Source organism: Meles meles, chromosome 15, assembly GCF_922984935.1.
Source record: "Meles meles chromosome 15, mMelMel3.1 paternal haplotype, whole genome shotgun sequence".
NCBI classification, from domain to species: Eukaryota; Metazoa; Chordata; class Mammalia; order Carnivora; family Mustelidae; genus Meles; species Meles meles.
The window spans coordinates 35371270-35491281 of record NC_060080.1 but is presented as its reverse complement, the minus strand read 5'-3'; the positions used below and the strand labels follow the sequence as shown (position 1 = coordinate 35491281).

Below are 120012 nucleotides of genomic sequence, written 5' to 3'. Positions count from 1 at the left end.
CCTTTGCCTCTGGGTCTTGAACAGGAGGGGTTCTTCTCTGGGGCCTATCTTGGTTCCAGCCCCAGGGCAGATGGGATGTTCCTTAGATACTGCTTGCTTCGTGTCCCTGATGGACCAAGGGTAAGGTAGCACCAACACCCTAATATGACCGCCCAGAGGACCCACCTGTGTACCTGTGAGGCCATTCACCTTCCATTTTTAGAGCTCTTGCCTTGCCGGCACTGGGTAAGCCCCTTCTGTGCACATGTGTAGCCTCCTGTCATCCCTGCAGTGGACAGGGATGAGAGATAGTGAATCCTGTCTTTTTCTGCAGAGGGGGAATCAGGCTCACTCAGCTGGCGAGAACTGGGGCTGGATTTCTGGCCAGCTCCTCATGCTTCCTGGCCCAAGGCTGCCCAGACCTGCCCTCATGCCAGTCTGTCCCCCTGCCTCTCAGGAAGCAATAGTGAGATAAGCCCTTGTAGTGTCCCAGATAACAGCGCGCAGGAGTCTTCTGAGGGGGTGAGGCCAGCATTTGGGACAGCCCAGATTGCTGGAAGGGTCTGCAGGGGCCAAGTGGGGCTGTATTGAAAGGGGCTGGTGGCTCTGAGCTGCAAAGTCGCAGTAGCGCCCACCCAGGCAGGTACCAAGGTCCGCTTTGCAGCCTCCAGAGAGACACAGGCCCACCCGGTCCAGCAGATCCTTTGCTAAGAAGGCGAATAATTGGACGGTTCTAAGGTCATGGCACAAGGAGCAGAATCCCTCCACGGATATAAGAGAGGATTAAAAAGCTGGAATCTGGGATGGGACCAAGAGCCAAAGCTTGCAGAGCAGAACAAACCACAGTCACCACAAACACATGGTGAGGGCCTGTGTCGCGGGAGGGCACAGGGTGACAGACAACCTCAGCGCAAATCCAACCAGGACCTTAGGGAGACTCCTGCCTGTGATTGCAGTGGCCGTGGCCCCCTTGCTTTGTCGGGGCTCTGGGGGCCTTCTCCTGACGGCCTTCCCCGTGCGGGGCAGGGTGGCCTGATCCGGGCTTCACCCACAGATGGTCCTCCTCTGCGAACCAGTCCCTGAACCCCATTCTGCTCCCGGTGGTCCCCACTGGATCTGCCCTTCTCCTGGAGAGGACAGCTGATGGGAGTTGGGCTTCGTTAACATTGAGAAGCCAACTCTACAAAGCGCTTCATATCAGAACCCTGGCAGCCGCCCGCATGCGGGATAGCAGGCCTCCCTAGGCTGACCTTACAGAGACGGCAAAGGGCTCGTGCTGCCAGCCGAGGGCTTGAGCAAGCAAGCGGCCTTCGAGGCCCACACAAGGGCCTGTTGTCCTGGAAATCACTCGGGGCCCGTTCACGGGTCACAATGGGCCCTTTCAAGGGACAAAGAGCCTCTGGCCCAGCGCAGTGTCCCTGCACACACGGGCATCTGCCCAGGGCATTTAAAATAACAGGATTTGGAAGAACAGATTTAAAGTGATGTTGCCCAGTCTTCGCATGATTCAAGGCCTTTGTTCTGTCTCTCTCACGCTTGGCCATGGCAACCGTGGTGCGGAGCTGGAGGAGGACACCGGGGCTCCCTCTCAGGTACCACGGGGACAGTCACTGTGCCAGGCTCGAGGATTTGATACACTAGCATGTTCAGCTTCCAGGCCTTCTCTCGGCCCATGCATGGTCCATGTAAGCTCCCTAGGACAGACACCTGGGGACAGGAAGGGGAGAAGACTCACCAATGACACCAGAGCTTCATGACACGCCGACCTCTTCACATTATCCCCATGACAACGCTATGAGACAGATGCCATTTAGAGGAGGAATCTGAGGCACAGAGAGGGGAAGCGACTTACCCAAGGTCACACAGCAGGTCGATGTGATTCCAGTTCCAGGGCATCTAGCTTCAAAGCCCCGATACCTACCATGTGCCGCATCTCACCGTGATAGAGTCTCTGTCACTCTGGGAGCAGGGAGCACAGACATGCCAAGCACGTTCTTCACACCCACAACATGGACAGACGAGATAAGAAGGTTCCAACCCGCAGATGAGGAGTGTGGGCAAAACTTGGCCAGAAGCCCAGCCCGTCTGGAAAGAATGTCTGAGATGAGGGGGGACTTTGTTGGGCAAAGATGGCAGGGAGGGCCTTCCTGGGCAGAGCCAGGGTGGGGATCGAACCCAGGGAGGGTGTGGAAGGAGAAGTCTCAGGAGGTAATGAGGGTCTAGGGTGCCCCTGAAGGTGAGGCCACAGCTTGGTTTTTACCCAAGGAGCACCGGGGACGAAACACCTGTTGGACGGTGGCAGCTGTCCAAGCGAGAGATGGCTGTGGGTCTGGATGGCAGCAGTGGGAGGGGTGGGGCTGGGCTGGGAAGGTGGGATGGACTTGACCAGACTGTGGTGGACCAAGAGCCGGTAGAAGGGAGTGGCCAAGGGCATGGATCCCTGAGCTCGCCCAGGTGTGTGGCCTCTCTCTCAACCTCAGCTCCCTTGCCTGAGGAAGTGCCAGCTGCACTTGCCATTTATGGGAATGAAGGGAAAGGTCTAGAATGATCCCGAAGTTTCTAACCTGGGTAGAGAGCAGCTGGCCGGTTAGCTCAGTTGGTCAGAGCATGGTGCTGATAACCTGGGCAGATGATGGTCATTGGCTTTGTCTTTATTCATTAACCACGTTCCTGACATCAGAAACTTGGATATTTTGCCCTTCCCCACAGAACTGAATGTTTAATTGGCCATGACATAGTTTAAAATAACCCCGTTTAAAATAGCCCGAGTTATTTCAGTCAGTTAAGTCAGTCAGTTAATTGTCCAAATCTTGATTTTGGCTCAGGTCCTGATTTCAGGGTTGTGAGATCGATCCCACACAGGGCTCCATGCTGGGGGTGGAGACTGCTTGGGATTCTCTCCCTCTGCCCTCTCCCACCCCTCCATGCTTACCCACTCACTCTTTCTGGAAGAAAAAAAAAAAAGCCCTATTTAGCAAACCAAACTTCAGTCCCCTGGAAGGTGGCCATTTCCTCCAGAGCCCTTCTGACCACTACGTGAAATGCACCATGAGAGCCAGAGAGGGTCAGAGCCATCCAACCAGACCCTTGGGTCCTCTCAGTTTCCTGGGCAGGAGTAGCCAGGCGTGAGCAGCCTGAAGCCCCCATCCCCCTGGGGACCAGTGGGACAGCAGTGCCGGGAGGGATCACAGAAGGTGCAGATGAACAGGAGACCTAAAAGGCCAACAGACCCAGCCAGCACCCAGCACCTTAGCGCTGGAGCTGGCATTCAGCCTCCGGCCCCCGGATGCCCCCTTGTGCTAACCACCCCCTTGTCTTCCTGCCCCTGCTGGCCTCCTCTTTCCCCTGGTTTTATTAATTTGTGATTGTCATAGGGGCACTGGGTGGCTCAGTTGGTTGGGCATCTGCCTTCGGTTCAGGTTTTGGTCCCGGGGTCCTGGGATCAAGTCCCACCTTGGCCTCCCTGCTCAGCGGGGAGCCCGCTTCTCCCTCTGCTGCTCCCCTGTTTGTTCTCTCTCTGTCAAATAAATAAAAATCTTTTTTAAAAAAAGATATAATCGTCATATAACATTGTACAAGTCTGAGGTGTACAACATGAGGATTTAACATACATATATATTGTGAAATGCTTACCACAACAAGTTTAATTAATATCCATTATCTCATGCAGTTACAAAATTTTTATCCTTGCACTGACATCTTTTAAGACTTATTCAGTAAGTAACTTTTAAATATATAGAACAACATCATTAGCTGCAGTCATGTTATACATCACATCCCCAAACTTATTCACTCTGTAACTGCAAGTTTTTGTTTTTTGACCCCCATCACCCAATTCTCCCGCCCCCTACACCCCATGTCTTGCAACCACCAACCTCATCTGTTCCTATGCGCTTGTTGTGGGTTGTTTCAGAGTTCACACACAGTGACATCCCATAGCATTTGTCTTTCTCTGACTCATTTCACTTAGTAGAAGGAAGTCACTATCCCCAACAGATACGGGCACCCGCCGTGTTCATAGCGGCACTAATTCCAACAGTCAAGACATGGAAACAACCTAGGCATCCATTTCCAGACAAATGGGTTAAAAATGTGATATAAAAAGGAATATTATTTGGCCATAAAAAAGAAGGAAATCCTGCCATTTTTGACAACATGGATGGACCTCAAGGGCATTCCGCCCTGCTCTTTTAAGACACCCCACTGTTTTCTGCCTCGTGCACCTGCACCGTGGTGAACAGAGCAGAGCTCAGTGAGCGGACTGTGCTGGTGGCACGGCAAGGGAGTGGGGATAAGAGTCATTCCTGGGAGCATGGGGATAAATACCAGGGCTCAGTGGCCCACTGGGAGACCCTGTGGCCTTCAGTTTCGGGGATTAGAACTGATGGCCATGTTGAGCATCACACAGGACATGCAATCAGCAATGGCTTGGGAGAGGGGCATAGCTGTCCCCAAACCTCACTTGCAAATCACCCAGCTCCCTGTACTGTGCACATTGTACCATTAATGTCAGTGACGGTGACGATGGTGATGATGGTGGCCACGATGTCATCCACCCTCCTGAACCCTGCCTGGCTGACATGCCACAGCCCCCAGGGCACTGTCCCCCTATCCAGCCAGCTCCCGCTCCTGGGTATCTCGGCTCTCCACAACACAGCCTCTGCTCCTTAAGCTGCAAGCACTCCCCTTCCCCACCACTTCCTGGACAGACAGCCTGGTGGGTTTCTCGGCAGAAACCCGTGTCCACCACCCCCAACAGAATAGAATGAGGCCAGAAGGACCGATGGCCTCTATGCAGCAACCAGGATGGAAAGAAGCAGTGAAAGGAGGAAATGAACTCACCTTGCAGGCCTCTCTATGCCCCCCACCCAGGCCAGGAAGTGACGGCCGATAGGGGACGTGCAGGTGGACAGACAGTGTATTTCCACGGACCTCTCACATCTGACAGCAGGGCTGGGGCTCCCAGTCTTGGCCTAGGCCCTACTTGGTGTAAATAATACCTAGAATGCACGCCGAGGCTGCATGCCCAGGGTGGAGGCCCCCACAGCCAGCTGCTCTGACAGGGCTGCCCTGCCCTTCGCCCCACTTCCCTGAGGCAGGCAGGGGCTGGCCCCTGCTGCTAACAGGCAAATGATGCTGACTCTCTCGGGGGGGGGGGGGTGCCTACAGGCTGTCTTCCATGCTCTGGGGCAGCCCCCCACTGTCATGGAAGGGGTAGGCGTTTCTGGCCTCACTCAGCAGGAAAGTGGGGGAGAGGAGCGATGGAGAGACAGGGAAAGCTGCCCGGTGGTCATCGTGGGCTGCTTGCCCTTCCTACTGTTCAGCTCTGTTCCCTCCTGTGCTACATAGTGGGGTCCCCAGTGGCTGGAGGGCATAGTAGGACTGAAGCTCAGACTTCCCCACATGTTCTTTGCTGTCCCCTCACGACAATTCTACTAGGTAGATGCTATGATAATTTCCCCTTGCCAATGAGGAGGCAGGCTCTCTGACGCTAAATAAGACCATCTGAGGAATGCCCAGCCCGAGCCCAGCCTTGAAGCCGGGCAGCGCCACCCGGAGCCCAGGCAGAGAGGGAGCCAGCCCTGCAGAAATGTCGCATGGACTGAAGATCCCCAACATCCCCCTGCTTCCATCCAGAGCTTGTCTCACCCACTGTTCCCGGCCCCCAACCCTTAGGCCTGGCTGGACACAGGTTCTCAGTTGGCCCTGTTCATCTTTGGAGCTCAAAGGGGCTCCTGCTCCAGAAGACGCTTGCATTTAAGAAGAGACCCTCGCAAATCTGAGAGGAAGGCTTTGGTGGTGATGTTTCAGACATACAATCCCACGCTTGCGTGTCCCCAAACTTTTCTAACAATGAGAATGTTCTTCCTGCTGGAGTGGGACAACGATCCACCCAGTCTTGAGGGCAGTAAGCAGACTCCAGCTTGCCTAAGCAAGCTTGGTCCTCTTGAGACCCAGGTAAGTGATTTCCAGGACAGCTGTGAGAAAGAGCAGGTGCAGCCACAGAAGCGGGCAGGTTCCACGAGCGGTCAGGCGGCCGGGAGAGGCACACGGGACGAGGCTGAGTAAGAGGATCCCTTTCTTTCTCGGATGTGACCACATGGTAGATGTGGATTTGGCGTTCTGATTTCTATGCAGCCTTCATTCCCTCCCGGTTTTTACTTCAGCACCAGGACCAAAGTCACCTGCCAGATCACTCTCTTGCCACCTGCCCAAAAGGTGGGTGTCAGGGAGACTGCCTTCCTCCCTGCTCAAAGAGAAATGGCTCTGTGTCTTCCATCTTCCTCCCCACGGTGCTGAGAACACTCTGTGACTCTCAGAGCTGGTGTGTCTGGCCACCATGCTCCCTGCCTCCAACATCAGCAGGACCTCCACCAGCAACAAAGGCCCATCCATAGCCCGAAACAATGTGAAACGTCTTTCCTCAAGCCCCGATTTATCACTCGTTTCCAGCACCATGATAGACCTCATCTAATTCCAAAAATTTTAAAGGAGATAAAAGAAGAAAACCATCAGAGGAACTTCCCCCATTGCCTTTTCCTTCCTGGGCTCCTTCGTCCTGCCCCATCCCTCCTGGTCTATAAGCCTTCCCCCATCCTTCTGGCCACATACAGCCCCCTCACCTGGCCAAGGCCAGTCTCTCCTGCACTCCCAGACCCCACGCCTGCTCCCAGCACTCCCCCTCTTAACCTTCCATGGGGGCTCAGCTCCCTGCTGGGGTTTCCATCACTGCCCACAGCTTGATGATCTCATACCTGCCTCTTCCCAGACACCACCAACACCAACAGGAAGCAAAACCAGATCAACAAAGAAGCAAAACTAAAATACAAGAAAGTATTAACAGTCCAAAGGAAACCAAACCAAACAAAACCTGTCCACCAACCCTCCTCTTGGCTTCACAGCCAGACTGGTGAAGGCGGTGACCCCTTGTGCATTTGGAGAGGACAGGTAAAATTATTTCACCAACTTTATTGAGGGATGATTTGGATATAATAAAATGTACCCATGTTACATATATATTTTGATAAGTTTGGCCAATATGCATACCCATGTAATGATTACCTTGATCAAAATATAGAGTATTTTCATCACATAGAAAATTTCCCTTGTGTTCCTTTCAATCAATATCCTACCACTCCCACCCCTTGGCCCCAGGCAACCACTCATCTGCTTTCTGTCTCTCTGGATGGATTTGTCATTTCTAGAGTTTGATATAAATAGAATCTTAGCGAATATACTCTTACACCTAGCTTCTTTTGCTCGTCATGAAATCTATGAAACTCATCCACGTTATCAAGTTTTAAGCAATTTGTTCTTTTTTATGGTGATTTTTTTCTAGTATTCCATTGTATGAATATGTCATAATTTGTTTATCCATTCATCTGTCAATGGACATTCGGGCTGGTCCAGCTTGAGATATTATGAATAAAGCTTTGTCTTTGTGTGAACACGTTTTCTTTATTCTTGATAAAAACCTAGTTGTTGGATAGTTGGGTCATGTGGTCAGTGAATATTTAGGTTTATAGAAAAACCATTTTGCTTTTCAAAATGGTGGTACTATTTTGCACTCCCACAGAAATGCATGAGTCCCAGTTCCTCCTCCTGCCAACATTTGATACTCTCAGTCTTTTAAAATTTTAGTTATTCTGGTGGGTGAGATTTTAATATGTATTTTCCTAATAACTACTGATGTCAGACAACATTTCACATGCTTATTGGCCATTGTATATCTTCTTTTGTGACATGTGTGTTGAAATCTTTTTCACATTTCCTTTTGGGCTCTGTGTATGTGTATCAGATACATACTTGATTCTCACTTGCAGTCGTTATGGGCTATAAAGTCACCACAAACACTGACCTAGCAAATACCCTCCTAGGGTAAATACAGCATTAGGTTCTACGAGTCTCTGGTCACAACATTTTCATCTCTGACAAATACATAAACTGTTTCAGGCACCTTGTTTTATCTATTTTGTCAACTCATTAACATTGAACTCATAGCCAACAGCATTTTAATTTATTCCTGAAAATTATCTAACACGGGGTAGCATGGATGGCACAGTCGGTTAAGCATCCAGCTCTTGGTTTCAGCTCAGGTTGTGATCTCAGGATCTATCTCCAGGCCGGGCCAACCCTGAGGGTAGTCTGCGTGAGGCTCTCTTTCCCTCTCCCCTTGTCTCTCCCCACCACCACTCCTACCACGCTCTCTGACACATGCTCTCTCTCTAAAATAAATAAATGAATCAGAAAGAAGGAAGGAAGGAAGGAAGGGAGGAAGGAAGGAAGGAAAGAAAGAAAGAGGAAGAAAGAAAAGGAGGAGGGAGAAAGGGGGGCACCTGGGTGGCTCAGTGGACTAGGCGTTTGTCTTCAGCGCGGGTCATGATCCCAAGGTCCTGGGATTGAGCCCCTCATCAGGCTCCCTGCCCAGCGGGAAGCCTGCTTCTTTCTCTCCCACTCCCCCTTCATGTGTTCCCTCTCTGTCAAATAAATAAAATCTTTGGAAGGAAGGAAGGAAGGCAGGAAGGAAGGAAGATAGGAAGGAAGGAAGGGGAAGAAAAAGTAAGACACATCACAGCTTGTTTGTGCTAGCCAGCACTACGGTTGGACACCATTTTAAAAAGCAAAATCACTAACAAAACACACAAAGCTGCAAGACACATGGCGTGACACAGACCACAGAAAGGACAATTTGGTTACAGCACGAGGGCTGAGACACAAAGCAGAGATCGGCTTGTCAACCCCAGCTGGAATGTGCACATCCGGAAACTCAAAATTTTTGTTGCCACAAGTCGCTGCAAAAGTGTCACAAGTATTGAATTGGGGGTCACAAGTCAGTGTTAGTGAGTAGATGAATTGTGGTACAAAATCCACATTTAAAGAGATGCAGCTACAAATATTCAGAGGAATACATGACCCAGGTTGGATACAAGACCTTTGTCAGATGGAAGTAGTGTGACTATTTGCTCCTGGCCTGTCTTTTGAAAAGCAGATCTTAGTTTCCTGAAGACTGGCTTATCGATGTTTCTTTTTATGATTTGTGATTTTTGCTTTTCTCACATCAGTCTTTGCCCAACCCAAGGTCTTGAAGACTTTTTCCTACATCACCTTCTAGAAGTTTCATTGAACTAACTTTATTATTTAGGTTTATGATCCATTTTGAGGTTATGTTTGTGTTTAGCCTAAGGTAAGGTTGAGATGTATTTTTCCCCATGTGACTATCCAAGGATTCCATCGCTGCATGTTGACAAGACTACCCTTTTCTTCATTGGATTACCTTGGAGGTTTTGTCAGAAATTGGTTGACCCTCTATGTGTAGGTCTATTTCTGGATTCTCTTTGATATGCCATTGATCTATGTGTCTATCCTTTTACCAGTACCACAGTTTTTGTCATTGTACCTTCATAATAAGTCTTGAATCAGGTATTGTAAGCCTCCTTTTGTCTTCTTTTTTCGAAATTGTTTGACTCTTCTATACCCTTCACATCTTCATATAAATTCTTTGTCCAGTTCAACAAAAAGGACGGGTGGGTCTACAACTGGAATTTCATTGAATCTACAGCTCAATTTGGAGAGGACTGACACCTTAACAGTATTGAGTCTTCTACTCTTTAAGTGTGATCGATCTTTCTATTGATTTAGTCTCTTTAATTTCTCTCCGGGGTGTTTTGTTTTCCAGATACATATCTTGCATGTATTGTTATTCATTTTCTTCCTTTTTAATGCTATTGCAAATGATATAAGTTTTAATATTAAAATTTTGTGCTATATATAAAAATATATTTGATTTTTATGTATTGATTTTGTATGATCCTGCTGAACACTTATTAGTTCTAGAAGTTCTTCATAGATTCCTTAGGATTTTATACACATACAATCATATCATCTGCAAATAAAGACAGTTTTACTTTTTCCTTTTCAATCTGGATGCCTTTTATTTCTTTTTCTTATCTTATTACAACAGCTAGGACCTCTAGTACAATGTTGAATAGATGTGGTAAGAGTGGGCATTTTTGTTTTGTTTCCACTCTGAGAGAGAACATTCTGTGTTTCACCATTAAATATGATATTTGTGGCAGGTTTTTCCACAGATGGTCTTTATCAGGTTGAAGACCTTTCCTTCTTTTCCTAATTCTCTGAGAGGTTTTCTCATGAAAGTTGTTGAATTTTGCTAAATTTCGTCAAATGCTTTTTCTGTATCTGTTGAGATAATCATACAGGTTTTCCTCATCCTGTTAATATGTGGATTACATCACTTGATTTTTTGATGTTAAACCAATTTTGTATTCCTAGGATGAACTCCACATAGTCATGATGTATTTTTAACGTTTTTATATAATAATACATGTTACTGGTTTCAACTTTGTAATGTTTTACCAAATATTTTTGTGTCCTTGTTCATAAGGGTTATTGTCTTTAGTTTTCTTTCTTTGTAATATATTTGTCTGGTTTTTGCATTAGGGCAATGCTGGCCCCATTGAATGAGTTGGAAAATTGTCCCTCCTTTCCCATTTTCTGAGTTTGTGTAGAATTAGCATTGTTTTATTCTTTAAATGTTTGTTTGAGTTAATCTGCAGTTTCATTTGAGTGACAGCTCATATTTTAAATAGAGTCTAAAAGCTGCTTAGCAGTTCTGAGTACAAAAGTTGGCTTTTCTGGAGTGTCACTGTAGGGTGATCTGGATGGACTGTTTAGTAAAGGAATCTCTAATACCTCTATCTGTTAGTCTTTCTTCTTGCTTGGTTACAGTCCCCTAGAGCAGGCTCTTCCACTCTCCAGCTAGAAGGGGATAGGCCGGAGGTCTGCCCTATGGGAGCCCAAAAGGGGAGGGAGGGAACATTCTTATTTGACTCCTTCTTCAGTACAGCCTCTAGAGTTCCATGGTATCAACAGTTCCTAAACCTTTTGAGGATGGTGTGTTACAGATTGTATTGGTTCTAGGCTTTCTCTACTGCCACCTCAGGATTTGGGGGGGGGCGGGGCAGGGTTTAGTCTGAAAAGCTAATTACAGTTTATCTGGTTTCCAGCTTCTAAACTTTCTTTTCTCTCATTGGTCCTGTCCTGTAGGTTATGCCTTTCAAAAACAACCTTTACTATTCTTTGAGTATAGTTTTAAGAAAGCACGAAAGCAGAATATGCATGTTTCATCTGCCATATTAACCCCATAAAGAACTTGATTTTCATTTGTTTGTTTTTAAGATTTATTTATTTATTTGAGAGAGAGAGAGAGCATGAGGGGAGAGGAGAGAGAGAGAGAGAGAGAGAGAGAGGAAGCAGACTCCCCGCAGAGTAGGAAGCCCCACACAGGGCTCCATCTCACAATCCTGAGATCACCACCTGAGCCAAAACCAAGAGTTGGGTGCTTAACCGACTGAGCAATGCAGGGCACCCATTTTTATTTTCAATCCACTACAATCTGGCTTCTGATCCCACTGCTCCACAGAAAGCTGCTCCTTCCTAGCTCAATTAACTCCTCCTTACCAATTACAATGAGCCTTAATCAACCTTTATCTTTCCCAACCTCTCACCAGCATTTGATACCACTAGGTCCCCCTGCTTGACACCTCTTCCTTCCTAGGCTTCAGAGACCTCACTGGGAGGTCACTGGTCTCCTGGTCTCCCACCTATTTCTCTGGCTTAGTGACCTTCAACACTCCAAACTGGACCCATCTTCTCTTGCCCCCATGTCCATATTCTTCCTCAGAGAAATCATTCAGATCCACGCCAATGACTCCCAAGTCCATTTATCATCTGCCTCTCCATGTACACAACTGTCCACCAAGTCTTCTCATCCATGAACATCACGTCTCTATTTGATCAAGATGTTTATGTCCTTCAGTAGAGATTTGCTGTCTTCTTAAAAATTTCGTATATTTTCTGTTATATATGTTCCTGTGTTCTTTATAGTTGTGTTGCTATCATGGCTGGAACCTCGTTGATATTACTTTGATGTTACTCTTTCTAACTGGCCGTTCTGGGGCACTGACCTCCTGATGATTCCCTATGGGGTCACCTGTATCGGGCCACCTTGAGTCTCACTTGTATTCACTCTAAGAATCTATCCCTTGATCCTCTTGGATAACATAGGTTGACAATCATGTCCCCTGTAAATGAAGACTGCTTTGTCCCTTCCTGTCCTTTCTCTTGTCTTGCTATGCTGGGTCAACTTCCAGGACAGAACCGAATGATAGAGTGGCAGGCATGCATGTCGTATCCCCTCTTTGAATGGAAGGAATGTTTCTGAGTTTTCACCACTAAATTCCAGGTTTACTCTGGTCAGGACCACTTATCACATTAAGGGTGTTCCCTTCTACTTAAACTTTGCCAAGAGATATTATCAAGAGTAGGTATGACTTTGATCAGTTTTCTTTGGTCTCTGTTAGAGACATCACAAGGCTTTTCCCTTTTAAGCTGTTATTCTACTAAATTACACCAGTCGACTATTGTTGAATTAACCCCAGAGCCATTGTTCTGGTAGGCTTCTCAACACCTTAACCCCATGGTGTGATGATTTCTCCTTCTCAGGGGAGTGGACAGAGAAAATAAACCAGGGCCCATGTTCTCAGGCAAGTTTCACTAGTATCTGTTAGTCCCCTTACTGGAAGATAGCCTCAGGTAGCAACATGATGTAGGTCTGTCTACACACTTGCCTTGTCTGATCAGTCTTTGGAGATTGGGTTTGCTTATTGTTTAGTGAAGAGTTGCACACTTCGGGTCGTGAAGGAGGATGGAGTCAAGCCAGGCTATGATCCAGACCTGTGATTTTGGCTTTTAGGGATATAAGCAACCATTTAGAACACCCCGGCACCCACCTGCTCATGCCCTCAGTGCCTGGGTATGGATGGCAGCCAAACCCCTCTGTGTCCACCTGCAGGACAAGTTAGCCACCACCTCCAGAGTCCAGGACATTCAGACTTAGGAGAAATTTTACCCTTGATAGAAAGAAGGCTTGGGGTGAGCAACATTTTTGCTAGTCTCCATCTCTTGGTGTCTTGAAAGTTCATCTCTCTGAGATCAAAGGAATCAAAAGTAAAGAGTCTCCCAAAAAGGGAATTAATTGCCAATTTCATCAAGGCCCAACACAGTAATGTTGTAATGTTCTTTAAATGCACCATAATTTGGGGATTTTGGTTTGGGGATGAATGTGTAGGATGAACCCGGTTTTTTTTTTTTTCATGCACAGCATGAACGTGGGGAGCTTTAAAAAAAATACAGGACAGGGCCCAAGCCCTGGAGATTCTCATCCAGTTGCCCAAGGATGGAAACAGGCATCTGTATTTTTTTTTAACGATTTATTTATTTACTTGAGAGAAAGGAAGAGAGAATGGGGGGGGGCAGAGGGAGAAGGAAAGAATCCCAAACAGAGTCACGCTGAGCATGGAGCCCGACATGAGGCTCAATCTCACAACCCCAAGATCACAACCTGAGCCAAAATCAAGAGCCACATGGATAACCGACTTCACCAGCCAGGCGCCCCAGGAGCCTTTTTTTAAAGAAGTGGTTTAGAGGGTTCTTAAGGACAACCAGGTTTGGGAACCACTGACCTGGAAGATACCGGAGGGTCCCGGCCTCAGCCTCATCACCAGTGAGATCTAGGGATTCCTGTAGGGTCTTAGAGATCACATGGATACCATAGACCTTCTAGCCTGATCTAGTCAAAGTGAAGCAGGAGTGTGTGTGCGTGTGTGTGTGCGCGCGCTCGCCCGCATACTGCTGAATCCAGCTCTCTCTGGGAAATGGGGGACTCTGATTTCATAAACCTGTGGTCCCTGGCCTGATAATCCTGAGGATTGTAAGTATCTATCTGTGGTACAAACACCTATATACTCTTTAGAGCTCTTTTTCAAGTATGTGTCGATGTGTTTGTGATACCTAAGACACAACATCATTTAAAACACTGCTGAACTCAGAGCAGCCTTTTATAGGTTTTATATTTTTTATCAACAGTTACTAGAAGTGCACCTACTATTATCCGTGTCTCCGGTAGGGGGCCCATCTGTGCTTTTTATCTGTTGCTTTTTAAATTTTAAGTAGGGATCTTCATCCATAGAAAGGCTGGGAAGTCCTAAGGAGAGGCCCCCTGGAGCCAGCAGAGTCCTTTGAGTTAACAGCAGCTGGGAGGTTGCTGCCCGTCCACTGGGCAGGCAGTCATTCCCCCCCACCGCCCCACCCCGTCCACTCGGGTGACCAGCTGCCCGGGTGCTCTCCAGGACTTGAGTCATCCCAGTCTGTGACAGTGAGGGCTCCGTTATAAAGGAGACTCAGGACCCAGGGATGGACTGGGTCATTTGACGACAGAACTGTATGGGGGTGAGGGGGGGGCACTATGGCTGCCATCCAAGTGCACGCCTGCCCCTCCCCCTTCCCCACTTCGAGCTGAATCCTAGATCCTCGAGGGATTTCTCAGTCCTCCTAACTTTGAGCGGGAGAAGTCGATGTATTAATGGTCTCAAAAGCTTCTCTAAGGGCCATGAAGACACCATGTATAAGCTCTCATTACCTAACCAACCTCAAGGTGTGAAAACTATAAATCTGGTGACTGATTCACACGCTTAAATCAGATGGTCACTGAAACTCCCCCATGGCTCCCTACTTGAGGGCACACCAGACTTTGCTCCTATGAACCTCAAGGGCTCAAAACCCCTGACAATATTACAACCTTGAGAACACACAAGACATCTGAGGGGGGTGTGTGTGTTGTAAAAGATTGCATTTTCCTGAATTATCTTGAAACCCCCTGTCCTCGCAGCATTTTCCCCAAACCCTGTTCACTCCCAGCTGGGAAATTCTATTCGGTCCTGAGCAAATGCAGTTTCTGAGAAATAAGCAATCCTACCTTCTCAAGGGTCCTTTTGTTCTTACTCTTGCCAACCAAGCCAGGTGTACCTGTTGTTTGAAAGTTTGCATTAGGTCTCTTCACTTTAATGAACAATCTACTTCCGTACCTATTTTTGCCAACTGTAAGAACTCCAAATTGTATTTTGCTCTTATGAGAAAAGGCAAAAATAGCCGTTCAGTGTTTATTTTTCAGGGAGCCATCACAGAGGCATTGGGGGCCCAGAGCAGGAATAGCGCCGCCCAGCGCCTTCCCCAGGAACTACACCTCAGCCGCAGCCTCCAGCAGCCAGAGCTTTGAATCTGTACTTTATCTCAATTTCTTTTGTGCATACATTAGCAAGATACGTCCTAAGATATAAAAAAAGCCCCCCTAGAGGTTATTTTTGGGGTCTGGGAATGCTCAAAAGTTTTCCCATATAAATTAATGGTAATCACGTCTTCAAATTATGCCACTTTGGCTCAGGGAGGGTTTCATAGAAATGCTCTACTTGCCCATAGTGGAGAAACCTGTAATCTTATTTTGCTAAAACTTTGATGACAGAATGCTTAGAACTTTGCTCTTGTTTCCATTGTTAGAAGTGTTGCCGTTTGTTCTCAGTGCCTTTACCCCCTTCCCTGTACCCATCCCCCGGCCCCCTCACCCCCGCCCCAGCAAAATCCTTTCCTGTTCCAGGGTCCAGTGCTTTGAAGCAGCTGTCCTCCTCCCACACAACGTAGTAATAAGGAACTCCTGGGCGCCTGGGTGGCTCAGTCAGTTGGGCATCTGCCTTCTGCTCAGGTCATGATCTCAGGGTCCTGGGATGGAGCCCTGCAGCAGGATCCCTGCTCAGTGGGCAGTCAGCTTCTCCCTCTCCCTCTGCCCCTCCTGCCCTTGTGCTCGCTGGTGCTCTCAAACAAATAAATAAGACCTTAAGTGTGGGGGGGGGGGGCGGGGGGGGACAGGAATTCCTGCAAGTTTTATTTCAATACAGGGAAAGAGGGGCTGGATGGGCCCGGTGGTGGGAGTGGTTTCTCCCTGTTGAAGGCTACCTACCGGCTTTGGGCTGGGGGCTGCCAGTCTGAAGGCTTCCTGGATGGCTCTGGGGAGGCGAGTAGCCCTATCCAACCCTGGAAGCAGAAGGCAAGGGCTACTGGACCTGGTCACAGCCTACAGATGTGGGGTTAACAGGGATAAAGCCCCCCCGGAGGAGTAAGTAAGGACAGCTGGCGGATGGCTGGAACCCCAAAGGGTGTTGCCACCACAATGTCTGTGGGGCCTCTGGAAAGGGCAGGGCAGCATCTAGGCAGGAAGAGACTGCAACGTGGCAAGATTGGTGCTCACCAAGGGGACATCAGGAAGGGGTACAACTGTGGGGGCTCCTCTAAAGACTGCTGTGCACCCAGCATTAGCAAAGGGCCTGAGTGAGGCCAAACTCCCCCCCACACCCTTTTTTAAAGATTTTATTTATTTATTCAACAGACAGATCACAAGAGGGCAGAGAGGCAAGCAAAGAGAGAGGGGGGAAGCAGGCTCCCTGCTGAGCAGAGAGCCCAATGTGGGGCTTTATCCCGAGACCCCGAGATCATGACCTGAGCCAAAAGCAGAGGCTTAACCCACTGAGCCTCCTGCCCCCCAAACTCCCCCTTTAAAAGACTGAGGTATGAGGGCTCCTGGGTGGCTCAGTTGGTTAAGCATCCGACTGGATCTCAGCTCAGGTCTTGATCTCTGAGTCATGAGTTCAAACCCCTCAGTGGGCTCCATGCTGGGTGTTGAGCCTACTTAAAAAAAAAAAAAAGTCATCAAGAGGTTTCCTGAGAGCCACAGAGACTGACTCATTGGCTTGTGTTGGCCTGGATGAACGCCATTGGCTATGCTGGTGACAATCCCCCTACCCTTGATATGACCTCTGGCATCTGCCCCAAGAGACTTCTCCTAGGCCTGGCCTCAGGAGGCAGAGAAAATCTATGCTGGTCCTCTGTCCTGGGCCCCAAGGATGACATACTTTGAAGAGAGTGTAACATCAGTTTTGACTGATGTTGAATCCCCATGGAACTAGGATCCATACTTTTGCACCAGCAGCCGCATTTGTAAGATGAAAATCTTACCCTGATTTTTCAGTTGTATCACAATGTCCTTAAAGAGAGAATCTCCTGGTTGATGTTTACTAGACATGAATTGAGCTGATCTCCAGGGGCACGATGAGACAAAAATAATACAGCCCTGCTGTGCGGTGTGGGCCCTCCACGGACACGCAGGAGGCAGGATGCAGCTTTCTTCCCGAGGAGTGACCACAGCCAATGATAAATGCATAAACGCATGCCAAATGGTATTCTCTGTAAGGATGAGGATCTCAACACCAAAGTACGGAACAAATGTCTGAGGGTCTAAGATGGCTGACTTCATGCTAAGAAAAATGGAAGGAGTGCACCTGCCTGGTAGAGTTTACGGCAGAAGGACAGTCATTGGTCCCAAGTATGCTCCGAGTGAGGCACCTTCTGCCCTGTATCCAGGTCTCGTTTGCCAGCAAGTGTTGCTTTTTCCTAAAAAGATGAACCCTTAGAAGCTGCGGGGTTGCACTGGTGAGAGGAACCAGGCCCACCTTACTCAGGTCCAAGAGTGCCCAAACTAGAGGGCTCCCCTCCCAGGACTGCCACTTGTCTCTTGTAGCCCATCAGCCACCGCTCTCCTCCACGGCCCTGCCTACATGCTCCCCTCCCTCTGATATGGGTCCTGGGCTGCCCCGGCAGGCAGTGTCGATTTTATAAGCAACATTCATGTCATTCCTCATTTTTAGAAAGCTGATTCTGTGCGCTGGAGGTGCGTATTGTGGTTAAGCAACGTGACTGGTGTCACACAGCAGGTTGGCGGACTCTGCACTACGGTCCCCAGATCCCACAAGCTTCCTGCAGCGGCCCCCACCCCTGACTTACGCTTTGGGTTTGTGAACCTTAGTTTGAATGCAGTGATCTGCAGCTGAAAGAAGTGTGACTATCCTCATTAGAGGAAGGAGAGCAACTGTGATTCATTCAAGACAGTGTTTGTAGCACGAATCTGAAAGTTTAAACTGAATCTCGTTGCTAGTAGACATTTATAGTCCCCATCCCCTGGGGATCCCACCTCTAGCATTGCAAATTGGAATGATTTATCTATGAAGTAAGCAAGCATTCCTAACTACAAAATATGTCTTTGAGAGAGCAGAGTTGCGTTTCTACTAGAATCATCAATTTATGCGTTGTAGTACGTCCTGTGACTTTGGATAAACGGAACAGGGACTATTTGGAGGAGCGCTCCCTGCCCCCTGCTGGTTGTAAGTATAATTCTTTAACAGTCTCCAGTTTAAACAACATAAACTGCACATGTTTAAACTTACCAAAACTTTGACATACGCACATGAAACCACTATGAAATCATCACAACCAAAATAATGAACATATCAGCCCCAAAACTTTCTTTATGCCCCTTTGCCATCTCTCCCTCCCACCCCTCTCCTAGTATTGTTGGTTTACACTTAAACAATAGAAATTACCCAATCTGAACAACAGAGAGCGAGCAGACTACAAAAACTAAACAGAGCCCGAGAGACATGTGGGACTACGGCAAAAGATCTCATGCTTCTGTCATCAATGTCCCCGTAGGATGTGGGTGAGTGGGTGAGGTTGGGGAAAAAAAGCCAAAGAAATAAGAAAATAATAATACAACCCACAGAACGGGAGAAAACTTTTGCAAGTCATACATCTGACAGAGGGCTTGTATCTAGATTCTATAAAGAACTATTCCATTCAATAAAAACACAAATACCTGATCTTTTAAATGCACAAAGGATCTGAATAGTCATTGCTCCAAAGAATATAAACAAATGGCCAACAAGCCATGAAAAGATGCTCAACGTCCTTAGCCATTAGGAAAATGCAAATCAAAACCACAATGAGGGGCACCTGGGTGGCTCAGTGGGTTTAGCCTCTGCCTTCGGCTCAGGTCATGATCTCAGGGTCCTGGGATCAAGCTCCGCATCAGGCTCTTTGCTCAGTGAGGATCCTGCTTCCCCCTCTTTCTCTCTGCCTCTCCGCCTACTTGTCAAATAAATATATAAAATCTTAAAAAAAAAAAAGAATTATGTTTAAAAAAAAAAACAAACCATGATGAGATGCCACTTCATTCCTACTAGGGTAACTATCATCAAAAGACGGAACAAATATTGGCAAAGATGTAGAGAAACCCTTGTTTGTCACCAGTGGGAATGTGAAGTGGTGCAGCCATGGTGGAAAACAGGTTAGCAGTTCCTCAAAGAGTTGAGCATAGAATCACGGTATGACCCAGCAATTCCACTCCTAGGTATGTACTCCGAATAGAAAACTGGTCTACACAAAAACTGGCGAAAAATGTTCACAGCAGGGACACCTGGCTGGCCTCAGTCAGAAGAGCATGTGACTCTTGATCTCACAGTTGTAGGTTCAAGCCCCATGTAGGGTATAGACTACTTAAAATCTTTTTTAAAAAGTTCATAGCAGTATTATTCGTAAGAGCTAAAAGGTAGAAACAACACATGTCTATCAACTGATGAATGTATAAATAAAAATGTGGTTTATCTACGCAATGAAGTATTTTTTGGCAATAAAACCAAATGAAGTATTGACACATGTATATGAATGAATCATGAAAACATGACACTCATTCAAAACACCAGTTACAAAAGACCATGCATTGTGGGATTGCACGTGTGAAATGTCCAGAATAGGCAAATCCATAGAGAGGAGATCAGTGGTTACCACAGGCTGGAGAAAGGGGGTCCTGGGAAGGTACTGCTAATGGGTACAGAGTGCCTTGTTCTTAAAAAGCTCTTAAAATTGATTATGGGGGGCACCTGGGTGGCTCAGTGGGTTAAAGCCTCTGCCTTCGGCTCAGGTCATGATCCTAGGGTCCTGGGATCGAGCCCCGCATCGGGCTCTCCACTCCGCAGAGCCTGCTTCCTCCTCTCTCTGCCTACCTCCCTGCCTACTTGTGATCTCTCTCTGTCAAATAAATAAATCAAATCTTTAAAAAAAATTGATTATGGTAATGGTTGTACAACTCTGTGAATAAACTAAAAACTACTAAACCATTAAGAGAAAATTAAGAAGAAATTTTAGGAGAAAAATTTCCAAGTTTGTCAAAAGACAGATACACCTATAGATTCAAGGTGAGCAATGCCCCCCCCCAAAATAAATGGAAAGAAATTTATCCCAAGACATATTGTAATCAGACTACAAAACACTAGACAAAGAAAGGTTCTTGAAAGCAGAGAGAGAAAAACAGCACCTTGTCTGTAAAGGGAAACCATTCAAAGGAAAGCAAACTGTCATCAGAAACCAAGGAGGCCAGAAGAAGTGGCCTATTTGTTGAGCGGTGAAAGGCACTGTCAGTCTGAGCCTGACACCTGGCTCTGGGACCCACTCTGAAAGCGGAAGTAGAACTACAGCTGTAGTAGCTGCATTATTAACTTAGCTCCACATTTGGTTCCCTACCTAAGTCACCTTACCTTGTCCACCCCTACCCCGTTTACGCACTGATGAGGACGGGATGGTAACATTGGTCTTGACATAGCTGACGTGCCAGGTCCCAAAAAATGCCTCACTGTCCAGAAGAATGCTCACCTCCAGACTGTTTCAAGGCCCCAATCCCGCCACTCAAGGTTCCAAGAAACCCCCTACACTCCTCTCCCGCACGTAGGCTGTCCCTAGACTCAAGAAGGCAAGGCAGCTTTGGGAATGATCCCCTGCCTTCTCGTTGGACTGTCCTTCTGATAATAAAGCTTTGGTTCAAAACCCGTGTCCCAGTCAGACATCGGCTTACTGTGCACTGGGGACACGGACAAGCTTGAGTATGGTAACAAACCTGGACTCTCTAGCTGGCAAAACTAGTCTTAAGGAATGAAAGATGAAGCCATTCTCATTGGAGGAAAACTAAGAGAATTTGTTAGCTAAAGGAAGTTCTTGAAGCAGGAAAGAAATGTATGAGATAATAGATTTACTTATTTGCTCATTTATTTATTATAGAAAACATATATTATATAGTAGAAAATAGAAAATAAAATATATTGCTCTATACATATACATATCTGTATATGTATATACATACATAGTCTGTATATACATATACAAATACATATCTGCCCCCAGTTCCTGGCATAGAGATCTTAAAACCACTGTCATTTCTTAAGTGATAAGAGCATTGGCAAAATCTTTTCATCTAATAATTGGTCTTTGACCCCAGTTCCTGACAGTTCCTCGATCCCTTGGAATTTCCTAGGTGATGACAGGGTCTTTTGTTCTAATGAGGTGACTCTTGATGGGCTCCCAGATGGGGTCTGGTCACCAGACAGACTAAGCTGTGATTAGCTTAGAACTTTCAGCCCCACCTCCCATTCTCCAGAGAGGGGAGAGGGGCTAGAAATGGGGTTGATGATCCTTCTTGCCCGTGTGGTAAAGCCGCCATAGAACACCCAGCAGTACAGGGTCCTGGGGGTTCTGCATTGGTGAACACACAGAGGTGCTGAGACTGGTGCATCCTTTCCCACGCACCTTGCCCGAGGCTCTTCTCCATCCGGATGTTCCTCTGGATCTTTTCTCATATCCTTTTATGATAAACTTGTGAACAGGAAGTAAACTGTGAGCTGCTCTAGCAAATTCACCAAACCCAGCGAGGGTGCTGGGGGAACTCAGAAGCACAGGGGACAACCCACTTGTGACTGGCATCTAACGCAGGGTGAGGGCAGTCTTGTGGGACTGAGCCTTCAACTGGCGGGATCGGACCCCACCTTCAGGTCAACAGTGTCAGAATCACAGGACACGAGAACTGCCTAGGGAGAAAAAAACCCGCATGCCTGGTGTCAGAAGTGCCGTGAGTTCGGCAATAAAGGCAATATGCAGAGAACGGGGTGTTTCCCTACTCAGAATGCTAACAGAGACTCCTGGAAGGTCAGGAAAGAAGAACTGAAAGAATAAAAATATGAGTAGGGCATGTCTGACTGGCTCTTGATCTCAGGGTCTTGAGTTCGAGCCCCACATTGGGGGTAGAGTTTACCTAAAATAAATAAATAAATAGGCACTCCTGGGTGGCCCAGTCAGTTAAGAGTCCGACTCTAGATAGCTCGGGTCCTGATCTTAGGGTTGTGAGTTCAGGGCTTGTGTGGGGCTCCATGCCCAGTGTGGAGACTACTTGGAAAAATAAATGAAAATGAAAAAAACAAATAAATAAAATTTAAAAATATGAGTAAATAAGATAGGCTTTTGTTTTCTTCTTGAGTTTCCATATTATGTTTGATGGTTGAAGCAAAAAGTATAATATCTAACATGATCCTAAATGTAGGCAGAGGAAATTTTAAAACACTTACAGACACTGGGGAAGGTAAGGGATTTAAAGGGAGGTAAGGTTTCTACACTTCAAACAGGTAAAATATCAGCCCCAGTAGACAGGTGATGAGTAATGTATGCATAATATAATACCTAGAGCAACCACTAAAAACAGTATACAAAGAAATTTAAAAAGAGAATTTCTACAGTCAAAAACAACATGGTTTGCCCATTTTCCTCTAGTTTCTAGCTGAGTGACTGTAGTCAAGTCATTGGGTTGACTCACTGGGTTCAGTGTCTGCCTTTGGCTCAAGTCATGATCCCAGGGTTCTGGGTTCAAGCCCCACATCAGGCTCTCTGCTCAGCAGGAAGTCTGCTTCTCCCTCTCCTTCTGCCTGCCTCTCTGCCTGCTTGTGCTCTATCAAATAAATACATTCTTAAGAAATAAATAAATAAAGTCACCTTGAAACAATGTACTGTTCTTTCGCAGTTCTCGGTAGATATCACATGCTCAGTAAGTTAAAGCTATAGTTATTTTTTATTTGTCAATAAAGAAGGTGAGCCTGTCCTTTAAAAGGAAAGTAACTTTCCAAAATGTTGAGTGGCTGAGCCTCCTCTAGGTGCTGGACAGCACCAGCTGCTGCCGCTGTACCAGGCCAGAGGGAACGAAGCTCAGGTAGCGGCTCTCTTTAAATTCGACCACACTGAGCGCTTCATTCCCTGTGTGGCCCGCACTTCTTGCCAGTCCAGTTTGATGTCTGGAATCTCATCTTCCGGCTCAGGATCCTTTCTCAGGGCTCCCTGTGGGGAGGCCACCACGATGGGCAGAGGGCCACACTCCTCCCGGAATTCTACAACGTGGAGACTCTTCTTATCGGCCAGCTGTTGATGGGTTTCCTGAGCAAGACCAAATGGAGAACGCCAGGTTAGGTCTATGAGATGTATCTGTAACTGGAAGAACAGGAACGTCCACGGACACTTGGGGACTTAACATTTCAGAGGATTCTGGGTAATGTACCTTGCAGCTAAACCATGGGATCTGGGGTGGATGGCACCATCTCCCCACTCCCCACTGGAATGGAAGAAGGACCTTGGCCTCTGGTCTCTTGCCTTCTAAACCCCCCAATGATGTGCCATGCCGTGCCCAAAACTGAACTTGAATCTCATCAAGACCCTAGTTCTAGCCTAGTTCTAGTTCTGTTTTACAGGACATGCAGGGAGAGAAGACATGAAGAACCCACAAGTATTTAGCAGCAGATTGGGAAGCTACAGGACCAAAAAAAAAGGCAAGGAAAGAAAAAGAGGGAAACCTACAGACTAGCAGTGACCTAAAAGACATGGCAAGAACTTGTAATGTATAGACCTTTTCTGTAATCTAACAAATTATGCAAGACTTTTTAACAAAATTAAACAAATGGATACATTACTGTGAACACCACCCGGGTAACTGAAGATGCTGTGAAGTTTTAGGTATAACAGCAGTGCAGGGTATTTTTCAATCCTTATCTTTTAGAAATACATACTGGAGTGTTTACGAATGCTACAAGGTGATGTCTGAGACCTGGTTCAAATGGCGGAGGTACTGAGAGCAAAGGTTGGCCACAGCTACTAACTGCCGACACCGGACGAGAGGGCCATGCGGGCCATGCGGATTCATTACAGACAGCAGCCACAGAAGTCCGGAAAAAGGCAAATAAATTTAGTAGATGGCTTATTGATAGCACATTAAAATACCTGATATGTCCAACCTCATTTTCCAGACTCTATGACCATCTTGTACTGTTCTAATTCTACATGTTTGAAGTTAGAAACATGAGCTATTTCATAGAAACAAAATAATTTAAATCAGTGGGTTTTACAATCAATGGCATATTGCTTAAACTGGTGACATTCTTTCTCTTTTTGAGTGGCACATAAAATAATGCAACATTTTATTTATATATTATTTTTATTATTTTTGAGAGAGTGCATGTGTGTGTGGGGGGACTGGAGAGACCCCAAGCAGGATCCACCCTCAGCACAGAGCAAAGTGGGGCTCAATCTCATGACCCTGAGATCTTGAACTGAGCCAAAATCAAGACTGAACAACCCAGGCACCCTAAATAATGCAACATTTTATAGTTGATGGCATTTTAAAAGAGATGACACATGGCAGTCGTATCAGAAAATTCAAAGTACTAACATAAAACAAAAATATTACAGGGGCTCCTGGGTGGCTCAGTCTGTTAAGCCTCTGCCTTCAGCTCAGGTCATGATCCCGGGTTCTGGGATCAAGCCCCCACATCGGGCTCTCCGCTCAGCAGGGAGCCTTTCTCTCCCTCTGTCTCTGCCACTCCCCCTACTCGTGCACACACTCTCTCTCAAATAAATAAAGTCTTTAAAAAACAAACAAAATAATTACATAAAAGAGCAAGTCTCCCTGATCATAAATACAATCTATCTAAAACCAATACCTTAGTTATATCAAACAAACCTCTAACAAGAAGTCTGAATTTAGAAGTGCTTTTGAAGCCTATTTTTGATAGTACCAACACACACACACAACTGTTCAAAAAGGATCTTTTAGCCAAAGCTTTTCTTCCAATTAATTTTCCTATCTTACACAGAGATATGTATCAATATTCCAAAGACCACATTATTCAAAACGAGCTATCACACTTCCTAAGTATCAGGAAGGCTATCATAGTTGAATCTCTTGAACCTGGTTGTCTCTTCTGCTCACCCAGCTGCTAAGGTCTACCCATCCCTTCAAAGGACAGGTCATCCCTTGAAGCAGGTAAGAGGGCAGCCCAGGGGGAGTTGTAGAGCAATTGTGCGCTTCGCCCAGGCTGAGGGGGGCAGGCTGGGTGGCAGCGCAGGCCTCTCTTCTCTGCAGAGAAATAACCTGACATGTTAAGTTCATAGCTCCTTCTGACTCAGGTGTCGGTCTAAATGACTTATGCAGGCAACGTGAACACCACTTGTGATTCTCCTAAAAACAGCACTTTTGAGTGGACTGGCTTCACTTTAGTCCCAACCGAAAGGACTAAATCAGGAAACAGACTTTCTCTCTCTACTTTACATTTCTAGACTGTTAGAATCATAGAACAAGCATAAATTCTTTTCATAATAAAACACAGATTATAATTACTGGCTTTTATAAATATTTCATTTCAAAACTTTAAAATAGCCACGAGGTATTTTTTTAAAAAGGTAATTTTCGGGGCACCTGGGTGGCTCAGTGGGTTAAAACTCTGCCTTTGGCTCAGGTCATGATCTCAGGGTCCTGGGATTGAGCCCCGCATCGGGCTCTCTGCTCGGCAGAAGCCTGCTTCCTCCCCTCTCTCTCTCTGCCTGCCTTTCTGCCTATTTGTGATCTCTGTCTGTCAAATAAATAAATAAAATCTTCAAAAAAAAAAAAAGTAAAAAGGCAATTTTCATAAACTAACTCTCCAGTTGGATTAAACAGATGCAGCCACAGGGAGCAAAGAATGCCTAAGCAAGCCCTCAGGCAGTAACAGGACAGCAACTCCAAGAGGCTCCCAGGACATCACGGTATAAATGCCCACAATTGAAACACGAACGAGAACTTCTGTTTCAGAGCCCAGGGAAGGCTTACCTGGTGGGAGAGCCCATGGAAGAGGCCCCGTGTGAGGTTGAGCATGTTGACAGACCCAGAGACCTTGGCATACATGTCTTTGATGCCAATGAGCCGGCAGATGGTGATGATGGCCCGATGGCAGCGGAGCCCATAGCCTAGAAAAGGAAAAACACCATCAGTCACCTTGTTGCCTTTCACACAGCTTTGGGCTCTGAGTTTGGGAGGCCCTGCTTCACATTCTGGCTTCAATCACTTCTCTGGAAAACTTACTTCCATAATGACACTGATTTAAATGAGATGTTATAAAGACTAAAGAAATAATATATATAAATCTCTTAAGCATGTGGGCAAAAAAAAACCAGGGATGTTATAAAGAGTAAGCTCTTGGCCCCCCCCATGCTTGAGTTGGCTAAGAACAGAGGAACACATCTGTTTTTACCCTTCTCAATTGCTCAGTTGCATTGAGATCTACTTCCTCTTCCTGGAAAAACACCTCTCTTGGCTTTGGTAACACACCCTCTCCCCATCCCCCCAAAACACAGCACCTTAATTGCAGCTTTCAGGCACTTCATGGAACTTGCTTATCTGATGTTTCCCCTCAGTAGAATGCCGGCTCTGTGAGGGCTAAGATAGTATTTATTTCTACTGTATCCCCAGAGCCTAGATCAGTACCCAGCAAATGCAGGTAGCAGGGAGGGAAAGATACCCCAAGATTAGACTCTAACATTTTGATTAGCCAAGACATGGAACCCAGCACACACACACCCCTGCTTTAAGGCAGAGGATCTACTCTATGTTCCTGGCTTTCTAATTTCCAACTTGTAATGGTAATTCAATATATGTATATAAAAACTCTATTTGGATACAAGCACCTAACATAGAACCGTGTCTTCCACCTGAAACAGTCAGTTAAATGTGGATCCCAGAGCTATGCCAGATTACATGGAAACTAGGGACCTCAGAGGATAGCCAAGACAGGCAACAACAGGGTGGTTTGCCCTTCTTTGCGGAGTTACATACACAGGACAAGTGTTCACGTGAGAACAAATGCACACACCTCTGGAGACTGGTGCCCATGCAAGAGGGTGCAAGGCAGATCGTAGAAGGGCCTGGAAGGCAGATTCTAACCTGCTACCGCTCACGGGGCAAGAGCCTCCCTTCTCCTCCACACCCACTTAGCAGAGCTGATGCTGGGCTCCCGAGGGAAAGCATGTCTACCGCACAGCCTCTGGGCCATACACAACACTCCCCAAATGGGGGCCAGTTTTGTACATATACAAACATCCATGTAGCAATGGTCACAGCCCTGTGGTAATTATTTGGATGTACTTGGGTTATAAACACTTCCAGGCAGGCACTGTGTCAAAACCCTTGTTTTTTTTTAAGATTTTATTTACTTATTTGACAGAGAGACAGTGAGATCACAAGTAGGCAGCAGAGAGAGGGGGGAAGCAGGCTCCCCACTGAGCAGAGAGCCTGATGCGGGGCTTGATCCCAGGACTCTGAGATCATGACCTGAGCCAAAGGCAAAGGCTTAACCCACTGAGCCACCCAGGTGCCCCTCAAAACCCTTGTATAACGCAAGTTAAATGTATGTGTGCGTGTGTGGTGTGATATGGGACATGCTTGGCAGTGCTGCGTGAGGCATTAAATACCACGCTGAAGCCAAGGAAGAAGCGTCCCAAGGTCAAATAAGTTTGCGAACACCGCCTTCTCTACCCCACTCTGGGAAATTCACACCGCACAGCAGTGCACTAAAGACTGCGACAAACCCAAAAAAGATGTACAAGCATCTTTTCCTACTTTCCATACTCGTTTTCCCACATGGCACTCTTTCTGGAGTTCACACCTATTACTATCTCCTCACAGAAATAGCAATGCATGGGAACATAGTTTAGGAATTGCTATCTATAATGTATCCAACTGTTTTTAGCTTCAAGATCAGAAAATTTAACCCCGGGGCATCTGGGTGGCTCAGTCAGTTAAGCATCTGCCTTCGGTTCAGGTCATGATCCCAGAGTCCTGAATGGGGCTCCCTGCTCATTGCAAAGACTGCTTCTCCCTCTCCCTCTACCCACCAACCCCCATGTTCCCTCTCTTGCTGTCTCTCTGTCAATAAATAGATAAAATTAAAAAAAAAAAAAAGAAATTAACCCTGATGCACAGGGAACAGGTTCAACTATATAGAAACCTGAAAAATATAGCTTCAGGAGACAGGGAAGATTTAAAAAAGCAACTTTAGCAATTAATTCAGCCATCTTTCAAAAATCTTTCAGATATGAATTTATCTATACTAATACTGTTCAACACAAATAGGACATACGCCATAAATGGAAGCCATCTATGGAATTTTAAAATTTTCTCATCAACATATTTGAAAAAAAGAGGTAAAATTAATTTTAGTTAAATCTTTGATTAACCTAGGGGCACCTGGGTGGCTCAGTGGGTTAAGCCTCTGCCTTTGGCTCAGGTCATGATCTCTGGGTCCCGGGACTGAGCCCCGCATCAGGCTCTCTGATCAGCAGGGAGCCTGCTTCCCCCGCCCCCTCTCTCCCTGCCTACCTGCCTCTCTGCCTACTTGTGATCTCTGCCAAAAAAATAAATAAATTTTTTTTTAAATCTTCAATTAACCTCATATCCCCAAAACACTATCATTTAAACATGTAATCAATAATAACTTTCAGCTATTTTACATTCTTTTTTTTCATACTAAGCTGTTAAAATCTGGTGTATACTCGGGACACCTGGGTGGCTCAGTGGGTTAAGCCTCTGCTTTGGCTCAGGTCATGATCTCAGGGTCCTGGGATCAAGCCCCGAGTTGGGCTCTCTGCTCAGCAGGGAGCCTGCTTCCCCCTCTCTCTCTGCCTGCCTCTCTGTCTACTTGTGATCTCTGTCTGTGAAATAAGTAAATAAAATCTTAAAAAAAAAAATCTGGTGTATACTTGAAAATCTGATGTACACTTGGCAGCAGATCCCAGCAGCCACACTTCAAGGGCTCGACAGCCGCTCGGGGTCCCAGCTACCACAGGAATAGTGCAAGTCAAAACGTTGATGTCAAAGTGTTTGACACAATACTTTTTCTTTTTTTTTTTTTTTTAAGATTTTATTTATTTATTTGGGGCACCTCGGTGGCTCAGTGGGTTAAAGCCTCTGCCTTCGGCTCAGGTCATGATCCCAGGGTCCTGGGATCGAGCCCCGCATCGGGCTCTCTGCTCAGCAGGAAGCCTGCTTCTCTTCCTTTCTCTCTCTGCCTGCCTCTCTGCCTACTTGTGATCTCTGTCTGTCAAAAAAATAAACAAAAAAATTAAAAAAAAAAAAAAAGATTTTATTTATTTATTTGACAGACAGAGATCACAAGTAGACAGAGAGGCAGGCAGAGAGAGAGGAAGGGAAGCAGGCTCCCTGTTGAGCAGAAAGCCCGATGCGGGGCTCGATCCCAGGACCCTGAGATCATGACCTGAGTTGAAGGCAGAGGCTTTAACCCACTGAGCCACCCAGGCGCCCCAACACAATACTTTTTCTAATAATAAATAAAGGTTTTACTAGGCATACAAATGACTATGATTTTAAAGCAGAAGGCAAGTTGTCTTGGTACACAATTATTACTGCGATGTTTTTTCTTCCGATTTATTTCCACATACTAGAAGCTCTGACATGAAAAATTCAGATGTTTAATCTTTTTCTGATCCAAATTTCTTAAGATATACCTAGAGTATCATTTTAACTGTAGAACCACAGGCTAAACACAAATCCAAGTGCTTAAGAATTCTACACCCAGAGTCCACTGGGCATGACTGCCCCAGCCCCGTGACCCTGAACTCTGCCTGCCTGCCCTTCCACGGGACAGGAAGGTCCACCCTGGCATCCCCAGAGCTTAGCATAGCACCCAGTTCAATCAATACTTGATGATGTGAGCAAATGACCAGAACTAAAGAAGCTGTAAGAGTCCTCCAACTAATATCAATTATTCTCGAGGAGGAACTCATGTTCCAACTCTTCCAAACCCAATGACTCATTCAGTTGCTCTTTCCCATTCAGAACATGCTCTTCCCACCCAGAAACTCCCCTGGAACATGCCTGTGTTCATGCGAGCCTGAGTAGGTTGACTACTTTTATTTCCCTGAGAACCTCGGCCTGCTTAGATCTAACGTAGGCCTTTCCTTCTGATGTTTTTTCAAAAGGGAGTTCAATACGTGGGATCAAAAACAGAGGACAGGACGGATCTGGGATCATTTCTCTGCTTTATCTCTAACAAACCGTAAGACTGTTTTTGGTTACCTCTAGGTTGTTTCTTCATCTTGATATGCGTTCTCTTAAATCTTAAAGAAATATCGTGGAATACTGGAGGATAAAAATATAAACATAAAAGGATTAGGCATACAGCTTTAATGCCCTTGCAAATAACACAGGGCAACTGATACTACCCTAGGCGGCTGGCACACACTGGCCAAGGATGAGTGACAAAACTCTGATTTCACTCATTACTAACCTTCTCAGGGGAGAAAATTTGTGTCTGTATTTTATAGAATTATTTGTTCCAGAACACGATAACCAGCAGAGAAACACAAAGACAGCCACTGAGCTAAACTGCTGCACTTAACAAAACAAGTGTAACCCTGTAAATTTTACGAGAAAAGATTAGCACTCACTCGTGTGGTCTTCGTATCGTTCTATATAATGCAGGTAGTGAATTGCCCTGTTCTTCGCCTGAAAGGAAGAAGGAAAATCGTTTCCTTAAATCCACTGATGGAATTTACATTTTCTTAGAGAATAAAAAGAATCCCTTCCAGAAAATGTTTTATTACAGAAAATTTCATGCTCACACAAAAATTTCATTATATACTTCTAAAAGCTGAGGATTTAATTTTAAGAATTTGTGACGGTAGTTACAAAAGAAGTTTTTGTTAAGTTAAAAAACTTTAACAGTAATTCCTTAGTATCTTTGAACATCCTGTCAGAGTTGCGACCGTCAGCTGTCTCGCACTTTGGTAAGCAGTCACAAGTCTGCCAAAACCAATGCGAAAGAAAACACGTACTGCCATGGCTGCCTTTGAGGAGATCAATAACTGCTGACAGGAAGCCTCGGGGGAAGGTTCTTAATTTCATTACTATTTTTTTGTGGTTCTAATGGTGCCTAGCAAACTGATCTTTTACTATCAACAAAAGAAAAATGTACATACTTTTCTGAAAGCATCCACCCGCTCAGTGGCTTTCCCAACAGCAAAACCTTTAAAAAAAAAAAAAAGGGAAAATATAAAGAGGGGCCTAAATTTGGCACACAATGTCTTTCACCACATTTCAAGTGTCAGTTCCTAAAATACTGCACAGCATTGCATTTATCTTCTGCCCACAGAAAACCCGTAATCCAAAACAAATGATAAAACATGAGGCTACAGATGGGTGCCTGGCAGGCTTAGTCGGTAGAGCACGCGACACTTCATTTTGGGGTTATGAGTTCGAGCCCCACACTGGGTTGTAGAGGTTACTTAAATAAATGAAACTTAAAACAAAACAAAAACATCGGACTACAGAGACTCGTTTTTCTGTTGTGGGGCATTCTGAAAAGATCACATTTGAAATTATCTATGAAATCCAAGGTTAGGTATATAGCACTACCTTTCATAAATCTCTAGATAAAACTAAATACACTTTTTAAAAAACTAACCACACTCTAAGTTAGTAAGATAAATAGTTTTGAACATCTTAAAAAATAGATTAAAATAACCAAAAAGGTTGAGGAAAAACATACGTTGGCTATAGAGTAAAAGCACAACTTCACTGGAACTTTTTTAAATTAAGCTGTGTATTTTTAAGAAGTTGTTTTGTTTATTTGTCAGAGAGACAGCACAAGTTGGCAGAGCGACAGGCAGAGGCAGAGGGACAAGCAGACTCCCTGCTGAGCAAGGACTCAATCCCAGGATCCTAGGATCATGACCTGAGCCGAAGGCAGGTGCTTAACAACTGAGCCACCCAGGCGCCCCACTAGAACTTTCATATGCAATTCAGATTTTCAATTAACCAGGAAATAAAGTCAACAATTCTAAGTTTATGAATGCTTAACCCTATAAAATGAGATTTATCACAATTTAACAGAAATGCTGCCATTATTTGCTATCATATTATTTACTTTGAAGAATGTATTTTATTTTTAAATTATATATACAAAAGTAATATAAAGCAATACTGCTCCATGAAATGAAATGCAAGACCTATGAGAACCTGGGACAAAAGGGGCTATAGATTTTAATTCCCAGTTTTATCAAAACAAATTAAGCCATGTATGTCTTAGAGGAAAATACAAATGAACTTGTATTGAAGGCTTTCTAAACAAGATCCAAAACTACAAGTGATAAAACACTGATAAAGTTGCAATATAGGGACACCTGGGTGGCTTCGTTGGTTAAGTGTCCAACTCTTCTTTTTATTTTTTTTTTTTAAAGATTTCATTTATTTATTTGTCAGAGAGAGGCAGAGCGAGCAAGCACAGGCAGACAGAGTGGCAGGCAGAGGCAGAGGGCGAAGCAGGCTCCCCGCCGAGCAAGGAGCCCAATGTGGGACTCGATCCCAGGACGCTGGGATCACAACCCAAACAGAAGGCAGCCACCCAATCAACTGAGCCACCCAGGCGTCCCAAGTGTCCAACTCTTGATTTCAACTAACAATCAACTGAGCCACCCAGGCGTCCCAAGCGTCCAACTCTTGATTTCAACTAAGGTAATGATCTCAGGGTCTCCCCGTGTCAGCCTCCACACTAGGCATAAAGCATGCCTTGGATTGTCTCTTTCCCTCTCCCTTTGTCTCTCCCCTGCTCATTCTCTCTTTCTCTCAAAAAAAAAGTTGTTATAGAAAGGTTTAAAACTTCTGTGGATTTAAAACTTTTGTGTAGAAGAAAGTTAAAAATGAAATCAATGTATAATAGACAAAGGGCTAATGTCCTTAACCTACAAAGAACTTATACCAATCAGTTAAAAAAAAAAACAACAAAAAACAAAACAACCAATCACCCAATAGGAGAATGGGTAAGACAGGTAAACTAACAGATCTCAAAAAGGAAATAATGGCAAATGAAACATGCAAAATGGTGTCCAAACTCTCATAATTAAAGAAATGCAAATCAAAACTAAGACATATGCTTGACAATCAGTGAAGTTTGATAATACCCAGGGCTGGCCAGGGTGTGTTCGTACGGAGGGACATAAACTGATGCAAACTTTTGGGAAGGCAACCCGGCAATACTTATCAACATTTAAAAGACATCTAACTTTGAGGCAGCAATTTCACTGCAAGAAGCTTCCCTTATTGATATACTTGGAAAAGTCTGATAAATTACATATACAAGAAGCTCAGTGGTTTTTCTTTTTTTTTTTTTTTTTTTTTTTTAAAGATTTTATTTATTTATTTGACAGAGAGAGATCACAAGTAGGCAGAGAGGCAGGCAGAGAGAGTGAGAAGGAAGCAGGCTCCCCGCCAAGCAGAGAGCCCGATGCGGGACTCGATCCCAGGATCCCGAGATCATGACCTGAGCCGAAGGCAGCGGCTTAAACCTCAGTGGTTTTTCTAAGTGGTGAAAATGGAAATAACACGAACACTCACCAAAAGGGAAACGGTTACAATAATTATGTTTCTTGACCCAATGAAACACAATGCAGTCAGTACAAAGAATGAGAGGGAATCTGTTTATGCTCCTACAGGAAGATCTCTGGGTATAATACTAACCAAGGAAAGCAAGGTACGAAATTATGGATATACTCTGTAAATGTTTTTTAAAGGTAATTAAAAAAAAATTTTTTTAAAGGTAAATGGTGGGGCCCCTGGGTGGCTCAATGTTAAGCATCTGCCTTCAGCTCAGGTCATGATCCCAGGGTCCTGGGACCGAGCCCCTCATCAGGCTCCCTGCCCAGCGGAAAGCCTGCTTCTTCCTCTCCCACTCCCCCTGCTTGTGTTCCCTCTCTCACTGTGTCTCACTGTGTCTCTCTCTGTTAATAAATAAATAAAATCTTAAAAAAAAAAAAAAGGTAATGGTGATACATGAATACAGAACTTCTGGAAGATATAAAAGTAACTGTTAAGAGTGATTTCTTTTGGCAACATAGTATCATATAGATGACTTGTTATGACACTGTCAGTGCGGGTTTAAATAGTTTCCCAGTTTTCTTTCCCTAACACATCCATGTATACACTTTAAAACCAGATGTTCACTGGGGAAATTTTACCAAAAAGTATAAAGAAAAAAATTTAAATGATGCACAAACCTATGGACTAAACATCATTAACTTTTTGGGATTGTATTATACAATCTTCTGTGAAGTTTTTTCAATTGCTTATTTTTCCTTAGCATAATTTTTTTAAAGATTTTATTTATTTATTTGACAGACAGAGATCACAGGAAGGCAGAGAAGCAGGCAGAGAGTGAGGAAGAGAAGCAGGCTCCCTGCTGAGCAGAGGGCCCAATGTGGGGCTCGATCCCAGGACCCTGGAATCATGACCTGAGCCAAAGGCAGAGGCTTAACCCAGTGAGCCACCCAGGCACCCCTACTTAGCATAATTTTCTAAGTAATTCTCCACTACTCTTTAATGGCTACAGAAGATTACAATGTGTGGCTATGCTCTTTTTGTAACTATGTCCCTTTTGTTGAACATTTAGTGGCTTCCCCCCCTAACATTTCACTATTATACATAACACAAGAGTGTCCTAAACCTTTTCAAATATCCATTGTTCTTCATGGAAAACGCAGGTAGAGGAAGATCTGTTCCTTCTTTTTCCTCTAAGGGGTTTTATGGGTTTGCCACAGGTTTGTGGACCCAAGCCACTTAAAAGGTTTAATCTGGGCAGCAGCAAGAACCCACGGACCCCAGAGCAGAGCCCAGGCCACACCTGTCCTCTGCCTCCACCACCAGCACCGTGCCTATCACGCCCCATTCACCTGCAGCTCCTCGGCCGTTCCCCACTGCGACCAGGACACGGACTGATTTCTTTCTCCCCTCTTTTGCTGTCATATTGAAAACATTTCTTACCTAAAAGACAAAATGTTTCATATGTATAGCACCTTAAAAAAAATCTGGCGGAGCCTGGCTGGCTCAGTCAGTAGAGCATGCAACTCTTGATCTCAGGGTTGTTGAGTTGAAGCCCCATCAATTTAAATAAAATAAAAAGGAAAAGAAAATTCTGAAGTAAGGAACTGGAGTGACCTCCCTCCACACACATCCCCATAATGAGTAGCGACACCATCCTCCCAAGCCATGAGCACCAACAGCAAACTTTCTCAAAAGGAAACCTCTCTCTGCGCTATTTCTTCAGTGGTAAAATGAGAATAAGGCTTTCCCTTCTTATTTCATAAGGTGGTTGGATTGCTGGACTGAGAGCTTTTGAAGGGATTCAAAACTGTACAACTCTAAACAACAAAAATGTACACTACTTTAATGAATTTTACAAAGGAAGAGAGTTTCTGATTAAACTGAAAGAATTTCTAACTGATAATAACATATATGAATTATCAGAGATGTTAGAATATGGGAAAATGTTCTTAGAAATGAATGAAAATGCAGTACATAGAATTAGGGTAGGACTGGATCTCTGTATGAAGGATTAGGCTCACCTGATAATACAGAATTTGGAAATACCTGCTTATTATGAACTACACGAAAATCTATGTTTTATTTAGCTTGGTTATTTTGGCTTTTTGGTGTATTTAAAAGGCCAGGAATTATGAAACTGTTAGTTTTAACTGCTTACAGGGCAAGTCCTTTCCCATAAAAATAGCTTAAAGGAAAAGGGAGCTCCCGTTCACATCCATGGATAATCCTACAGGAAATCATCCACATATACAAGAATTTTTCCAAGGGATTAACTTCCAAAAGGTATAAACTGGGACTGAAAGACATAAAATGCTTGTAAACGTTATTTTAAATTACTGATAACAATGAAACAATATACATATTTGATCACAAAATTAGTAAGTGGTTTTTCCACATGTATTTAATCCTGACCATGTACATGGTTCTAGCTCAAAGCGAAGCTCACTCTTAGGAAGTGCCTGGAAAGAGTGATTGAAATTTACCTGATACAGGCTTCAGTTTCAAGGACCCACAAACAGCCGCAGGTTGTGTCCTCATCAAGAGCTGGGCGCTCACAGCAACTCCAAGCTTTCTTCCCCTGCCGCATGGTTCCTCCCCTCTGCCCCCTGAACCAAGTGCCCAATACAGCTTGTTCAAGAATTCAAAGAGATTGCTAATGCTACTTTAGCTTTGAGGGAGGGCTTTAACAGTAATCTCCAAATTCTGCTCTCCACAATACCACTGAGGTTGCCTGGTCATGGGACCACAACTGGTAGCCCCCAAAAAGGGCAGCAAGGAGAGCCAGTATCAAGTAACTGCAATTAAAATGTCATCATTTCCCTATCCGGATCAACCCCGTGTCTCAGAAAAGTCATGCGTCAAAGGCTTTTCCTCAGAGGCGCCTGGATGGTGCAGTCTGTTAAATGTCCAGCTCCTGATTTCAGCTGAGGTCATGATCTCAGAGGCCTGAGATCAAGCCCTGCATTGGGCTCTAGGCTGGGTGTGGAGCCTACTTGAGATTCTCTCTCTACCTCTCCCTCCGCCCACCTCTACCCCTGACTCTCATTTCCCGCCTCTCAAAAAGAAAAAAAAAAAAAGAAAAGACCTTTCCTGATGGTTCCTCTTGTTCTAGTCCCACTCCACCCACCCCAACTTCTCCAAAGGCTCCACTGGGTATTTAATTCAGCATGCCTACCTCAAGAATCCTGGTATCAAAATCATCGTATGTTTCTGTAGAGAGAGAAGAAGCAGACACACAGATAAACGTGTCTATATGGTTAGTGCATGAAAGCATTTTCAACACAGGCACACCAACAATTTTTAAGTGAAAAAGAACCTCAGATCTCTTGCTGCCACTCCTTGGCCGTCCATCACCACCAGAGACTGCTCCAGCACTAAATTCTTAAACTCCGCCACCCTCTCCGACTGCATCGCCCTACCTCTCCAGCTCTCTCACTCAACCACTCTCAGTGATGGCTCCCAGAGCACCCCAGCAACTCCAGATTCTTGACCACTGATTTCCCTTCCCTCGAATCCCTCTGGTCTTCACAGTCTCTGCCACTCAGCCAAGACACCACAAGCCACTGCTTCCACCAGATCTGGCAAACGTCCTCAACTCCTTCACCCTCTTCTCTCTCCAACACACTATCCAGGCTGGAATCAATGCAACTGTCTGGCCACACCTGGCCTGCTGGGTGCTGCTGGAGAAGAGTTGAAGCACAGCACATATGTGGGCCACTAGAAATTCATGGTCTCCAACTCAATCAAGTTCTCCCTGCTGCCTGTTGGCCTTTTATGTCCTTTTAGGTCCCTTTCCACTCACCACAGCAGCCATTGCAAACTCTCTGTGTCCTTTTATTTTTACTAACTTCTTCCTATAGAAAATTTCAATCATACAAAAAATAAGAGAGAACAGCAAAATGAAATCTTACATACCCATTAGCCGGCTTTAACAATTATCAACCCATAGCCAATCTTCTTTTCTCTAAACTCTAATTCCTACTCCACTGGATATTTTGAAGCCAGTCCTAGAGACCCTGCTCCTCTTCATCAAAAGACTCTGGTGGCCATGCTCATCCATGTGCCCATCCTACTTTCAGCAGACGACCCCACCTCCTCCTCACAGACTAAATGAAGCCACCAGACAGAAGGCACTCACACACCACGCCCCCAGCATGCACACATTTCCACTATCAACAGCACAGGTTCCCCTGAATCCACAGTCACAAGTTAATCCATTTATCCATTCTGGATCTGGACCCTCAGTAGGGATCTAGTTTATGGGTTTTTTTTTCTATCCATCCCACACCTTCGTCCTCCCAACTGAAGCATTTTGTTCCATTCTAAGCACATTCACATGAATCTCTCCATCTCAACTTCTCCTCTCCTCCCTAAGCCAAACTTGAGAAAGTAGTCAAATTTTGTCTATTTCTTCATCTTCTACTCACTGACAAGAGTTTTTTAGATGATTTTTACTTCTTTATATATTTGGGATAGGGCGAGGGGATTCTCTTTTCTAATTCGGCCTGCTAAGTATTATCAATTTTTATTTCATGTATACTTTTATAAAGCTGAATGACAACTATCTAGTCTATCTCCTGTTAACAAAACAGCACTCCCAAGCCATGTTGCTCCATAGGAACCCCATGAGCAACCCGTGTTTGGGGAACTGCACCCTATATGTGGCTTGTATAGACCCAAAAGGCATACTACCACATTCGAGGCTCTGAGAAGTCACACAGTAAGGATGCCAAGCAAGTCCTTTGCTTTCCATGTATCGAATACCTCTTGGTTGTGGGCCTCTAATGTTCCGTAAAATACAACTAAATAATCATGTGAAGTTATTTCGGTAATGCTCAAATCCTTTCTTGGAAAAAGGCAATCTAAACAGACAAGTAAATAAAATCTTATTAAGGAATTCTAGAACTATAAGTACTCTCTCTGTCACAAAGGAAAGCAACACCAGGACTTTGCTACCTCCGTTGGGACCAGGGTCAGGGGGACCAAGACTGACGCCTCCCCAGGTGTTTCCGCTCCATCCTCGCTCGCGTTTAACCTTCATCTTCCTCTTCCGGTCCCATTCTTCCCTCTGCTGGACCAGATCAGCCTCTACCTTCTCCTGCTCTTCCTTGCTTCTTTGGGCAATGGTCTGCACAGCTCCCTCTCTCATAAGAGGGGCATTCAGACCAGGCCATAAGAAGCCACGACGCCCTGAAGGTTTAAAAAAATACATTAATAAGAATTTTTTAAAATCATCCATTTCTTAAATGTTAAGCTGGCAGGCAACGTGCGTACAGATGATGACACTGCTGGACGGAGCTTAAACTAACGATCACCCGGCAGGCCACGCAGCACGGTCTATTAAAATTTTAAGTGCACCTACCCCATAACTAGTAATTCTACTTCATGATGTTACCTAGAGAACCACTCCTGTGCAAGTACGAGGCATAAGTGCGCTTGGACAAGGAGGTCCTCTGAAGTGTTATTTGTAAAGGCAAAGAGTGGAAACGCTCTATTGCTGTACAGCAACACTGGACTGGTTAAATGAACTACGGCATCTTCAACCCATGAAATATTCTGCACTAAATTGAAAGAATAAGGTAGCTACACAGGTTCTGATATGGAATAATTTCCAAGACCTATTACCAAGTGAAAAAGTAAACTATAAGCTAGTTCATACCATGACATAATTCAATTTTTTTTAAGAAAACATACGCTTCTTTTAGAGTATTTATGTATATAAAAACATTTTAAAAAGTCAGAAGGAAACACATCAAAATGAGATCAACGCCTTGCTTGGGGGCAGCAACTGGGATTGGAAGAGAGAGAAAGGGCATCAAGGGGACTTTAGATTTCTCTATAATCTTTGAATTTTTTACTGAGAAGGTATACATAATGAGATTGTTGTAACTTTTAGAAATGCTAAAAAATAAAATACAAGGTGAGTCATTAGAGAAAAAAATTCAAGTAGACAAGCAAGTGTAGTGAATGCTATTTTCTTTATGCCTGGAAGCCTATTACAATTAAAGATAATTTGTCAGCCCCCCAAGCACAAAATATCAATTCAAGTACACCGCACTATTTTTACTCTTCAAAAAAACACACATATAAATGACCATGTGTTCCAGGGGTTGGCAAATTAAGGCCCCAGGGCCAAACCTGGCCCACTATTTGTTTTTGCCAAGTTTTACTAGAACACAGCCATCCTGGTTTGATCATGTATTATCTGAACTGTCTTTGAGCTCCCACGGCAGAGCTGGATAGTTGGAACAGAGTCCATGTGGCTCACTAAAGCTAAAAAGATTCACTAACTGGCTCTTTACAGAGAAAGTCTGCCAACTCTCTCAACGAATCATAAGCTCCTTGAGAGCAGTGACTGTCACAGAAGATGTAACACAATGGCACTTAAAGCTTGTTGAACGAAAACTGAATTCCTTTCCACGGGATTTTATTCCCCCAGAATCAAGGGATATTAAGCGCGCCATGTGGTTGAACCCTAAAACTACAGACCCTAATGCCCTTCCTGAAAAATGTGCGAGGCTTCTAGACTATAAAAACTCTCTATAAAACTAGGAGGGAAACCTTAAAAAGCAATTAGGTTTATTATAAATAAGCTTACCTTCACCAATGACCTGACCCCTGTTCAAATCCTTTTTTCTCTTTTTCTTAGTTCTTTTGCCTCTTCCTTTTCTTGCTCCTGCTCCAGTCTCTGCTAAAGCGCCTTTCCAAAGCTCATCTGCTGTCACTATAATGAAACAGGTTTTTTTGTTTTTTTAATTACCAAGCAATGATCGATGGTCCTCTACCGAATGAAAAAGGCCAGAAGAGGCCAGCTTCACTTGTATCACTGTAGAATTAGAGGTGATCTTCTTTTTTATTTTCTGTATTTACCAAATAATCTAAAATGAATTGGCTTTATAATCCTAATTTCTTTTTTTTTTAAACAGAAACTCTATTTTTTTAAGTCATCTCTATACCCAATACAGGGCTCAAACTCACAACTCCAAAGTCAAGAACTGGATGCTACACCAAATGAGCAGACCAGGCACCCCAATTCTTTTTTTTCCCCCAATTCTAATTTCTTTTAATTTGCCTAATGCTGAGTTCTGAAATCAATCTCCATTTATTACAAGCTAATTTCGGTTCAGATTGGACTATTTCAAATACCACTGCAAGTAGGAACAGTATTAGTAGAACAATGTCTACTGAAAATTAACTTTTCCTGATTTGTACTATCTCCTCTACCAAGTGCAACTGAAAACAGACCTGAAGTACATTCTTGTTGTGAATCTGAATTAGCAGGGATTTGGGCCACAATTCAACACTCTCTAGGTCTCAGGTGCCCCAAACAAGGGGATTAAAGTAAACTAGCGCTCCCCAAAGTACAGTATAAATACAGTTGGTGTTACGTGAGATAATTCTAGGAGGTACACTAAGGAATATTTTTATTTTAATAGCACATCATATACTAATTTCTAATAGTGTTAATTCATTAAAGGAAGAAGAGGAAAAAGAAGAAAAATTAAGATACAAAAGCACCTTTTATTTTCCTGTTTCATGAAATGAGAAGTTTGCAGCCAGTCTACGTACGTTTAGTGAAGAAACTATAGGCTCTATACTGTTGGCCCATTAAATTACTGGGAGAAGAAATACAGCACTGTGTCTGTAGTGCACGGGTCAAGCCAATGAAATGATGACTGTCTCTGGTTCCTGGAGACGACAGAGGGCCTATAAGTAGATGGAATAAAACGCTGAGTTAGATGCTCATGCCTGTGGAAAAATATTGCCAGCACCAAATAATTAATTGTTCCTGACACAAATAAATCACATGTACCTGAACATTTAAGAGTCATATTTTTTTAAAGAGTTTATTTATTTATTTGACAGTCAGAGATCACAAGTAGGCAGAGAGGCAGGCAGAGACAGAGGGGGGAAGCAGGCTCCCTGCTGAGCAGAGAGCCCCATGAGGGGCTCGATCCCAGGACCCTGAGATCATGACCTGAGCCGAAGGCAGAGGCTTTAACCCACTGAGCCACCCAGGCACCCCTTAAGAGTCATATTTTGAGGACAGCCTTTCTTTAAAAAATCATCAAATTCAGACTGCTGAGCTAACTGCCCATCCTAGTTAGAGAAGTGAGAGTTCATCCACATGATGGATGCAGCTGTCTAAAGAAAGAAGTAGATCTGTCCTTACCTGGGTACCCACAGCGCTATGTTGCCCTGACAACCCCCGATCAGCACTGTCTACTTTGGGCAAGTAGTGACCTCTGCTATATTCAGCAGGCAATGCACCTGCGTGGAAAGACCTGTGAATGGCCTGGTTAGAAGAGCACAGTGCCAAAGAGGACAGCACCCTACCCTTCATGCTGAAAAAACAAGGAGAGGACACAAATACACTTTATAGACTAATTTCAGAAGCATATGTAAGAAATTGATCACAGCAGTTGCCTCTGAGGAAGAAAACTGACGTGTCTGTGGTTAGTAGGAGAAATTTGCTTTTTTTGTTTTTTTGGAATTTCTCTAACCATATGCATGTGTCACACAAGAAGACGTTTTCGGACAGCCATGTCCCAGAGGCAGCCGTTGACCAAGTCCATGGGTGGTAGTGTCATGTGAGGGAGAAGGAAGGTGACGGGAATCAGGGACTCAAGGAAATGGGAATATTGATCACAAAAACAGTACACACACTCCAGCTTTGTATTTCACTGGAGAATTGAGTCACTGTGAAAAAAAAAATGAGAGGGGAATTAAAACAGTCCTGGAGAGAATAAAGTTGATTTAGGGGCCCTGGACTTGAACAGAAAGCCAAAGAGTGACAGCAGCTGTTTTCACGTCTCTGAGAAGTGAGGCCATTCTGTGGCCTTCCTCATAGAAGCCTTCTGCAGACCATCCATCAGCTCAGGCTGGGGACACTGCCTGGCTCACAGCAGAGGACAGAGTCAGTAGCTTATGAATGAATGAGTCACCCAAATAAAGGGAAGAGCTCAGGTAAGCACACTCTTCTGGACCCCTCAAGCAAGGCATGAAGTTATCTCAACAAGTGGGGTTAATAAAAGTTATGAGTTAAGACTAAAAGTAAAGTTCAAAACAGAGAGTTCCAGAAGGTCTAGGACACAGTGAAATTTCAATTCTGCCCTAACCATAGGAAAAGGCATTTCACTGACCACAAGTACAACATGGGCTCAGCAAAGGCTGGCTTCCTTCCCTTCTGGAGAGTGACTGAAGAGAGGGCCCTGCACTATGTCAGTGTAGCAGTAAGGCCTCTGCACAGACACAGCTTTACTAGGAGGCATCACAGTATCCAGACAGCTCTGGACCCAGTCTTTCCACTTACTAGCTGTGCGATCTGAGTGAGTCTCTTAGCCTCTCAGAGACTCACTCATCATCTGCAAAATGGAAACAAAACCCCCTCATAAAAACTGGTGAGAATTAACCAATATAACATGTTACAAGCCTGACACACAGTAATTACTCCAAAAATCACAGCTATTATTTTTTAAAGCCTTGAAATATAACAACTATAATCATATAAAACTTGAATACTACTCCAGGCCTTATGCACTTTCATTATAAAAAATGTCCTTTGTTCATTTACATTTATTCCTACATAAAGTACTCTGGCATTAGATCTTGAAGAAAAGGCAGTTGGATAAACCAATCTCACCATTGCTGAGAAAAGTCTTCAATGCCAAAACAGAAGCTGGTGGAAAGGTGTTTCGGTAAAGCTGTCTAGACCACATGTGACCTGTAAATTTTAAAAAATTCTTTTAAAATACATTTCTACATTAAAAAGAACATTTAAAAAATATTTTATTTACTTATTTGACAGACAGAGATCACAAGTAGGAGAGAGGCAGGCAGAGTGGGGCGGGGGGATGCAGGCTCCCCGCTGAGCAGAGAGCCCGATGTGGGGCTTGATCCCAGGACCCTGGGATCATGACCTGAGCTGAAGGCAGAGGCTTTAACCCACTGAGCCACCGAGGCACTCCTAAAAAGAACATTTTTAACACCCCAAGAATATTGATATCTATAGAATAAAAGAACCAGAGAAGTAAATGAATCATTTTTGGATCCCATGACCACTTGAACATTACATCATATCTTCTCCTTCATGCTGACATCTAACCAGTTACCAAGCCCTATAAATTGTCCTCAAATATCCATCAGCTGCACCCCCTTCCATTGTCTCACTGCCCTTTCTTTGCTCAGGAGCCATCCCATGGCCACAAGATAACAACAGCCCCTTAGCAGGTCTTGCTGCTCCCCCTCTAATTCCCCATCTGTTATCAGGCAGGCCTTTCTAAAATAACATGCTTGGTCACTTCCCAGGCCCGATTTATCATTCTTTGGCTCCCTACTGCCTGCAGAACAAAGTCAAAACTCCTCCACATGGCATACAGGACTGCAACGTGGCCCCAACCTTCCATATCAGCCTCATCTGTCACCATTGTCCCCTCCACCCTCTTTCACTACACCAGACTTGTAATCATTCTTGAACACACTCTGCTCTTCAGTCAGGTTGTGTCTCTGACATGCTCTCCTGAAACACCACCTACAACATCAATGAATCTTGACAACCTATGTTAAGTAAAAGAAGCCAATCACAAAAGGATACATGGATATATGAAATATCCAGAACATGCGAACGAACTATAGAGAGAGAAAGATAAGTGGTTGACCAGTGCTGGGGGCAATGAAGAACTCGGGGGATGAGAGCCAAAGGATATACTTTTATGAAAATGTTCTAAAATTTGGTTATATGGTGATGGTTGTATTTATAAATGGTTGTTTTGTAAATATACTAAAAACCACCGAATTGTACACTTTAAGAGGATAATTGTAGTGTGTAAATTACATCTCGATAAAGCTGCTACCAAAAGAGAAGTTTATGATATACCAGAAAAAGGGGTAGGTAAAAAAAAAAAAAATAATAAAAAATAAAAAACAAGAAAACAAACTAGGCTCTGGATTCAAGTGGTATGGGTACAAAAACCTGACCCCCTCCCCGTGTAACCTTAAACACATTTCTCAACCTCTGTGTCTTGAAGTCCCTCATCTTTATAATGGAAATAATAAAGGCATCTATCTCACAAAGGCACTGTGAAGACCAAGTGAGGAAGAGCATAAAGAGCTTAAGATAATCCCAGGAACACAGTAAGGGCTCATGAAGGAAAGCTACAAATGCCATAGATCTTATTTGAACGGAGCCTTGAAATAGGAGGAGGTGGTCAAAATATGGGACAGAAGTAAAGAATGTTCAGGGCAGATTTTCTGCCAAAAGATTTCTGGTTAAATTTCCCAACAAAATGAGTTACCAAAAAAATCTTCGGTTTTTAGAGGTCTTTGGGTTTCGGAATTACGAATGCTGGGTTGTGGATTTACAATAAAATAAAACGAAGAAACAAGGCCAAGTCGATCATGAAGCATAGGGTTACACAAAGCAGGCTGCCCACCTCCGCAGGCTGCAAACCTCCAAAAGTGCGGGAGGACAATTCAACAGCAAAACCACAGACATTCAAAACATCCTTCTTTTCAATAATGACACTGACCAGCCCGGAATCTAAAATGACTGATACTAACCTTATCCGACTCAAGCTGGAGGACTGCCTCCACCTGCCTCCAACCCCCACACCGACATCTCCAAATGAACCCATCACCAAATGAATTACTATCACGCCCGCCGGGAAGGCGATGCTTGCTTCCCAGTTCCCCGCGCCTCTTAGCCAAGCACGCACTAGCAGTTTGGTGAACTGGAAGGAGACTTGGACGGCGTCCCATTCACCCTCACTTTACAGAGCCCTGCGATCCAGAGAAGGCGCGGAAGCGCGCAAGGTCACACAGCGGCTCTGGAAGGGAAGGGAACTGAGCATGACAGGTCTAGGGACCGGGTTCTGTCGCTTCTTCCTGCCCGTGCATCTGCAGTCTGCGGGAAAGCCCAGGTTCCCGACCCCGCTCAGAGCCCCTCTCCCAGCATCCCGGCTCTCACCCGCCTGCAAGCCACACAACGTAGGGAGACAGCCTGCGGCTCGCACCGCCGCCGCCATAATGAAGCCCTGAGAGCTCCTCCGTCAGGACCTCCTTCTCCACTGCCTGCCGTGACTGCAACTCCCGAAAGGCTGGCCACAACCTGCGGCTGAATTCCCGACGCCAGAGGGTCGTGCCGCCGTGCAGACCGCGGTGAGAGTTTGTCTCTACCAGCAGCATGAGAGAGTGAGTCCGGCGCAGCCGCGGACAGCCCCCCTCTGGGGTCCTCGCGTTAGGACCCGGGGGCGGGGCTTGGGCTGGCTGCCGGTGTAGCCGGGGCTGGCTCACGGTGTACACTGCCGGGAGCGGACGTGAGTGACCGGACGAAAAGACTGCGGACTCTTCGGTAACGTAAGGGCCTCCTAGGGCTGACAGGAGCTTGGGCCGCGGACCGTTCGCAACAAGAAGTGCGAGGTACAAACGAGCACGAAAAGGGGTGCTTTTGCAGTAAAGCTGCAAGGGGTGATGTCTCGAGAAGTTTAAGAATAGGTAAGACAGACAAGAAGTATAAAGTTCATACCCAACTCTGGTAAAGCTCTGATGTGTTTACATTACGCACCCTGGATTTCACACGTGTTTATGTATTCTTCCGATTCTCACGTTTAATCACACACTCATATCCCAGACCTACGCTGCGGTGTTTTCACCAGCCCCGCTCATGGCTTCACAGCATCTGGGTCTGCCCGGATTGCCCAAATATGTGGGTGGAGAAAAGATACGGACTTTTTAAAAACATTATTTTTATTAACAGATAATATATTATTTTCTCCAGGGGTACAGGTCATCACATTCCACATTCCACATTTCACATAGGCTTACACACTTCACAGCACTCAACATAGCACATACCCTCCCCAATGTCCAAAACGCAGCCACCGTCTCCCGACCCCCCTACCCCCCCAGCAACCCTCAGCTTGTTTCGTAAGATTAAAAGTCTCTTATGGTTTGTCTCCCTCCCGATCCCATCTTATTTCATTTATTCCCTTCCGTACCCCCCAAATCCCCCACTTTGCTTCTCAGATTCCTCATATCAGGGAGATCATGATAATTGTCTTTCTCCGATTGACTTATTTCGCTAAGCATAATACCCTCTAGTTCCATCCACGTTGTTGCAAATGGCACGATTTTATTTCTTTTGATGGCTGCCTTGTATTCCATTGTATATAGATATACCACTGCTTCTTTATCCATTCATCTATTGATGGACATCAAGGTTCTTTCTATAGTTTGGCTGTTGTGGATATTGCTGCTATAAACATTTGGGTACACGTACCCCGTTGGATCACTACATTTGTATCTTTGAGGTAAATACACAGTGCAATTGCTGGGTCATAGGGTAGCTCTATTTTCAACTTTTATTTTTTTTTAAAAGATTTTATTTATTTGACAGAGAGAGAGATCACAAGTAGGCAGAGAGGCAGGCAGAGAAAGGGGGAAGCAGGCTCCCTGCTGAGCAGAGAGTCTGATGTGGGGCTTGATCCCAGGACCCTGAGATCATGACTTGAGCCGAAGGCAGAGGTTTAACCCACTGAGCCACCCAGGCGCCCCTATTTTCAACTTTTTGAGGAACCTCCATACTGTTTTCCAGAGTGGCTGCACCAGCTTGCATTCCCACCAACAGTGTAGGAAGCTTCCCCTTTCTCTACATCCTCACCAACATCTATTGTTTCCTGACTTATTAATTTTAGTCATTCTGACTGGCATGAGGTGGTATCTCATTGTGGTTTTGATTTGTATTTTCCTGATGCCGAGTGATGTGGAGTGATGTGGAGCCCTTTTTCATGTGTCTGTTGGCCATCTGGATGTCTTTGCAGAAATGTCAGTTCATGTCTTCCACCCATTTCTTCATTGGATTATTTGTTCTTTGGGTGTTGAGTTTAAAAAGTTGTTTATAGATTTTGGATACTAGCCATTTATCTGATATGTCATTTGCAAATATCTTCTCCCATTCTGTCAGTTGTCTTTTGTTTTTGTTGACTGTTTCCTTTGCTCTGCAGAAGCCTTTGATCTTGATAAAGTCCCAATAAGGATATGGACTTCTTTTAAGAAGCCAGACCTCCCGATTTTCAAATTTAGTATAAAAATTTTCAAACATACAGAAAAACATAAATAATGACAAGTTAGATTCCAAAAATTAAGATTGCCTTATTCGCTTCATCTATCCTTTCTTTTTCTTTGCTGAGTTAGACAACCTATTTCACCCCTATTTTATGATGCATCCCTTTTTTAGTAGACTTCTAACATATCAAGTTGGCTAAATTAAAAGAGATTGATCCCACTCAGCACTGGCAGGAATTTGGGTAAGAGGCATTCAAACAGTGGATTGAAGAAGGAAAATTACTGCTCAGTTAAAATCATAATGGTAAGATTACTGCAAAGATGGTCCCAACAATTCTTTCTCTGTCTCTGACTTACATGTTATTACTCCCATCAAGAAGTGAAGTTTAGGGGCACTTGGGTGGCTCAGTCATTAAGGGTCTGCCCTCAGCTCAGGTCATGATCCCAGGGTCCTGGGATCGAGCCCCACATCGGGCTCCCTGGTCAGTGGGAAGCCTGTTTCTCCCTCTCCCACTACCCCGCTTGTGTTCCCTCTTGCACTGTGTCTTTCTTTGTCAAATAAATAAATAAAATCTTCAAAAAAAAAGTGAAGTTTATAAGGTGCTTGGATGGTACAGTTGGTGTAGCACCATCTCTGGATTACTGCTCAGGTCATGATCTCAGGGTCTTGAGATATAGATTGAGCCCCTGTTGTAGTCTCCACTCAGTGTGGAATCTACTTAAGACTCTTTCTCCCTCTGCCTTTACCCTCCTCTAAAAATAAGTAAATAAATCTTAAAAAAAAAAAAAAGTGAAGTTTATTTCCCCTTCCTTGAATCTGGACTGGACTTATCACTTGCTTTGACCAATAGAAAGTGGTGGAAGGCCTCATCAGATTTGAGAAGGCAAAAGAGAGCATCAGTGAACTAGAACTAGAACACTGAACTAGAACACCTGTGTTCTAGATTAATAAAAATTACACAGTCCAAAGAACAGAGAGAGGAAAAAAATGAAGGAAAAGTAATGGAGCTTCATAAACATTCCAATACATATGTAATGGGAGTTTCCAAAGGCGGAAAATAATATCTGAAGACTTCATTGGAAAGTTAGTGGTGTTCTGGGACGTCCAGCAAAGCCAGAAGAGGACTGGCAGCTTCCACTTTCATCCCCTAGGTATCCAGCTACCATGTAAAGAAATGTAGTTCAGCCTAGCCAAGTTGACATTTTAAAGCCATCACAGTCCATTCCGTGTCAACTTGACACCCACACACTTTACAGGAACTATTATAAATGAACTCTCTAAGAACCCTTATTCAAAAAGTATGTTGTCCTTACCATACATAGTGTCCTGGAAAAGTTGTAAGAACCAACGGCATCTTTAACTTAAAATTAGCAAAACTTCTAGAAACACTTTAGCAACCTGACCAAAGGCCAGAAGCCCTGATGGCTATATGGGTCACTCCCTTGGGGATACAATATTATCCCCCTAAAAACTGATAACTGGAAGGCCCATTTATTTAGAGATTCTACTGCCAATACTAGACTCTGCCCTGCTCCATGCAGACATGGCAAAATAGTGCAGGAGATTCTTATACTATACCCAGTCCTAGCATCAACAGGTCAACACTGCCTTTCCACAGCATCTCCCTAAATAGCCTCTTTGTGCTCTTCAACCGTGAGGTTTTATCTATAAGAAGAGACAACAGAGAAAACTGCTCTTGAGCCTCATTGTATGGGACTTTATCAGGTACTGTTAAAAAAAAAAAATACAGCAGTGAAACCAGAGTGTCAGTTCTTCAGTATGTATTTCAGAACTAAAGAAGAAGTTCTTCCGAAAGTAGATGTGGTACAACTAGAAACCTACTCCAATAGAGGACTTCAGACAAAAGATTCTCTAAGATACTCTAGAAGCAGCTGATCTTCAGAAGTCTATAGCTGACCAAAGACCTCTGGAAGAAATAGCTGACCTCAGATAATGAATAGCTTCTGCCCAAGATGTCAGACCAAGACTTCTGTTAAAGTCCTGTTTTGTTTTTCTTCTGCTTGCTTCTATTATTTTTCTCATTCCTATAGGTCCCTGGTTGTCACCTACCCATAATGGTCCTTTTTTCTCTTTTCTTTCTCCTTTCATATAATTGTTAGGTTGGAATGTATTCACTCTAATGCCATTCTTAAATTATTCCAAACAGTAAGCACTACTCTCAGTCTTACCAGCTGCTAAATATGCTGTCCATTGTCAGACCACCATGATATATTGTATATATATGAATGAACAATTCTGGTCTCGTCATATGAGACTATAGGGAATTATAGCCAATTTTTTCCACATGTACCTACAGGGACAAATGACCTTAAACAGATCAACCTGTGACTGCTAGTGTCCCTGACTCCCATAAAAGGCTAGTTATTACAATCTAATGATCAGACCACAGGTAACTGTAGACTTGAATCTGACAACTTTTGTAGTGTTATGGGTCAGTTACTCATCACTTGGGTAGTAGGAATCCAAATAGGTAACAAAGCTAATGTAAGGCTTTGGTCCCAATCTCATGTCCTGGGCAACTTTTTCCCCCTTGATTTCTATGTGCCCCTGCTGGATTCTACTTCCTTTGCTGCCAGGACAGCTGTCTTGTTTTTCTCACACTAAAACCTAATGCAGTTTAGAAATAGTATCCTAAGATCTGAGTGTGTATAGAAATCCTTTGTACAGAAATCCTGTTAGTCACCAATGCTGGAAATTCTAACACAGATAGGAGCTCCAAAATGAGGAGCTTGACTATTCAGGCACTCTGGCAAGTTGCTAACTCATTGTTTACGTGGACAATCAGAGCAGTATTTCCAACGGAGGGAAATAAAAAGACTTTAGAAGACCTATCACCGACTCTGGCAGAAGTTATTAATGATATCACCTCTTCCCTACATGGAAGAGCTGTAAATTTGCCTCATTTCGCTGGCACAAGTAGTTACGGGCATTTGTGCTACCCTAAACCTCTAATTGACTAACCATGGTGGTATCTGTGCCATGGCCATAATTTCTTGCTGTTCTTAGGTATATGAAATAGACATGGTAGCACTGGGTATATATTGCCTTAAAGAAAACACTACTTGGCTCAATACTTCTTCACAACTGCTCTCTTATTAGAGTATTGCTGTGATAATACAATAACAGAAGATATGATAACAGTTTATATGGGGAAAATTGAAAAATCTGTAAGTTGTGAAGATCTGGAGGTCTAGTATATCTGAATTAGCCAAGCTTTCTCAAGCAAGGGAATGACCAAAGCGGGGGAACTGAGGAACTAAGTATACCAACGGACAATCAACACACCATATATGACAATAGGACTCTGACACACCTCTGCAGTAACCAACCTGAAAGGCAAACCATAGCCTCTACAGCAATCAGCCAGAACTTGGCCAATGACTGCTAGTAGCCCTATTTTGTTTGTCCCCACTTTCAACTTAGGATCAACCATCGAGAGCCAAATAAGCTCCCCAAACGAATCATGTAAGATGTCCTGGGGCACCTGGGTCACTCAGTGGGTTAAGCCTCTGCCTTCCGCTCAGGTCTTGATCTCAGGCTCTCTGCTCAGCAGGGAGCCTACTTCCCCACTCCCTTTGCCTGCCTCTCCCTACTTGTGATCTCTCTCTGTCAAATATATAAATAAAATCTTAAAAAAAAAAAAAAAAAAGATGTCCTGCTCCTAGTTAACCTACCTCCAGCTTTCCCGTGCTAACAACCTCCAGTCAGGGCATCCCTGAAGCTTCATTCTTTTTCTTCTCATTTTAAAGCATGCCTCTGGCATCTCTGCCAAATGCAGGTGATAGTAGCTGATCCTTTGCAATAGCAAGCTCTGAATAAATAGCCTTTGTACTCTCATTTGAGTGAGCTTCACTTATTTTCACAAGTACAGAGCCCTTCATCTTACATACAGAGAAGGCTGAGACCCAGAGAATCGTGGATGTGACCTCACACCCAAATGGCTTTGCAGTATTGGGTCTTGAGAAACGGATTCCTGGTCATCTGTCAATATCCATCATCCTTTTTCCTTAATAACAGAATCCCCCAACTTTTAACTGGGCTATTTGCTGCCCAGGACAAAGACCAATTTCTGGCTTCCCTTGCCATCAGATCTGGTCCTGTGTCTTAAGTTCTAGCCAGTGATCTATAAGCAGATGTAGTATATAACAGTTATTTGTTGAGGAGTATCTAAAGTACAGTCTTCATGTTTATGCTTTATTTGGATAATAATTGAATTGAGGATGTGGAGAAAAGGAACTCTCTTGCACTATTGGTGGGAATGCAAACTGGTGCAGCTGATGTAGAGAATAAAGGCAAAAGAATGTAGATAAAATTAAGTCTCCTTACAACTTACAGCCCATTGGCAAATACTTGGGTGGGGAAAAAAAAGAAAAAAATAATTAAAGAAGTCTTTTCACATTGACTTGAGTGTGTGCTTCCGTCATAAAGAACTTGGCTGGTCTTTGTCCTTGGTTCTCAGGAGGTAATCGTGAAATCTGTGGAATTTCCTGCGTGATAAGAGTGTCTTTGTTATTCATAGTGGGTCTCAGGGGACCACACCTGATAGTTGAAGCGGTTGAGATGACTCTTGGGATACCTGGGTAGCTCAGTCAGTTAGGCATCTGCCTTTGGCTCAGGTCATGATCCTGGGACCCAGTCCTGCATTGGGCTCCTTGCTCAGCAGGGAGCCTGCTTCTCCCTCAGCCTGCTGCTCCCCCTGCTTGTGCTCCCTGACAAATAAATAAAATCTTAAGAAAAAAATAAAAAGATGACTCTTGGTTTCCCCTGGTTTATACTAATTAGATGATTCAAGATAGAGGCTGGCCAAGTGAGAAAGACCCATCTTGTGATTAGAGAGTTGGGACTTTGAGCCATGTGATATTAGCCTGACCACCAGGGAGGGAAGGGGCACTGGAGATTGAGTTCATCTGTGTGGTCAACCAACCGTGACAACATGAAACCCCAGTGAAAACTTTGGACTATGAAGCTCAGGTAAGCTTCCCTAGTTTGCAGTACTCTGCGTAGTTATACATTGCTGTACCAGTCAGTGGTATGTTCCCGGAGAAGATGAAAGCCTCACATTTGAGATGCTGTCAGACCTCAATCTGTGTGCCTCTTCCTTAGGTTGACTTTGATTTGTATCTTTTTGTTATAATAAAATTGTCATAATACATATAGCCCTTTCCTGAGTTCTGAGATTTGCTCTAGAGAATTATCAAACCTGAAGGAGTGGTGGGAACTCCCAAATTTGTAGCTAGCTGGTCAGAAGAGTAGCCTAGGGACCCCCACATTTGTGGCTGGTGTCTGAAATGAGAGCAGTCCTGTGGAGTACTGTATCTTTAACCTGCGGAGTTTGACCTAATTCTGGGTAGTTGATATGAGAAGTCATTGTAGTGCTACAAAATAAAATAGCAATGAGTTTTTATGTACACACATACCAACCCACCCCCCAAAAATGGAACAATCCCAATCTACATTTGAATTTGAAAAATAATTATAGGAAGCAACATTGTATTTTTCTTAAAAAAATATTTAATTGGTAGTTTTCTAGAAGGAAAGTTTTTCATCTAATACAAAAGTGTGAAGGCAAGGGCACTTGGCTGGCTCAGTCAGAAGAGCTTGCGACTTTTGATCTTGGGGTGGGGAGTTCAAGCCCCATGTTGGGTATAGAGATTACTTAAATAAATACTATTTTTTTAAATGTGGTATATCAGGGCACCTGGGTCTCTCAGTTGGTTAAGTGACTGCCTTCAGCTCAGGTCATGATCCTGGAGGGAGTCCCGTATAGGGCTCCCTACTCAGCAAGGAGTCTGCTTCTCCCTCTGACCCTCTCTGCCTGATGCTCTGTCTCTCAAATAAGTAAATCTTTTAAAAAATATTTTATTTATTTGAGAAAGAATGAGAGAGAGGAGCAAGCATGAGAGGGGAGAAGTCAGAGGGAGAAGCAGACTCCCTGCCAAGCAAGGAGCTGGACATGGGACTCGATCCTGGGACTCCAGGATCATGACCTAAGCTGAAGGCAGAGGCTTAACCCACTGAGCCACCCAGATGCCCCAAATAAATAAATCTTTAAAAAAAAAATGTAGTATATCTGTACAGTAAAAAAATTTTTTATAAACAGTGTGAAATCAGAAACAAAACATGGGCAATACAAGTTTTTCAAATTAACACATGGTTAGTAAGCACCTACTGTCTGCTCATTTCTGAGAGGAAGTATAAGAAATTATCTGAAGCAGCTGATAATTTGATTCAGGAGACAAAGTGGCAAGCTGATAAAAAAAAATGCTTTAAATAGATCAAGACAGTAATAAGAACTACCCAAGACATCTTTCATTTTTAAAAACCTTAAGCACAGGGCGCCTGGGTGGCTCAGTGGGTTAAGCCTCTGCCTTCGGCTCAGGTCATGATCTCAGGATCCTGGGATCGAGCCCCGCATCGGGCTCTCTGCTCAGCAGGGAGCCTGCTTCCCCCTCTCTCTCTGCCTGCCTCTCTACATACTTGTGATCTCTCTCTGTCCAATAAATAAATAAAATCTTTTAAAAAATAAATAAATGAATAAAATTTTAAAAATAAAATTTAAAAAACTTAAGCAAATGCAAATGCTTTTACAATTTTAAGTCAGTAAGGTAGGACTTCACATCAGTGTTCAAGAGAATTCTTCCCTGATGAGAGGGTATTTGAAAAGGGTTCTCTTTATTAGGCTTCAGAGAAGTGGAGAGAGCATTCCAGGCTGGTGGAACAGGCAGGGGAGTGTGAAGATATCTCTGAGGTATGGCAAGCAAATTAGTTTGTCTATAACAGAGGTTCTTGTCAGGAGTAGCAGGAGGTTAAGGCAGAGTGAAGAGGGTGTTAAACGCCAAACTGAGGAGTGAGGATTTTTCTTGTAGACAGTACAGAGGCTTTCAGACAAGGCAGTGGGTACAGACTGAAAAGAATGGTTACCATAGCAGAGATACACAAGACAGATGTTAAGCAAAGACCAGCCACAAAGTTGCAGGTATCCAGGTATATAAAGTGACTTAAGTTGGGGTTAGAAAAGGGCACTGGGAGAAAAGGTAAGACACAGCAAACTAAGACAGTACTAATGTAGTAAATTTGCTATTTCTCTCCTGTATACTTTGGTTCTCTGGAAAGAAATTTCCATGATTTCTAGGTTTCTAGACTGGCATTCTGATCTCATCTGTCCAGATGCCTCCATTCATCCTGTGTGCCTGCACTTCTCTGCCTTAGCCAACCTGTTGGACCTCTAGATTCTGCCTGTCTGCATGGACCCACTTTGAACTGATTCCCTGAAGTCTAGGCTCAGTGACTTAAAATGCTTTAAGGACTGTCGTTAGTATAAGCTAATCTTTTTAGTCAAGACTCCTCTGCTCTCTGCCAGCTCCTACTCCTGGCTTCTCCACATAAATTTCAGATGCATCATGATACAAACTTGAGACCCAGTAAGCTTAGGGTTAACTATTACAGAAAATAAAGACATACAGACAGTAACAGACAAGGTAGGAAAAGTAGTTTAGCAATAGTTGGTATATCTGTATATCTGATGTTTTATAAAAGCAATTTTACTGAGGTGTAACTTACATACCATAAATTTCACCCATTTTGTGTGTGCAATTCAATAATTCTTAGTAAATTTACTAAATTGTTCAACCATCACCATAATCCAGTTTTAGGACATTTGCATCACCCCAATAAGATTCCTTCTAACATTCGCATTTACTCCCAGTTGCCTCTCCTGGTACCAGACAACCACTAATCTACTTTCACTCAGATTCCTTTCAGCTCTTGGTTTATGAATCTCAAGCCTAAAAGGAAGTTTTCCCACATACATTAAGTTCCCAGGGTTTCTCATTGGAGTAAAGCCTTAATATATGCTGAGGCCTGAATTATACTAGTGGGTTTTCCAGTTTTACCAAATTCAAAAAGTCACTCCAGTACACATTCTCTGATGTGCAAAATGGGTGGAACATTGGCCAAAGGCTTTTCCGCATGCATTCTATTCCCAGCTTTCTAACTAGCAGGGTGAGTTCACTGATATTTGTAAATGAAAGAGGTTTGGCTGAAGATTCTCGCACATTCACTACTTCCATAGTGTTTTTCTCAAAAATAAATTCTCTGATATTTATTGAGAGATGAGCTCTAAAAGGCCTTCAGTTCCCACCTTTATTGCTTTCAAAGACTTTTCTATGTGTTCTTGGTGCTTAGTAAGAGAAGAAGTATCACAGATGGCTTTTACCACCCTTGAGTTATCTGAAATTTATTTATTTACTTACTTACTTACTTTCTGAATAGTATGTGACTCAAGGCTGTGCCATACTCAGTGCATTGATAAGGCTTCTTGCCAGTAGAAACTGTCTGCTGTTGAATAATATGTGTCCTCTGACAAAAGCCTCTCCAAATCAATCACATTTACTTGGTTTCTCACTAATACGGATCCTCTGGTGTTTGATAAAGGGCGAGGTGTGACTGAAAGCCCACCTTCTCTCTTGACATCGAAAGAGCCTTTCTTTAGTATGTACTGTCTGGTGTTGAAGAAGACAGGTCTTCCAACGAAGTCTTCCCATATACATTACACATACAGGATCTCTCTCCAGGGTGTGTCACGGGAAAACTGTGTATGCTCCAGCTGAAAGCCTTCCTACGTTGACTGAATTCATACGGCTTTTTTTCCAGCATGACTTTTCTGATGTTTAATAAGGGATGCGGTATGAGCAAAGGCTCTCCCACATTCATTACAGTTGTAAGGTTTCTCTCCAGTATGAAATCTATAATGCTGAGTGAGAGATGAACTCTGGCTGAAGGCTCGCCCACATTTATTACATTTGTAAGGTTTCTCTCCAGTATGAAATCTGTAATGTACGATGAGAGATGAACTCTGGCTGAAGGTTCTCCCACATTCCCTGCATTCATAGGGCTTTTCTCCAGTGTGAGTTCTCTGGTGTTTAATAAGAGACGAAGTATGACCAAAGGCTCTCCCACATTCATTACATTTGTAGGGTTTCTCTCCAGTATGAAATCTGTAATGTAAAACAAGAGATGAACTCTGGCTGAAGGCTCTCCCACATTCACTGCATTCGTAGGGCTTTTCTCCAGTGTGAGTTCTCTGATGTTTAATAAGGGATGAAATATGACCAAAGGCTCTCCCACATTCACTGCATTCATAGGGCTTTTCTCCGGTGTGACATCTCTGATGGCGCCTCAGTTCTGACTGGAAATGGAAACACTTCCCACATTCATTACATTTACAAGGTTTCTTTCCTGGATGGCTTCTCTGGGAGTTACTTCTCCCTGAAGTCTGTCTGAATTCTGTGTCACATTTATAGGCTCCTTCTCCCATAGGAACACTGTGTTGGTTAACAAGGACTGATCTTAAGTCTAAACTTCTCCCAAATTCACTCCGTTCATGATCTAGCTTAAGGGTGGTAGGTTTGTGAGAGATTGTCATTCCTTTCAGATGTCTCTCCTGGATTTTTGGCTGTATCTCTAATTGGTCATCACAACCACGGGTTGCTTTCAGTTTGCAGAAGCAGAATTCATCTCTGATGTATTTTTCCACTGATGCTCTCTGGGGTAATTCTTCTTTGGAAATTCCCTGATTTAGTACCGATTCCTTGGCTTTAGGACTTTTCTCCCAGTCTGAGAGGGGAAAAAAGAAAAAAAAGACAAGACATTCTAATATTAACTGTTCCATGTGCCCAGAGGAAGTAAAGTCCTATACTGGATGTTAGGTAATTAAGCTTTAAAATAGTACCCGAGATGTTTACAGTTTCTTTAAAATATAGTGTATATCTGAAGGTTTTGGAATTATCAAGAGGTAATAAATTACTGAATGGAGATTAGGAAAATCTAAAAAAATAGTGTTTGGATTCCAGTACACAAGGTAAATCTAACATAAAGATGAGAAGAGGGTAGGAAGATGTCCTCCACAAAGTCCCCTCAGCATGTCAGTAATATATTACAGTATATAATTGTGACAGGCAGAATAGTTCTCCCCCAAAGACATCCATGCCCTAATCCCAAGAATTTGTAAATGTGTTATCTTACATGGCAAAAAGGACTTTGCAGATATGATTAAGGACCCAAACCTTTAGATGGGGAGATTATCCTGGATTATTCAGATGGGCCCAATCTAATCACATAAGTCCTTAATTAAAATCAGAGAACATTTCCTGGCTGGGTCAGAGAGATATGTGAGAACAACTCAGCCCACCATTTCTGGCTTTGAAGATAGAGTAAGGGCACGATGAGCCAAGGAATGTAGCAGTCTCTAGAAGCTGGAAATATTTCTCAGTTGACAGCCAGCAAGAAAACAGGGATCTCAGTTTCACAACTGCAAGAATTGGTTCTGGCAACAACTCAAATGACAGAAAACAGAATCTCCCCTAGCGACTCCAGAAAGGAACACACCTCTCCTGACATCTTTTGTGAGATCCATGCCAGATTTCTGACCTATGAACTATAACTAAACTTGTGTTTAAAGTCATTAAGTTTGTATTCGTTTGTTTCAGCAATAACAGAAAACTAATGTAATAATAGTAACACTTCTGAAGAGGTAAATGATTACTGATGCCAGTGCTCCCAGAAGCCATATTCTGAGTCAGTAGGTCTCATGTGGCCCCTGGAGATCTGGATCTTTAACAAGCTCCCTGAGAGATTCTAAAACACAGCCATGTTTGTAGAGCACTGTCAAGACTAGATCCAGAGGTCACACCCTTGCTCGCATTCTAGAAGGAAAAAAGATCAAGAAAATATGAATATAGCAGAGATTAGCAACTTCACTCTCTGTTCTCTATTCTAGGCTCCTTTAATGAGGCCCAGCCTGTGCTCCCAGGATATGAGCACTTATTTCCTGAGATTTATCTCTGACCCAGGGCTATGATTCTACCTGAGATCGATACTGACACAGACTGTCACCTTCCTCCATTGTGCCTTGGTTACACATGGCAGGCAGAAGAGCTTGAGTCCAGAATTCTACTCCAAGAGGTGAGGCCCATCAGGTACTCTCAAGTTACCTAGGAACACATGGTCTCAAAGAGGTGACATCAATAGACAGAAAGGAGTAATTTTTGTTCCTGGAACCACCTCTGTTGAAGCTCAGCTTGATCAAACATGAAGTGTCTCTGCCTTGATCTTCTTGACATCTACCATCTGTCCTTGCCTGTAACCCTTTAATTTCTAGGCTACTCTACTGTTTGGTCTTTCACTAACTCTCTTAACCCTGCTGGCATAGGAGAGCCTGGCCATTTACAACTGTCAATCCTTTGATTCCATCCAACATCGTCCATATGACATCTAGTGATGCTGAGTGGCACCAAGAACCCAGAAAACGTGGGCAGAGATGGGTTCCAAAGTGTAAATGCTAGAGAAGAAAATGAGCATCTCTTCTTTCTGACACCAGACATAATTACAAAAGCCTGAGAATATTCAAAATACTGCAGTGGAGAGCTCCTGACAAGTGGTCTTACCTTCTCAAAGGAGAGCCCTGTGAGCAAGGGTTCAGGGCAATTTCTCACCCATGGCTGGTCCTTATTACGTGTGATGTTGCTTAGTTCTCATTCACTCACCTGTTGAGATTTCTCCCTCTATTACACAGGGTTCTTTTCCTTTCTCCAACTGGGAGATGACATATGGTTTAGCCACTGGAAGCCCTGATGGTAGAGAAAGAAAAGGACCATGACTCTGTATGTTAGAGGCCAAGGCTTTGGCTCTAGATCTTTCTGAGGGAGATCAAACTGTAAGTGTAGAAAGCCTCCAAAGAATAGGCACTGTAAAATATTAGGAGCAGAATCATGAAACTTCATATGGAGCAGAACTTTTTCTAGGAATGAGGACCCCAAGAACAATGTAAATGTCTGATTCCATAACCCCAGGGCAAAACTCAGCAAATAGGCCTAGAAACCCCAAGCTTTTAAACACCGATAAAATAAGATGGCAGACCTGACAGGCAGGCTTTGGGCTTTGGAGGAGCTGAGCTCACCCAGAGAGGCCAGGTTCTTGAAGTTCTCCAGCATCACTACCCTGTAGAGGTCCTTTTGAGCAGGGTCCAGCTGTCCCCATTCCCACTGGGTGAATTCCACAGCTACATCCTCGAATGTCATCAGATCCTGAAACACAGAAAATACTCTTGTACCCTAAGGGAGCACACTAGCAGCCCCAGGGAAAAGAGTGGGTGGATGTCTGAGTAAAACCTTAGGACGTAGAAGGGATTCCAAGAGTTTCTAGCTATCCCAATGCCCAGTGTTTTTTGTTTGTTTGTTTGGATTTTTTTAGATTTTATTTATTTATTTGACAGAGATCACAAGTAGGCAGAGATGGTGGGGAGAGGTTAGCAGGCTCCCCACTAAGCAGAGAGCTTGATGCAGGGCTTGATCTCAGGATCATGACCTGAGCCGAAGGTAGAGGCTTTAACCCACTGAGCCACCCAGGCGCCCCACCAATGCCCAGTTTTGGGTCTTGTCATCCCCAAAATATTTTAAGCTGCTCCAGGGATTGTATTATTGTTACTACTTGGATCCTACCCACTGATGCCGACTTGTCAGTATCACACTGCTTAGAAATATAATCAGGATCTCAAGATCTCAGGCCCACAGAGACAGTCTGCTTACATAAGGGAGGTAAATGCAATCCATTTCTTCCATTTTCCACATAGTTGCATTTAATTAGAATGAACTAGAAGTAACAGACTAATATGTTTTGCATTCCTTTTTTCTTAAGATGTATTTACTTATTTGAGAGAGAGCATGAGTGAGTGTGGGAGAGGCACAGAGACAGGAGAGAGAAACTCCAGCAGACTCCTCACTGAGCTTGGAGCCTGACATGGGGAGCCATCCCAAGACCCCGAGATCATGACCTGAGCCCAAACCAATAGTTGGATGCTTAACCAACTGTGCGGCCCAGAGGCCGCTGTTTTGCATTCTCAAATGCACTAGTATCAACAGTCTCCAACTATTTTTGAAACTTGTGGCCTATGATGCCTGGGTGGCTCAGTTGGTTGGGCAGTTGCCTTCGGCTCAGGTCATGGTCCCGGCATCCTGGGATCGAGTCCCACATCGGGCTCCTTGCTCGGCAGGGAGCCTGCTTCTTCCTCTGCCTCTGCCTGCCTCTCTGTCTGACAAATAATAAATAAAATCTTTAAAAAAAAAAAAAAAGACAATTTTTACTAAGTCCAAATCAAATAATTGGGAATTTATAATAATATATCACCACCACAACACAGTTCAGTGAAAGTATATCCAGTGGCCTTATAACAAATCAGTAAGTCTTTTGTGAGTTTGATTAACACGAATCCTCTCCCCCAAACTCTAATCACTTTTCGTCCCTACCCATTCAATGCCTGAATTTGAAAAACTGACAGACCCTGAATCCCAGGTCCCCACAAGGTACAACCATTCTGTGGGTCCCAGTCAGGACTCTCCTGTCATCCTCTGTAACAGCAATTAGAACACCTCCCATCTCACTGTTAAATCCCTGTTACTTTTCCCAAAATATGTTTAGAAATCAAATCCCATTTAGGCATTGATTCCATAAAATAAGTCAAAGTAAAATTTTACATTAACATGAAAGTCAGTCCAAAATAGTCAAATATGGAAAACTCACTGCTACAGTAACCTCTTGTGATGGATTATATTATTTGTTCAAAATAATCACTGGCTCTCGCTACAGGATTGAGTTCCCTGCCCCAACAACCCAGGGGTAGTCAAATAATCTGTTTTCACAAATGGAATGTAAAACAGGTAATGCAGGCAAGTTTGTATAAGTCTTTGAGAGTTTGCTGTTGTTATTACAGTGTAACTAGCCTAAACCAACTCATTAAGAAACTAGTACTTAATGTAGGGTTCTGCCATAACAAAAAGCCTAAAATATCTGACTTTGGCTTCAGGGCCAGTAGTAAAGAAACCTACTGGTAAGATAACAACCTACATGATTTGGTGGTGAACCGTGTGCTAAAACTGTTGTCAGCAGTAACTGCAAAGATGAACAATGTAAGCATGAACTTGTGATGTTACGAGAAGAGGCTGGAACATCAGTAGTGTGAGCTGGTTGTTACTGGCAGAATCTGACAAAATATTACAAGAAAAAAAATGAGCTTAAGAGTTTGTGAGTTTGCAAAATAAAAATGGAAGGCAAAAGAAAGTGTCTAGAAATTCCAGGACTTGGAGAGTTAGAGATTAAACCAGTTCTCGTTTCCAATTGGTCAAAGACAATGTAGTAAGGCTTTTGCAGTGACAGAGGATGATTAAAACTCAACCTAAGGGAAGGACCAAATTATGAGTGTGGTAATCAAACCTTTTGCTTAAACCTCTGAATAATTCCAGATGGCTCCCAGGATATCTTTACAGCAACCAAACTGCTTACTGTCTAAAAGAACTCGGGCTATCCCGAGAAAAACCCTCAAAGCTCCACAATTAAGCCTAAAGGATATATTTTAAAAAGAACTGTGGGTAAAACTTGACACATGGAAGTGACAGAAAACAAATACATTAAAAGCTGATTACATTTTGAGAGTTACACTGAACGTCCATGACTTGAAAAAATCCTTGGGCCATCAACCTACTCAGGCAGGATGAAAAAGCTGCCTAGCCCTCAAGTGAGTTTATTCTCCAATATCATTTCCTATATGACCAAGGAGGATACTGCAAAAGGAACTCGTGGGGCAGAGCCAAGAGCTAAGGAAAACATGGGACTGAGGAGCTCCACCCGGGGAACAGAACCCGGACAGAACCAAAAGACTTCCCAGTCCCAAGATCAGTTGTTCTTACCAAGTCTGCCAAGTGGATTATCTTAATGGTTATGGACCTGAGACTGCTGGGCTTCTCCCTTGCTTCCCTGTTTTGAATAGGGGTGCTTACTATGTTATCCTTTTCCACTGTACGTTGGATATATGGATTTGGGCAGTTTGTCCTTTTAGTTCATAGGTCTCCAGATCCAGAGGAGAAACATCCAGACCTGATGTTGAGGCCATCACCCCATCCAGGACTTTGATCTTGATGTTCCTACTAGGCAACTAAATGGAGTTTTGGGGTTATCTCTTGGGTAGAGAATTTGTGTGGAGGAAGGCAAGTTAATTTTTGTAAGAAAACTGACAGTGGTAGACTCATTAGTTGTTCAAAATAGTCACTGTCCCACCCCTGGCGCCCCTCACTATGGAAGACTTATATTTCCACCTCACTGACATTAGACTTGGCCACATGACTTGCTTCAGCCAATGGGCTGTGGGTAGAAGCAACACATGTCCTTCGTGGACAGAAGCCAGAAGAACCATCTCCTGGTTCTGACATTGCATTTCTCCCTGCCACATAACATATCCCAGAGGAAGATGAATCCTTCAGCCTAAATCCCAGAGCAAAGTCACAGCCAGTCCACTACTGATGCGTAACAAAGGAGAAATACACCTTTGTTACTATGGGCCATTGAGATCTATAGGCCATTGTCACCACTGTATAACTAGATTAAGCTCTCTGATATACCTCTGAATGGGTACATCAAGGCCGAAGAGGTTTAAACTCTATTTATTACTCTACTAGTTATTTGTGAGACTTCCCTACTAGTTGGCGTTTCCCCCATTTGCACAATATCCATCATTAAGCTAGAATACATGAAACTATCATTTAGGTAGTCCCAAGATGGTACCACATTGGCATCCATGCCAGGAAGCCATGCAGTCTGGCATCCACAGCCCTCCACTTGGTTCTCCAGACCACTACAGCCAACCCTGAATCCACTTCTGGAGTCAGTCACCATTATTCCCTCTACCCCCATCACAACTGCAGCTCACAAGGACTAAGCAGTTACCATTTGCCAGAAGATGGCAGCAATGATATGAGCTAGCTGCATTACTGAGTGGTTAAGATCTCAGAGCCAGACGACCCAGATCTGAAACTAGAATGCCTTCCTTATAAGCCAGATAACCATAAACAAGTTACCTTATCTCTCTATGCCTTGGCTTTCTCAGTTGCCTCTCTGAGCCTCAGATACCATTCTTCAGAATGAGAATGTTTGAAAGATGAAATGAGTTTGTTCAAGTAAACTGTGTAGAATACACATAGATACATATTTATTCTCAGTACATAATGGCTATTACTGCTTTCATCATTATCATTAACATGATTACCATCTTCATTTTACAGTTGGCAAAAACAATGCATAGAGAAGTCGGGTGAGTCTTCTAGCAAGGAAGTAGTGCGTTAAGTCTATCTCCTCCCTAATCCAGGAAGATAACATCTGAACAGGGACATAGACTCAAATGGCTTCCCCACCTGTCTATACCCTCAGAACCTTGTCCCTCTTCTCCATGAGCCTTCCCCCAGCCTCTGCAGCACAGGCTGATTTTTCCTTTTACTAAACTTTGAAGGCAAGGCCTATCCGCGCCACTCCCATCTGTCATTAAATCATGCATATCCTCACTGTGACAGGGGCTGCATCCTAGGTACCAGAGTCCTCTCCCTTCTGTGGTAGTGACATTCTTTCAAGGCCAGGGCCCTCTCACATTACTTGGTACTCACTGCAGTGTTCATGACAAATAAACCAAAGGATCTGAGTGAGTACATATGGAGCAGAGAGGAGAGGGTCCTGGAAAGGGCCAGGGAGGCCAGCATCCGCCTTGATGGGCTCAGGCTCCTACAGAGCAGGAATTGGGGTCAGTTCCCCTTGGCATTGAACAAAGGGGCTCCAGAGAAAAGGGGGCAAAGAAAGACATCCGTAGTTCAGTCATTTGAGAAAAAAATGAAGAGAACCTCAACTCACCTGGGGCCTGGCTTTCAGGAATAAACTGGTTGTTCCCTTTTCTCCTGGGTATCTCTCTGGAGGAAGAGGAGGGTCCTGAGAAGGGAGAACTAGGAAGGTAAAAGGAGCCATAAGGAAGGCTAACCCCATGGCCTTTGCAGCTCCCAGACTCCCCACACTAGAGACCCCTGAAGACTCAGTGTGTCACCTCCTTGGTTCTGGGGACCGAGCTGGGTCAAAGGGAGCTGAGTGACAGCCTCTAGCTATCCCACATGAGAGAGAAGTGCACAAACTCCCCACTCCCTTCATGTCCAAAGGCCACAGCAGGCTGCAGGTAACTTAGGTTTCACCGTAGCTTGGCCACTCCACTGGATAGTTATTTACTGGGCATCCACAATATAAACGTGGAGAAGACTTTCAAGAAACTTTAAATCTAGCCTGCGGTATAAGACAGGTTAAGAATACAAAACAAGGCCCAGGGCAAGGCCACAGAGGGATATAGACTCTAAGGGAAAGCAAGTCACACCTTTCCCCTCATCCTTGGGAAGCCAGCTCAAAGGTCGGTTCTTCCTGAGAAGTTCCCAAGCATCCTTAGGTCTCTGCAACCATACTTTGCAAGTCCCTCTATGATAGGGTTTTGTACCTTACTGCTTTTAAAGCCTGAAAATCAACTGCACCAGGTAAGTGGTCATAGCTAACAACAACAATAAAAGCATGGGTGGCAAGCAGCATGGTACAGTACAGGTCAGCACTTCTCAAACTTGATGTGTGTATGGATTCCTGAGGATCTTCTTAAACAGACTCTGATTCAGTAAATGTAGGGTAGGGCCTGAGAGCCTGCATTTCTAAGGAATTTTGAGATGATTCCTGTGCTGATGGTCTACAGAAAACAGGCATAAAGGAATACAGAGAAGGTGGTAGTCCCAGAGATGCAGCCCAGTTCTTCCATTGGCCAGTCTTGTGACCTTGAGCATTTGCACTGAAGAATGAAAAGTCAAATTAAAATGCCCTTTGGTGAAGGGCAGTCGATTCTAAATTTATAAAGGAATAGCTTAAAACCTCCTGGGTCACCTAGATTGCCTCCTCCCAAACACTAGTTAAAGAGTGGCTACAGGAGGTGCCCCCCCCCCCCCACCATGTGCACTGCTAATCTTGTACACGGTTGAGCTAGAGGAATCTTATCAATGAAGCAATCAAGGAAAGGACCGACAGGCTCTAAATGGCCCCACTGCCCTCTGATCTCTGGCCAAGAGCCACTCCCCCACAGCTTTGTATTGTTCACCCTCTCCCTCCCACACAGGAAGAGATCCTCTCCCGCCCGCTACGCTCTCCTCTGGCCTTTGGGAAGACTTCCTTGGCCATCCCCTCCACTTTTACCATGTTATCTGGATACTGGGACCTCATGCTCCTGGGCCTGGCAAATTAGGAAATGCCACAGGGAAGACGGTTACAGGGTCTGCCCCGTCACTGGAGTCCCCGGCTTCTTTCTAGAGTCGTTCTTCTCCTCGGCCCACTACTAACTCCCCAGAAGGGCTTCTGGCCCTCTGCATCCTCGAGAGCCAAACCTGATGCTGTGGAGTCCATAGCTGGGGCTAAGGGGCGACGTCCTTTCACTAGGTCCAAATCTCTGTTCTGCGGCCGCAGCCCTGCGGTCCTCCCTACGATTCAGGGAGCAGGGAGTACGCTGGGTGACTTCGGGCATTCCCACTCCGCGCGGTGACGCCCAGCCGATCCGCACGGCCCTGAGCAGGGATATCAAACCCGGACTGACGCCCCGGCGCGGAGTTCGGCCGCCCGCGGAGGGGCCGTTCCCCCGCTTTCAGGCGCGCTCTCAGACCCCTCGCGAGCCGGGCCTGGGCGCACTGGCGCCGCTCCGCCGCCCTTCTCAGGACCAGGCTCTGGAACCCGGTTCCCTTGCAGACCCACACCCACAGTGATGACTACACCACCAGGGGGTACGTCCGTAGCCACGCCTGCGACCTCGGGGGCCAGTGTGCCTCCGCGGCCCTAAGACAGCAGGGATTCGGGAGAGAGCCTCACAGGGACACGGACCGGCCCTGCAACTCTGTCCCCTAGCTCTAGGCCCCCATAGCCCCTCGCAGGCAGGCAGACGGAGGAGCACTCCCAACTCTGTCACGGGCTGGGGAGCGGTGCCCGCGATAAGCCCACGCGCCCGAAGTCACAGATCCCACAAAGAGTAAAGCCCTCCCTGACCCCAGACCCATCCCCCGAGCCCAGACCGTCCCGAGCCTGCGCAGACGGGCCACCTCGCGGGGGTCAAACACGCGAGTGTCCGGGGCGGGGCGAGTGGCGCCTGCGCCGTGGGGGCCAGAGAGACCGGTCCTGATGGTGCCGGCGGGTAGTCCTCTGGGAGCGGCACTGTTAGCCACCGACCGGGGTGGAGGGTTTCCCGGGCTCTCACCACCAGCTGGGAACTGAGAACAACTTCCATTTTAGGCTCCATAGCCAGGTTTGGGGCTGTCCAACCAGAAGCCACTGGAAATTTGTTAAAAAGAGAAGCCTGAGCCCTACCCTGAATCTGCCAAATAAGGATTTACAGGAGACTGTCTAGGCATATCTCTTACAGAGTGCCCAGGACATACAGATGGCTTATTGCTAGTTACTAACTGCTATTCTACAGGCCGTCCCGTGCCTCTCCGCCTTCCTCCCACTGCTCCAAGTTCTGAGTTCAGAGAAGGGTCAACGAAGAAACGACTATGGACTCCTTACTGCTCCAGAAACGAGTATCATTTACGACCTAAAGAAGTGTAGAAATGGTCTGAATATTAAAACGATGGCTCTCAGGAGGCAGTCCTTAGTCAGAGAGGGGACTTGTGAGGACTGAGTGGTTTATAGACCCTATCTAGTGGTTCTGGGGCAACCCATTAAGTCAGGGCAAAACCCACCATTTTCCCCTCTTGCTTTTCAATCTGTCACTTTTTCCCAGCACTCACGGTGGCACACATGGCCAGGATGGCATAGCAAGTACCCAAAAAGCAAGCCCTCTTCCTCTGGGGCGGGGAGGGGGCCAGCAGGCGACGTGGGGGGGGGGGGGGCAGCCAGGGAACCGTGGTTTTGGCCCAGGAGTTTCTGTTCTCTTCTGTGCTCTGGAACCAAGAAGGGAAAGGGATGGACAAATGAGGAAAAAAATGTCATCTCATTTGTAACTTAGCACGACTAGACAGAAATGGAACTGCTTCAGATTATCTTGAGGAGTGCCCTCTGTGTCTGGTGTGCCTTTTGGCATTGGCCTGTTACAGTGTCTGAAATTTCCGTCCTCTTAAATTCAGGACAGAGCCTGATCCAGAGGCCTATGTCACAATGCACATGTTACCCAGAGAGTTAATCAATAGCTTAACAAGGATGTCCCCTCTTCCAGACTGTTCTCATGTGCCACTCGAGGTCAACTACTGTTAGGTAGCTCTGGTTCCCAGCAACCCAGTAAGTTTGTGCACTGCCCCTAACATTCTCTTTTGCTGCTCCTTTATAGTCAAACATTTCTCCCATTCCAACCCAGTGTGACTACTGTTCTGTACCCATAGTTTTGCCTTTTACAGAATGTCATATAAACAGGATTATATCGTATGTAGCTTTTTAAAAAAGAGTTTATTTATTTATTTGACAGAGAGAGATCACAAGTAGGCAGAGGCAGGCAGAGAGAGAGAGGAGGAAGCAGGCTCCCTGCTGAGCAGAGAGCCCGATTTAGGGCTCGATCCCAGGACTCTAGGATCATGACCTGAGGTGAAGGCAGAGGCTTTAACCCACTGAGCCACCCAGGCACCCCTAGTACGTAACATTTTGAAAGTGGCTTTTATCACTCAGCATAAAGCCCTTGAGATCCATCTCTGTTGTCATGGGGATCAATAGTTCATTCCTTTGTACTCTTGACTCTAGCTGTCCTGTAAGGAAGGCTGTCTTAAGGAGCCATACACCACATCCACTTACATCCTATTTATAAGAACACTTGGCCACATCTAGCTGCAGAGAAATGTGCCTTTAAACATGTGCCTGGCTAAAATTCTATTGCCTTGGAAGATGGAGAGAAAAAAAAAAAAAAAAACAGAAGACATCAGATTATAGGAACAATATTGGTAAACTGTAGTTTCACCAACTGTAAACTCTCTCTTCTTGGAGTGGACCCCACGTACCAATGTGTCCAAAGCTCTTCAGGTGATTCCGACATGGAGCCACCGATGAGAATCCCTACATGTCTCCAACTAGGGCCCTTCTAGCAGTACCAAAGAAGGCAGGCTGGTGTGAGCTCAAACTGTCGGCAGTCTGCCAGCTGCCCAGTTAAACAGACGTGTATCGTGGGCTTTCCTCTTTCGGCGCAAAAATGTGCACATACCCTGCCTCAGGCCCAGCCTTGTCCTAGAACCAAATTCTGCCTTTCTCCCAAATTTCAGAACAACATGTCGGAAAGCGGAGAAGCTGAAGCAGGAAAAAGCCTCTTCCAAGCGCCAGGAGACTCGTTCTCTGTCTTCCGTCGGTGAAAAACAAGAGTAGGGACCAGCCCCAAAGATCAGACACATTTCCTTCGGATGGCTCTCCCATCAGAGGACTGGAGGGACGTGACAACACACGTAGGCAGTACTTCCAGGGTCTTATAATTCTCCCATACGTCTTCTCTCACCTGGCTACAACAACTGGAACGCTCTAGTCAACTCGCTTTAGAGCCATCAGCCCCGTTCCCAGAAGAGTGCGCTTGCGCAAAATTTCATACGTCATATTGGAGCGCGCCGACCGCTGAGACTTCTGGGAAATGGAGTCTGTGAGGCGGCCTAACACTGCGAGCGCAGACGTCAGAGCCTTTACGCAGGCGCATTGCTTTTCGGACCTGAAGAGGCGCCGTCTTCCTGGGTCCCCAGCACTCTGTGCAGGAGGTGAGCTCAGGCTGCGGGTGTTTGACTTCGAGATGTGGAGTGAGCGCAGCGGCCGAGAGAAGGGGACACTGAGAACTTGGGGGAGGTGCTGTGGGAGTTCCACGGGGTGACGCGGGCGGAGCCAGCCTGCAGAGAGAGAGAGAGAGAGAGAGGTGTGTGTGTGTGTATCCCAGCTAGGAGAGGTGCAGACGGAAAGTTGCCCCTCGCCTCCTGTGTGTGTGTGTATTCCGTGGAGTGTGGGCACTGTCAGGAGTGATCTTTCATCATACACCCACTATATGCCAGATCCCAACTTTCAGGTTGGAAGTTTGGAGCCTTCTTCCGCGCCTCTCGTCCTCCTTGCCATAATAGATATTTAATAAATATGGGTGGAATCAACACTAAATCTGTGGAGTCGCCGGCTCCGCCCCTCCGTCTTTCTCAGAAAACATTTCAGATTGTTTCGGTTAGCTCCCTCCGTACGAGGCCCTCATTTAAGGATAGATACATCATGTTTTAGACTACATCATTGAACATTTAAAAAATTTTTAACCAAGGCAGTTTAACCTTTAAGCTGGTTGGAATCCATTGTTGAAACCGATGGTTATTATTTAGCTTATTGACAAGTTTGATTCTAGAAGTAACTACATCTCTGAGATATCTGTGATTTTAAAAAAGGATATTTGCGAATTGAGTCTGAGATGCAGTCCTTCAAGCACTTGGCTTGACATATATGGTTATCCATTAAACCAATAATTAAAGCTACCTTAATGCCTAATGTGTCTGTTTCAGCTGTCAACATCATGCACCATCTTAGTTCAGAGGAATGAATGGTAAAACAAATGCTTTAATATCATTCTTCAGTTGCTAGGGGCCATGATGAGTCAGGGAAGGAGGTAGGATTTGAGGTGGGGGGAAAACGGGAGAAGTAGCAAAGCATTAGGCAGATTTGAGAGGGAGCTGATTTTAACTGAAGTGAAGTGTCAAGGAGTAGTGGGAGACAAGGGTGGAGAAAAGTACACTGGCATGAGAACACAGAGGATCAGGACAAAACACAGGGCAAGTGGGTTGTCTAGTTCTGATCTGAAGACTGTCAGGAAGAAAACTATTTGGGGACAGTAATTCTAGAGGTCACATCCAGGACTAGAGAGAGAAAGGGACTAGTGGCAGGGAGCCAGTTGGGAATGCAAGGTAATCCCGATGCGGGTTGTTACAGACCTAAATTAATGGTGTCAGTGGTAAGAAAGGATAAAAATGACAATGCAGAAGAAGAGTCAGAAGGACCTGGTTAGGGGCGCCTGGGTGGCTCATTGGGAAAGCCTCTACCTTCGGCTCGGGTCATGATCCCAGGGTCCTGAGATGGAGCCCCATGTTGGGCTCTCTGCTCAGCGGGGAGCCTGCTCCCCCCCGCCCCGCCCCGCATCTCTGCCTGCTTGTGATCTCTGTCTGTCAAATAAATAAATAAAATCTTTTAAAAAAAAGAAGAAGGACCTGGTGACTAGATTTGGGAGGGAAGAGAGCAAGGTAAAACTGAATTGGGGGCATCTGGGAAAATAGTAGAACATCTGACAGAAATGTCAAACTAGGGAGAGGGATTAATTGGGGAGTTGCATAGGGAAAGATGTCTTAAGGTGCTGCAGAATGCCTGAATCAAAATTTGTAATCACTTGGAAATGCCAGCTGAGTTTGGAAGAGGCATTGGGACTAGACTGGAAACCATCTCTGTAGAGGTGGAAAATGGCGGGCCAGGTGGATGGACTTTCTGAGGGATAGCAGGAACATTGTACAAAGACAATGTTGTTGGGCAGCAGCCAAGTTTCCAGGGCAAGACTGGGGAAAAGAAGCAGGAACTTGTCAGAATAATCAAAAGCTGCAGAGAAATAAAGGAGAAAAGGACTATCGTAATTAGAGGCGCATTGGTGATTTTTAAGTGTACAGTTTCAGGTGGTGAGGGGTGACAAGAACAGAAAAAGAGATTCAAAAAGAGGAGATGGAATTGATAGGTATGTGTTACCAAGAACTTTGATCATGGGGCGCCTGGGTGACTCAGTGGGTTAAAGCCTCTGCCTTCGGCTCAGATCATGATCCCAGGGTCCTGGGATCAAGCCCCATATCGGGCTCTCTGCTCAGCAGGGACCCTGCTTCCTCCTCTCCCTCTGCTTGTCTCTCTGCCTACTTGTGATCTCTGTCTGTCAAATAAATAAAATCTAAAGAAAAAGAACTTTGATCATGAAAGGAGAACCCAAATGAGAACCCTTTTGCTAAAGAGAGGACATGGGATTCAGTGAAGAAGGTTTCAGAGAGATGAGCGTTGTATCCATTTGAAGATATGGGAAAGAAGTTACTGGTGAGCTGGGAGATGGTGGAGAAAGCAAGACCGGGTAACGTGGAAAAGGAGGTAGGACACAGAGGACATTCAGGGAAAGACCCAGAGACAGAGACATTTCTGTTTCGTCCTCACACCCCATGCTAACACGCACATAGCAGGTCCTTGGACGTATTTATTGACTCGCAGGATGAATGAGTGGATGAATGGGTTGGTATTGGGCAGTCAAAAGGAAAGCAATTTTAATTTATTGAACAGACTAAGATAAACGCTACATTAACTGTCTTGTTTACTATTTATAACTACTCTGTGAGGTAGATAGTAAACAACTGGAGGTCAACTTTTAGCTTAAGTAATTTGCCCAAGTCTTCATCGTTAATAAATATGTGCCTGTGGAATGCTTTTTACCACACAGACTTTGGAACTCTTGTGAGCATTCTTCCAAAATCGAATGGTAGCTGTGGAGGTTTGGAGTAGCTGCAGGGCAAGGATGTGAACAGGAAAAGCTTTCTAGGCAAGGGCTCATTTGAAGATCTAGAATAAGAATTCAAAGAATTTTTTTTTTCTCTAGAAATACTCTGAGGACCAGGAGTAGGACAAGAGAAAACACAAGTGACTCCATGTGGATTTGGTGGACTTGGGGAGCCCTGAGTATCTCTGAGAGGCTACTGAAGCGACTGTCAGGGGAGGGAAGTCAGCCTGGCAGGGATCCAAGAAATAATGAGCACCTTGGGAGTATTGGCTGGTTACTGAATGGCTGAGAAGCTTTTAATGCCCACCACCATTTATTTGTAAGGTGTTCAGTGCTCATTTTATGAAGTCATAATCCAATAAACAAAACTGAAAATTGTCTTTAAGGATTTAAACATTGAGAGGGGGCGCCTGGGTGGCTCAGTGGGTTAAAGCCTCTGCCTTCGGCTCGGGTCATGATCCCAGGGTCTTGGGATCGAGCCCCGCATCTGGCTTTCTGCTCGGCAGGGAGCCTGCTTCCTTCTCTCTCTCTCTCTCTGCCTGCTTCTCTGCCTACTTGTGATCTCTGTCTGTCAAATAAATAAATAAAATCTTAAAAAAAAAAAAGGATTTAAACATTGAGCAGTTTCAACTACAATCTCAGATGTAGTTCAGCTGATTTGTTCGAAAAGCTCAAATGCTTTCAACAACATATTCAAATACTTTGATTCCAAAGTGATTCCTACACTTACACTTAAACCTATTCTAAAACAGCAACAACACATTGTAATTAATGTTTTCATTATTTCTACCTTCCTAAGATTATAACCCGTAGCTAATGCTAACACGCAGCCCATTATTTTACATGCTTTATATGTATTCTACTTACGTATCACAATAGCTCTGAGGTAGGAACTTTCATTATTCTAATTTTACAGACAGGTGAACTGAGACAGAGGTTGAGAAATTTGCCTAAGGTCATACAGGTAGTAAGCAGAGCTGGAATTTTATTTCTGGCAGTCTCTCCTATATCTCAAAATACTAATTTGTACTTCTTACGAGGGCCCAAGAGTAATATTTTAAAACCCTGCTGGGAATGGAGGAATCTTGACAAGCAAGGGAAGGATTACTGTCTTAACACAGCTTGCAGGCTCCTGATGATGTCTTAGCTGTTTCCATTTGTGTATATATCACTCTGCCTCCTCCTAACAAGATTCAAATCCCAATCTCTCAGGTAAAAAAAAAAAAATTGTAGTTACACTAAACATGTTTTTCCAATAAGTTTTTTTTTAAGTTTTTACCTTTTGCATAGGTTTTTTTTTTAAGATTTTATTATTTGACAGAGAGAGATCACAAGTAGGCAGAGAGGCAGGCAGAGAGAGAGGGGGGAAACAGGCTCCCCACTGAGCAGAGAGCCTGATGTGGGGCTCGATCCCAGGACCTGAAGATCATGACCTGAGCCAAAGGCAGAGGCTCAACCCACTGAACCACCCAGGCACCCCACCTTTTGCATAAGTTTAAACATTTTTGCAAACTGGTGTTCACCCTCAAGGTAATAACCTTTGAAAGTTTTGCTTGGCCAGTGCTCAATAACCCATTGTCTAGTAAATATATATTGGTCTGGTCTTTTTGAAAACTTAACTGTACCTTATTAGTATCTCCTAATTAATAAGACGAGGTAGTGGGCTCATCTCCTTAGGGAGGAAGGATTAAGTCTGCATGGTTACTTTGCCTCTTTAGACGAGCTCATACTCTTTCTTCCTCTCCCCAGTACTGATTAGTCTGTTTAGGGTTTGACGTTCCTGATTCTGGGATCCCTTGGTTTATCCACATTCCCTTGATTTCTTTTCTCATGCTTATGTGAGTGGACACAAGTATATATCCAAACGATACATCTATACTTTGTGAATAGTCATATGATTAATAGGGGAAAAAAAGTACTTATTTGTATCACTAAAGGTGTAAACATTGCCCTGTTTGTATTACAACCATTTTTAAAATACATTTTTTTTCTCATTTTGAGTATGGAACTCATGCTCTTTCAAAATTCAAACTATTTCATTCAGCAATAATAATTTTTATAACCTGGCCAATGGAAGCCAGAGTCACCTGATTTTTCTTATCCAAAGATGTGGCAACAGCTCAAACTCTTAAATACTCCAAACTGTACCCAGTAGCTTTCCCTCCTCTGTTGCTCATCTCCAAAGATGTGGCAACAGCTCAAACTCTTAAATACTCCAAACTGTACCCAGTAGCTTTCCCTCCTCTGTTGCTCATCTCCATGAATGGTACCACTGTGCACACCGTTGTTCAGATCAGTGACCTGGGGGTCATTTTTGCTTCTCCCGTCACCCTCAGCCTCCACTGGCAGTCAGTCTGTTCTCTGTTCTTCATTTTTTTTTTTAAGATTTTTTTTATTTGTTTGTCAGAGAGAGAGAGCACAAGCAGGGGGAGCTGCAGACAGAGGAAGAAGCGGCTCCCCGATGAGCAAAGAACCCTATGCAGGACTCGATCTCAGGACCCTGGGATCATGATCTGAGCTGAAGGCAGATACTTAACCCACTAAGCCACCCAGACATCCCTGTTCTTCATGTCTTGACAGAAGTTCCACTTTTGTCCATTTCTGCTGTCACTACTTTCATTCAGCTTTTCATCATTTTTCCTTATTATGAGATTCCTCACTGGTCTCCTCACCTCCATTCTTGCCCTCCTCTAGTCCCATTCTGCTACAGCTACCCAGCATGGCATGGCTGCCTGTGTCAGAGGTCCCTAAGATCACCCCCCATTCAGGGATTTGCTGGAAGGACATGGGGCTCAGCCTATACTTGCACTCATGGCAAAGACAAGGATGTACAGCTAGGTCAATCAGGGATGAGACAGGCATAGTCTGGAGAAACCCAAATACAGGCTTTCTTGTGCTGTCTCCCCACCATGAGGAGTCACACCAAACACATCCCCTCGAGCAATAAAAATGCAACAATGTGTGTGTGATGTTCCAGCTCACAAAGACTCATTAGAGACCCAGAGCCCAAGTGTTTTTTTATTGAGAGCAGGTCAGGTAGGCACCCTCTGCCTAACACATACCAAAATTCCAGACCCTCTGGCAGGAGAGCAAGTGTTCAGCATAAACCATGTCGTTTGCTCAAATAGTTTGGCATAATGAGCCACCCTTCTTTCTTAGGGAACCCTCCCCAAATCTAAGTTCCCAGACCCCAGCCAAGGACCAACCTCGCAAAAGGAATTTTCTGAGAATAGCTATCTTGGGTTTGCTTTAACTTTTCTATATACCCACATTCCTTCCTGTTTTTTTTTTTTTCCTGTACACCAAAGTAAATACATACTCATAAAAACAAAAAGGGCATAAAGAATTACAAGAAATAGAACAAAACCACTTGAAATGCCACCGCTCAAATTTCACTTACATTTTAGTGTATATTCTTTCAGTCCTTTTTCTATACATATGCACAGACACAAGTAAATAGTCTTAAGTGTGCATTCTTCACTTAATATTTGTAAATTTGTTTAAAAATATTTTTTAACAAAACATCACAAAGTTGAACTTTCCTGGTTATCTGTCCCAATTCCATATCCCTCCCTTCCCAGAGATAACTCATAATTTGGTACTTATTGTCCCATACAGATTTTTATAGATATTACTTACCTGTTTTTGAGTTGTTTTTTGTTGTTGTTGTTGTTTTTAAGATACGTTTATTTCAGAGAGAGAGAAAAGGCATGAGCTTGGTAAGGAGGGGCAGAGGAAAAGAGAGAACCTCAAGCAGACTCCCCAATGAGTGTGTAGTCTGATGCAGGGCTCAACCTCATGACCCTGAGTTCATGGCCCTAAGCTCATGACCTGATCCAAAATCAAGAGTCAGAGGCTTAACAGATTGAGCCATCTAGGTGCCTTGTTTTTAAATTTTATATAGATGTTACACAGTAATTCTAAAACTTTATTTTTTGCTCAGTAATTACATTTTTGTGATTTATTATTAACACAAAGCTCTACTTCATTCATCTTAATGTATAATATTCCGATACACATAAATTCACACATAAAATAACAATTGGTCCTTCTGATGAACATTTAAGTTGTTTGCAGTTTATCACTAGTGATCTTTTCCTCTGTGATTCATAATGCCAGCTCAGTTGTTTATCAAGTTTCCCTACATGTTTGGATATGTTGGGGGATTTTTTTATTCTAGTCTATTGGTCTGTTATCTGTGTGACTGTTTTTTCGTGAAAATAAAAATCGTATTAAAGCATTGAAGTTAAAAACTGATGGACAGACCTGGGTTCAAATTCTCCCTCAGCTTCTTTTAACCCTAACTTTCCTAATCTGTAAGATAGTACCTATCTGGGGGGCCTGGGGGGCTCATTCAGTTAAGTGTCTGCCTTCAGCTCAAGTCATGATCCCAGGGTCCTGAGATCAAGCCCCACATCAGGCTCCCTGCTCAGCGCGGAGTCTGCTTCTCTCTCTCTCTCTCTCTCTGCTTCTCCGCCAGCTGTGCTCTCTCTCTGTCACTCTCTCCCTCAAATAAAATAAAATCTTTAAAAATAAATTAATTAAATAGTACCTACCTTATCCATTTATGAATATGGAATTAAGTTATCCTGAGAAAGAGTCTGCCTTTGGCTCAGGTCATGATTCCAGCATCCTGGGATTAAGCCCCATATTGGGCTCCCTGCTCAACGGGGAGTCTGCTTCTTCCTCTCCGGCTCCCCTGTGCTTGTATTCTCTCTCTCTCGCTATCTCTCTCTGTCATAAATAAATAAAATATATTTTTTAAAAAGTGCCTGGTAAGTAACAAATACTAACACAGTGCCTGGTAAGTTGCAAATACTCAATAAATGCTAGTTATTATTAATATATTAAATGGTATTACAGTGTATGGATATTATGGATTTAGTCATATCTCCTATTTTAGAAACTTAGGATATTTCAAATTTTTCCTTTACTATAGGGATTAAATGAGATACTATGTGTAAAGTGCTTAAAAAGTTACCACATGTAGTACTCCATAAAGGTTAGTATTAATATGACTAAAGATATTCTCACTTACTTCCTTAGGACAAACTCCTAGGAAAGATTTGCTGAGCCAAAGAGTATGTGTATTCCAAGACTCTTTTTTTTTTTTTAAAGATTTTATTTATTTATTTGACAGACAGAGATCACAAGTAGGCAGAGAGGCAGGTAGAGAGAGAGAGGAGGAAGCAGGCTCCCTGCTGAGCAGAGAGCCCGATGTGGGGCTCGATCCCAGGACCCTGAGACCATGACCTGAGCCGAAGGCAGAGGCTTTAACCCACTGAGCCACCCAGGCGCCCCTATTCCAAGGCTCTTTATACAACTTGCATTCATCTTTCTAAAACACAAATCTGATAATACTTCCATGTTGAAATTCTTCAGTGATCTCCATGCCTGTGATCCCTCTTCCATGTATGGGACCATACAAAGCTGTCCTTGATCTGGCTGGTCTCTGTCTACTTCCCCACTGCACTGCTCACAGCCTAGACCTCTGCCATTCTAAACTAGTTCCAGTTGTTCATCTTTTCCATATAAAGACACACCTCCTTATTTTTGAAAACTTCATACTTTTCCTACCTAGAATGTTCTACCTCCTCCCCCAAATCAAGCCTTACGTCCCATTTCTGCCAAGGAACTCACAGCCTCCTATCTGGATGAGGCAAGCCTCTGCTGGGCTCTGAGAGTTTGTTGTGGGTATCTCTTTATACTACGGATCCATCCTGTAGTGACACATTATTTGGGCTACTTGTTTGTCCTATATTCTAAGCTATAAGCTTTTAGAGGCCAAGGACAGTGTCCTAAAGTTTTTCTGTTTGGTTTTTGTGTTTGCCTCGTCCTTCCTCGGACCGCACTTCCCGTCCCACTCATGCTTTCCAGAAATGCTTGACTTAACTGTATTGACTTGGACTCTTGACTGTGGGAAACTGAGACCTACTCAGCTAACTCAAGGAAAGGGTTAGGGATAGGATTCACACCAAGCCTAAGAGGGTTACAGCAATCCCAGAATAAATAAGGCTGGTCTAAATGCGAATTGGAGCCAGGGATGGTCTGCATGCATTGAGGGACTTCACGCCAGTAAAAAACTCTTAAGTCTTTGCTCCAGTGTTTCACCACTACGGTGACCAGGCTCTTCTTCCCCAAGCCTATGTCTAGTCTTCCCGGGTCATGCCTCCCACACACTCATGGGATCTGCTTCCGGGTAGCTTTGGCTCCCCTGATCCTCATGGCTACTTCCTTCCCTCCTGACACCCTTTCAGCTCATCGCTCACCTGTTGTGCTGACATTTCTTAGCTCGTGTTCCCCTTTCCAAGCTAGACCACATCGCAGTCCACTACCTGAGGCCTACGTCAGTGTGGCTCCAGGAGGGAGAGACAGTGTCGTGTGGAACAAGATGTGGCTGCCCAACATGGCTCCTTTAGCACAGGGTTACAAATGGGGTATTTTTCCCTTAACGAGGCTGTGGGTATTTACCGGACATGTCTTTCCATACAATCATTTATAAAATTTCTTAGACTTCTTATCTGGTAACCGTCAGGGCAATATTGAATGTGAACTTATAAATATAGTATAAGCTTCATATGTTCTTGATTCTCAGGAACAGAACTTTTCCTCTGGGATCATGGTCAAACCAGCACCTCCTTGTGTCCTGAATAGCACTATCCGTGGCCTTTCGCTCCAACTCTGGTTCAGGGTGGGGTTGCTCCTAGCCTGGCTTTGCTTTGTCTTCCCTGTTTGTAGGGTATCAAGAAAGAGAATGGGCATATAACTCACTGGTATTTGGAGATTTCTTGCTTTATGGGTCAGAAAACTACAAACCAAGACTTGTCTTTCTCATACCATCTTTCTCATCCCGTACCTTTTCCTCATTAGGACTCTGCCCTTTTCTACAAGGAGAGCACATAGGAGGGAATGGCTGCTGTGTCTCCGACTGCCAGATGCCAGGTGAGGTGAACTTTGTGTGTCTGGAATACTCGATTAGTCTCCAGATTGTAACCACTTTTCTCTCTTTATCCGGGAGCTTCCTGCCTCAGGGAATTATGCCACTTTCTCCAAAGTGCTTCAAAGCCCTGCTTCATCAGAACAATTTTGCTTGCCCTCCTTCCACAACCTCAGGGCTATCATCTTTATGACTGTTTCGTCTGGTCCATATAAAGAGAAGGGTTATAAGTAAGGGGCAATGTGATTGTGTTTCCAGGAATCAGTGACGTTCGAGGATGTGGCGGTGATTTTCACAGATGAGGAGTGGAGACATCTAGTCCCTATTCAGAGGGACCTCTACAAGGAGGTGATGCTGGAAAACTATAAGAGTATTGTCTCATTAGGTAAGGAGAGCTTCCCATAAGAAGTTAGACTTGGTACTGTGTTAATGGGGGGTTGAGGGGCCAATAAATGATACCTCTTCTCCCACCTGAGTTCGGAAGCACAGAGAGACAAGATAGAGGAGTAGAAGGTATGGCTTAGGGGTACAGTGACAGTGGACTTCTTCATCCTGACCCCCAAGATTGGACAGATTGGCTTCCTGAGCCATGGGCAGGTTGCACAACCCCAGCCTCCCTTGTTCAGCAACCTGTCCCTACAGTATAGAGGACCCACTCTCCAGGGGGGGAGGGGACTAACAGAAGAAGCTGAGTTGTTACATATGGCGAGTTCCTCCCCCAGCTCATCAGTCAGGTAACTTACTCAGCTCCATCCAGAGGACTAAGGATGCCATCTTGTTGAGAGAAAATTTCTCCTCAGAGAAGCAGAGGAGGGAAGGAAGAAGTGTTTTGCTTTTTTTTTTTTTTTTAAGATTTTATTTATTTATTTCACAGAGAGAGTGAGAGAAAGAGTATAAGGAGGGGGAATAGCAGGTAGAGGGAGACGGAGAAGCAGGCTCCCCACTGAGCAGAGGGCTCAATCTCAGGCCCCTGGGATCATGACCTGAATTGAAGGCAGTTGCTTAACCGACTGAACCACCCAAGTGCCCCAAGTGTTTTCCTTTAAAAAGAGGGCAGGCAGGGGTGTAGAAATACAAGTGTGTGCCTCAGAGTAAGTCACTAGAAGTGTGTTTGATTTTGAATATTTATCTTAAGTGCAGCCTTAGAGAGAGGCCCACAGAAGGCACTTTGCAGTTACAGAGACTTGTGTGACAAAAGGAAGATTAAGAATGACTGCTGTGGGGGCGCCTGGGTGGCTCAGTGGGTTAAGCCGCTGCCTTCGGCTCAGGTCATGATCTCGGGGTCTTGGGATCGAGTCCCGCATTGGGCTCTCTGCTCAGCAGGGAGCCTGCTTCCCCCTCTCTCTCTGCCTGCCTCTCTGTCTACTTGTGATCTCTGTCTGTGAAATAAGTAAATAAAATCTTTTAAAAAAAAGAATGACTGCTGTGGAGGCCCCCGGCTGGCTCAGTCTGTAGAGCATGCAACTCTTGATCTCGGGGTTGTGCGTTTAAGCCCCACACTGGGTGTAGAACTTACTTTAAAAAACGAAGAAGAAAAGGAAAAAGAAAAAGAATGTTGGTTTGAGATATTCATGAGAAGTAAAGGTTGGGCTCCTGTACATAATGCCAACCTCTCAGGAGCTTCCAGAATAAGAGACTGAGAGAGTGTGCAGATTCAGAAACAAGCGTAAAACAAGCAGCAGGTGGCCGTCAGAGGAGTCACGCTGCAGATTTTCTATGAGGCCGGTCAAGAATTTAAGTAAGCCAAATGGGAAAAACAGGATAGACAGGATAGAATGTTCAGGGAGCACTAAGGGAGACTGCTGAGCCTTTGTCACAGACTTGGGTGGGATGAAGTATTGGGGAAAATAGAATTCCTAAGATCAGAAACAGGAAGCCAAAGGGAGGCGATGGATGTGGCCCATGTGTCAGCGGGTGATCAGCATTTAACCAGATAGGTGATCCTTGGGCTCAATAAGAAGGTGTTTCTCTTTCACAAGTTGGGGACCCCCAATGCAAGGGAAGTTTAGATTTCAAGACTGCTTCTAGGATGGATTCTATTTCTTTCAATGACCAAAAACGGATAGATTCACTTGTAGAAATTCATCCCAAGCAAATAATAGGATCAGCAGCCCCGGGGTGTACAAAAATGTTCGTCACATCATTGTTTGTTAATAGCAAAACAGTAAAAACAGTCTGAATGTCTGTCAGCAGGAGATTAAGTAAATTAGATTATCCCATACAACTAACATCATGTAGCCATTAAAGTGGTGATGTAGATCTGTGCTAGTCGAAGTAAAGTAATACTTTAAGTTTATTATGTGAAAAAAAATTACAAATTAGCATTATTTCATAACCCAGTTTTTAACAGAATGTATCTATAGGTATCTTTCAGTTTCAAAATGAATAGAAAGAAAGGAAAAATGAATACAAAGTACAAAAGGTGATTTTTCTTTTTATTTCTACTTACCTCTAATTTTCCTATGATGAACATGACCCATTTGTGTAAATAAAAGCTTAATACTAAAGGGTAAACCAATCAACAAAATTACATGGTTTTTTTTTTACTCAAGATGATCTGTTTTCATTCTTATCTTTCCTGAGCCAAGGACTCTCTCCCACCATCGTACCAGTGCTAAAGCTACGGCATCCCATTCATTTCAGTGGGGAGAATAAACACATTAGTTCAAATGGATTTTATCAACTTTTTGACCAAGTGCTACTTGTTCCTTTGTAGAACCTCAGTCTTGACCTCCATCGTGAGCTTTCCACATCCTTTTGCCTTACTTTGTACTCTGCGTTCCTGGCGTGGGCCCTCTGGCTTTCCGTTTTCTCTCAGAAAGAGTGAGAGATTGGGTTTAAGCTTCGGAATAGTTGCGTATTTTCATCACATACCTGGCTTGTTTCTTTCTCCCTGAGCAGGACTTCCAGTTCCTCAACCTGACGTCATTTTTCAGTTGAAGAGAGGGGATGAGCCTTGGGTAGTTGATCTTCACGGATCTGAGGAGAGAGAATGTCCAGAAAACGTCTCTCTAGGTAACTGTGTATGAGCAGGGCAGGGCCGACTTTTCTTTTGTGGCTATTATTTGGGTGTGTGGGAAGGAGGCTTGGGTACCACATTATTCTCACATTCACATCTTCTGCTTTAGTATTTATTCTCTGTCACCCACCAGCTTTCGTTTTTTTTCTCCACACGTGAAAGTGTTACTCCTCTTTATCCACCAAATGTTATTATTCTCTCAGATCTGTCATGTTGCCCATACACACCTGTTGCCCACTGCCCCACACACCACTTAGCCTACTCTCCCAATTATCCTGGCCACGCTCCCAGTGGAAAGTCTTCTCTCTCTTCTGAGCTGTCCACTGTCAGTTCTGTTCTCTTTTCAAGTCTCAGTCTTTTCCCAACACAAACAACTGTCTATGGGAGCCAGTGGGGCAGTCCCTGTACACTACTGTTCAGATTTATTGTAGCATCTCGTCTTTCTGCTGTCATACTGTAGTATTTCCTAGCCCAGGAGAGAAACTGCATCTGTGTTTTCTGTCTGTTCCAGACGGGGAGACTAAGCCCAAGATTCACGATCCTTCAGAAGGAGAAGAATCAGAAGGAACGGGGAGGGGAAAGCTTCGAGGAGAAGTTCCCATGTGTCCTAAATTCAAAGCTCATGCACTGGTGGGTGAGTCGGAAGCAGGGAAGGAGAGGCCTGCCATCCAGACCTGCAAGAGGTCCCTTTTCCAGAAGGAAAGCTTGCAGCCAGGGTCTACCCCTCTCAAGAAAATCCTCACCAAAGAGAGAGACCAGGAATGCAGCCACTGTGGGAAGACCTTTTTTGACCACTCATCCCTTACCCGCCACCAGAGGACTCACACTGGAGAGAAGCCCTATGACTGTCACGAGTGTGGGAAGGCCTTCAGTCACAGGAGCAGTCTCAGTAGACATCTGATGTCTCACACCGGGGAGAGCCCCTATGAATGCAATGCGTGTGGGAAGGCCTTTTTCGACCGGTCATCCCTAACTGTCCATCAGCGAATTCATACTGGAGAGAAGCCCTTTAAATGCAGTGAGTGTGGAAAAGCCTTCTTCGACCGCTCATCCCTTACTCGACACCAGAGAATCCACACGGGAGAAAGCCCTTATGAATGTAATCAGTGTGGGAAAGCCTTCAGCCAGAAAAGTATTCTCACTCGACATCAGCTCATCCACACGGGCAGGAAGCCTTACGAATGTAATGAGTGTGGGAAAGCCTTCTACGGCGTGTCATCACTGAACAGACATCAGAAGGCTCACACTGGAGAGCCTCACTACCAGTGCAGTGAGTGCGGGAAAGCTTTCTTTGACCGTTCCTCCCTTACACAGCATCAGAAGATCCACACCGGAGACAAGCCATATGAGTGCACCGAATGCGGGAAAGCCTTTAGCCAGAGATGCCGGCTCACACGACATCAGCGAGTGCATACAGGAGAGAAACCCTTTGAATGCAGCGTGTGTGGGAAGGTGTTCAGTTCTAAATCATCCGTTATTCAACACCAACGGCGTTACGCCAAACAAGGAATAGACTGAGTTGGGGGAAAGCTTTAGTCAAAGAACCTCCATAGAAACTCAAGCTAGGTCTTCCCCATCGTAAGCAAACCCATCCTTTGAGCATTCTACCTAGTCTGGCTACTCCTCTCCTTTTCCACCTCTGCTACCACAGTGTGAATAAACATTCTCTACTTACCGTGTTCTAGAGCTGACTGTGCGATGCCAGAAGTTAGGATGTGACTCTAAAGGGTCGACACTTTGCGGAAGTTTGTTAGACAACACATAAATGTTAGGAGGTGATCGTCAGACATGTCTCTTGTTTGAGGCCCCAAGTATCACTGCACTTTAATAACCGGAGGCCCGAGCAGGAGGGAAGGCGAAGTTGGAGCAGCACTGTCGTTTCCAGAACACTTCTTTTTATAGCTGCATCCCTTTCCCTGGGAGCTTTTTTGGGCCCTGGCCTTGTTCTTTGTGTCCCAACTTCTAGGTTCCTTTCTAGTACTACTACTACTACTACTACTACTACTACTACTACTACTACTACTACTGGCTAGCACTTACTGAGCGCTTATTATGGGGTAAGCACTCAATGGAGAGTTTGGCAAAGAGCAGACTGTTTGGTCCTCTCACCAACCCTGTGAAGTAGAAGTAGGTACTGTTACTATCTTCATTTTACAGATGAGCAGACTAAAGTTTAGAGGTATTAAATAATTTGCCCAAAGTGACATAGCTCGTAAAAGGTGAAGCTAATCCTTGAATCCAAGTCTACCTTCAAAGTCTCTTCTCTTGACCATTATGCTATATGGTTTGTTTAATAATTTATGTACAGGTATCATCTCCTCAACTAGATTATAAGCACTTGGAGGCGTGACTTAGGTGTCTTTGCATCTCACATAGTGCCTTGCACATAATAGGTGCTCAATAAATATTTATCTGAATTAATGATTTTTCTATTTACCAAGTTCTCTCTATTTAAAACATCTGTTGAATGTACATACTTTCTCTGAATTTTCAGTCTAGGCTGCACCTTTATCCTCTCAGTCTCTCATTACTGTGGTAGTCATTGAATTCTTCCCTCTTCCTTATTTTTTTTTATTAAAAGAGTTTATTTATTTATTTGTCAGAGAGAGAGAGCACACGCACAAGCAGGCAGAGTGGCAGGCAGAGGTAGAGAGAGAACCAGGCTCTCCACTGAGCAAGGGGCCAGATGCAGGACTTGATCCTAGGACACTGGGATCATGACCCAAAGCCGAAGGCAGGGGCTTAACCGACTGAGCCACCCAGGCATCCCTTCACTCTTCCTTACTGAACAGGGGTATGCTAAGATTTCTCTCTTTTTTTTTTTAATATTTTATTGATTTGACAGAGAGAAATCACAACTAGGCAGAGAGGCAGGCAGAGAGAGAGGAGGAAGCAGGCTCCCGGCGGAGCAGAGAGCCCGATGTGGGGCCTGATCCCAGGACCCTGGGATCATGACCTGAGCTGAAGGCAGAGGCTTTAACCCACTGAGCCATCCAGGCGCCCCCGTATGCTAAGCTTTGGTGCCATAATAAGTAACCCCCCAACTGAAAATTCACATCTCACATAAAATCTGATGTGAGTCGGTCTGTCTTACTCCATCCTCATCGTTCACAACATGTTGCCTCTAAGGGTATCACGAAGAGAAAGCTGGAAGATATTTTAGGTTATTTCTAAGGACCGTCACTTGTGTCCACATCTCATAAACCAGAACCTAGCTCCAGAGGCCAGAAAAGTAAACAAGCACCTCAATATTTGGTTAACATCAAAAGCGTCTGTCATGAATTACATTTTGCACATTACTGACATTTTGCACATTACGCTTAGACCAGTCTTTCTAAATGACCCTTTCCTGCTCATCATTGCCTTACTTGAGACCTAAAATAGCTCTCTGTTTAATGAAAGCTTCTCTGAATATATTTTTTTTTTATTTGACAGACAGAGATCACAAGTAGGCAGAGAGGCAGGCAGAGGGTTTGCGGGGGGGGGGGGCGGGGGGGCGGAGGCTCCCTGCTGAGCAGAGAGCTCAACACTGACGCTCCATCTCAGGACCCTGGGATCATGACCTGACTCAAAGGCAGAGGCTTAAGCCACTGAACCACCCGGGCACCCCAGCTTCTCTGAATATTTAAGGTCTGCCTTGATGTGATTCCACATCACTGAACTTTAAGTTCTGACTCCCAAAACTCTTCTATGCCCTGGGCCCAGCTCTTTGTTTTTATTTTATTAAAGGTCAGGGATTAGGCAGCTTTGACCCTAGGCATCTGCATTCCCTTCCAGTTGCTGGAGGTGAAGCCGGGAAGAGGACTTGATTCTGAAAGGCTGTCTAGAATTTAGCTCAACTGCATGAATCCCATGTGGACCAAGATGCATTTCTCCTGAGAGGTAAAGTCAGATTCAAGAAGATGGATTGCCAAACAGACACCCCTTACCCCCGAGTCTACTAACAACCCTATTTACCCATCTTTCTTAAAGCAGACGAGTGACGGGGAAGACTTTTTTCTCATGTGGACTCTTGAAGCAACTTGAAGAAAAACACTGCAGAGAGTGCAGAATCTATCCGAGTGGATAATATCTGGTATTATTTAATAATGTCAAGTAGAAAATAAAAGGGACTATTGACAGACTTTTGACTGGACTATATCTGAGAGTTCTGAATCTTTAATTTATTCCCTTGTTAAAAATAAACTGACGATCGAGCATTTCCCCCAAGATATTCTGCCATTGTCAGCAAGATGAGACTAGAACAAATTCAGAACACTAATGGAATTCTGAGTATGGTGATAAGTGAAACAATGGGGACATTCCCTTTGTCCCTTTTTTAAATTTGGTGATCTGCAGAGCATTTTTAAAAATGTGAAGTGCTGTTCTACCTCCTACTAAAAATTCTGAGGGAAGGACCATTTTCCCTTTTAACTGATATCTTCCAAGAGGGCAAACGGTACTGGAGGCCTTAAATTTTGAGGTGTTAGCTTCACCAAATGATCATTAGGAGTACAAATCTTGGAATCAGAAATTGGCCAAATTGGAAGTATGCCATATTTTTAATATAAAAAATGAAACTGATGGAATTAATTTTAATATTTTAGTATTTGAATTAATTCAAATATTTAAAATTTTCATGCAATGTTACTTCAACATGTAATCAATATAAAAAGTATTGAGATACCCTACGTCCTTTTTTTAAAGACTGAATCTTCAACTACTTTGTATTTAGAGCACGTCTCAAATTCAGACTAGACACATTTCAAGTGCTCAATAGCTGTTGTTTTTCGGATAGCCATCAGGAGCTTTTAGAGGGAAAAGATAAAGGGATTGTTTTGGTCATTGGAGATGTTGGAGGGACGCTTGCTTCTGGCCATGTGGCAAGCACTCTGCACCTGTATAAGGTAGTCTTCTGCTTCCAGTGGGTCAAGTGGGGTCCAAGACTGGGAAGCCTGCTCTTCCCATCCCTCAGACACATTTTTAACACATCTCAAAACAGCTGCTTTGATCTCTGTGTGCCTGTCTCCTTTGTTCTCTCTGAGTTGGATCTTTTGTTACCTCAGGTGGGGAAGAGATTGTTATTTATGAATCTTTAACAACCCAACCAGGATATGGAGGAGGAAGTATCTAAGATTGTCAGTTAGTGAAAGATGAAAATTACTTTGTGTGATCATTTCCCGTTTTCTGAGCAGGCTATTAGAATCCACTTATTATGATTCTGGAGGGAGGAGGGGTTCTATTAGAATGAGCAAAGCATGAATGGGTGCTGGTAAAGGATGTGCCCAGTAGAAGCCACTGGAACTCCCCCACCACTTCAAGATTGTCAATATAAAAAGGAAAACTACAGCCATGATGATAAAAGGAGGTCTTGGGAGTGATTTGTCCCACTATTTCCTTTCTGATTCCTTGATTTGATCAAAAAGCTAGATCCTAGAAGTTAACTGTCTCTGATATTACAGAAAAGCTATTGAAGTGGAGTCAACTGTAGCTAGTTCTGTGCTTCACCTCGTTTCTATATTGGAAGGTAGCTGTAAGTTGCCCTTCGACTGATGTGTAGCCACTGATCTAGTTAATTCTTTCTATACCCATTAAGCTGATCCGCCAATAGTGTAAATTCAGCTTCACCTAACACACTAGCAATTTATTTTTATTGGCCCGCCCCTGAGATTTTTTTGTATTATACCATAATTTGATAAAGCAAGATTTAAATAATTTAAATAATTAAGTTATTCATCATGGTAATGACAGTATCTGTTAAAAAAAGAAGGAGAAAAAGCCAATAAATAGCATGCAATCAAGTTAGTCACTGCCGTGGGCAACTGAGGCTCAGTCCCACTGGGACATGGGAGTCATGCTGAATGAGCCCCATAATTGTCTGCCCCCAAAGTGGGGAGCATTTATCTACTGGCTCCCATCCCCTATGGGTTAAGTGTTGCTACATGAACACCCAGGGTTTCTGTAGTCATCCCCTGTGGCAAAATCAGAGACTAACTCCAGGGAGTAAAGTGACAAGGGTGGGGTACAACTGAAGCAAGGGTTTATCTGATTATGTTTGTGCAAAAGTGGTTGCTGCAGCATGACTGGGGTAAAATTTGGGCCAAGAGAATATGAGGTAGTGCACCCAAGGTGTTGGGAATGAGGGTAGAGAGTGAGCTCATTTGAATATATTGAGCTTGAGATGCTTGTGAAATATCCAGACATGTGGGAATGTTCTGTAGGCAACACTGAAGGTGAAAAGAGTGATCCCAGATATAAGGATATATGAAACCCATGAGAGTGGTGGGAAATAGTTTATCAAAGTGTAGGTAGGGAGAGACTAGGATCTAGGATAAGTCCTTGAAGAACATGGACATTAAACAGGCATGAAGAGAGGAAGAATCCATAAAAGCCGAGTGAATAGAAGAGGATAGGGAAGCAAGAGAAACACTAGGTGAGAGCAGGGTCACAGGAAAGACTTTCAAGAAAGAGGAGAGCAAAAAAGTGTTCAATGTTGCCAAGTGGTCAAGAAAGAGAAAGCATTAGCCTTTTCAGGAAGACGGCACCAAAGGCAAAGGAACCCCCCCCCCCAAAGCAGAAGCCAAAGCAAAAGCTTCGAAGACCAAGAAAGTGGTGCTGAAAGGCATCCACAGTTACAAAGAAAAGAAGATCCGCAGGTCACCTACATTCTCACAGCCCAAGACACTGTCTCTAAAGGCAGCCCAAACACCCTCCAAAGATTGCCACCAGGAGAAACAAGGTTGACCACTATGCCACCATCAATTACCCCTGACTATGGAGTCAGCCATGAAGAAAATATAAGACAACAACACACTTGGTTCATTGTGGATGTTAAGACCAACAAGCACCAGATCAAATAGGCCCTGAAGAAGCTCTATGACGTTGACAGAGCCAAGGTCAACACCTTAATCAGGCCTGTCGGAGAGAAGGCATACATTCAACTGGCTCCTGACTATGGTGCTTTGGACGTTGCCAACAAACCTGGGACCATACTGAACTGAACCCAGCTGACTTAATATAAAAGTTTTCACCACAGTGGTGGAAAGGGGGAAGACAAAGCGTTAACGTCCCCTCGCCCTGTGTTTGTCAGTAAAAGGAATGGTGGCGCCAAAGCCCTATTGGAATGAATGTGGTTAAGGAATGAGTGGGGAGTGGAAGGTAGAAATAACAAGTATCCTCAGTGCTGAGTAGTTTGGCTTTAGAAGGAGAGATCACGACTGGTAGCTGGAGGGGGACGTAAGACTAAGCGAATACTTCTTTTAAAATGTGAGAGATGTGAACATGTACCAGGATGCCTTCATGTACTACAGGGGACAGAAAATTCTTCCCTAACTTGCTAAAGCCTGAAGGGACTTTATTAACTGATAGAACTGCAGAGCTCAGTCTAGCTCTTGTTTATTGTTATAATTGGAGAGGGCAGTAGAATGGATGTAAGGAAAGGCGAATTTGTGTATCTGATTACAGGCAAGTATGGGAATTCTCTCGGATGCTTCTTCCGCTCCCCATCTCCCCCAAGTGAGGAAGATGAAGTAGCAGGGGCCTGGGGAGAGCAGAGGTTACAAATATCCTCCTGGAGAACTGAATTGAAAGCAGCATAAAAACAGAGGCATGAGCGGTGGGGGGTCCGCCTGGGGCAGGTGAAAAGGGCCAGGAGGCAGCTTTAGTTTTTCACCCCTTCACCCCTCGGCCTCCCTTCATCTTTACTCCAAATATCAATTTCCACCTTTTGAAGGGCACATTCGAGTACCACGTTGGTACCTCAGGGTGCGGGGCCTCGGGGCCTTCTGGGAATCGCAGTTTTTTGAGGGCACTGTGCGCCGGCGCTCTGTGGTCCTTGCTCCTTGTGGGGCCGCCGCGAGCAGGTTGGCACCCAAGGTGAGGACCAGGGGTAGGGTGTGGTGGGAGCGGCGGCCGGGGGAGGGAGGTGTTGAAGAAAGGACGGGGAAGGAGGGAGGGATGGGAGAAGCGATGAAGTAAGGGTGGAACCGAAATGGGATGTTTCGAACTATCCTTGGCCCCGCCCCCAAGCTGACCTTGATCCGACCTGCTGCGGGGCAGGGGAGGAGGCGCCAGCTGCAGGCGGGGCGCTGCTCTGGGTGACGACGTGGTTGGGAGGTGTAGTGAGATGTCGCTAGCCTGAACCCAGAGTGTGAGTGCTCTGGGGTGGGCAGGGACGCGCCCCGCAGTGCGTGTCCCGCGGGTAGAACGGCGCGTTTCCTCCCCTAGCCTTCCTTCCCGAAGCTTACCCTGCTGCCCTTCCCCTGCTTACCCGTGGTAGGGGTTCAGTACACCGGGATTGAACTGGCCCCGCAGAACCCTGTTGGTCCATCTTTCCCGGAAAACACCTCAGTTGCTCATTTCTCTCTGTTCCCTGGGCCAAGTTCAGGCGTTTCAACCTCTTACATCCGGCTAGTTGTTGGAGCTGCCCAGTGGCGCTCCCTCTTCTGAGTGCTGCTTTCCAATGCCAGCCAGACTTCGTGCACAACTTGGTATTTCTGTTAGTCTGCAGATAGTTCTGGAGTACTGTTTGGAAGTAGCTTCCTTAGTGCAAGGGAAGCAAGATGTGAGTCCCAACGTTGACCACCTACTTGGAAAGATAAAGATACAAAGATAACTTACATACGAGGCGATTGAATCAGAAATCTGAGAGTTCAAGGAAGATAAAGACCCTGACTCTTTGTTTCATCATGTGGATCCATTTGGTTCTGGATTGGAAAAGAGTTTATAGGCTTGGCTGGAAACAGCCATAGCTTATTTTAATGACACTGGTGGGCATCTTAAGATTAATATCACCTTTGGTTCTGTGAGCCACATTGGATACTGTGTCCTCTACCCACCAGACTCCAAAGAGCTCTTGAGAGGAGAGGTCTGGTAGCAGAACATGAACAATGAAACCTTAGGTGAGGAAGGTAGAAGCTTACCTTACCTCCTGTCTGGGTCTCTGGGTTGCAAATTACAGAAACCCAGCTCAAACTAGTATGGGGGGGCAGATTTCATTCTGAGGATATTTGTTTAGGTCACGGGGCACCAAAGAAAAGAATACAGGTGCATAAACTGGAACTGAGGACAAAACAATTCCAGGACCCTCTCTTAACCGCCCCCCCCCCCCCCGCCTCTGCTTCTGTATGTACTTATGTTTCATATTTTCCCGTCACTGCTGACCGGCTTTTTCTGCTCTCCGATGGCTTGACAAAATGCGGCTGTCAAGGGCTCCCAAGTGGAGCCTCATGACAAGAGACTGACCTCTTTTTCTTGGTTCCACTTCCAAAATTCCATGAGAAGGACTAATTGGTTCAGATGCCAATCAGCTTTGGCCAGGAAGTAGAGTCCGTTTTTATTATTGTATCCAGGTAGGTAGAGCAATTTCCTTGAAAAGGAAATTTTGAAATTTTTGAAATATTGGCAGAGCTCAAGAGACGGAACAGTAGCTGCTGGTTGTTGCCTGTCACTCACCCTGAAATAGGACTACTAAGAAAATTACTTTATGTAAAGTAGTAGCCCTGTCCTTGCCATAGTCCCTTTCTCTGAGAACTGCTCTTTCTGCTCCTGGGAATGGCTGAGTGGGCAAGAGGTGGAAACATGATCTAAGGTCATTAGTCTCTTAATGGCTAACAACAAATAAGGTCCTGAGAATTCTGAGTAGGAGATGCAGAGACCATGGCCAGTTAATCGTGGGTGTTAGATCAGTACACCCAGGAGGGCTGGGAGTTAAAGACCTCACTGAGCCTTATCTGTACAGAGGACAATGTTCTGAGAACATTCTCTTGGGGGATGAAGAGATGCAAGACCTATTTAGCCCCCGATGGCTTGAAAGAGCACCCTTTATCTCAGCACCATTCTCATTTGTGGCCGCCTCCATGCCCACATCAGATGGCCTGCATACACAGAAATTACAAATATAATCTTGCTATTGTCCTTTCTAAATGTCCAAGATGGCATATCCAGGTTCTCTATGTAGAGATCTTAAGAGCAAGAGATAAAGAATGTGCAGCACCATCATCCTTCAGTATCCAGCAGGGTACACAACTCTATTAATGAAAAAAATAAAATCTGATTGGTAGTGGATCACAACCATATTGGAATCCAGAAGATGGTGCCAAATAGGATTTTTCCCGCTGCATCATAGGGATTATGTTACATAGAATCAGCCTCAGATGAGCACTGATGGATCCCTTTACCCTCTGTTTCTACTCTTCCGTCATCCCTCCTGGTACTGACTCCATCTTGCAACAACCTTTGTAATAGAACCCCGACAGAATATTGTTCTAGCTTTGTGGGCAAGCTTGGGGAGACCATTGTTCCTGGCCACTCCTGCAAGGGTTTTTCAGATTCCCTGAATAAAACTTCTGTCAGATGAATGTATCTTTCTTTTGAGAATATTACCTCTCCTGTCTTCCAGGTACTATTATGTCACAGGTGGTCTCCATATCAGGCCCAAAGATAAGTAGGATTGGAAAGAAGAGGACAGAGGTTCTTCATCCTGTTCCAGATGGATAGTTACTCAGTGTAGTCTGCCTTCGCTTTTTGATGTTTGACTGCTGACAGCTTTTAAGACTCACCCCTCCTTCCCCTTGAGTCTCACACCTGGACAAGCTGATAAGAAAGCCTGAGTGCTGTCTCCCTGGGCCTTGGCAAGAGATCCACATCACACAAACCCCTTCCCATGGGCATGGGAACACTCACTCTGGTCCTAAGCACAATAAAAATCCAGCCTCCTTTCCTCACTCTCTCAAGCCATTTTGGGCCAGATTGAGAGATTGACCCTAGTCTAGACCTCAGTTACGTAAGTAATGAACCTTTTCATACACTTGGTCTGTGTTCACATGGCATCATCATTCTCAGTATTGGAACCAAACTTTGGGTGGGGTTTGTCTGCCTCTGCAGGTGACCATTACACTCTGGATACACTAGCTCTCTAGCTAATCCTTTACTTCCCGTGGTCTTCTGTGATGCCAGCCCATGCAGGGGCAGTGGTCAGTCAGTCCACTGGTTGGTCCTGCTGCCCTCTTTCTCCTGCTGGAGAAGCAGTTGTATTCAGGCCTGGACTCACCATTGAATAGCTGGGTGTCATTTTGCGTATAGCCTCCTAGTGCTGTGGAAACTTTAAAAAATGGCTAACAGAGGAACTGGCTCAGTTGGAGGAGTGTGCAACTCTTGATCTCAGGGTTGTGAGTTCAAGCCCCATGTTGTGTGTAGAAATAATAAACTAAAAAATAAATAAACTTTTTTTAAAAAATGACCGTGACCAAAAAAAATGACCCTAAAGAAGCTGGCTGGAATTCCTAGAATCTGGTATCTGACTCCATTTCTTGGCTGGATGAAACGCAGTCACTTTCTTGAACCTGTACTTGGGAACTTTGGCAATGAGGAAGGAATTAGGACAGGAGGCCAGTGCTCTTCAGATCCCAGTAGGGGCCACAGATGTCATAAGGCCTAGATGCTGTGTGCTTTGTTTTGTTTTGTTTCTAAAGATTTTATTTATTTATTTGACAGAGAGAGAGATCACAAGTAGGCAGAGAGGCAGGCAGAGAGAGAGGGGGAAGCAGGCTCCCCGCTGAGCAGAGAGCCCAATGCAGGGCTTGATCCCAGGACGCTGAGACCATGACCTTGACGTGAGCCAAAGGCAGAGGCTCAACCCATTGTGCCACCCAGGTGCCCCGACCTAGATGCTGTTTAATTTCAGTATCCTTATAATGCCCACTGTATCCTATAAATAACACCTGACCTGGCTTAAATGTATTTCTGGTCCTTAGAACTAAACAAAACTTGACTAATACACTAGTACACTAATCTGCTTTTACTGTTTTATTGATGATCATATAGGCTTCACAATAGCTTTTTAAAAAAGTTAGTATAAGCATTATCCTGGTTGTCTTGAACTTAAAAGTCAAATTGAGTTATTTATTAAATTGCTTGCTTATATCAAAATACTACAGAGTACAATGCTTATTATAGATTTATAAAATGGGGTAAAAATTGACTTCATTGTAAACTCTTTGATTTTTTTAATAGTTTTCTGATATGGGTTCTGTTTCCAGGAAGCTACTAACTCAGGAACAGAGTTATGGCAATATCCATAATTTCCATCTCCTGGGAAAGGGTGAATTTACTTCTAGCCTTGCTCTGCTCTTCGAAGAATATTGAGAGTAAGGACTGTTTCATACCAAACTGATATGTAGAGATTTTTAGTTTGAGTCAGAGAACTACAGAATGGGATTGGTCTCTTTCATGTCTCCTTCTCTAGCTCTGCCAGCTCTGGCCTGGGCCTTTTCCAAGAGAACATAGGAGAGGAGAGAATGGCAGCCAGGTGGCAGGTGAGTTGGACTTCTTCAGTCATGAGCTTCTTTGCAAGCCTTAGAGATTATCCCATTATGATAGAAGTTGGGCTCTATAGAGAAGACTAGTATGTTTGCTGGTTTCAGATTCTCTTCTTTCTCACCATACAACCCAGCTGTGGGGATCGTCCTTCTGAATGACCCTTCATAATGCCTGGGTGACTGACCCCATCATGTGTTTTGTAATGGATGGGAGCAGAGGATTGAGGCAGCTAGCTCTCCCCTTAGCAGTGGCTCAGGGAATGTTTAGAGAACATTCATGAGAACATAAAAATTCTGAATCTTCCAGTCCCTTTCAAAGGGAAACCATATTTTTAATCCTTTTTCTCCAGTTTTAGTTCTTAAAAGTATGTTCTGTTCCACATACACTTATCATAGATCTTCCCTTGACTTGAGAATCAGCTGTTCAGGCTGAGATCTCATGGATCCATGAATGTTAAAGCTGAAAGGGAACTTAAAGATCATCTAATCTAGTTCTTAAGTTATATAGTTTAAAAAATTAAGACTAACAACTGTCCCGGAAGTTTGGAGGCTCAGCCATGGATATGACATAGGCCATCACCAAGAGTTTCATGCCTCGGGTCACAGAACTGTACCTCTTTTTTTTTTTTTTAAGATTTTATTTATTTGAGAGGGAGAGAAACCCAGCATGAGCAGTGGGGAGGACAGAGGGAGAGGGAGAAGTAGGCTCCTCACTGATCAGGGAGCCCAACCCAGGGTTCAGTCCCGAGCCAAAGGCAGATGCTTAATCAACTGAGCCACTCAGGTACCCCATCTTTTTTTTTTTTTAAAGCAGTCTCCACATCCAGTGGGAAGCCCAACACAGGGCTTGAACTCAATGACCCTGAGATCAAGATCTTAGCTGAGATCAAGAGTCAGACGCTTAACTGACTGAGCCACCCAGGAGTCCCTCAGACCAATACCCCTTACGTAAAATACCCAGTGCCCTTACATCATTAAAACAATTTCTTTCCTATTTCATACATCTTCCGGTGCCGTATTCTTTTCTCTTCCTTGGTAAGACATAAAAGAAGACACATGAGTAAGAACACGTTTGTCTTTCAGAAGTCACTCAAGTTTAAGGATGTGGCTGTGAAGTTCTCAAAGGATGAATGGAAGCAACTCGTCCCTATTCAGAGGGCTCTTTACAGGGAGGGGATGCTGGAGAACTATCAGGGTTTTGTTTCTTTGGGTAAGCATGACTTTCCTCGGTGACTCAGAATCTGCCATTAGGTGTGTGTGTAAAGATGGCCCTTCTTTTCTTACTGCGGTAGAATTATACATCTTTGGATAGACCCCTAAGAAGACTGTAAATGGTTTGTGAGTTTATTTAACTTTTGTTGTTTGTGTTTAACTAATGGCTGTCAGGACTGTCAGTAAATGGCCTTTTTGATCTGGATAGAGTCTGTAGGGTAAGTGGAAGTTTGGTCTGAGACCCTAGCTTTAAGCAAAAAAATTGTATTATATAAGACGGAAAATGGGTAGCCCCTTTCCTGGGGATTTTCATAAGGGGGGCAAATCAGATAAATGTTTATTTGTGTTTTGCCTAAAATTGTGAAACAATGGAAACAACTCGGGCACTTGGGAATAGGGATTTAGGTAAATGAATCATCGTACGTCCATAATGGACTACAGTGTAGTATGGGCCTTGACCATGAATGATATTTATAGAGTTAGAAAGATATTAATGATATCCTATTAAATGATAAAAGCAGTGTATGAAATGATCGGAACCGAAGTACATTTACAACATATATCTATATGCATAGAAAAAGCCTGGAAGAATCTACACCAGAATTTTACTCCTAATTATCTTTGACTAGTAGACTTACAGGTAACTTTTTTTCTTTTTTATATTTCTTAATTGTCTACAATGAACATGAAGTTTTTGTTTTGTTTTTTTTTTTAATTTAAAAAATTAAAGGCAGGGGCGCCTGGGTGGCTCAGTGGATTAAGCCGCTGCCTTCGGCTCAGGTCATGATCTCAGGGTCCTGGGATCGAGCCCCGCATCGGGCTCTCTGCTCCGCAGGGAGCCTGCTTCCCTTCCTCTCTCTCTGCCTGCCTCTCTGCCTACTTGTGATCTCTCTCTCTGTCAAATGAATAAATAAAATCTTAAAAAAAAAAAATTAAAGGCAGAGGGAGAGCGAGAGAGAGAATCCCAAGCAGGCTCCATGCTCAGCACGGAGCCTGACACAGGGCTCAGTCTTGCAACCCTGAGAGCATGATCTGAGCCGAAATCAAGAGTTGTATACCCAAACAACTGAGCCATGCAGGTGCCCTGAACATGAAATATTTTTAAAGCTACAAAGAAGATGAGGAAACATTTTTAAATTCATAGTGATTAACACCAAATTAATCAGTGGTTAATACAGTGGTTGCCTCATGGTGGGGAAGAAGAGAGAATGAGGGAGGGGCTTCAATATTAGTTTTAATGTTTATTTCTTAAGTTAGAGGATGGGTTCATAGGTGTTTGTCTTAGTCTTTATGCCTTTTAGTAATGCATTTAGTAATGCATTTAAAAACTAAATATAGAAAATGTATATATGTCACTATATAAATTTATATATATATGACATTTATAAATGTCACTACTTTAAATCATTAAAAGCCAAAGACATTATAATTTTTCTTTTTAAGGATTTCTAAAAAATTGTTTACTAATGTTTTCAGTTTTAAGCGTTTAATATTAACTGCACATAAGCCAAATAATATTCCTTAAACTGTTTCACTTTAATTTGTAGTTGCATCAGACTCAGTATAATTGCACAGAAGTATAATTAAGGAATACAAATCTTTTTTTTTTAATTTTAGTTATTTATTTGACAGAGAAATAGAGAGCACAAGTAGGCAGAGTGGCAGGCAGAGAGAGAGGGAGAAGCAGGCTCTCTGCTGAGCAGGGAGCCCAAAGTGGGCCTTGATCCCAGGACCCTTGGGATCATGACCTGAGCGAAGGTAGCCACTTAACCGACTGAGCTACCTAGGTGCCCCGAGGGATACAAATCTATTATTTAAAAAGCTACAAAAGAAAGTCGGGTAGCTTCTTCACCTTAGTTCCTTGAGGTGCGGAACCTTCTCCACATTCCACTTCTCTAAACTAAGAATTTTCCCTCAACTCACAAGAATACTAATTCCATCTCAGGGAGGTTCCTAGATCAGGGCAACTACTTCAATAGATCTAATTCAGATTTTCTAAAAAATCAGTACTGACTTCCCTTCAGAGAAGGAGAATTAGCATCTTAGCTTAGAAATGAGCATATGCTTTTGGGATACTTCCATTTTCCTCTCTAGAGACTAAGGGAATCTTAATAAACCCTGGGATGGTTGTGAATTTCCATCCCAAATAGCCATTTCTCATTTTGTCCTTGGCGAGCAGGACTTCTAGTTCCTAAACGTGACGTAATTTTCCAGCTGAAGCGAGGTGAAGAGCCATAGAAACTTGATTTTCAGGATGATGAAGAAAGTCAAGTCCCAGGAAGCATTTTTCTAGGTATGTGTGCGCTGAGTGGTTGGGATTTCGCTGGACAGTTCACTTACAGAGCAATCCTTGGGCTAGTCGTTGGCCTGTGGAGACAGTCACTGCTGTACTGGGCCTTTGTCTGGAAAACTCAGACCCAGAGAGCCACATGGCTTTCTTGTCATCTTTATCAGGTTTGTGTTCAAATGCGCTGTCTTCTCAGTCAGCCCTGCCCTGATGACCCAGTCTATAATTGAACACTCTCCGTCTCTTTCCTCCTCCCCTGCACTACCTAGCTCGTTTCTTGGTGTATCTTCCTAACGTGCCATATTTTTACTTGTTTGTCTCTTGTTTGTCCATACCTACCCTGATGAAAATATAAACTCCATCAGAGGTTTTATGTGGTTCACTACTGGACCCCAGTGTCTGGAACAGAACGTGCACTTAGTGCACTAAGTACTAAGTACTAAGATTTAGAACAGTACAGCACTTCTCTTCTCTGTTCTAACTCTGCCATTTTTCAGCCTCTCTGTGATGTTTTTCTTTTGAGGAGTTACCAATAAACCAGGCAGTATTTTGTATTCATTCTTTTCTTTTTCTTTTTTTTTTTTAAGATTTAGAACAGTACAGCACTTAGGTACTTGTCAGATGAGCAGACAGACATCAGGGTCCCACCTGTTGGAGGTTTTGGGGGAGTGAGCTGAGGGAAGGTTGAGACCTATTTGTATTTAACTCTGATAACACTATTTTATCTTTCCTACTTACCTTTTACCTTATCTCCTTCCTCTTCCCTTAAAAACCATTGTCAATGACAGTTCACTTTCTCGGGTCCTAGCCGATCTTCCCACTTACTCTCTGCTGTTTAAACTCACCGATGTGTAGTAAACTGAGCAGTCATTTCCATGCTTCTGCCCTGCTTTTCTGCATGTACCTCTCCCTGATATGTTCTTCTTTTGGTTGTTCACATGGCTCATGTATCTTCCAGAGCTCTACTTAAATGTCACTTCTAGATGACCATTCTTAAGTTTTCCCTCTAAAGAAGACCCCATTCCAACTTCCATTCATTTATTTCCTTCACTGCACTTACCATATGTGTTCCATTTTATTTGTTTACTCTCTGTCTTCTGTCGTGTAGGATATAAGCATCGTGGGGGCCGGGCCATATTTCTCTTGTTCAGTAGAGTTCCAGTGACTTCTTAGAGCACTTTGTAGGCACCTAGTAAATATCTAATGAATGAACAACAGAAACCTGGGTGGTGGGCTAATGCACACCTTCTACTTCTCTTCTCTGTTCTAACTCTGCCATTTTTCAGCCTCTCTGTGATGTTTTTCTTTTGAGGAGTTACCAATAAACCAGGCAGTATTTTGTATTCATTCTTTTTCTTTTTTTTTTAAGATTTTATTTTTTTGAGAGCATTGGAGAGAGAGAGAGCACAAACCAGGGGGAGAGACAGAGGGAGAAGGAGAAGCAGACTCCCCACTGAGCAGGGAGCCTGATGTGGGACTCGATCCCAGGACCCCAGGACCATGACCTGAGCCGAAGGCAGACACTTAACCGACTGAGCCACCCAGAATGAACTCCTGTTCATTCTTTTTGTAACATGGAAATGTTCTCCTTTTCACTAGCATCAAGACCCAGTTATAGCTGTAATTTCTATTTGTTTTAGACTAGAACACTAGACTTGAGAGCCAGGACCCAACTCAAAGGCAGAATGTTTCTAAAAAAGCAAGGTCACAGAAGACATTAATGGAAACACTGAGAAAAGATGGTCCTCTGGGTCTTGTACTTGGGCCAGAAAACCTTGAGGGTACCAAGAAAGAACATCTTTCAGGGAAAACTTTGAAGAAATTCTCCTCCAAGGAGGACTCGCAAAGATCCACTCCTGCCAAGAAAACCAACAGTAAGGAGAGAAACCTTGAATGCAGCGTATATGGGAAGACCTTATATAACCACTTATCCCTCACTCGTCATCACAGGACCCACATGGGAGAGAAGCCCTATAACTGTCAAGAGTGCAGGAAAGCCTTCAGCTATAGAAGTAGTCTTAAGATACACCTGATGTCTCACAGTGGGAAGAGCCCCTTTAAATGCAGCAAATGTGGGAAAACATTCTATGACCGATTAACCCTTACTGAACATCAGCAAACTCATACGGAGGGAAGCCCTTTAAATGTCGTGAATGTGGCAAGACTTTCTTTGTCAGCTCATCTTTTACTCGGCATTGGAGAATTCATACTGGAGAAAGTCCTTATGGCTGTACAGAATGTGGGAAATCCTTTAGCCAGAAAAGCATCCTCGCACACCACCAGCTCACTCACACTGGAGAGTGGCCTTATGAATGCAAGGGGTGTGGCAAAGCCCTGGTTGACAGCTCCTCCCTCATTCGCCACCGCAGAGCACACATGGGAGAGTGTCCTTTTGTTTTTTTTTTTTTTTTAATATTTTATTTATTTGACAGAGAGAAATCACAACTAGGCAGAGAAGCAGGCAGAGAGAGAGGAGGAAGCAGGCTCCCCACGGAGCAGAGAGCCCGATGCGGGGCTCGATCCCAGGACCCTAGGATCACGACCCGAGCCGAAGGCAGAGGCTTTAACCCACTGAACCACCCAGGCGCCCCGAGAGTGTCCTTTTGAATGTAATGAGTGTTCGAAAGTTTTCTTTGACTGCTCATCCCTTAAGCAGTATCAGAAAATTCATAGCGGAGACAAGCCCTATAAATGCACCGACTGTGGGAAAGCCTTCCTCCACAAGAGACCCCTTACTCAGCATCAGAGAGTGCACACCAGAGAGAAGCCCTACGAGGGTAGCATTTGTGGGAAGGAGTTCCGTTGCAAGTCCTCCATCATCCAACACCAGTGATGTTATGCCAGTCGGGCTTCAGAGTATCACAGACATGCTTCTGTCCTGCGAGGGACCCCCACAGAGACCTAAGACGCTTTGTGCAAGAAAAGGAAGCTTTTCTGTTGGAGCGCCGTCTAACTTCTGCTTATTCTCATGCCTCCGTTTGGCCTAGAGTCTCAATAAATAGTCCCAGTGGACCATGCCAGAGACTTCCCCTGGGATGCCTCACACTTAGTATAATACTCTCACGATCCCCAGAGGAGTCAGAAGCTCTCCAATCAATATGTTCTGTAAGTGTTTGAATGGGACCCTAAGATAAGCTTTATTTATTTATCTATTTATTGAATGGGAACTATCTCATATCTGTGCACTGCCGTGTCCCCAGTGTGGTGCCTGCCACTTACAACATATTTTCTCAATGCGTGAATACCTGTCTAATCATGAGAACTTGAGTCCCCAGTCAAAAGTACCTTCTAGAACTAGACACTTTAGTAAGAAAATTAACATGAAGCTAGTAAGTATGTAGGACTGTAAATAACTTCACTGTAATTGTGCTGTTAGCTCCAGATCCACTCTTCTTGGGGGTTTCTGGAGCCCTGGCTTGGGTATGCACGTGATCTTCACTCAGGATCCTTCGTTTCCCTGACCTTGGGCTCTTCCGCCCTCTAACCTGACCATTGGGCTCTAGTAGACTAGCCTATCACTCTTGTTTCTAGGTTAGTGGTTGTGTTTTCGTTTTATATTTGTTTAATCTCATTGATAACTAAAATCCCTTAGCCTGGTTCTGCCGTTCCATCCATACCCTGGACACAACACCTTCCCTTTCTCGTATTTGTGTATAAGGGAAAAATAATACACACCAAAGTTTCAAAGTCCAGTTGCAAGCCAGCTGTAGCCATGGCAGCTGGGTAGGGTTCCAGGCTGAAGAAGTCAGCCACAGTGAACCAGGAGATGGGGCTATGTCTAGCCTCAAAGAATATCACAAAGCCAAAGTTAACTCCAGGCATAGCTCATCTATGAGTTCTCATCCTTCAGTACTAAAGCAGCGGACAGGAGGATGTAACAGGCCATCACATCCTATTAGACATGATGCCCTTCTTGCCAGAACATCAGTATGTGTGAAACCAAAATCCACACTGTCCTATCCACACCTACACAGTGGCGACATAGATTGGCTTCCTCACATCTACCTCTTGAGAATTCCTCCTTAGTAATAAAGCAGTAATTCCCGAGAGCAGCTGAGAGAACATGAGCACTTAGATGAGGAGGAAGACAGATTCCTCACATCTAGGTAGTTTTTTGTTTTTTTTTTGCACAGTTGTTTTAATTTCTTATACCATATTGGTATTACAATGGATGAAGGATAGAGAAGTAACATGGCACTCTCTTCTTTCGTCTTATTAATGGACAGGAATCACTAGCCATCTTGAGACTTTGAGAATCTAAGCCATGCCTAAAGGATGGGAAAGGACGAAAACAGAAGACATCTGATTCCTTGATGATCTTATGGAGATTCCATACCAGCTCTGGTGTGGAATAAACCCTTATGTATTTAACTGCTATACTGACAGCCAAAGAAAATTCCTGTTAAAGTTGACAGGCAAAGAGAAGCAGAAGCAGTGTATCTGATCCGATTCTTCCTGTTTCCTTCATACATTTAGGTTGCTTCATCCAGCCACCCCTAGGGAGGCCAGATCCCACAGCCCACTGTGTGGCAAGCCTGGAAGTGGTACAAGGAACAAGAAACTTGAGCTGTGCAGTTGTTTGGCCTGTGGCAGGTGATGGGGAGAGACTAGCACCCTCAAGGAGGTAACTGTCCAGCTGAAGCTGGTGCAGTCAGATGTGCAGTGGGTTCATAGGCTCAGGCAGCTGAGATGGAGCAAAGTGCCGAGGGTATGTGCAAAGGCCCAAAGGTAACATGTAACTAGACTAGGCACATACTCATGCCTGATTTATTGCCTTTGCTGTTTATTTCACTCCAAGGTTGATTGCCTGTCTCTAGTCAGCCTTCTTCTCTCCCTACCCAGGACCTGTAACTCCTCTCTCTTCTGTTGAATCTCATGTCCCTGGGACTTCCACCTGTTTGCCACTCAAATCCCACCTTTACATTTTCAGTTTGGCCCTCTTCCGTGGCGACTAAAGGTTTCCTTGTTGTGATCACTCTGCATATCAGTTTTCACCTCAAAGTAAATGGCCTGTCAAGGTAATGTAGCCTCTAAGGAATGCAGAGATGCTTTCCTGGTGGGATGTTGTGGCAAACACAGAGACAGACTAGAAGGAAACAGAAGCCCTCACTAAATTTAGGAAAACCCTTAAGAGACTATGGGGACTCATTGGGGACCAATGGATTTTTATCTTTAAGTGTTCCAACCCCATTCTACTGTGGAACACCAATTTATGTGCTTGGGCCAGCTGGTATTGTCCAGGACTATGTGATTTGTAAAGTAAGGCCTCTGTAAATAAAAGTTGGGTTATGAAGGAAGTCCAAGTTTTCCAAAAGCACACAAATATGAAAGCCAAGAAAAGCAATGAGGGCAATCTTAGTTTCAGGCATTTATACCTTCTCTACAAGCACAAAGAAGCATATACATGGTTATTGATCATCTGAGGAGCAGTAAATACTCTGGGGTACTCCTCCCATGGACCTTAATCTGTGGTGTATGTGTGTTGGGAGACACCCAACAAACAAAATTAATTATATGTTAGAAAGAGATAAGTACTGTGGAAAAAAATAAAGAAGTGGTCAGGGAGGGCTTCACAAAGAAGGGGAATAAAGGCTTGGAGGAGGTGAGAGAGCAAGTCACGTGGATACCCTCCAGGCATATGCTGGATACCCCCCTCCCCCAATGTCTATCCAGGCAGAGGAAGAAGCACAGAAGCTCCATAGTGGAAGTATGCCTCACTGGACTGAATGACAGGCCAGTGTGGTTGCAGCAGAACAAATGAGGGGAAAGTGATAGAAGATGAGATCAGGGAGTTAGTGTGTGTGGATTTTTCAGGGCTTTGTGGGCCACTGTAAGGACTTTGGCTTTGTTTTGAGATAGGAGAGCAGCTGTGTTGAGAAGGGATGTATAGGGCAAGGGCAGGAGTGAGACCAGTCAGCAGGCATTTGCAGTGATCCAGGTAACGGACGATGGGTGCTTGGACCAGGGGGGCAGCAGTGGACCTGGCGAGAAATGGTCAGATTCTGTATGTATCTTGAAAGTACAGCCAACAGGATTTGCGGAGGAGCTGGATGTGGATTGCGAGATAAAGAGAAGAATGATGACTGCAAGGTGTTTGGACTGAGCAACTAGAAGGATGAGTTGCCATTTACTGAATTAAGGAAAACTACAGGAGGCAGAGTTATGGCATTGGGGGAGGAAGGGCATCAAAAGTTCAGTTTTGAACATCCTATATCAGGGATGTTTGTTAAACAAGGAAAGAATAAAGAGATTGAGACAGCTCAAGGTCAGAGGAGAAGCCCATGTTAGAGATAGAAACTGGGAATTGATCACATTTGGATGGTATTTAGAACATGTAGACTGAACAAGACTGAGCCCAAGGATTGAGCCCTGGGACATTCCAACATTTAGAGCAGCTTCAGCAGCCCTTGGAAACTTGTTAGAAATGCAAAATCTCTGGCCCCACCCCAGCACCCTGAATAAGGGTAGAGAGAGTTCAGCACTGTGTTTTAACAAGCCTTCCAGGTGATTCTGATCATGGTACATTTTGAGAATCACTGCTTTCAAAGCTGGGGAGAAGAGGAGTCTACTTAAGAGACTGAGAAGGAGGGGCACCTGGGTGGCTCAGTGGGTTAAAACCTCTGCCTTCGGCTCAGGTCATGATCCCAGGGTTCTGGGATCGAGCCCCGCATTGGGCTCTCTGCTCCGCGGGGAGCCTGCTTTCTCCTCTCTCTGCCTGCCTCTCTGCCTAGTTGTGATTTCTCTTTGTCAAATAAATAAAATATTAAAAAAAAAAAAAAGAGAGACTGAGAAGGAGTGACCAGTCAAGGAGGAAAACCAGAGTTTTTCCAGGAGGAGGAGGGAGTAGTCAGTTTTATCAACTGCTGGTGATGGATAGGAAGACTGAGAACTGACCATTGATTTGGTAATAAAAGAAGGGGGATTTCTGTGATGGGGTTGGTTAACAAAAGGGAGGATGGTATCCCAGGTGTTCAACCGGGATACCATCCTCCCTTTCGGACAAGTCAGCTAGTGGCACCTTTCATATGTAACAGTTTTTCAAATTAAATATCCACTCCATAGCTCTTACTAATGGAGGAAGGGAGTTGGGCCGGGGGGTGGGGGGGAGCTTCTTTCAGTTGTTCTTTGAGCTGGTAGAGCAGTGTTCTCTACCACATGCCCTCTCTCCTCTCAGCCCTAGCTGACTGGACCAAAAGCACCCAATCTTACAAGCCAGTTAGGAGATAAGCGTAGCTATCTGTGTAACAAACCCAGTGTAAAAGTGGCTTACATATAGTAGAAGTTTATATCTCACATGAAAGTTCAAGGTCTGTTCCACGAAATTGTCAGGGGCTCTGTTCCTTCTCTGGGGTTGGTTTGCCATTCCTCTGGGGTTAACCTTACCCACATGGTCCACCAGGACATGTGTTCCAGCCCGCACGGAGGAGTTTTCCTCATCCCTTTAACAATCACTTTGCTGTCATTTCCCTGGCAAGAGGTAGGGATGATAAGAAATGTAATCTTTACTCTAGGAAGTTTTAGGCCTACCTGTAAGTTGGGAACGCTGTCAGAGCAAAGAGAAATTGTCATTGTGGCTTCTACCCAAACAGGGACAGTTAGACTAATTTGATTTTCTTTCTTGGGAATCTGAACTAGAGAAAGCTGACTACTTTATTGTGGGAGGATATGGGAGACCATGCACCGGCCTGAAGATACACCCAATTCCAGTTGGGAGCTCCTCGAACTTCTCTGGAGTCTTGAGAGACTTTTCATGTTCCAGTCGCCTTGAGGTTAGCGGTACCAGTTATTAACTAATAACTTCTTGGGGACCTGTGTCTGTGTTGAGGTGATTTCCAGGACCAAGATTTCACTTTTCCGTATTCTGAGACGCGGCCTGGAATACACACCCCTGGTTACTTTACATATAACCCCTGTTCACGTCACAATGGGCTCATACCATGGAGGCGCAGAAAGGAAGCAACGGGGGTGCGGGCGCCTCCCCTCTGAGGGAGCACCGCAGGTAAAGAGGGAACCCTGGGCGCGGGGTTGCGGGGTTGGGGGGACAGGGTGCCGCCAAGCCCTTGGCCCCTCACAGTCGCGGGGCAGTAAATGTGTCATGCTAGGCGGGGTTTAACGCGGCCGAACACATCTTGTGGGCTAGCACCAGTAAGGCGCGGCCTTTCGAGCAGCCAGCAGGGGTCTTTCTAGGGGGCTCGACGCTCTCGGAGAGCCACTAGCTGCCTTGCGTCGCGGGACAATCAGCCCCGAATGGGGAGGTCCGCCTGGCTAGCGTCCCGCGGAGTCCTCTGGGAAGCGGCGTTCCGTGACGTGTGCCGCGTCCCGCAGAGGATTCTGGGAGTTGTAGTTCAGCCTCGAGTTCGGGCCGGCGAAACTTGGCCTGGAGGACTCCTAGATACCTTTGTCGCCTGGCCGGGGCATCTTCCCCGTCGAGCAGGAGGTCGAGCCTGTTGTCGAGGAGGGCTGAACGCGGGGCCTTCCAAGTCTGAGTGGCCGGAAGGAGGGCGGCGGGAGGGCCCTCGGTTGGCTCCAGGCTGCCCTGCAAGATTCGCGCGCGCGGTCCCGGGCCTCCGAGTGCACCAGAGCGGTGGACACCCTGGGTCCCTCGCGCTTTCGCTGCTCCCTTCTCCCGCGGCATTCGTCACCTGCGCGGGCCGGGGGAGGGAGTAGCCATGGAGCCTGGGGCAGAGGTGAGAATTTCGGAGGGATGCGGCCGCAGAGCCTGCTGGAAAGAAAAAGGGAAAGGCTGCCCTGTGGCTGGGCAGGCTCTGGAAGGGGAAGCATCACGTCTTCTCTGTGAGACCACAGCCGTTCCAACTGGTTGGTCTCACGTTGAGGTTTTGAGGGAGAGCCCGCTACCACATTGCCCTGCTGGTCTTTGGAATGATGTATGCCTCCCTTGCACCCAAAATCATCAGATCCAACAATGTAGCTTTTGATAATGATTCCGTTTTCTCTTCACGGGGACCCCATAAGGTGGTAGGAAGGAGATTGTCATATCCATTTGGCAGATGGGTAAAGTGAGGGTTCCAGAAGTCACAGGATTTGTTTAGAATCCAGGATTTTTTATTTATTTATTTTTTTTTTTACCCCATAAGACCCATTGCTTTCCTAAGAATGCCAGTATTGTATCTGAAAAACCAGTGTTCAAGAAAACTTTAACTAGTCTTCCTTCATCCTGTGAGCCTGGAGTAGAACAAGAATGGGTCATTAAGTGAGGAGCGGATGGACACACAGAAACTTAGAGTATTACTTGGACTCTCACTCAGCCGATGAGAATAGAAATACGTATTTAATTTATATGTCCAGATTTTCATAGCAGAGTCTTGCTAGAGTTTAAGGGCAGAGGAGCATAGGAGGAGTGGGAGGCAATGATGGTCATGTTTGTCTTGATTCAGGGATGCTGTGGGATTGCCCCTCGATTTCCTGTGTTGACTCTTCTTAGGTGACAAGTAGCTGTGTACGGCAGTATCTGCAAGTTTACTACAAGGCAAGAGTAATCATCATGGCTCCTGACTCCACTTGTAGGGTTACTTTCTGAGGACTCACACCTTTTCTATGCTGGAGAAAATGGCATGACCACCGTGCTACTGACCCCTGCCTGCATCCCAGGTGGGTTTAATTTCATCTTTATTCTCTTTTTGTTTTAGAACAGAAATATGATTTCCTCCTGTTTAGGAATTGCTCACCCATGATTCCTAGACCACTGGGCTCATCCTGATAAAATGATGAGCGATGAACCAGACAGTAAATGCTCCTCACTTGTGCAGAACATTCCCTTTGGCATTCTTCTCGATACACTGAGTGCTCAGTTTACTCTTACTCGCTCTTTGGTGCTGTTATTGGCCTCATGGTCAGACAAAGCCAGTTTCCCTGACTCACAAAATTTACCAAGGAAATAAGGTAGAGATAAGGAAAATAGTTAATCAGTAAGAAGATATATATACATATAAGGATGCAGGAATGACTGGTAGGACAAGTCATAAACGGCCTTGGAAGAGGTTTTCCATCCTCTAGAGTATTTGAGGGAAAAAATACTGGAATAAAAGCTATACTGTGGAAAATAAGAGAGAGTAGGTAGTTGGAGAATAGAATAGAGGAGAGAGAAACAGCTTTGGCAGAAAGTCTGTAAGCAAGTTGGAGGTCTTCACAGGGTGTGTGTGTCACTGTAGGGTGAGCAGGAGTGTGATAAGGGAAGCTTAGGTATTTCTAGTCAGACTGCAGGAAAACCTACACGGGATCTTATTCCAAAGGTAAATAAAACCCCATAAAAGTTTGTAGAGGCCCAGCAAGATGAAACATACCTCTCTCTGATTGAAGGGAAATTAGTCAAGATGTTTCTGTAGGCTCTGGCCTGAGACCAGAATAGCAGACTCTGTGGTAAAGGCAGTGGGACTATTTGACAACCGCAGACCTGCCTCCCAGCGCATAGGTCTGAAACGCTGGGGGTTCTGATCTGAATTTGTAGATCTCTTTCAGAGGAAAGGGGAGACAGAGTCAGTAGCCTCTGCTGGACAGTTTCCGGTTGGTCTTCCTGTATCTTCCAGTCCCAGCACATGCACACTGAGCAGCAGCTCTTTAACAAGTTCAATTGCTGAGGTTTTCTCAGGAGACTAAAGTCTGAAAGGAACTGCCAGTTAGTCTGTTACTGTCACTATTTGTAAAGAGAGGAGGCAGTATAAATTATATTGCTGTGTTGATCACTCCTAAGGCATATGGCCTTAAGGGACTATGAACTTAAATAAAAAGGGTAGTGATTTCATACTTCAAGTATTAAAGAATTAACATATGTGAAATTTAAGAAACAAAACAGAGGAGCATAGGGGAAAGGAGGGAAAAATAAAACAAGATGAAATCAGAGAGGGAGACAAACTGTAAGAAACTCTTAACTAGGAAACAAACAGCATTGCTAGAGGGGAGGGGAGAGGGGGAATGGGATAACTGGGGGCTGGACATTAAGGAGGGCAGGTTATGTAATGAGCATTGGGTATTATATAAGACTGATGAATCAGTGACCTTTACCTCTGAAACGAATAATACACTCTATGTTAATTAATTGAATTTAAGTAAAAAAAAAAAGATCCAACATAAAAATAAAAGTAATTAAATTATTTTGAGCAGAGGATTTTCCAATTAGGTAGTTCTCTTAACTTTATTTTATTATATGAATTGTTTTTACCATTTTATTTTGGAGAGCTGTATCATAAACACTAGAATGCTGACTACAAACAAAATTACCCAGTATATTCATAGGTATGTTCAGGGAGCCATGGCAAAAATGGTAGTTGAAAGGTAGTTGAAAGACTTTCATTTGCTAGCATCCCAGGGAACTGGTCTGTTTTAATGTATCAATATTAAATTAAAGTTGTACAGGAATTTTTTTATATAGAATTAGAAAAATTAGTAGACATCGGTGTTATCAGCAGTAAATAGCTCAGCTACAGATTCTGAGGATCGTGACCCACTCTGCTCCCTTACCCTACATTTTAGGAGACAGTCTGAACAGTGTGCCTGTCCCATAGATCAAGGTTAGGCTTGTCAACTTCTGCAACAGCCTGATATCCTTCTCTTCCCTTCCTCACCGTGTTCCCATGCCCACTTTTACAGAACTTCATTTAAACTTGTTTCTGCGACTTCTTCAAGTGTTCCTTCCTTCATTCAACCTTTGACAAATACAGTGTTTCTGCTCTGTGCCAGATAACAGGGGTTGCTTCCGTGAGCAAAATTAGACCCAGCCTTGGCTCTCGTGGAGCTTCCCATTGAATAGGAGACACAGACATGACGCACAAAGTCAGTGTGTGCATTACCCGAGAGAAGGGAAAGAACATGGCACTTCAGCCCAGAGAGCCAGGAAAGCCTTCCCTGAGAGAGTAACACCTGAGCTGAGATACGAAGTGTGAGCAAGATTGAAATAGCTGAAAGGATGCGGCAGGGGGAGAACATTCAGGAAGAGGAAGCGGCTTGTATAAGGGGGTTAAAGGGAATGTGGCCCACATCTCAAAGGCAACCACCAGCTGGATGCACAGGGCATGTGGGAGGAGTAGTGTGTGATAGGGGAGAGAGAGAAGACGGAGCAGGGTGGCAGGTGTCAGACTCATCAGGACCATTATGAGACATGGTGGGAACACTTTGGAGACTTTAATAATTTGAGCTTGAGATACTGTTTTACAAATAAATCTACATTCTGTGACAGGTACATCAAACATCTTAACTTTTAATATGTATTGGACAGATTTTATTCTTAAAGGAAAACTAGAGAAATTTTTCCTATTTCTTGAACCCCTTACAGTCTGAAACCATACCACCAAGAAAATAGTTAACTCATAATTAAATTTTTTTACAGAGAGAGCCAGACAGCACAAGTTGCAGTGGGGGCAGGGGGATAGCAGAGGGAGAGGGAGAAGCAGACCCCCCACTGAGCAGAGAGCTCAATGTGGGGCTCACTCCCAGGACCCTGAGGTCATGACCTGAGAAGAAAGCAACCACTTAACCGACTGAGCCACCATGCACCCCTCTTTCTTTCTCTTATACTATCTTCCTAATAACCAAGGAAATTACACTGAATAAACTCTTTACCAAATGAATTTTTCTTTTCCCATGAACAGGGCTTCCAATTTCCAAGTGTGATGTCATCCCTCAGCTGGAGTGTGGGAAGGAACTAGAGAGAGAAGTATCAAAAGCGTGAGGTGAGTGGTAACATAAAACCCAGATGAAATGGGTCAAAGCATCTTGGAAGTGCTTGTGGAAGAGCCTCTCCAGATTTCACTAGACCCGTGGAAACGTTGAAGTGAAGTCCCTTTCTCCGGTGCTGCACTCCAGCTCTGTGGATGATCACCTTTTATAAGTGCAAACATTTTACCTTTTTTTTAAGAAAATAAATATTTTCCACCCTTTCAAGCCAGTTCTTTTTCCTAAAGAAGGTAAAATGAGGTCAACATTTTAATATTTGTTAATAATATGCTTGGCTGTTAGGCTCTAAACCAGGCTTTTCATATATGTTATTTTTATCTCATTGTGTGACTTTTTGTCTCAGATTGATGACTAAAAACCGATCTCTTGACTTTCCCCTTGCCTTCCTCTTTATGTAAGTAGAGGAAGCATAGAATAGTGGTTGAGTGCAAACCTTAGAACCAGTCTAAATGTGTTCAAAGCCAATCTCAACTACTTACTAGCTCTGTGACCTTTAGCAAGTGAATTATCCTCTCTGTGACTCAGAGACCCCAATTATAAAATAGGGATAATGATAGCACTTAACTCAGGGCTGCTGTGAAGATCAAATGAAATAATCCAAGAGAAATGCTTAGAATAGTACCCAGCCAAATGCTAAGCAAGTAATAACTATTGATTAAGTCCTGGTACCTTATTTTGAAAGATACCATGAATTTGACTTGATCATTTCTATCAAAATGGATACTGTCATGGACTGCCTGCTAATTATACCTTCCCTAGTCTTATCCTTGTCTAACTGAGGCAGCATCCCACTGCTAGATTCCCCACTCTGCCAGTTCCTTATTCCTCTGCCTGCTTTCAAGGCTTTTGTTACTTACCTGCCTAACATTTTCATCTTCTTCATCCTTCAGCTTGAACCCTTAACAGCAGACAGGCAGTCTCTTACTTTCTTCCACTTCCTGTGTGTTCTCCATGGACATTTGGGGATCTAATTCCTCCATTCCCCATAGCTGAAAGTCCGTTAGCCTTAAAGCTGTTTCCAGCCATTTGCCCTTTAAAATCCCAAGTACTTCCCTGATTATGGCATGTAGTTGAGAACATTGTATTGCGTTGATTTATTTATGGATATTAAGGAGCATTTAAGCCTGGAAATATTTAAACATTTTTAGCTTTTCTCCCAAAACTCTTACTAGGAAACCTAGCATTTGGGGCAGGTGCCCTGACAGAATGGGAACAAATCTGAGCATATAGGGATTTGCCCTTCTCCCTACATGCCACTCTTTTTTTCTGAACTTCGGTCTAGTTAACTCTTTGAAGTTTGTTAAGTGTGGGGCAGTCAGAGGTGATCAGTTGCTTCCTTTTTTTTTTTTTTTTTAAGATTATGGGTGCCTGGGTGGCTCAGTCATCGAGAGTCTGCCTTCGGCTCGGGTCACGACCCCAGGGTTCTGAGATTGAGGTCCACACTGGGCTCCCTGCTTGGCAGGAAGTCTGCTTCTCCCTCTCCCACTCCCCCTGCTTGTGCTTCGTGTGTGTGTGTGTGTGTGTGTGTGTGTGTGTATGTGAAATAATAAATCTTTAAAAAAAGAAAAAGAAAAAAGATTTATTATTTTTTAAAGATTTATTTATTTATTTACTTGAGAGAGAGCACAAGCAGAAGGGGCAGAAGGAGGAGGAGAGAGAATCCCAAGCAGACTCCATGCTGAGCGCAGAGCCTGACATGGAACTCAATCTCATGACCCTGAGACTGTGACCTGAGCTGAAATCAAGAAGAGTTGGACGTTTAACCAACTGAATCACCCAGGCATTCCATTTGCTTCTTAATCACTGAACTTTGTGATGATGTGAAGTTGCTGATCTGGACCACTTTGTTTCTTTGGTTTTTTAAAATTTTTTTTAAAAGATTTTATTTATTTATTTTAGAGTGTGCACACAGCTCGTGCGAGTGCACACAAGCAGGGGGAGGGGTAGAGGGGGAGGGAGAAGCAGACTCCCCACTGAGCAAGGAACCTGATGCAGGACTCAATCCCAGGACCCTGGGATCATGACCTGAGTTGAAGGCAGATGCTCAACCGACTGAGCCACCCAGGCGCCCTGATCTGGACCACTTTGAATGCTAGCTTAGAGAATCCGTGTCTCATATTGAGAAAATGGATCCAACAGAGATTTTTTTTTTTAAGGTTTTGAAAGTCAGTCTATTAGCAGTGATTGGGAAATCCTGGGATGGGGAAAGACTGGCAGCAACGAGATCAACTAATGTTGATCATCTCAAGGCATGAGGTGCGGAGGCTCCAATGAGGGGTTGAGAGTAGGCAATCCCTACAAGACTGTCTTCCCCTGTCTCCACCTCACCCGTTTTTAAATCTCATCTCCCATTTCCCCACATGACCTCTGCCTAGTCTTACTCTCTGTTATTCTTTCTCATCTCTCCCCTTCCTGGGTAGAAGAGTATTACGTGCCCGCTCACTCTTCCCTTTTGGGCAGTTGGACCTGTTTGCCCACTCATCTTTCTTTTCTCAAGTTCTTTCAAAATTGTGAAGTGATTTTTTTGAGAGCTTTCAAGTTCCTCTGTTCCATGTAAGTGTTTTTCATTTGTTTGTTTTTCATTATTTTCCTACCACAGCAGTTATTTTTCTTTCCCGTGTAGGAAATGATCCATGTGTATTTTTGGGGTTTGTTTTTTTTTTTTCCAGACTGAGAGAAAAGACCAGAAGGCAAGGAGCTTACTCCAGAACAGAATATTTCTGAGGAAGAATCAGCCCCTGGTGTGTTACTAGAAAGATTCCCAAAGGAAAGTTCCAGTGAATGTGAGGATTCTTTAGAGAGTCAGCAGGAAAACCCTGAGAAACATTTAATATAGGAGGCTGTTACTCAGAAGAAGTCTTCTGGGGAGAGACGTTACCAGTGTGATGAATTTGGGAAAAGTTTTAGTCAGAGGTCATCACTTACCCAACAGCAAGGAGGGAGACTACGTAACTGTGATTCATTTAAAAAGAACTTAAAATTCAGATCTAATGAAGCACGAGAAGATTTGTGCCGAGAAGAAACCTTGGAAGTGTAATGAGTGTGAGAAAGCCTTTAGTTACTACTCAGCTTTTGTCTTGCATCAGAGAATTCACACAGGAGAAAAGCCCTACGAATGTAACGAATGTGGTAAAGCTTTTAGCCAGAGCATACATCTTACTCTACACCAGAGAATTCATACTGGAGAGAAACCCTACGAATGTCACGAATGTGGGAAAGCCTTCAGTCACCGCTCTGCTCTCATTCGCCACCATATCATCCATACTGGAGAGAAGCCCTATGAGTGCAGTGAGTGTGGGAAGGCCTTTAATCAGAGCTCATACCTCACTCAGCATCAGCGAATTCATACTGGAGAAAAACCTTATGAGTGTAATGAGTGTGGGAAGGCCTTTAGCCAGAGCACATTTCTTACGCAGCATCAGGTCATTCACACTGGAGAGAAGCCCTATAAGTGTAATGAATGTGGGAAGGCCTTTAGTGATCGATCAGGCCTTATTCAGCACCAGAGAACTCATACTGGGGAGAGGCCTTATGAGTGTAATGAGTGTGGGAAAGCCTTTGGCTACTGTTCAGCCCTGACTCAACACCAGAGAACTCACACTGGGGAGAAACCCTATAAATGCAATGATTGTGCCAAAGCCTTCAGTGACCGCTCAGCCCTTATTCGTCATCAGAGAACACACACTGGAGAGAAACCTTACAAGTGTAAGGACTGTGGAAAAGCTTTCAGCCAGAGCTCCTCTCTTACAAAACATCAGAAAACTCACACTGGAGAAAAGCCCTATAAGTGTAAGGAATGTGGAAAAGCCTTCAGCCAGAGTTCATCCCTTTCTCAACATCAGAAAACTCATGCTGGAGGGAAAACCAAAGAATACGGAAAAGCCTTTAGTGAGCATTCAGCCTTTGGCCAGCAAAAGAGAATTCATACTGGATAAAGACCATGTAGATGTAGTACCTTTAGAACATATTTAGCAGACAATTACTAAACGTCATGTGAGGGCTACAAATGAAGTTCAGAGTGTGTCACACAAATGATATTAATTGTGAAGTCTGTGCTGATACACAGCATACTTAGAATGTGAAGGAGGGGTTTGACATTTTTTCAGTGCAGCAGAGGACTTTGAATTTCCTCGGGGAAAGAGAATGATTATTTGCAACACCCTAAGGTGTATGTAAGCTTCCAAATCCTTAGGAGAGAAGTAGGGTGTGTGGTGATGCAAAGAAGGCATCTTGTCTGGGCTGGATAGTCTCTTAATGCTAAGGAGACGAAGCTTTAAAGAGATGAGGGGTTCTTTAGGGAAATTGCAGAGGCAGAAATAAGAGATTAAGAGTTCACAACGAGTTGGTCCAGGGTTGGGAGTGGCGGTGGAAGGGAAGCAGTCCTCAGGCTTAAGTACAGGGTCACTTAGGAGGTAGATGAGAAGGATCGAGAAAAGGAACTGGGGGAATGAACTCAAGAAACGTTGATTGCGATAACTACCCAAATGAGTGCTCCCAACCAGGAAAGTATTAGACTCGTTAGTTGGCCAGGTGCGGAGTTTCCACCCCGACACCATGGAACCTCGGCGTGGCAGTCTGCTGCTGCACTCTTTGTCTCGGAGACGGTGCTTACTGATTCACAGCCTGCTGAGAATCGTACTAACTCCAGAGGTCAAGACTGACAGTCTAGAAAGAAAAGTTACAGAAGGGACCTTTGATGTTTTCAGTCTCTTTTAAGCTACCTATTTTAAGCTAAGTTACCTGAGGATGTGCTTATTTATAAAGATTTTACCTCAATCGTATGTAGTTTGTACTTTAGACTCATTCATACCATAGTCACATTAAGTTGTAGACCTCAGCTGACACTGTATTGGATTGTGAAATTCGGTAAGACTTTGAAATACCTTTCACCATTTTATTCTCGGGTAGAGGCACAGGACAGCCATATATATATATTTTTTTTTTCATTGAAACTTCGAAGGTTATTGCACATATTTTGAGTACTGTGTTTTTAGTTTTCACAAGTTTGATGATGTGTCTTGATGTGGATTTCTTTGAGTTTATCCTGTTTTCTGAACTTCAGTCTGTAGGTGTATGTGTTCACCACATTGGGGGCATTTTTACCCATCGTTTCTTTGAACACATTTTCCAGCCCTCACTCCTTCTCTCCTTCCAGGACCCTGATGGCACACATGTTAGATCTTTGATTGTAGTCCCACAGGTTCCCGAGCCTCTGTTCTTCTTCTGTTGTTTTTTTTTTTTCTTTTTCTTTTTTGTCTCCCTAGAGTATATTTTTACCTCGATGTCCTCAGACTGCCATAACAAAATAATCTAGAATGGGGAGCTCAAACAACAGAAGTGAATTTCTCACAGTTTTGGAGGCTGGGAAGTCCAAGATCAAGCTGTCAGCTTTGGCCCCTGGTGAGGGCTCTCTTCCTGGATTGCAGAGGGCCACCATCTTGCTGTGTCCTCACAAGGCCTTCTTTTGGTGCTTTCATGGGAAAAGAGAGCTCTCTCTCTTCTATTTCCTATAAAGCTGCCAGTCCTATCTGGTTAGGACCCCAGCCTTATGACCTCCTTTAACCTTAGTTACCTCTGAGAACCCCTGTGTCCAAATAGAATCCACACAGAGTTAACACTTCAACATATGAATTTGGGGGGCACACAATTCAGTCCATAGCATTCTGCCCCTGGCTCCCCCAAATTCATGGCCATGCAAAATACATTTGCTCCATCCCAACAACCCCTCAAATCTTAACTCATTCCAACATCAAGTCTGAAATCTTACCTAAATATCACATAAATCAGATATGGGTGAGGCTTAAGGTATAATATATCCTGAGGCAAAATTCTTGTTCAGCTGCGAACCTGTGAAACCAGATAAGTTATATGCTTCCAAAAAGGACTGTGGGACAGGCATGTGATAGATATTCTCATTCCAAAAGGGAGAAATAGGAAAGAAGGAAGGAGTGAAGGTCCCCAGCAAGTCCAAAACCCAGCAAGGCAAACTCCATAAAATCTTAGGTCTTGAGAACAATCCTATTTGGCTTGATGCCCCACCTTCCAGACCCACTAAGACAGTGATCCCACCTTCTGGACCCACTGGTCAGCAGTCTCAGCACCAAGTCTCTGCTGGGTAGCCCTGCCTCCAGAACTTTGTTGGTATCTGTGGCAACTGGCCTGTTGAAACTTAGGTGACGTCCCCACCCTTTGACACAGGAGGCAGCGATGATCCTGAAATTAACTTGAGTCATTCTTTTTTTTTTTTTGAAACATAGAGCATGTTTGTGGCTGAGGAGCTTTATTGTCCAGTCCTGTAAGATCTGAGAGTATTCCTCCATTTGTCTAGTTTTTCTGTCCCTTGAGTCCCAGCTGATGTGTTTTTGCTGGTACCATCCCGGCTTCTGTGGAGATGGCTGAACTTAATCACACCCGTGAGTCACACCCTTGTTCTCTTTTTCAAATGGTTGTTCAGCCACACCCTTAGTGTTCTCTGCAGAACAGGCTTTCTCATATTTTGCAATATGGGCAGACAGAATTTTCCAAATCTCTAAGTTCTAGGGTTTGAGGTTTTTGTTTTTGTTTTGGCTTAACAAGTCCTTCGATGTACCTCTCACCTCTCCCATTTTGTTATAAGCAGTAAGGAGGGCCCAAGCTGTACCTCCAACACTTTGTTTGGAAATCTTTGTTGAATGTCTACAGTTTCTTTGCTCATAAGTTCTACCTTCCACAAAACACTGAAACTTTACAACAAGGATTGCCTTCCACTTTCCGATAACGTTTTCCTCATTTCTGTCTGAGATTTCATCACAATGGCCTTTAACATCCATATTTAGAGCATGCACCTCAAAACTCTGCCAACCTCTACCCATTACCCAGTTCCAAAGGTGCTTCCACATCTGTTAGAGCAGCACCGCTCTTGTAGGTGCCAAAATCTGTTAATCTGCTTGGGGGTGCCCAAACAAAATACCATAGACAGGGGGCTCATATAACAAAAGTTCATTTCTCACCATTCTAGAGGCTGGGAAGGCCAAGATCAAGGTATGCACTGATTGGGTTTCTGGTAAGAGGGTTCTCTTCCTAGCTCGTAGACGGCCACCTCCTTGCTGTGTCCTCACAGCTCTTCCCTGCGCATGCACATGCGGAGAGAATTCTATCTTCTTACAAGGTTACCAATCCTATCAGCTTAAGACCCCATACTTACGACCTCATTTAGCTTTAATTACCTTCTGCAAACCCTGTCTCTAAATACAGTCACATTGTTTAGGGCTTCAACATGAATTGGTGGTTGGGGGGTGGTTGACGCACAACTCCATCCACAGTAATTTTTTTTTTTCTGTTGTTCAGGTTGCGTATTTTCTATTGTTTTATCTTCAACTTCACTAATTCTTTCCTCTGCCCCTTCCATTCTGATGTTGACTCCATCACTGGGTTTTATTTTATTTCATTTCCATTTGATTGTATTCTACTTCTTTGCTGAAACTCTTTTCTAAAATCATGTCAAGCATGTTTGTTCTTGCTCATTGAGGCATTTTATGATGGCTATTTTAAAATCTTTTATCAGGTAATTCTGTCATCTGTGTCATTTCAGTGTTGGCATCTGTGGGCTGTCTTACTTGAGTTGAGATTTTCCTTCTGTGTGCACCGGCAATTTTTAGTTGAAATCTGGGCATTTTGAGTGTTATGTTATGAGACTCTGTTTCCATTTAAAGCTTCTATTTGGGCAGGCCTCTTTGGAGAAAGGGTTGAGGGGTTACTGCTCATTACTGTAAGTTGGTGTTGGAAGTGCAGGCTCATCATTGACCCTGCTGACACCAGGATAGGCATCCTCGCCACTGCCAGGTAGGGATGGGAGTTAAAACTCCCTACCAGGCCTCTACTGACCCCACACCAGGGAGGCAGGGGAGAGACATCTTGTCTCTGGGTAGCATTGGAAGCCTTCTCTCCCATGGTCTCCACGGGCACTGCCAGGGTGGGATGGGGAAAGAGTTGGTTTGGAAAATTCTGTCCTGACTTGACCTTCTCTGATACACTGTGATACAGAGGTGGAGCATTGAGGAACCTTGTTACAGACTGGGGAGGTAGAAGTGTAGGCTCCCCATTTGATCTCAGCCCTTTGGCTGGAGTAGGATGGGTATTGTCTACAAGTTTTCTGTCTTGCTAGTCCACTTCTTTCCTCATCCTTTGTTAAGAAAGAACAGACTTTTCTTGAGCCATTTTTGTTTGTTTTGTTTTGTTTTTTGTCTGTGCCCCTTGGCATTTCTGGTTGCCAGCTTCTTCAGAATCCGGTCTGGGATAGATGAGGACAAAGGAAAACCCAGGGGACTCAGTCTGTGTTGTTCTTCAGGTCCTGAGGTCCCCAGCGAGTCTGTATTCTCCCCGCCTTTCAGAATCTTATGTTGTTTTATATAGAATGTCCATGGTTTTTAGCTATACTTTGAGAAATAGAGAAAAGCACTCCAACATATTTCCCACGACATCCTTTCATTTGACGCCAAAATAGCAGATCAAGTTGTCAAAGTTTTGTTACATAGGTATATGCAACTAGTTAGGATTAAATACCAAGAGGAGTGCTCACTTGTTCCTCCAATATAAGTTGCCAAGTTGGTAGGTAGGAACTACCAGGCTGCAAGCTTCATCTAGCTTTCAAGGAACTATAGTGTTTAAGTTGAAGAAACAACCAGTATTTAATTGTAGATTACAAATTTCAGAAGGAAAGATAGGTTTGATTAAGTGCAAAAACATATGAACTATTGTGTTAGTTTTTTTTTATTTCTAGCTTTGTTGCAAGAGCATGTAAAAACCATTGGAGAATTGAATTCAGAATTTTGGGTTTTTTTTTCTATTATATATTACATGTATATAGATATCTGTTCATTTAAATTTGATATACAACACAGGATATCCTAGAGAACCAACTAATAAATGAAAATAACTGGGATTTGGGACAAATCACTTCATTCTTTTAGATCTGTTTCCTCATTTATATATTTTTTAAAAAATGTAATACCTTCCTCAGAGTGGCTAGATTATGTAGATAATGGATGGAAAGTGATTTGCAAGCTATCAAGTGCTATGTGACTCTTAGGTATCGTTGATATAGTCATTTATGACCTGTTCATCATGTGTGTTTTATAATGGTGTAGTCCAATAAAAATGATGAGTATAATAGAATCCTTTTATATTTTTTAAAAAATAAGTTTTCTTGGACAGAAGTAAAATGTGCATCTTTTGAGATGATGGTAAATTATAATGATAGTTTTTTTTAAATTATAAGATTTTCTTTTTTTTTTAAAGATTTTATTTATTTATTTGATAGAGAGAGATCACAAGTAGGCAGAGAGGCAGGCAGATAGAGTGAGAGGGAAGCAGGCTCCCTGCTGAGCAGAGAGTCTCATGCAGGACTCAATCCCAGGACCCCGAGTTCATGACCTGAGCGGAAGGCAGCGGCTTAAACCACTGAGCCACCCAGGCGCCCTAATGATAGATTTTCTAATGTCAAAGAATACTTGCATTCTTGGGATTATCCAGCTTAATGATTTTTCCCACTTCTGGAAGAGTTTGTTAGGGTTTTCCAGAAACACACAACCAATAATATTTTATATCTATTAAATATAAAATAATATTATATATTAAATATAAAATAATGTTATATCTATTAAATATAAAATAATATTTTATATTTATATATACATATATTTATATATACATATATATCACTAATCACTACTTACTATATATACATATATATATTCTATTGGATAAGTAGTGATATATATTATAAGGAATTGACTCGTGCACTTATGTGACCTGTTGTCTACAAGCTGGGGACCCAGGAAAGCCGGTGATGTCATTCCAGCCCAAGTCCAAAGCC

At 44.2% G+C, this 120012-nt stretch overlaps 5 protein-coding genes across 14 annotated transcripts; 3 read left to right on the top strand and 2 right to left on the bottom strand.

Moving 5' to 3' along the window:
- Positions 1-22641: 22641 nt before the first annotated feature.
- On the bottom strand, positions 22642-45442 carry MRPS5 (mitochondrial ribosomal protein S5). Of its 3 annotated transcripts, none has more exons than XM_045979701.1 (12): positions 45247-45437; positions 42921-43001; positions 40847-40984; positions 39876-40001; positions 38234-38467; positions 36453-36487; positions 34627-34717; positions 30883-30929; positions 30352-30409; positions 29981-30043; positions 25721-25857; positions 22642-23019 (listed from the first exon to the last, which is right to left on the bottom strand). In XM_045979701.1, exons 2-12 carry the CDS (start codon positions 42994-42996, stop codon positions 22795-22797), a joined length of 1230 nt encoding a protein of 409 aa, XP_045835657.1. In that variant the 5' UTR covers positions 42997-43001; positions 45247-45437; the 3' UTR covers positions 22642-22794. The 3 variants fall into 3 exon arrangements, with proteins under 3 accessions (XP_045835657.1, XP_045835659.1, XP_045835658.1); XM_045979703.1 differs by having other exon boundaries at positions 45243-45428; XM_045979702.1 differs by lacking the exon at positions 29981-30043 and having other exon boundaries at positions 45247-45442.
- A 9672-nt stretch (positions 45443-55114) lies between these two features.
- ZNF514 (zinc finger protein 514) lies at positions 55115-66275 on the bottom strand. Of its 6 annotated transcripts, none has more exons than XM_045979809.1 (5): positions 65627-66275; positions 64083-64171; positions 59317-59443; positions 58904-58987; positions 55115-56975 (listed from the first exon to the last, which is right to left on the bottom strand). In XM_045979809.1, exons 1-5 carry the CDS (start codon positions 65643-65645, stop codon positions 55993-55995), a joined length of 1302 nt encoding a protein of 433 aa, XP_045835765.1. In that variant the 5' UTR covers positions 65646-66275; the 3' UTR covers positions 55115-55992. The 6 variants fall into 6 exon arrangements, with proteins under 6 accessions (XP_045835765.1, XP_045835767.1, XP_045835766.1 ...); XM_045979811.1 differs by having other exon boundaries at positions 64083-64157; XM_045979810.1 differs by having other exon boundaries at positions 64083-64138.
- A 2612-nt stretch (positions 66276-68887) lies between these two features.
- On the top strand, positions 68888-84276 carry ZNF2 (zinc finger protein 2). 2 transcript variants are annotated; one of them, XM_045978713.1, is made up of 6 exons: positions 68907-68944; positions 71821-72045; positions 78592-78663; positions 78917-79043; positions 81560-81673; positions 82189-84276. In XM_045978713.1, exons 3-6 carry the CDS (start codon positions 78631-78633, stop codon positions 83193-83195), a joined length of 1281 nt encoding a protein of 426 aa, XP_045834669.1. In that variant the 5' UTR covers positions 68907-68944; positions 71821-72045; positions 78592-78630; the 3' UTR covers positions 83196-84276. The 2 variants fall into 2 exon arrangements, with proteins under 2 accessions (XP_045834670.1, XP_045834669.1); XM_045978714.1 differs by lacking the exon at positions 71821-72045 and having other exon boundaries at positions 68888-68944.
- A 14916-nt stretch (positions 84277-99192) lies between these two features.
- Positions 99193-100305, top strand: LOC123925654 (zinc finger protein 2-like). The gene is given in 3 exon segments (XM_045979036.1): positions 99193-99595; positions 99598-99866; positions 100057-100305. Coding segments are annotated over 3 exon segments (921 nt in total).
- A 5539-nt stretch (positions 100306-105844) lies between these two features.
- LOC123926109 (zinc finger protein 135) lies at positions 105845-119406 on the top strand. 2 transcript variants are annotated; one of them, XM_045979867.1, is made up of 4 exons: positions 105845-106159; positions 106998-107081; positions 110075-110155; positions 112829-119406. In XM_045979867.1, exon 4 carries the CDS (start codon positions 113150-113152, stop codon positions 114092-114094), a length of 945 nt encoding a protein of 314 aa, XP_045835823.1. In that variant the 5' UTR covers positions 105845-106159; positions 106998-107081; positions 110075-110155; positions 112829-113149; the 3' UTR covers positions 114095-119406. The 2 variants fall into 2 exon arrangements, with proteins under 2 accessions (XP_045835823.1, XP_045835822.1); XM_045979866.1 differs by having other exon boundaries at positions 106915-107081.
- Positions 119407-120012: the final 606 nt, after the last annotated feature.

What these genes read in the sequence shown, in the direction of transcription:
- MRPS5 (XM_045979703.1), bottom strand. Translation starts at nt 45,300, where the DNA reads ATGGCGGCGGCGGTGCGAGCCGCAGGCTGTCTCCCTACGTTGTGTGGC. An exon ending in GAAGACTTTTCTCAGCAATG is followed by an intron (nt 40,985 to 42,920) that starts GTGAGATTGGTT and finishes ATCTACTTATAG; the next exon opens with GCCCTCTGTCGTCTCCAGGA. An exon ending in GGGTGGATGCTTTCAGAAAA is followed by an intron (nt 30,410 to 30,882) that starts GTATGTACATTT and finishes TCTTCCTTTCAG; the next exon opens with GCGAAGAACAGGGCAATTCA.
- ZNF514 (XM_045979808.1), bottom strand. Translation starts at nt 64,211, where the DNA reads ATGGGGTTAGCCTTCCTTATGGCTCCTTTTACCTTCCTAGTTCTCCCT. An exon ending in TCCTGAAAGCCAGGCCCCAG is followed by an intron (nt 59,444 to 64,082) that starts GTGAGTTGAGGT and finishes TCTGTGTTTCAG; the next exon opens with GATCTGATGACATTCGAGGA. An exon ending in CAAGAACCTGGCCTCTCTGG is followed by an intron (nt 58,988 to 59,316) that starts GTGAGCTCAGCT and finishes CTCTACCATCAG; the next exon opens with GGCTTCCAGTGGCTAAACCA.
- ZNF2 (XM_045978714.1), top strand. Translation starts at nt 78,631, where the DNA reads ATGGCTGCTGTGTCTCCGACTGCCAGATGCCAG. An exon ending in CTCCGACTGCCAGATGCCAG is followed by an intron (nt 78,664 to 78,916) that starts GTGAGGTGAACT and finishes TTGTGTTTCCAG; the next exon opens with GAATCAGTGACGTTCGAGGA. An exon ending in TAAGAGTATTGTCTCATTAG is followed by an intron (nt 79,044 to 81,559) that starts GTAAGGAGAGCT and finishes CTCCCTGAGCAG; the next exon opens with GACTTCCAGTTCCTCAACCT.
- LOC123926109 (XM_045979867.1), top strand. Translation starts at nt 113,150, where the DNA reads ATGAAGCACGAGAAGATTTGTGCCGAGAAGAAACCTTGGAAGTGTAAT.